Genomic DNA, 119,006 nt, shown 5'->3' with positions numbered 1-119,006 from the left:
AAAGTTTACCACCCCCGCCCCCCCCCCCCCTTTGAAACATTTCATCGAACACGTGTGGTGCATGGAGTTCGGTCTGGTGGTGGCGCGCGCGTGCGGCAGGGACGCCGAAGAAAGCAGGCATCATGGCTGCGGGATGGCGCATGCAGAGCTCCCGGAGGCTACGGGCGGAGTGGTGGCCGGCGGGAGCTTCGGCGAAATTCGCATGGAGGTCTCCGTCGAGCTCGGGCAAATCCGCCTCCTACTTGACCGCGCCACCTTCACTCCATGGCCGGCTTGCGCCTTTGCCACACTCGCCGTGCCCTGCTTGCTGCCGTCGTCCTCCTCAGTCGTCACGCACCGAGCCCAGCGGTCTCACGTCATCACACCCCAAGCACTGGGAGGTGACGGGAATGGCAATCGGGTGCTAGCCAAGCCAGGCTCGCTGGAAACGGACGCCCACAGCGTTTCCAGCAAGCCAGGCTGCGGGCTGGTCAGTGGTCTGGCGAGGACTGGCTAAAGGCCCAAAACAGGAAACCAAACAATCTCAAGGTGGCTTCCTGGACCATGGTTGAGAGTTAGCCATCTAACCAAAGGGACCCCTTGTGTACAACACTATGACCACGAAATCGCGTGGACAGAGGATTTGTTGTTGCCTTTCATCGGTCTTACTTTTCAGAGCTATGAGCTTGCTCTCCCTTTTTAGATGGTCACCAATATCTCCCTCATCTCGCCTCAAATAAAGGAGGAGTTGCATCTTCCCAATAGGAGAGCCCACACCAACTGTCACTCACCGAACAGCTTCTTCCACGATGTGCCTTCGCCGGCCTCTTCCACACCGTGCCACGCCTCGACGTCCACGGCGAGCCCATGCTGCAAATCTCATCCGACGAGCAGGGGCCGCAGATCCGTGGTCGATGTCCACGGCCAACCACCGCCTTCGTGCCCATGGTGGTTAACTGGTTGGCGTCACCATCCACCACAGGCCACATGAGGTGGTGGAGGTTCGCTATAGGAGGATGTCAACTCGGACATTGGATCCACCTCTAAGCATGGTGGAGCAGAGCAGCGGGCAGATGTGGAGCCATGCATGAGCTTCCAGGTTGCGGTGGCTATGCGCAGATCGGCACCGCAGAGGTAGCGTTGGAGAGGGAGGAGGTCATGGTGGGAGAGAAAGGGACGAGTGGCGGCATAGAGAGATAAATGTGAAGAGAAGCTACTGACATGTGGGACCTATATGCCAAAGTGTATATTGGGATTGGTGTATTGGTGATCCGCTGAGACAACTCTTCAATAATCCAAAAAAGCAATATTAGTAATCACCAATACCACCTTATTGAGGATAAATTATTGGTGAGCTACTAGAGATGCTCTAATGCTACTCAATGCTTGCCGATCCACATACAAAATACTCATTCTGTTATTAAAATAGTAAATATGTGTTGGCTATAGCAGGAGATTCTTAATATTCTGGATTAATCCAGGAGTAACATTTTTCTAGGGTTGTCTAATTTGGATTTTTTTTCAACTTTATCATCAATTTATATTTTTTTATATTTAAAAATTGACAATACTAGACTCGTTTGAAAAATATTTTGATAATATATAATTAATTTATTTAAAATTATGTTTTTTTAGATACTGCTAATCAAAGTTTGAAGAATTTGACTAGGGCGATAGATGAACTTATATTTGTGATTAGAGAAAGTAGCTTTCTTTCTTTTTAAATATCAGGTTAGACATGTCGTTGAAGTGTTACTCTTGCATGATTCTGGTCCATACGAGGATGAAAGGTTTAGCATGTGTTTAGTTGGAAGGTTGGATCGGGTTGAACCCGTTTTTTCGAGTGTTTGGTTTAGCATGTGTTTTTTCGAGGCGCCGGTGGCCTGGGGGGTGCGAACAGAGGGGGAGCGAGGGAATAGAGAGCAGCGCCGGCGTCCGCATCTGCGCGAGGGCAGAGCGAGGGCACGGGGAGCGGCGTCCGTGCGGCCACGGGTGCGGAGGAGGAGCGGTGGCGGCATGCGCATCGGAGGGGAGAGAGAAGAGCCCAACGAAGAAGAGAGGGTCAGAGGATGACGTGCGGGCCCCGTGTCTGTGTCCCATCCCATCAGCCCTTCAACCAAACAAAAAATGTGGAATAAACATAACCCTCTTACCAAAACAAGAAATAGATCCCATCCATTCCTAAAAACAGAAATAGGTCCAATCCATTCCTACAAACAGGGTTAGGTCCAACCCACCCCTTCTGATCCCTGAACCAAAGATTCCCCTTCTGATCCCAGAACCAAAGATTTGCATACGAGCAAGACGTTGACGTGTAGAAGACTGAAAAGTGACTTGCTGTTTGCATACTGTATCGTAGCAGTTCCCTTTTATGGGGGTAGCAACAGGAATATGCCTCCACAAGAAAGTGCTGTTTAAAGATGGCAATGGGTAATTACCCGCTGGGTATGTGCTGCCCATACACTTACCCAAAAGAAAATATTTTACCCCCTAATTTACACATACCCACGCACGGTACCCTTAAAGCAACTCCAAGAGGCTGCTAATCTTACCCCCAATATCTTTTTTAGGAAAAAAGAGAGAAAAAATGAACTCCAACAATCCACCTAAACCTTCCCTAATTTTTTAGCGACGCTAAAAAACAGCCTGCCACCGCGTATATTTTAGCGTTGGCGTTCCTCCCCCAATCCTGATTCCCGCACGCCCGCGCGTCCCTTCCGATGGGCCCAATACGATGACGTGGCCTGTGTTTGAAATATTGGGGGCTATTTATTAGCGATCTGCTGTGGACTAATATGTTTTTGGGGGAAATTTTTTTTAGGAGAACCCCCAATACATAGTTTTGGGGAAGAATTTTTTAGGATACTTTTGGAGTTGCTCTTAGGGTGTGTTTGGTTTGGAGACGAGATGGGATGGGTTGGTCCTATCCCAGTTTTTTCATAGGATCGTCCCGACTCGTGTTTGGTTGAGAAGGATGGGTTCGTCCCCATTTTTTTGTTTGGTTGGAGGTACTAAAGTAGATGGGACGACCACCGTTTTCAGCTTTTGTTAGCTACCGTCAGCGGGCCCCACCTGTCATTGTCACGAGTACATCTTCCTCCGTGTGACAACGGCCAGCCAGGGGAGGCCGCCGCGCCGCGTGGGGAGGTCACCACGCCAGCCCTTGGCACCAGCCGCGCCGCCTGGGGAGCACGCCGCTTGTGGAGCTCCGGCCCCTTGCCGCGCCGCCTGAGGACCCGCCTCCGTCGGCCTTGTGCCCCGGCCGTGCTGCCTAGGGTCCCGCCCCCGCCCGCCTCGTGCCCCGGCCGTGATGGAGCTCGTCGTCCCGCGACCAGCGGCGGAGCTCCCGCTCTCCCGACCGGCGGCGTAGCGGCCGCCTGCACCCGCCGCTCGTCCCTGCTGGTGCTATTCCGCTCAAGCCTTTCTCCAGCACCTGCTCGCTAGCGCGCAACGGAAAGGCACGGCGCTCGATTTGGAGGGATAGGGTTGTCCCGCATATTAGAGGAATATTCCTCTAAGGGGATGACCCTATCCCACTTGACTCCCATCCAAATACTCCTAAAATTAGGACCGTCCCGCTCCGTCCTGTCCCATCCTTGAAACCAAACGTTCCCTTACCCACCCATGGGTTATCCTTACCCATGATTCCAAGAATGTTTGCAAAGCAAAATTACATGTATCAATATACCAGGCTCTCAATTTCAGCCAAAGCATCACAAATCAATAATAAATTCATCAAACAAACATGCTACATGAACACCTGATCAAAGTCTAATAGGTAAATCCATCATTACAAAATACCAAGTGACCAATTTCACGAGTTCACATACAGTACAGCATACCAGCTAGGAATTACCGAGTCTCCACCACATGACAGCCACACGGCTACACCCATACATACTACTAAATTAGTGAGTTCATCACATATTACATGTTCGTGACTACTCAACCATAGCGATAGTTGTAATACTAGTGAGTAGCAATTTAAGTATTACAACCAAAAGGAGATACATAAATAGATAATTAAGCTTGCATTGTTGACATGGAGTTGCTGCAGTTTGATAAAGCTTGAACTTGGGATAGCACAGCGCCAACAAGTTACCATCAGTTGCTTTAAATCATCAAAGGGCAAGCCCCAACAAAAGGTCAAACAGCAAACTATGTGATATTGCTTCAAACGGTAAGCTCCTACAGAAGATAAGATATCATCAGTACAAGTTATGTAGCATGAATATGTATATTGCACAAGATTAAAAAATAGAAACATGCACCTGAAGCTCTCTATCGTCTTCGAATCAACCAATATTCTGCCTCATCCTTCAGATTCTCCTGAAACATGTTAGTCATTTTTATACACAAGTACAACAATCATATATAAAAACATATGTGTGGTTATTTACCTCCCACTCTGATCCAAATTTTTTTTTCATGCACAAGATGATACTTTTTGCAAGCAGCCCAATTTTCGAATCGGTCCAGCCACCCTCCGAAAATAACAGACCAGCTGCTTCACCATTCAAACGAAATACAGGTGCTGACACTGCTATTTCTGCTGTATGTCTCTCAGCATCGATATTCTTCAAAGTAATAATGTCATCATGACGTGATAAACCAAATTGGAAATATTTTTCAGATCCAACTATATGTTCATAACAAGCATCCAATGCATCACAACATGGAGTTCCCACTGTCCCTTTATATATACCAAGACTACCATTCAATTCCTTAACCAGTGGTGCATTGGCTTTATCATTCAATTTGGTACCACTCGTTGCACAAACCGTGAAAATAACTTCATAGCTTAAAGGATCACAACTAAATTTGACAACCTCATGCCTTTTATCAGTTTGAACAATCAATATCGCAAGGTCATTTTCAACAATCCTTGAAAGCAAATAGGCTTCAGTTTGATACTTTTCTCCTCCAAAGTAGACAATAAATTTACCAGTAAACCCATCCGCATGATGTTTATGAATAGTAAGTACCAAAGTGTAGTTTTCCTCATCTACAAGAATCAAACCAGTACGGTATGCTGTTGCCGTTGACGAACCGACAGACATGTCAGATGCAACCGTCACAACAGAGCTTAATGCTTTTGAAAGCAATCCACGATAATCGTCTCCATCCACAATCTAAATATATGTAAACAAACAAATGACAAAACAGATTAAGATATAGATACATAAAATAGTAAAATGCAACAATATTAAGAAGTAATAACTAACGTTACAAGTTACACTGTCCAATTAAAAAGTGCTAAGTCATACAAAATTTAAAAGCTCGCAAAATATAATCCATTGAAAATACAAGGTCATATGACTATATGAGTGTTATTATCTTTTGGAAGCAGCATTGCGAAAACTCACGGTTTCCTGTTTCTAGCAGAGTAACAGAAACAGTGCAATGCTCAGTCGGAGAGTCAAGAAAGCAGGCAGGCAGATGTGACCTGAGCTCTAAAGACTATTTTGTTCAGGGAGTGTTTGGATAAACCCCGCTAAAGTTTAGCACCTGTCACATCGGATATTTAGATGCTAATTAGGAGTATTAAACATAAGTTAATTACAAAACTAATTGCACAGATGGAATCTAATCCGCGAGACGAATCTATTAAGCCTAATTAGTCCATAATTTGACAATGTGGTGCTACAGTAACCATTTGCTAAGATGGACTAATTAGGCTTAATAGATTCGTCTTGCGAGTTAGCACAGGAGTTCTGAAATTAGTTTTCTAATTAGCTCATGTTTAGTCCTCCTAAAATTAGTTTTCTAATTAGCTCATGTTTAGTCCTCCTAATTAGGATCCAAACTAGTATCCAAACACCCCCTCAATCATTTCGAGGGGTTCGTTAAAAAAACTATTACATTGTGTAACTATTATACTGTGATCCTATGGCTGCTCAGATTGGGCAACGCAAACACAAACAACTTGATATGCAAATTCCAAAAAATAGAGACGGATTTTATACACAACATAAACACTAAATAAAGTGATTCAAGTGGGATAAAAAGAACTTACAGGAGGTGGGGGAGGAGCAGTTGGAGGCACTACAACATCATCCCGTGCCCTCTTCCGAGACCCTGGGGTACCTCTAGCGTCCATCCCAGTGGAGGCAGTGCGGTTGCGTTCAGATCGACGAAGCCCTGCAGGTGACTCTGCAGCAGTGGCTGGCGGTTCATGAATGACAAGTTCTCTTGGGCGACGACGTTCTGCCGCATGGGCAGCATTTACTGCAGCTTCAAAGGCCTTATCTCTTTTCTTTTCTTCTACCATTATTGCTTTTCCTTTCTCCGCCGCTGTTGGTTTCTTACGATCTCCTGCCATCGTGTCAAACAACCACACAAGAAGCCCAACAGCCAACTTCCAACAAAGGCAATCACTGCCAGAAGAAGCAAACTGCCACGCAGGGCAAAGAAAACTGTTGTCATAATAAATAAATCCAGTAGGAAGACTTAAAATATGAGAGATGGAAACCCATCTAAATACCTCTTTTTTAGCAGAACGTCGCCGGAGAGAACAACTCACAAGCTCGCCAGATACGAGGAAAAACCGTCAGCGGGCACTGGAGAAGGAAGATGGCCAGGTAAGAAACGGAGATCCGGGTAATCGAGCAAGAAAACAGATGTAGTAGTCCTGAGTACCTCCTACAAAGCACCTCGCGTCTCGCGAAGACAAGTTTTGGAAGAAGGCAGTTGCCAGATCGAAACCCCAACGCAGCAAGCTTGCGCGAGCCTGGGAGGAGGAATGCCGGCGACGGAAGAGGTCTCCAGCGTCGAGAATAGCTCCTGGTGACGCCCGCCCGCCGATTGGACGGCAAAAACCAGTGCAGTGATGGTGGCAACAGGGTACGGCGGCGGCGGCGGCCGGGCTCGGTGTCCGCTCAGTAAAAGTTAGGGATTTTGACTGACCGAGCACACCCATTGGGAGAACGAGGGGGTAAAACACAGTCTACTGCTCTGGTTTCTTTTTTGTTTTTTTTTAGAAGCAGCGTCGGGCTGGGCCTGCAAGGGTTCGGTTCGGCTTCGGCCACTTCCGAAGTCGATCCGTTCCTTAATTTAGCATGTGGGCCGAAAGAGGATCAGCAGGGTCATGACCCGTTTGACCCCAGTTGCCGGTGCTCAGCGCCGCCACGCCCGCGTTGCCTTCACCCTTCTCTTCTTTTTCATTCTCTAGTTTTTCAGGGTGAAGCCGAGCAAGACCCCGATGCCCACGTAGATGGCCGCCATCTTTGCTGGCGCTCCTCCCCCGGGGTGCCCGGCCGATGGCCGCTTCCGGCTGGTGGGGAGCCACGACGGCAGCGACGGCTGGCCGGCAGGGTTCTCGGGGCCCACTCGCGGCTCCAGGTCAGGTCGTGGCACGGCGTGTAGGGCGTGGCCGTGCGGGCGGCCTGTGCGTGCCGAGCGCGACGGCGGCGGCGATCGATTCCGGTGAGAGGTGGGGGGGGGTTTCGATTGGATCAAGGCAAGTGTCGACGAGCACCAGTGGCTCACCGGGGTTCTGTTGGTCGCGTCGGTCTGGTCGGAGGGCTTCGCAGAAGGCGGTCCATGGGAGAAGGCGGTGGCGGCCTAGCCCGCAGAGGCGCGCAGGGCCGACGGTGAGACGTTGGAAGCACAACTGTGGGCTCGGTTGGGGTGGAGGAGCAGTGCAGGGGAGTGCTCACCATGGTAGTTCAGGTGGGCGGCAGCAGGCACCGTCGCGGCGCGACAACGGGCATGGAGCCTTCGGCTCGGTTTGCCCCGATGCGATGCGCAGGGAGCCTAGAAGGTGACGGCAGATTCGGCAGCATGCTCGGTGCTCGGTGGAGGCTGTGGAACTCGACGCGATGGGAGTGGGAACGGTGGTGACGAAGCTCGGGACGGCTGGTGGTGCGGACGCCGGGAACGTCGATGGCGGCGTCGGCAGCCTGTCGGGCTCCGGCAGTGCCGACTCTGACGAGCGCGCGCAGAAGCAGGAGGCGACTGAGGCGGTGTTAGTGGCACTTTACTCATGGGATACTGCTCATAAGCAATCGAAGGACACTGAGTCTTGCTGAGATGTATGCCATGTGACATAGGCAAGAACCCTTTCTTCACCTCTTTCATGCTGAACCGCTTCAACACTTTGTTAATGTAAGTGTTTTGGCTTAATCCTATAAGCCTTCTCGATCTATCTTTATAGATCTTAATGTCCAGAATATATGCCGCTTCCCCTAAGTCCTTCATCAAAAACTATTTTTCAGTGAAGTCTTTACGGACTCAAGCATAGGAATGTTATTTCCAATCAGCAATATGTCATCCACATATAAGATTAGAAATACTACAGAGCTCCCACTTTCCTTCTTATAAACACAAGACTCTTCTTCGTTCTTGGTGAAGTCAAACACTTTGACCACTTCATCAAAACGAATGTTCCAACCCTTTGACTACATGCTATTCCCTTTGCCTCACGATATTTGGTCTAGCTTCAAGCCAACCGCTCTTTTTCGATCCTGTGATTCGAAATCCCTTTGTAGGTTAACTCTTAACCGTACATAGCATGGCCATGCATTTTCGGATTCGATCACTCGAGGGGCCTAGAGATATCACTCTCAATCAGAGAGGGGCAAATCCCATCTTGATTGACCATGTCTCATAGCATGCTTCTTGACAAACCCGAAAGCTACCTTTATAACTACCCTGTTACGGCGTAGTGTTTGATAGCCCCTAAGTAGGTCGATCCACATCTTGAATACATGCGACAATCTCAGGTCTAAGGACAAAGCGTATATGTTGTTTAAAGACAGAACTACTTCTCGTGTTGGGTCAGTCCTAGCACATGTCTCCACATGTGCCCACATTATTAGTTCAACATCTCCATGTCCATGACTTGTGAAACATAGTCATCAACTAATACATGTGCTAGTCTAATATTCATGTGTGTCCTCACATGAACTCCGACTAGGGACAACTTTAGAATAACCATACAAGTAAAGAGTTTCACACACAATTCACATAATTGCAAATCAATTCAAGTTGCCTTTAATGGATATGCAAGGAACACAATATAAATCATGGATACAAATGGAATATCATCATCTCTATGATTGCCTCTAGGGCATACCTCCAACAGTCTCCCACTTGCACTAGAGTCAATCTAGAAGGTACCTAATACCCATAGCTCTTACATGCGCATCATGCTTAGCCTGCGGGAGTGATTTTGTCAATGGATCAGAAATGTTCATATCCGTGTGTATTTTGCATATCTTGATCTCACCCCGGTTAACGAAGTCTCGAATGAGATGAAATCGCCGCATTACGTGTTTGTTCTTCTGGTGGTTCCTTGGCTCCTTTGCCTGCGCAATTGCCCCATTGTTATCACAGTAGAGATTCAATGGGCTGGACGCATTCAGGAACACACCAAGCTCAATGAGGAAATTCCTTATCCAAACACCCTCCTTCGCGGCTTCCGAAGCCATGATGTACTGGGCTTCTATCCTAGAATCGGCCACCGTCTCCTGCTTGGAACTCTTTCAACTAACAGCACCACCATTTAGCGTGAACACAAATCCTGATTGTGACTTTGAATCATCTCTGTCGGTTTGGAAACTACCATCGGTGTAACCTGTTACAACGAGCTCCTCCTCACCTCCATAGACGACGAATATATCTTTAGTCCTTCTCAAGTACTTAAGAATGTTTTTTCACCACTGTCCAGTGACTCTCACCTGGATCAGACTGGTGTCTGCTTGTCATACTTAGCGCATATGAAACATCTGGGCAAGTACTTATCATTGCATACATGATAGATCCAATGGCCGAGGCATATGGCACTCTACTCATGCGATCCCGCTCATCAGCAGTCGAAGGACACTGAGTCTTGCTGAGATGTATGCCATGTGACATAGGCAAGAACCATTTCTTTGCCTCTTCCATGCTGAACCGTTTCAACACTTTATCAATGTAAGTATCTTGGCTTAATCCTATAAGCCTTCTCGATCTATCTCTATAGATCTTAATGCCCAGAATATATGCCGCTTCCCCTAAGTTCTTCATCGAAAAACTATTTTTCAGTAAAGTCTTTACGGACTCAAGCATAGGAATGTTATTTCCAATCAGCAATATGTCATCCACATATAAGATTAGAAATACTACAGAGCTCCCACTAACCTTCTTGTAAACACAAGACTCTTCTTCGTTCTTGGTGAAGTCAAACCCTTTGACCACTTCATCAAAATGAATGTTCCAACTCCTAGATGCTTGCTTCAATCCATAAATGGATCTTTGAAGCTTGCATACGTTTCCAGTATTTTTCGGATCAACAAAACCCTCCGGCTGTATCATATACACGTCCTCAGCTACGTTTCCATTCAGGAAAGTTGTCTTGACATCCATCTGCCATATCTTATAATCAAAATATGCAGCTATAGCTAGAATAATCCGAATGGACTTAAGCATCACTACGGGCGAGAACGTCTCGTCGTAGTCAACTCCTTGAACTTGTCGAAAACCTTTTGGGACAAGTCATGCTTTATAGATGTAAACATTTCTATCCATGTCCTTTTTCTTCTTATAGATCCACTTGCTTTCTATGGCTTTAACACCATCAGGCGGGTCAACCAAGTTCCAAACTTGATTGTCTCCCATGGACTCTATTTCGGATTGCATGGCACTCTACATATGTCGCAGGCTCATCATTGTCCAACAATAATATTTCCCGCATTTCGCGGAGCCTTGCCGACCTTCGTGGTTGTGGCGGTGCTTCTCTTGTCATGGGTATCTCAACTTGTTCTGCTACGTTAGCATCACTCATTGATTCTTGCCCGATCGGCTCATCTTGAACTTCTTCAAGATGCACTGTCTTTCCACTCTTTTCTCCTTTGAGAAACTCTTTCTCTTGGAAAACCCCGTTCCGAGCGACAAACACTTTGCCCTCTGACCGGTTGTAGAAATAATATCCTAAAGTTTCCTTTGGATATCCCACGAAAATGCACTTATCCGACTTGGGTGTGATCTTGTCCGACTGAAGTCGCTTGAAAAACACTTCACATCCCCAGATCTTTAGAAAAGACAAACTGGGAGTCTTTCGAGTCCACATCTCATATGGTGTCTTAACTACGGATTTAGACGGTACCCTATTAAGTGCAAAAGCTGCTGTTTCTAGAGCGTATCCCCAAAATGATAACGGTAGGTCCGACTGGCTCATCATTGATCGAACCATGGCTAACAAAGCTCAATTACATCGCTCGGATACACCGTTTCTCTGAGGTGTTCCAGGCGGCGTAAGTTGTGGAACAATTTCGCAACTCTTCAGATGATTGCTAAATTCGTGACTCAAATACCCGCCTCCACGATCAGACCACAAGGCCTTAATTTTCTTGCCACGCTGATTTTCAACTTCATTCTGAAATTCCTTGAACTTTTCACAGGTTTCAGACTTGTGCCTCATCAAGTAGACATAGCCATATCTACTAAAATCATCAATGAAAGTTATGAAGTATTGGAATCCTCCTCTAGCCGTCGTGCTCATTGGTCCGCATACATCACTATGTACGAGTTCCAACAAGTCTACTGCTCTCTCAGGAAATCCTGTGAAAGGCGTCTTGGTCATCTTGCCTAGAAAGCAAGCCTCACATGTCTCGTATGATTCAAAATCAAACGAAGTTAGAAGTCCATCAGAATGGAGCTTCTTCATGCGCTTTTCACTTATATGACCCAAACGACAATGCCACAAGTAGGTAGGACTCAAATCATTAGGCCGAGGCCTTTTAGCACTTACATTACAGACAGGTGAACCATCAAGATTTAAAACAAATAATTCATTCACAATGGGTGCAAAAGCCATAAACATATTATTCTTAGAGATCACACAACCATTGTTTTCACTCGCAAATGAATAACCATCCTTCATCAAGCATGAAGGAGACAAAATATTTCGACTTAAATTAGGAACGAAATAACAATTATTCAACTCCATAATAAATTCCTGACGGGAGGTGGAGTTGCATCGTCCCGACGGTCAACGCAGCAACTCTTGCAGTATTGCCCACGCGGAAATCAACTTCTTCTCTTTCCACGCTTCTACTTCTTATCATTCCCTGCATCGAATTGCAAATATGAGCAACCGATCCGGTATCAAATACCCAAGAATTAATAATTGTATCAGCGAGAAATATGTTGTCTATAACATTAACAACAAGCGTACCTGAGGTAGAAGTACTCTTACTTCCGCCATTCTTCAAGGAAGCTAGGTACTGGTTGCAGTTTCTCTTCCAGTAACCAAGTTCATGACAGTAAAAGCACTCTTTGTCTGGAGCAGGTCCAGGTCCAGCTTTAACCTTGGGCGCTGGGTTTGGCTTGGACGTTCCAGCCTTGCCCTTCTTCTTCCAAGAATTGCCCTTCTTCTTAAAGCTAGGCTTGTTCTGTATAGCCATCACATGGCTGGTACTAGCGCTTTTCTTGATGTCAGCCTCTGCTGTTTTAAGCATGCCACACAGCTCATTCAGACCCTTCTCCGTCCCATGCATATGGTAGTTCGAGATGAAGTTCTCATAGCTAGGCGGAAGAGACAAAAGAATGAAATCAGTGGCCAACTCTTGGCCCAGTGGGAAGCCTAGCTTCTCCAACCATTGAGTGTAACCAACCATCTTGATTACGTGTGGTCCTACTGCTGCGCCTTCTGCTAGCTTGCTCTCAACAAAGGCCTTAGACACATTGAACCTTTCAGTCCTGGCCTGTGTTTGGAACATGTCTCTAAGCGCCACGATCATATCGTGCGCCTCATGGTTTGTTTCGAACTGCATCTGCAGCTCGGGTTCCATGCAAGCAAGCATAAGGCAGCTTACTTCGAGGTTAGCATCACATGCTTTCTTGTAAGCATTCTTAGCAGCAGCGGGTGCATCATCAGCAGGTTCTTCTGGTAGTGGGTTGTCTAGAACATCTTCCTTTTTCTCAGCCCTGAGAACAATTCTCAGGTTACGGATCCAATCCGAGGAATTTGTTCCATTCAACTTGTCCTTCTCAAGGACCGAACGCAAAGCAAACGGTGTAGTGCTACTAGGTGCCATTTAATCTACAACAAAGTAATGCAAAATACACTAAGACAAACGTATCCATGATAGAGCAAATCACATTAAACTATTTTAACAGAATCTACTCCCACTAAAATCAATATCCCTCTATTGAAACTTAGTGATTCAGGATCCACAACTAACAAGTCCACTAGTGAGCTTTAGCATCACCGCTAGCAAACAAGGTAGATCGGTAAGCAACTTTTGCTAATCATATCACAGATGACTCCTGTTGTTGGGTGACATCTCTATGTCTCGGCGCCCAACCTTTATGCCCCAAGGTCCTTAACCGTTAAGATAACCTTGTTAAGCAAACCAACCCTTATGCGTGTAAGTGTTCGACACAAACCCGTCCAGTCAAGGAAAACTAGTGGCACCCTAATTTTATAGACCCACCACTAATTGTACAAGACATGGGACGGTGCAAGTTTTAGTTGGGAGGGCATACTAACTTAAACTTTGTGAGGGATCGTTCTACTTCTAACATCACAGCATGCAGAAAGTAAAACATAAACAGAATAGCATTCACACAGTTGTGACACAGTATGGCCCGTTTTCATATGGTGATCTCCATCTCCATAGAACCTGTTTACCATGGTGATCTCCATCTCCATGTTCCATGTGCGCCATCCTCCTGGTGATGAGTCCTCCAAGAACTAGAACATGCTATTACGCCTAATAGCTAGTAAAGAATCTAGTAATGAAGATTACATAGTTGCTTGGATCATCACAGATTGGTACGCAGACCATTAAATACAATAAAGTGACAACACATATGGCAAGCTATTAATGTACTCCATGGAACGTTTGTCTGTGTTGTACATCCATTGTCGATCCATCTATAAAATATTACACATGGATTGGTTTTTGAAGTATAAGCAAATGAATTGAAATACTTAATCTAATTTTTCTAAGTATATACACATGGATTGGTTTTTTAAGTATAGCATATGAATTGAAATACTTAATCTAATTTTTCTAAGTATATACACATGGATTGGTTTTTTAAGTATAAGCAAATGAATTGAAAAACTTAATCTAATTTTTCTAAGTATATACACATGGATTGGTTTTTGAAGTATAAGCATATGAATTGAAATACTTAACTAATTTTTCTAAGTATATACACATGGATGAAGTTTCTAACCTTTATAACACTTGAATGAGTGAAATCCCCAAGAAATGGTCACAAATCCGGCAGCACCTCCCCTATGGCGCCATGGATAGGGTGAAGCTTGAGCTGTGGTTAATTATTTTCTATTTCTAAAGTATATGAATTAGTTGGAAATTGTAGTAAAATGTTGAATTAGCTACAGAATATAGAAAAAACTTTGAATTAGCAAGAATTGAACATTTTCCTACAATTTGATAACGTAATTGCTGAAATAACCAATACAAGTACCATTAAATTTAAATATTGCTGAAAGTTTAGATAAAAATACACAAATTATCTCTATGTACCACAATTTATCTCGTTCACATTTGTCATAATTTATTTTCCTCATATTTAAAAAGTACTAAACTATGAAATTATTCCTCTAACCTCATATCAATTTCTTTGACTAGTACGGATCATAGTATCCAAAAATTTATAGCTTATTCTACAAATCACAAATATGATCTCTAAATAACACATTCATATAAATGAAAATTTTCCCCATTGTACCTTAGTCTAAAAATCACAAATTACTCTAGCTCTAAAGCATAAAACTTAGTATACTAACTATGTATCAAGGGAGGATGAAGTTTCTAACCTTTAGAACACTTGAATAAGTGAAATCACCAAGAAATAGTCACAAATTCGGCAAAACCTCCCCCTATTTCACCATGGATAGGGTGAAGCTCGAGCTGGAGGATCTGGCTCGGGCTGGAGGAAGAAGGAGGGTATTTATAGAAAGGAAATTAGTACCGGTTGGGGGCAAAAACCAATACTAAAGGGGTGCCCTCTAGTACCGGTTGGCCCTCTAGTATCGGTTGTTGCCCTCAACCAGTACTAGAGGGGGGTGCCACACTAGTACCGGGTTGGGGCAGCACCCGATACTAGAGATTACTCCTTTAGTACCTGTTGTGGCCACGAACCGGTAGTAGAAGGTCGGTGGCGCATTAGTACCGGTTGGGGGCACCAACCGGTACTAATATGCACCCTTTAGTACCAGTTGTTGCTCCCAACCGGTACTAAAGGGGTTCACGGGATGCCCTCCAAGCACCATCCGTTGCACCCGCTACTAATGCTAACATTAGTACCGGGTCCAAACCTAACCGGTACAAAGCCTTGGGACGAGAGGCCATATTTATAGTAGTGGGGGTACATTGATATTTTTGGTAATTGCTAGTTTAATGGGAGCATGTGAAGCGAATAATCATGCAACTCTCTAGTTGAGCTCACAGATAAACCCAGATTCTGTAGGCAATTCAAACTACTCTCTTGCAGACAAGAAAAGGTAACTGATGATGGGATATCATTGTTGCTTAATCAGTATCGGCGTCTTGTACCGCCGACTAGTGATTATACATCATGCTCTCCTCACTTCCAATGGCTACCACACAAGAGACAAGGAATTATACTGATTCAGGAAGATCCCTATGTCCAGTTTCAGTAGGAGTTGTGTTCCTCAAATCGAGTGCCCTAAGCTTACAACAGGGTACTTGCAAGCAAGCGTTCATGCGAAGTGTGAGTGTGTGTGAACGAATGTGAGAGAGAGGAAATGATGTCCCGGTTCCCTTTATATAGGTCATGGACCGGGGATATAATGTTTTGGAGAAAGGAGGGGGTCCCACGACCTTAGAGGTTGGGGGTCGTGGTGTGGTCGGGGTGGCCTTGCGCCAAGGGACTTTGCCGTCCTATCCTCTTTGTTAGTCGTGGGCTTCATACACCCTGTATGGTGGCTTCTGTACGGTGTGGGCCGCTTACGCATGGCCTGGCCTGCTCTGTGGCGTGCCCCCATCCTGCTCGCCAACCCCGTGGTAGTGAACGGGACGGAAGCTGCCGCTGACGTCCGTACCGGAGATGAATGGGTGAGCCTTGGCCAGCGGCCGGGATGGGGCGTGCCGCTTCTCCCGGCTTTCCCCGACCTCTTTAGTGCGCTCACGGCCACTCCATGCCGTAATGCTTGACACTGGGTCCTGTCTCGCCTGCGGGCCCGCACAAGGCCCATCGTGATGGCCTAGCCTTGATTGTGATGAATCACCATGGCGGTAAGGGTGATGATAATGTCGGGGCATGTGGGCACATACGGGCCATGTGGTCTCGTCCTACGGGTCGTCCTAGGTGGTCCGAAGGGTGGTCCGAAGGGTGTAGCTTCACCCTTGGACCTCCCGGCCAAAGGTCGGCTCTATTTGCCTGGTCACGACCCCGTGGGGCGTTAAGGGAAGCCATGTTCCGCATTTAATGCTTCTGGTACCGCATTGGTCGCCCTTGGTCAAGGGATAGGCAGGGCGTTGCGAGCCTCTTGCGGGCCCCATCCGCAAGCCAGCCGATGCGGCAACTCGTGGCCTCCGGCTTCTGATCAAAGGAGGTCGAGAGGTGGGCCGTGATGTTGCATGGGTAGCCTTCAAGTTGCTTCTCGCTGTTGGACCCCCGGCCTTTTCTCATACGGTCACCTTAAATCCACTTTCGGAGGGTACCCCTGGTACAACAAACCCATCAATCAGTAAGATGAGCAATGTTTGAGTATAACTGTGTGTGTGAACTATGTGCGTGTATTCCGTCAGAACAGATCCATTTTTTTGTCTTTTGAACTCATTGTGATTTATAGGGTATATTTTTACGCAATTTTTCGAACATACCAATTCTCAAAATACCAACTCTCGCTGAGAAACTTGGAGTACATTTATATTTTGAATGAGTTTTGCTAAGGTACTTCCAAGTAACCATGGACCGTAGATCTAATGATATATTATCTCCGGGAAGGTAATAGATTTAATATTTAGTATATATATTTATAAATTTTAAAAAAGAAAATATATCTTACTATTAAATCTAACTTCCATGTATGATTGTATTAGATCTAACTTTATTTTTTTTCCTCTCAAGTTCTCATGGATTTGTTCATTGAAACAAAGAATATACATGCCCGGCCGTTCCTTTCCCTCACGTGAACGTGACATGTTAAAAAAATAACGTGACATAGAGACAACTGAGAAGAAAACAATGCCTGTCACATTAGCTCTAATAGGATCTTATAATGACGCGATGTATTTTTTTCTTCTAATGACACCTTGGTTCGAGTCCACCTGTTGCACTGTATGTCCGTATAAAAATGTTAAACGTGGTTGGTGCTCGTATTTTTTGAATTTATTTTAAAAATAACAATGTTATTCTTTTGATAGACGATATGTCTATCAACAACGAGTCTTTGATGACTTTGTAAAAAATAAAAATATTATTAATTTTTTAGACGGGGATAGCGTGAATAGATCATACACTATTCCTCATGCCCAGCCTCGATTTTTCAAGCCGACATCTTGCTCGGTACGAATGTACAACCAAGGCTCATGGTCATGATTCTTCCCGGTACAATCAAGGTTGTCCGGGATAGAGTAATTTTTCTCAACCCAACGGATAGATAGAATTGAATCATTTGATCATGATTCCCATCAAACTTTTAAAAACTGTACATTTGTATGTGAAATTTATAATATGCTTGTAAAAACTGAAGCCTGTAACATTGATTTTGATAAAAATTTAATTGATTTTTTAAAAGTTGAGTGAACTTACTCACACTATTTTCAATGTACCTTGATTTCAAATAACATTTTATCATAACTCCATCATTTAAAAGAACTCACAAATTAATTATTGCATTACTTAATTTATCACAACATGGAGAGTAAAAACATATCCGAATAAGTTGGTAAACTTCTCATTTAAAATACCAAATTTTATATGCTAAAAAGTTCTTTTTATTATGAACATGATCCTATGTTCTCCCACCTATCTTGTGGGATCGTTTAAATTCTCACGCAAGACCATGATACTACGAACCTAAGATACATGGTAGGATCAATTACGATCGTTTTGGCTTCATAGAATTATAGTATGTAAGATTCTACTATCCAAATCAGGACTTTGGCAATCTTTGCGTACACGTACAATACGTTTTGAATCTTATAGGTACATGGTGACTTGGTGACCCTCACGACATCATGCCATTAGAACCAGGATGCAAATGTTTGGTGGGAGCTTCATCAATTCTCAAGTTCTTGTGGTGCCAGAAGAGGAGCTGTTGAGGTTGCTGGCCTCGTAGTAGACAACCATCAATGGGCATCAATGTATGTGTCCTTCCTTAGACCTGTTGTGGAATCATACAACATTGCATACTGTGTTTGGATATCAGATTCAGATGGCATGCATTCACCATCAATGAATTGGGCTGCCTGGATTGTCCTTGCAGACAGAGCCCAAATTATGTTCTAAGGAGGTGAGGTCGATAGGACATTAATATATTTGGTAAGTTCCCACCATGTGAAGAGTGTTGAGCTAATCCCGTGCACGTTCTTGCATAAGCATTCATGTAATTCAGTTGTAGTGCATGTTTGTCTTACCATTTTTTAGCTAGCTGCATGTGTCCTAGCGGTGTACAAGCCAGAACCGTGCTGCGTTCACGGTGTGGCCAGTAGTGATCACCGCCATGTCGGGCATGAAGAGCGTTCCCGCGCGTTAGGCGGGCACGATGCAGCATGAGCGCGCATGGCGCGGTGATCATGGGTCCTTGGACCGTGTAAACACCGAGAATAAAAGGGAACGAAAACAACCAGAAAAGCTGCAACGATTGGCAGCACCATTTCCTCGCGTTCGGTTGAGATCCACACAATTCGCGTGCGTGAGAGAGAGCGCGATGTCGTGTGTTCCAGAGCATGTCTTGCGTCATTGCCAATCCTCGTCGAGCTGCAATTCCGGCAGCCGGCGACAACATTTGGTACCAAAGCTTGAAGGTGGAGATGGGCGACGGCGCGTCACCGAGCATCACGGCGGGAGGAGTTCGGGAGAGCTCGCTCATGTGGCCAATGCTCACATGCTCCAACTACTCAGAGTGGGCCATGCTGATGCAGTGCAACTTCGAAGCCATGGAGATCTGAGAGGTGATCGAGCCAGGCGGCGCTGGTGTGAAGCGTGCTCAGGATCGAGAGGCGATAGGTGCACTCCTGCGTTCCGTGCCAAAGGAGATGTGGTCAATCCTGGGGAGCAAGAAGACAGTCGAGGAGGCGTGGGGGTGGTGAAAAGCATGCGCGAAGGGGCTACCCGCATCAAGGAAGCCCATGCACAGCGCCTGCAGCAGGAGTTTGAGAACATCTGCTTCAAGGACGGCAAACTCGTGGACGATTTTAGCCTGCGTATCACCACGCTGGCTGAGAATTTGCGCGGGCTTGGGGAAACCATCAGCGACACTCGCATCGTGAAGAAGATACTGTGTGTACTCTCGAAGCGCTACTCCTAGATCGCAGTGTCGATCGAGATGCTCCTCGACGTGAACACACTCGCCTTGGAAGACCTAGTAGGACACCTGAGGACAGCTAAAGATCGAATCGACGTCGACACCATCACCAAGAAATCGGAGCACCTCATGTTGTCAAAAGATGAGTAGCTGTCAAAGTACCGCCATCGGCTCATGCCGGAGTCATTCTCAGGAGGCGGTGGCAAGAGACAAGGCGGGTTCACCCTGATCAAGTCGAAGAACGCTGGGCACAGCGAGAAGAAGGAGCCTGTTGTCAAACTGACCTCCGAGGGCACGTCGAGGCGAAAGGGCAGATGTTGCAACTATAGCATCTATGGTCACTGGAAGTAGGATTGCAAGCAGCCCAAGAAGGAGCGCCGAGAAGAAGCACACCATGTGCAGGCCGATCAAGAATAGACGGCGCTCATGCTGGCCACGGTGAACGCGATGCACGTCATGACGGCGTGGCACGATGTCAAGGCAGTTGGGGTGCGCGCGCCACAGCAGGTCATGCATCTCAACAAGGAGAAGGTGTACCCAGCTGATCGAGATGATGATGTGTGGGTCCTCGACATGAGGGCCAGCAATCATATGACGGGGCACCACGAGGTGCTTGCGTCGGTGGACACGTTGGTGGGTGGCACTGTTCGCTTTGGTGATGGTTCACTGGTGCAGATCGAAGGCCTGGGCTCCGTGATGCTCCAAACGAAGAACAAAGGTCACAAGGTACTCACTGAAGTTTATTTCATACCTAAATTAAAGAGCAACATAGTTAGCCTTGGTCAGCTAGAGGAGGGAGGCTGCAAGATTGTGATAGAAGCAGGGTTTTTGCAATGTGTATGATGTTGAGAGGTGCCTCTTGGCTAGAGAACCTCGTGTCAAGAATCACCTGTATTTGTTGAAAATGCAGTTAGGTACTCCTGTTTGCCTGGTAGAAATGAAAGATGACAAGGCTTGGGTGTGGCATGGAAGGTATGGGCATCTGAACTTTAGAGCACTTCGTGATCTCAGGTCCAAGAACATGGTGGAGGGCATGCCACTGATTGATCAAGTGGAGGAATTCTGTGATGGTTGTGCTCTAGGGAAGCAGCATCGACGGGCATTCCCCAAGGTAGCAAACTATCGAGGGGAGAAACCACTTGATTTGGTCCATACTGATCTATGTGGATAGATCCGTCCTAGCACACCTGGTGGTAAGAACTATTTTTTGTTGATTGTTGATGACTATAGCCGTTATATGTGGATAGAACTCCTGGTGACTAAAGATGAGGCATTCAAGTGTTCCAAGCGTGTGAAGGCACTTACAGAGATAGAGAGTGGGAGAAAACTTTGAGCTTTTTGCTCTGACAGAGGTGGTGAGTTCAACTCCATTCAGTTCAGTGAATTCTGTGATGAGCATGGCTTGAAGCACTTTACCACAACACCATGCTCACCACAATAGAATGGGGTGGTGGAACGCCACAATCAAACCATAGTGGAGATGGCGAGGTGTATGTTAAAAAGCAAGAAGATGCCGAGTGAATTCTGGGGTGAAGCTGTGCACACAGCTGTGTATTTGTTGAATCGGGCTCCCACCAGAAGCCTTGATGGGAAGACACCTTATGAAGCATGGCACAACAGGAAACCCAAGGTGAATCACTTGAGAACATTTGGGTGTGTGGCTCATGTAAAGAGAAATGGTCCAGGGATGATGAAGTTGTCAGACAGATCAACACCAATGGTGTTTGTGGGATATGAAGCAGGCACGAAAGGCTATCGTGTCTACAATCCGGTGACTAAAAAGTTACAAGTCTCACATGATGTGGTGTTTGAAGAGCATTGTGGATGGAACTGGGGAGAGAACATTCAGAAGAAAGGCACCGACAGTGGAGTAGGAGTGGAGTTCTATTCTATTGCTGGACGGGGAACAGTAACTGACAATGAGCAAGCTGATTCAGTTGGGCAGCCAGCACTGTTCCCAGGGCATTCTTCCCCAATTAACAACTCACCTGGTCATTTGCCATTCAATGGAGATCCAGCAGCATCACCAGAACCTGCAACACCACCATCGACCCTATCTGCACCACACTTTCAGTTTGCTACACCTCCAACTGGAGAAGCAGTGGTTTATGATGGATATCAATTGAGATACCACACATTGCAAGATCTTAATGATTCAACTGAAGTCCATGGGTTTGAATACAGTGGAGTGTGTTTTGTAGCTGCAAAAGAACCAAGTAGTGTTGAGGAAGCTTTGGTGGAAGAATGCTGGAGAGAAGTAATAAAATCAGATATGGAGTCGATTCAGTCTAATCAAACATGGGAGCTAGCAGTGTTGCCTACAGACCATCGTGCTATAGGCCTCAAATGGGTGTTCAAGGTAAAAAAGGATCTGGAGGGCAATGTGATCAAGCACAAGGCCAGATTAGTGGCAAAGGGCTATGCTCAGCGTGAGGGGGTGGACTTTGATGAAGTGTTTGCACCAGTAGCTCGTATTGAAACCGTGAGGTTGCTCATAGCACTAGCTACAAGAAGTGGTTGGAAGGTACATCAGATGGATGTCAAATCAACATTTTTGAATGGAGACTTGGAAGAGGAGGTTTATGTTCAGCAGCCTCCTGGTTTTGTTGTTGAAAAGGAGAGTGGAAAGGTGCTCAAACTGAAGAAAGCTTTGTATGGGTTGCGTCAGGCACCCAGGGCATGGAATAGCTCGACTTGATAAGGAGCTACTAAAACTTGGTTGTGTAAAGAACCCACATGAGCATGCAGTGTATAGAAAGTCTAATAACAGTGGCAATTTCCTAATAGTAGGAGTGTATGTTGATGACCTGATTATTACAGGACCAAGTCAGGAGAGTATTGATGCATTCAAAAGGCAAATGATGAAGAGCTTCAGTATGAGTGATCTTGGCTTACTCACCTATTACCTGGGAATTCAGGTAGAGCAGAAGGAGAGGGAGACAACTTTATGTCAGAGTGTTTATGCATTGAAGATTCTTGAGCAGGCTAGTTTGAGGGGGTGTAATCCCTATCAGGTTCCAATGGAGAACAAACTGAAGCTGAGTAAGAATGATACTTCCCCACCTATGGATGCAACAAAGTACAGGAGTGTGATTGGGAGCTTAAGATACTTGGTGAATACAAGGCCAGATCTTGCATATTTAGTGGGCATTGTGAGCAGGTACATGGAAATGCCAAGAGCAAGTCACTGGGCAGCAGTCAAATAGATACTTCGATATGTCGCAGGTACTCTGAATTATGGCTGCAAATATACAAAGTCAGGAGTTTCTTAACCCATAATACTTGGTTTCAGCGATAGTGACTTGGCAGGTGACATTGATGATAGAAAGAGCACAAGTGGCTCGGCTTTCTTTGTCGGCATGAATCTGGTCACTTGGGTTTCACAAAAGCAAAGAGTGGTTGCCCTTTCATCATGTGAGGCTGAGTATATTGCAAGTGCAGGTGCTGCCTGTCAAGGTGTTTGGCTTAGTCGTCTCTTGGGTGAACTACTTGGTGTTCAGGCTCCAAAAGTACGTCTTCTAGTTGATAACAAATCTGCCATAGCTCTGAGCAAAAATCCAGTTCATCATGAACGAAGCAAGCACATAGATACAAGGTATCATTTTGGCATAGATTGTGTTGATAATGGCAGCATTGATATTGATCATGTGAGCACGCAAAATCAGTTGACTGATATCCTGACAAAGACACTTGGGAAGGTCAGGTTCATCGAGCTGAGGCAGCAGCTGAGAGTGGTGGATGTGCAGCGGGATTAAGGGGGTGAAATGTTGAGCTAATCCCGTGCACGTTCTTGCATTAGCATTCATGTAGTTTAGTTGTAGTGCATGTTTGTCTTACCATTTTTTAGCTAGCTGCATGTGTCCTAGCGGTGTACAAGCCAGAATCGTGTTGCGTTCACGGTGTGGCCAGTAGTGATCACTGCCATGTCGCGCATGAAGAGCGTTCCCGTGCGTTAGGCGGTCATGATGCAGCGTGAGCGCGCATGGCGGGGCGATCATGGGTCCTTGGACCGTGTAAACACCGAGAATAAAAGGGAACGAAAACAACGAGAAAAGCTGCAACGATTGGCAGCGCCATTTCCTCACGTTCGGTTGAGATCCACACAATTTGCTTGCGTGAGAGAGAGCGTGACGTCGTGTGTTCCAGAGCGTGTCTTGCATCATTGTTGATCCTCGTCGAGCTGCAATTCCGGTAGCCGGTCACCACAAAGACTCAAAGAGAACAATCGATGCATGGCAATGTTCAATTTTCTGCTTGTCATGAGAATTGAGAACTGCTTGTAAGACTTTGGCTGTGTTTGTTTATTGTAGAGGCCGGATATATTTCCATTTGCAAAAAAATAAAAATTAAGAACTGATCGAAGGGTAAAAGTTTTGTGAGGCCGGGGACAGAACGAGGAGGACTAAGCTACAGTGAACCGACTGCTCCAAGTTCCGTGTGCCCACAGCTCTTCCTGCAGCTGCGGCAAGCAGGAACCGGCGGGGCCGGCGGTTTGGAGACATCAAACTAAACATCTCATTCATTGCAGGGCGTTGCTGGACATGCATGTCAATCATGAACCAGGAAGCACTGTCTGCAAGGACAATCCAGTAAATAATACTCATTTCAAAAAATTTGGAGAACTGGATTAATTTGGTTCAAATTTTTTGGAGAAAATTTCATGTAGTACTGGTAATATTATTTACTGCAATTTTCCAAGAAATGGTGAAAAAAATGCGTGCTTGTCTATGCATTCAAAAATACCGGTTGTTCACGACGTACCGTCTGACTATCATTTCCATCCAAATTCATCACATGACCCCAATGAGACACAACTTCGATGATTATGGAAAGGTAACCTTTTGTTCCCTCTCGGTTCCACGTAGTGAGCAAACCGCAATAGAGACATGTTCTCTTGGTGTCTCTCGGTTCCTCGACCTTTTGTGCTATTGGTTCTCTCGGTTCCGTAATGGCAACAAAATATGTTAAAAAAAACTTTTTTAACTAAATTTGAAACAACTTATTACAGTACTCTCTCCATTTATTTTTATATATGACTTGACATGGTCTCCTAGATTACTCTTTGACCGTTTATTTATCTTACATTATATTATTTATAGTTATAAACTTATAATCATTGGAGAGTATATTTGAATACGAATCTAACGTTATCAAGTTTATATTATAAAGATTTAAAAAATTGGCTAAATTATTGGTCAAAGATTGTAAAGTTTGAATCTTAGGTCTTGTTTAGTTGCCAAAATTGGGAGTGCCAAAATTACTGTGCTGGCACTGTAGCACACTGTAGCGTTTCGTTTGTATTTGTGAATTATTGTCCAAACATTGAAAAATTAGGCTCAAAAGATTCGTCTCGCAAAGTACAACAAAACTGTGCAATTAGTTTTTAATTTCATCTACATTTAGTACTCCGTGCATGTACCGCAAGTTTGATGTGACGGGGAATCTTCTTTTTGCATAGTGCAAAAGTTGGGAGTTGGGGGTGAACTAAACAAGGGCTTAATATGCATGTGCGTCTTACGAAGAACAGAGCAAGTATGCTCTATGATCTAAAAAATGATGGATTATCCAATTTATTGTTCTCAAAGTACGTAGAGTAGTTAATGTCTTAATGACACCATCCATCCTTCTTTGACTACTCAAGCCAGTTCAGGCCAAGCCAAACAACAAATGTGCTCTAGTTAGAGCATCTCCAATAAATGAAATTATTTTGCTAGCTATAATGTTGTCCATATCATTGGCAAATAACACAATACCTAACCTCTTCAATGGTCTAACTATAGCACATTCTTCAAAACTAATATGGGTCCACATGTAATAGGATTGTTAAATGCTACATGTGTTTTGGATGTATTGTAGATTGGCTACTAACTAGTAACAAATTTTTATCTCTGTTCACTAGCTTATTCTATTCGGCACGTAATAAGAAATCTTACGTGGATCTCTAATAGCTAGCTCATTATTGTAGATGCCCTTAGAAGTATATTTGCTTAAAGACAACTTTTACTCTGTGATATGGAAATATCAACTAAGGACTTCGATGAACTATAGTTTCTTCTATGTTAAACCTGGAACGTTTCAAGTGCACTGGCTTGGGACTTTCCTTACATGGTGCGACTATACTACTGTTGAGACTAGAGCTTAGTCATGCACCAGCAAGAGGAGAACAGATTAGAAAGGAGCATTTGTGTTCATATCCTACTTTGAAGTGTAATTGTGATTTTACCCTCATTTTCTCAACTTTGTAATTTTGCCCTCAACTATTCACAAGTCAATGCGATTTTGCCCCTAGTCAAAGATCAAAACAGGGGCAAATACACGCAAAGACCAAGAGCAAAATCGTATTGACTTGTGAATAGGTGAGGGCAAAATCACAAAGTTAAAAAAATAGGGGTAGAAACACAATTGCACTTCAAAGTAGGGGCAAGATAAAAAAAACTATTAGAAAATTGCATGGAGATGAATTGAAGAAATTGTGAAGAGAGATGAGGGGAAAATGAATGAAAAAGGTTTACCGCTCTCTTCCAAATGCTTCCATGTGGAGTTATAAAGAAAACAAATGACCTTGCTACCCTCCATCTTGTTGGTCAATGAAAATAACGGAAAAAATATTTGGTGAAAACCGATCTGGATGGAATCATGAAACATAAAAACATGCATAAATGTTTTGAACAAAATATCCAAACATGACAAGGAGGGGAGGATGACATATAAGTGTATAAATTTGTGAAATCAAACTTTACTTTTTTGCGAGTTACAAAATTAGCCGCGGAGAAAATAAAAACCAATGAATGAGTTGTATTTTGTCCTTCGCTCCATGATTTGTCAATTTCATAACTCACGGACGAGAAGTCGAGTTTGACTTGAATTTTATATATACTATAAGTAACATATTTTTTCAAAACCTACAAGCATGTTTGTTAGGGGTTTTCAAGATAAGAATGGAGTTTTCATGAAATTATTTCGTCAAATATAATTGATCATACTGAAAGCAAAATAGAGTAAATAAAATGCCAAAAAACAGAAACCTTCTATGAGCAATTTCACACGTTTTTTAAAATCGTAATGTGAAATATAAGATTATGTAATAAATATAAATTACTACAGCATAAAAACTAATATTACATAGGCAGCTTGAATTGGGAGTAAATGATGAGCCGTTGTTGATCGAGTAACCTGTTCTTTTTTCAAAGAAAAATGGTGGCGAATAAAAAGGAGCTAATAAAAAATTGACGTAAGGATTATTCGTGCCAATATCTACTTTTACTATTGCCCTCGTTTGATATGGTCACGCGCATTCTCTTCACTACAACAACTTTTACCAGCCTTTGATCAAGCAAAATGCGGTGTCAAATCTGGGGGTAATGATGATGCGCACAGATTACCCCACCACCATTCCAATTATACGAAAGAAACCACGCGTAATATTAACTAAGGTTAGTTGTCAACGGGTAAAACCTTCTTGAAAATCCAGTTGGAATGGAATCCGTGGTCGAACTCCAGAATAAAAACATTAATGAACTTATTTACTAGTTTATTGGAGTATGAAGAAAAGACAGTGGTCTCTGGAAAAGGCCAGCACGTGACAGATCGGCCCGAGAACAGACATAACCACAGCCGAAAACGCGTCCTCTCAACGACCAAATTCGACGGCAGCGACGCGAGTAACTTTTTGAAAAAAGAAATCACGAACGGCCTCCAAATGAGCACGAGGAAACCCGAATACAAAATCTCACTGTTTATTTATGCACAGATTGAAATTCAAAGAGAATCACAGAATGAGAGAGTGTAGCTTATCTCTATTTTTGTTTTTAAAAGAGTTTCATTTGAGCATCTCCAAGAAAATATAAGCAAAAAAGTTTTTTTCCAAAAAGTTAGAGAGAGAGGGGGTGGTGTGTGTGTGTAGAGAGAGAATGGGGGAGGGAAAGAATTTCCAATTTCCAAAAACTGCCCTTTGCCATCCTGGAACTCACTCACTCACATCCTCACTCTCACTCTCCTTCCCTCCCTCCCCACTCTTGCTTATTAATCCATCCCTCCTCTTCTCTTAATCCCCATCCCCAAATCTCCAATGGCTTCTCCCAATCCGCCTCCGCCGCCTCGCACCGTCCTCCTCCTCCTGCTGCTGCTCCTCTTCCCGCACAATGCCGCCGCCGCCGCCGCGTCCACGGCGGTGAACCCGTTCACGGCGAAGGCGGCCTTCATCCGGTACTGGAACCGCAAGGTGCCCAACAACCGCCCGCATCCGGCCTTCTTCGTCGCCAAGCTCTCTCCCCTCCCGGCCGCCGACTCCGCCTCCTTCCCCTCCGCGCTGCCCGACATCCGCGCCCGCCTCCCCGCGCTCTGCTCCCGAGCCGGGCTCCTCTGCGCCGGGCCGGCCTCCTCCGCCGGCGCCGACGCCGACGCGGCGTCGCTCGCCGCGGCGGCGGGGACCCGAGGCGGGGGCCCGTTCAAGGGCTACAGCAACGCCAACTTCTCCAACTACGGCAGCGGCGGCGACGGCGGGGCCGACTCGTTCCGGAGCTACTCCCCGGACCTCAACATCGCCGCCGACTCCTTCCGCCGCTACGCGCGCGACTCGTCGGACCGCGCCGACCGCTTCGAGTCCTACGAGGCCGACGGCAACGTCGTCACCGCTAACTTTACCTCCTACGCCGGCGGCTCTACGGGCGGGTCGGGCACCTTCGCCTCCTACGCCGCCGAGACAAACGTCCCGGACTCCACCTTCACCAACTACGACGCCGCCGCCAACGGCCGCGGCCGCGGCTTCGCGTCCTACGCCCAGGAGGCCAACCACGGGGAGAACGGCTTCTCCGGCTACGGCAAGAACGGCAACGGCGTGCGCGAGACCTTCACCTCCTACGGCAACGAGTCCAACGTCATGGCGTCCGCCTTCGCCAACTACGGCGAGTCCGGCAACGGCGCCACCGACACCTTCTCCAGCTACGGCGTCGAGGGGAACGTCCCCGAGAACACGTTCCGGAGCTACGGCGCCGGCGGGAACGCCGGCGTCGACACCTTCAAGAAGTACCGCGACGACGCCAACGTCGGCGACGACAGGTTCTCCTCCTACGCCAAGGGTGCCAACGGCGGCGGCGCCGAGTTCCAGAGCTACGGCAACTCGGCCAACCCGGGGAGCACCACATTCAAGGGCTACGGCGAGGGCACCAACCCCAACCACCACATCGGCTTCAAGGAGTACGCCGGCGAGAACAACACCTTCAAGGGCTACGCCAAGACCGGCGTCGACTTCAAGGGGTACCACAACACCTCCGGCTCCACCGCCGCGCTCACGGTGTCGGCGGAGGCGGCGGCGTCCATGCATCACCAGCACCTCAAGTGGTCGCCGGAGCCCGGCAAGTTCTTCAGGGAGCGGGAGCTCGTCGCCGGCAACCGCATGCCAATGCCGGACATCAGGGACAAAATGCCGCCCCGGGCGTTCCTGCCCCGGGACATCGCCGCCAAGATACCATTCGATCCCAACGCCGTGTCCGAGGTGTTCGGGGTGCCCCTCGACACGGCGATGGGGAAAGCCGTGGCGTCCACGGTGGCTGAGTGCCAGCGCGCGCCCAGCAAGGGCGAAACGAAGCGGTGCGCCACCTCGGCGGAGGACATCGTGGACTTCGCTGTCGAGATGCTCGGCAACGACGTCGTGGTGCGGAGCACGGCGTCCACGGCCGGCAGCGGCGGGGACATCCGGCTCGGCGCCGTCACGGGCGTGGACGGCGGCAAGGTGACCCAGTCCGTGTCGTGCCACCAGAGCCTGTTCCCGTACCTGGTGTACTACTGCCACTCGGTGCCCAAGGTGCGGGTGTACGAGGCCGACATAATGTCCGCCGCGGCCGACGGTGGCTCCGGCGAGAAGATCAACCACGGCGTGGCCATCTGCCACCTCGACACGTCGGACTGGAGCCCGACGCACGGCGCGTTCGTCGCGCTCGGCGGGAAGCCCGGCGAGGTCGAGGTGTGCCACTGGATCTTCGAGGGCGACATGACGTGGACGGTTGCAGACTGAACAATCCTCTTCTTGTTCTTGAGGGCTAAGAACTAGTAAGAAGGATCGGCAATTTTTTTTTTCTTCACTGCTTTCTCATCAACCTGCCTTAAGGTGGTAAGAATTTGTGCGATTTGTGTAGGAGATCGAAAAAGGGTTGGTAAGTCAGTAATCAGATGTAAACTGTAAATCCCGGGAAATCTTTGGGAGGGGGAGGTGTGGGTGATTCGATTATCTTGATCGAATTGCCTTTTGTCGCGGTGGTGAAAATCAGAACAAGATAGTTCTTCAAAACTAAAAGCTTGGTCAAATTTCAGCTAAAAGTGGTGGGCTTTAAGTACGTCTTGTCATTTTCAGTGTATATGTAGCAGATCTCAGAAGCACATAGCAGTTCACTTCCTGATCTCTGAAAAAGAGTGACTGTAAAGTGCGAGCTTGTAACCGAAGCTTCATGTTTGGATATGCGTAGCCTTTTGTAACCATGGGCCATGCTCCAATGTCCAAAAAGAAGTGAAAGTGATGGCGAAAAACCGGTGTGAGAAAAACACAACTACACAAGAGTTCCTTTCTCATTGCCTGTCGAATCCAGCAATGGAAGTGATGCTGAATCCTTGCCGCCATTGGCATGGCCTCAGGAAATGGCATCTCCAAATGATCCGGTAGATGATCATGCAGATGCAGTACACAGTCTGTTGCAATGTCATTTTCGCAGCAGATCTCGAGAGAACTGGACTGGTAAATGCTCATGGCTGAACATAATTCCATAAACCTCTAACCGATTGGTTTGCTGTGATAGGTGACAGAGGATTATGGACACATTCTAGTGCTCTGGGCTCTCTCAGAAGATGTCCCTGCGTGTTCTTACGGCTGTGAGCGAGAGGGAGCCCGAGAGAACAAGGGGGCGGTGGAAGACAAGAGGCTGGAGGTGACTTGCGTTGTTGCGTTGCGGCATCTGCAGTGGTAGTTTAATCGGGAAGCTTTGGCCGGCATTGCCTCTCCAGATTGCAAGCGGCAACTTGTTGGATGGCTGGGTGCTCACGAGGTCCAGAGGCCCTCTCCTCCCGTGACGGCTACGAGGGTACTTAACCCGATGCCGCTCTGTGAGTGACCTTGCAATCACGAGGGCTGGCTAAACGGTGTTATAATATTCAGATTACTGTAGTAAATTACTACCAGAGTCAGTGCCGTCGCTGCCCATTGGCATTGACAGCCCCATGTCACTCTGCTCCGAAGAGCATGCCTACTGACTGTTCAGTTGTATCCTGTCGCCTGGACTTAACCTCGAGCGAAAATTTTGCTCTCATATCCTGATCTTCCATGCTTCTTGATCAAGATCATCCGCAGTCCAAATGCGACGTTGTGGCAGATGATTCGGCGTGGGTTGATTGCCATCTAAAATGTGAAATCTCTATGGAAATTGGGTTTAGTACAAGATTGGAGCAGCTAATGTGAACAATGCTGCACTCTCAAACAGAATCTTGGTTGCTTTCAAAAAAAAAAACAAAATCTTGTTCCACATGTCACCTTGGATGATCTAGTGCTATTCTAGGTGGTTGGTGGTGGATGAGAGAGTCAGAGGCTCAGAGCACAACCCTTGTGCCGGAGTGCAGGGCCGCAGGGGCACCCAGCATGCCTGGAGCAGTTGGGAGGGGCCTGTGCTGACCTTCAATGGCAAGGCCATCTGTTATGGGGCAGGCAATGCATTTGGCATTGGGAACAGTACTGCTGCTGCCACACTGAGCCTCTGAGGTCAGAGGAAGAGGACTCCATGTCCATGGCTGGGTGAGGTGAGCATCTTGGAGGTCAAAGAGCTGGCAGGAGTTAATGGATGGCCCAGAGTGTTGTGCATCACATGAAGAGGAACTCAAGATGGGGGCTCCAATTTGGAGCCCTGTGATTTGCTAATTAATACAAAGTCTCCTCCCTCACAAGGGCAGCACAAAGGTATGTCCTACTGACCTTCCATCCTATCCATGCAGCCAATTTCATTTTTTTCCTTGTTTTTTTTTTGCCCTGCCTTTTTCTTTCTGTATGTGTGTGTGTGTGTGTGTGTGTGTGTGTGTGTGGTGGTGGCAGCTCCCTGGCTCACACTATGGCTGTCTAGGGAGGGTACTATGGGCCAAGAGGATGAGTGGCAGGCAAGTTGTGAAGGAATTTAGGCTGACTAGCCATGATGCCATGAATGATTTACCAGTGAAAAAAAATGGGGTCATCTTTGTGAGCAAATCCCTGTGAGTTCCTGGTTCTGATGATTGCATGTCTGAATATTACCATGCACCTCCGATCCAGTGTGGGCACACCATCACACCCTGTCCAGCTTTCATCTGCTTCTGAAAAGTAACCCATGGCATGACAAACATCAATGATTTCCTTCTGCTTGATAACAAAAGACTAGTTGTGGATCCTAGATTGGAAATCATTCTTCCATGAAGGATTTTGACTTTTCCCTTCAGAGGTCGGTGTCGGTACCCTTGGATCTGTTTCTGAAACAGGAGTTGAGTAATTTCATATCTCACTGACACTCATTGATTAGATGAGTGAACGAGTTTTACTTGTACAGCCTTAGAGTTAAAACAATTTTACTTTTTTACAGCCTCCCTGAAGCTGTGACTGTTATACAGATATTGTATTTGAAGACAGTCACATAAGACAGAAGAAGATTTGCAATGGTGCACTTTGTGGAAGATAATTCCCCCACAGATCTTGGTAATTAGCAATGCATGCTCATACAAGTGTGTGCCTTAAATTATGAGGCCTATCACTGGGCTAGTCATATGGTACTATGGTAGGCTCATGTTAATTTATAAGGGAAGTATATATATATATTTTGCCAGTCTGCCACTAGTAGCCTCATCAGTAAACCCTGCAAAGTGCGTAGTACAAAGTTTGTTTTGGGGTTTCCTCAGTTGGTTTGCAAACAAGGCAAACTTCTCAAAGAATAAAGATTAAGAAGGTTATCGCTAAACCACTCGTGTTAACCTCCCGACAAAAGGTGATCAAGATCCAAGATTAGTTGGTTTCACCACGTCATGATCTTGCAAGGAAAACACTCAGAGGAGTTTATTCACTCCCTACCTACCTGTTTACGCTGTCTTTCTTGAGATTACAATCATGGACTAAATTTTGTATCTGGCACTGTGGTCATTAGCCTAAGTCAGCACAGGTCATGCTGTTGTCATGCTAGATGAGCGAACCTCCACTGCTTTGTCTGTTTGTTCATAGTGCTTAGTGCAGCAGCTATGGTTAGCACCATCACTCATAGTATCCACTTCAAAGTCCCAGGATAGCTCAATCATACAAATCTCACGATGCTGAATTGTTTAACCAATACACGCAATCGCAAAGATCAGTGGTCTTCTTACCATGAACGATTATGCGATCCTATGAATACCCCAAGTTGCTGGGGGCAACCATGGAGCATCTCATCAGCCATGTCCAGGCCAATTCTTCACTGCAAGCCAGCTCTGCTCTTTTGAGGCGTTCCTGAGCAACCCCTTTTCAGACAAGCACACAGAGAACGGTGCAGCTTCGATGCAAAACCTGGCTGATCAGCTCCACTCTGCAGAGACTCTTTGACTGCAAAAGGCCAGGACATGCTCAATGGGATGCAGAAAGCAAAAGGAACAGGGCACATGATGCATTCCTCATGCCGCTTTGTTTAGCTTTAGCAGGGGAGTGTAACCCCTTGCTGGTGGCAAGCTCCCAGCCTTTGTGATCACAGGCCAGCGCTTCCTATAATTGGCTTTATTCCCTGATCCCTCTGCTCCTTTTCAGCATCCCTTTTCTTGGTTTGGCTCGGTTTGGACCTCAGATTCTGATCGATCACTTATAAAGTATTAGCAATGGTACAAAAAGGTGAGTCATTAGGCAGTAATCTTCGGCCCATAAAGTTGCAAAGCACCATGAAAGGTGTTCGAATTTAACACAGAAGCAGACAAAACTTCAGTTGCTTTTGTACCTCTCGGTTCAAACTAGTTTCTAGAAGATCATTGCTCCTGCTTTTCCAACAATAATATTTCTCCTAAGAAATGTACTCAACGATCCAAACTTGATTTGTTGAGCAAGAGCAAAATGCTTGTAGCCCTGCAAAATACCATCAGCCGAGGCCATCTCCATGCACTTGACTGTATTTGCCTATCCGCGAAATCAAAGGCTGGAATGGGCATGCATGATCCATAGCACCAAATCAATCGATCGTCATGGTCCATAGCACCACTGATCTTAGATGATCCGACGTCCCATCAACCGAGGGCGAAAGCGATCACTTGCAACCTTGCATTTGGCAGCAGAAGATCCATGGGCATGGTTCCATGCCAAATCATTCAGAAAGCACAAGGCCGTGCGCGCCATGTGCCGGAGGGCGAGGTGTACTGCAAGGTTGGTTAGCAGAAGCCTCTCCATCTGGTTTGCCTCCGATAATCCATGCCTGGTTCTTGTTGGTGCCTTGCACCAAAGACCCTTATTCTCTCCAAGGGAAAACCACTGCTGAACAAACATGGAAGAGATCGAGGACCATCTTCTTCAGATAAGGCAGGGGATTGGCATAGCATGATGTGGAATTATGGGTGTGCTTGCTCTGTTTGTCATCTGGTTCAGACATGCCGTCGAGTGGAGGTAAATATTCTTGTGTGCTGGCCTGGCAGAATGGTTCTTGCTGAACTTGAATGCTGGACACTGTGGTCCTTCTTGCTTTTGTCTCACTGACATGTCAATGGATGTTTTATCTTTTAGTTCTCCATCACTGTGGGACTGTGCCTTTGCTTCTCGTCCACGGCTGTCCCTTTGCCGGAGGACAAAAAGGGAATTTCAGTCAATAGATGAAAATGTGAAAAAGAAAAAAAATATAAGGTGTCGATGGGAAGAAAGATTAACGGCAGCAGCAAAACCACCACGTGCAGATTTCGCAAGGATTGAGAAGCATGAGCACGGGAGAAGAGAGTAAATAAACCATGTGGTCCTCTTAGTCTTATCACTATGATACAAAAAAAAAATGTGGCCTCTTTTCAGGCTTCTCAGTGAGGCACGGCCAAAATACAATTATATTCGAAATTGTGCGTTTGCACTTCACGTCCTGCCAAAATCACGCATATGTAGCCTCCCATGGCCACCAGAGTAATCTTTTTTTGTATTGCATTGGAAGAGGTGTCTGGCTATTATCTCAGCAACGTGACGGCAAAAATGGCAGTAACAATGGTCCCCGTAGAGGTGGGCTTTGGGTTGTACTGAGTATGGGCTGAGGAGCATTGTAAGGCCCAAAATGCTAACTACAAACATCCATGACCTAGTAGTATCTACTCAGGCCCATCTTCATTAAGCACGGAGGGAAGGAAACATTTTCGTCCATTCATTTTCTAGTAACCACGTACAAACACACGCATCGCTAAGCGCACGCACAATGGCTACTGCGCCTCTTAGTGCACTGCACGCCTACAAACAAATCGCTTCCTCGTTAAAAACAAATCGCTTGAAGGAGTCAACCACGTGTAGAATCATCGGCACCAGCCACCGCAGTATTTGGGCTCTAGTGGTTTGACGAAGTTGTATCATCACGTCTCTACTTTTTAGAATTCGAAAATAACTTTTTATTTCGATCTCTGCATAGGCTGATGGCCCCATCTCTTCACCGGTAATTTTTCTGGAAAGCTACATTGTTTCCATGTCTGGCTGTTCCATCGACTTCAATAAATAAAGTGCAAAAATCCATATCACTTCGGGACATCTCTACTATAACTCTACTATATCTGGATGGCCTTAGCTTCAAAGTTCCATGGTGAAGGGACCCTCACACCTTAAGAGGCTTCAAAGTGACGCTCGTTATTAATACATTTTATATCATTTAACTAGTATTTTTCATGTTTAATTTTATACTAACCCATCACTCGGCACCTAAAATAACCCCATTATTGCATATGTGTTGTATTTTGGAGCATATTGTATTTTAGTAGGAAATACGATATAACCAAGGGGGTTTGGATAAAGAGCTTAATGGATATTTGGATATGGATCATCGAGGGGGAAGGAGAGGACTAGAAGGGCTAGAAAGGGGCCAAGGCCGATTGGCCTGGCCCATTACGGACATTTTTTCAGCGTAAAGTCTACGATGATGTCTAGAATTTTTTCACCGACATTCACCTAGAGCCACCTATTGCACGAAGAACATCCAATACCTTGAAGAACATCCAATACCTTTTTGACGCTGTCGACGACATCATCTAAGCCATGCAAGAGTTGGACCACAAGGTGGAGGAGAACGATCGCCGCTAGGAGGATGACTTCAAGTTCTTGCAAAGAAACGTGAGGAAGCTCTTCGGGATGTGAGGCAACATGAGGAAGAACAAGGCTCTTGGTGAAGGAAGTAGGAACCACCCTGTTTTGCAAACAATGCGGGCAGCGTCACTAGTGCGTTTACGAGCATCTTTCCCTTTCTACTTCATGTGTGGTTACGACGAGGACGTCGTAGATTTTAAGCATGGGGTGGGGAGATCACCGATTGTAGTGTGTTTTTGGATCTAGTTCGATCGAGTCAAGTCATGTGAGAGTCTAAATTAGTGTTTTATTTCAATCAAAAGTAGATAAAGTAGTAGTCTTCTTAAGCTTCTGGGAAGACTTAGGCCTAGATCACTACTTTAGCGTCTTTGTGAGAAGAAGCAAGAATAAAATTTGAGGATCGCGCAAGTGTTTTTAGTGTCTAACTTTGCTTTTTTTGTCTTTTACTTTACCTTTGCAATATTGGATCATGAGCATTGTCTTGAATTTCAAATCTTAATTGTGGAGTTTTAGTAATCGATTTGTTTATGCAATACCCATGTTTTGTGATGATTAAGTGCTCCAGTTTATGAGTAAGGCTTGAATTGGAGTTAATTTAAAATTTTATTGCTTATCTAAAACCTTTGCAAAAATAAGATTGTTCAAGATCTTTAACCAGGTTAAGAGTTATTATTTATCCTACCCAATACCTAAAAATATTTATTCATACCACCATAAGCAAGAATTGATGCTTTGAATTGAATTAGGGTCGCTCTCTCTTGGTTTGCTTTAATTTTGAGCATTGATCATTGTTGGGATACGAGGTAGGCTACACTAGCGCAAATCAAAATTTCTACCGCGTATAACCAGGAAGAACTGCCGTATAAGGATCACGGGATTACCACTCGACGCACTACTGGTGCGGAAGATGTAGATATACGTTGATGCAGTGAAGACGATTACGTAGTCGTACGTAGTCGATCAACGTAGTCGTACGTAGTCGATCACGTCACGTCCAGCAGCTCCCACGTGCAGCAAGATCGCCTCTGGTGCCGCGGCTCGTCGTCGGCTCGTCGCGGCTCGTCGGCGGCTCGTCCAAGTGCTGCAGGCGCAACACCTCCAAGGTATCCACACGTGCAGGGAGGAAGCGTCACAAGCCGGACTGCTAGATCCGCGAGTTGCAACAGGCGAGGGCGTGGGAGGCGCGGCAGATGTGTTTCGCCAAAAGGTGTAAACCCTAGGGCGCCCCCACCCCTCTATTTATAGAGGTTCCTGATGGGCCTCTGGATCCGAGGCCCATTATTACTCCTAAACCTAATCCAACTCGGATCAGATCCGAATTGGGCTTCCAGCCCCTTAAGTGTGTGACCCTATGGGTTCGGATACGTATAGACATGGCCCGAGTACTCCTACTCGGCCCAATAGTCGGTAGCGGCCTCTAGCAAGACGTGCCAACTCCTATACGCACACGAAGATCATATCAGACGAACCATCACAACATAATATACATGCTATTCCCTTTGCCTCACGATATTTGGTCTAGCTTCAAGCCGACCGCTCTTTCTCGATCCTGTGATTCGGAATCCCTTTGTAGGTTAACTCTTAACCGTACGTAGCATGGCCATGCATTTTCGGATCCGATCACTCGAGGGGCCCAGAGATATCACTCTCAATCAGAGAGGGGCAAATCCCATCTTGATTGACCATGTCTCATAGCATGCTTCTTGACAAACCCGAAAGCTACCTTTATAACTACCCTGTTACGGCGTAGTGTTTGATAGCCCCTAAGTAGGTCGATCCACATCTAGAATACATGCGACAATCTCAGGTCTAAGGACAAAGCGTATATGTTGTTTAAAGAGAGAACTACTTCTCGTGTTGGGTCAGTCCTAACACATGTTTCCACATGTGTCCACATTATTAGTTCAACATCTCCATGTCCATGACTTGTGAAACATAGTCATCAACTAATACATGTGCTAGTCTAATATTCATGTGTGTCCTCACATGAACTCCGACTAGGGACAACTTTAGAATAACCATACAAGTAAAGAGTTTCACATACAATTCACATAATTGCAAATCAATTCAAGTAGCCTTTAATGAATATTCAATGAACACAATATACAAATCATGGATACAAATGGAATATCATCATCTCTATGATTGCCTCTAGGGCATACCTCCAACAATCATATCCTTTTACTATCTCTTATTGCTAGCCTCATCAACATTCAGTAATGAGAGTTCTTCACTAGAAAAATCATATTTTCTGATGAAATCCTAAACCCGAACCAAATATTTCTCAATTTTATTACCTATTCCTTAAATACAACCCAATATTCGAAGATCTATTCCATTTCTAGGTGTGGAATATGAAAAATAAGGAAAGATACGAGATAATGAAGCTTCACCAGAAAGGAGAGCCAGAGGAGAGGAAAGGAGAGGCTAGGCCGATCGGCTTGGGGATCCTTTGCTTCGGTTTTCGTGCTGAAAAATCCTGGAAGATCTATAGAAGGATTTAAAACTAATTTTTATGATGTGGTGTTCAGAGGAGGTTCGGAGAAGAGATGAAAAATGAAAGAAAGAAAGAAAGAAAGAAGAAAAGAAGGAGAAAAAGTATCGAGGAAAAGAAAAGGAAATAATAGGGAAAGAGAGAAAGAAATAAAGGAGTTTGTACTGTCACGAAAATCAAGGAAGGTGTAAAGAAAAGATGAACTTGTTTATGGAATGGATTTTCATTCCAACCATGTGCAATCCGACGGCGAGGACATCACTTGTGTCTCAAAGTCACTATTTTGTTTGCCTTTACACATGTCCACCAATCTAAATCTTCTCATCCTTCAAAAACCTCAATTATATGGATATTCTTATAATCATTGACTTGGAAGGTAGGCAACCGTTAGAGAGTTTTCCTAATTCGATAACATAAGTGTTAATTTCTACCAGTTGTACCCAAGCTCCACCATATAATTGAGTGACTTTTGAGAGATGAGAGCTTGCAAATGAGTAGGATAGCTACCATTCATTTGAGTGACATGTAAGCACCTGGGAAAGAGTTCTTGTTCCGATTTTGTTGTAGGGAGATTGTTTTATGGTGAAAGAAAAACCCTCCAAAGAAAGGTAGAAAGTAAGTGTGGTTGATTCTTAAAGTTACTTGGTTCTTGGTTCTGAATAAGAGCTGTGGGGAATTTTTGTATAGATAAATCTTTAAATACCCATACTTTGATTATCTTTGCTGCTCCTCTGATCTTTTGTTTAAAGGCTAGGTACTTGACTTGCTTGCTCAGATTTGGTTTAAGATCTTTGTTCAACCCTGTTGGAGAAGTTTTTAGTCGCTTGACTTGCACGAGGACGAGCAAGAGCTAAGCGTGGGGGGATTGTTGACGCTCGTTATTAACATACTTTTAGTGTCATTTAACTAGTGTTTTCATGCTTAATCTTATACTAACCCACCACTTAGCAGCTAAAATAATCCCATTATTGCATATGTGTTGTATTTAAGAGCACATTGTATTTTGGCAGGAAATACAATATAATCAAAAGGGTTTGCATAAAGAGCTTAATGGATATTTGGGCATGGGAATTCGGGTCCGTTTCAAGGCCAAACCCTAAAGTAATGCACTAATAGACCTAAACTAGCACTAATCAAGACCTAAGCCTTATGCTAATTGCGTTAATCTTCCCTTGAGGACTTTGGTGGATAGAGCACTTGTCGCTCCAAGAACCAAGCCTATAGCTTCTCCAAGCTCTGACACACATGAAATAGCCAGGCAAAGAGGTATTTATATCCTCAAGCCAAGAAACTAGCCGTTACATAGCCATTGTAATGTTCTGCGAAATCACCAACTCATTTGCTGCCATGGTTACTGTAGCCACCATATGAATCGGTGAGGCTCAAATTATACTCCAAATTTTGAGCCGATGCTGAGCCGAGCCGACGATCACCGACTGATTCGGTGATAGTTATTGTTACCAGAGTATGAATCGGTGGTAACAGTGCACACGTCTACCTTGGCCCTACCTGTGGTCACTGACTGATTCGGTGACAGTTACTGTTACCAGAGTATGAATTTATGGTAACAGTGCACGCACCTACTGTCAGGACTACTCCCCGGACCCACGAGTAGGCCTTGGACGGCCTACTATGGGACGTACTCGGACGTGATCAGAACAAGGATGGGCGTATCCTACTCGGACTAGTCTTGTATGTTTATGGAAAACTACTCGGGTCGGTACCGAGTAGAACTCTGTAATAGTACCCGACTAGGACTCAGACTTGTAACCCTGCCCTCCTGGGTATATAAGGCCGGGCAGGGACCCCCCTCAAAAAAGATCCCTCAGGATCAGAACATACATCAATACAAACCAACACACAGGATGTAGGATATTACGCGATCTAGCGGCCCGAACCTGTCTAAATCGTGTTCCTTGCGTCACCATTGATTCCTTGATTCTCGACGACCCTTACCGCATAAAAGACCACCTAGGGTACCCCCTAGGCGGGTTGCCGGTCTAAAACACCGACAGCTGGCACGCCAGGTAGGGGAACTCGTCGAGTTTCTCAGTGCGAACTCAATGGCAAAGATCATCATCAGGCCCGCTTTCTTCATTGAAGCCGGCGCAACCTTCGTTTTCGGATCCTGGCTCTGCATCGCCGAAGGCCCAGGATCGTTCCGACGCCAGATCGTCGACTCCCAGGAGAAGAAACCACAAGAAGTTACCAGAAAAAATCAAGGTTTCAAAATCAACAAGCTCAAGTTCGACTACGCGTCGGACTCGACTTCGCCTCGGACTACTCCAACATCTCGCTCAAGGGTTGGGCTCCGCCGACCCTAGGACTCAGGGTCGGGCGAAGCGGAGCCTCACTCGGGGTCAGGCGAGGCGGAGCTACCCTCCCACGGGGTCAGGCTCTCCCGACCCCAGAACTCGGGGTCGGGCGAGGCGGAGTCCTACTCATGGTCGGGCGAGACGGAGCTGCTCCCTCACAGGGTTAGGCTCAGCCGACCCTTCGACTCGGGGTCGGACTCGTTTTGGATTTGGCGGCCCCAGTCAGCATCCAAATTAGTTTCGACTTTAAAGAGGTTCCCGCACGGACTTCGCAACGTGACAAAAATCTATCAAGATTTTCTTGCTCGAACCCGCGTCGAACTCGGGCATGATGAGGACGTTGACTCCGACTCGCCCTACTCTCCAGAAATACCATTATCCGGTCCAGCCCAAGGGTTGGTAATAACTTTGCCACCACAAGGCAGATTTGTCCATCGGCCGGGATTACGACCATCTTTTCTCAACCGCAACTGCGACTCGCGCGTTGTCGCCCATATAGACAACCTGCCATACCAAGAAGGCGTTCCACTTACATCCAACCACGAAGGAAGCTATACAGAGATCGCCACATCAAGTTCAGGAAGCTACTACCCGAACAGGGAGATACTCGTTATTACTCAGAATAACAATCCGGGTACTAGCCAGAACAGAACCCCCAGGTGACTAGCACAAATCGACAATATCTCTGAATATGAATCCACAGCCGACAATGAAACTCCCGAACAACACAACAAACAAAGGGCGCGCAATACCACTCGAGCTGAGCGTCGACAATCGATGGCTACAAATATCCCTATTACAAATCTGGAACGGGCTTTCAACGCAGTCCAGGCTCAGGAGCACAATACTCCACTCGCGGCTATCACTTCAATCAACCTTTTGACAACATTGATGCCTCAAGACAAGGATAACGCAGCCACAGCTCAACTCGTGCAGTGTGGCAACGGACTAATCGCACAACTCGTGGAGCAAGCTTACAAGCTGCTTGACAAAGAATCACCAATCCCGTCCGTCCCTCGCATTACAGACGGAAGCAGGGGGGCTGCAGATAAAAATATCGCTCCACAAAATGATGATGTAGTCAACCAGCCCTGGCAACACAGCCAAGGTCCGAGCAAGCATAAAGCTCCTACTCAACAGAAGGATGTAGGTGAAGCCAGCTGCACCAACTCGGTTAAAAATGTCCGCCCTACTCGGAAGAACCGCGAGATGTCCAACATCAGCGATCTACGAGAAATCCTCAACAGTCGGCGTGAACGAGAAGTCGACAGCTACAACCACTTTCCCACTTTCACAGACCGGGTAATGAAAACAAAAATTACCCGAAAAGTTCAAACCGACCGGTATTACCAAATACGATGGCAAGCAAGATCCAGTTCAATGGCTTCGCTGTTACTCGCTAGCCGTCCAAGCAGCCGGGGGCAACAACGACACCAAAGTCATTCACTTCCCCATATGCTTGGAACCTGCACCACTGACATGGCTCGAGTCACTCAAACCCAAGTCCATCGACTCCTGGGCAGACTTGACAAAGGCTTTTACCAACAACTTCGCCGGCTCCATGGCTAGACTAGGCAACAAGATTGACTTACAACAAATTAAGCAGAGAGAGGGCGAAACCCTGCGCGACTATCTACGACGGTTCTTCGAAAAGAAGGCTACCATAGTAGACATCTCCGAAGCATACGTCATCGAGTGTTTCCAAAACAGACTCTACGATCGACGAACATACCAAGACTTCGGTCGCCGACGGCCAGCCGATGTCAAAGAACTCAAGCTCATGGTACAACAGTGGGCCGATGAAGAAGACAAAGAACGTGAACGGTTCGGTTCCCACCGTAACCGCGGACGTGACAACACCCACAACAATGACACAGATAAAACTCATCATAATGATGCTCGGAATCCCTATCCGGGTAATCCTAATCACAAAAGGAAGCCCGACAACACTGTTGCTACTATGACCAGCTCCGGGAAAAAGTGACAGCGCAGAAACGACGACGGACCAACCTTCACGGAGCTACTCAAAAAGCAGTGCCCATGGCACCCGACCAGCAAGCACTCCGCATTGGACTGTTACAGCATACGCCGAGTCATGCAAGATTTACCAGCACCACCAACTCCTGAAGAGTACGCCAAAAACAGAGACAAGGGTAAAAACAAAGCCCGCAACGACGAAGATGAAGATGGCGATTTCCAACCAGCCTCAAAAACCGTCAACGTCATTTTTGGTGGCATCCCTGGCACAGCATCCAAGCGAGCCAACAAACTCGTACACAGGAAGATCATGGCCATCGAGCCAACGGACCCCACACTGCTAAAATGGTCGGAAGTTCCAATTTCTTCCAGCAGAAAGGATCAATGGACAAAATTTTCAGAACCCGGCTATTTCCCACTAGTCTTGGATCCAGTTGTGGCAGGTTCAAAGTTAACCAAAGTACTCATCGATGGCGGGAGCGGTCTCAACGTTATCTTCGCCAAAACATTAAGGAAAATGTGCCTCGATGTCATGGACATGCTTACTCCAACGGATTCGCCTTTCTACGGCATTGTGCCTGGAAATGCAGCCATACCATTGGGTCAAGTTGTCCTCCCAGTCACCTTTGAAACCAAGGAACATTACCGCACCGAGTACATCAGAATCGAGGTCGCCAACTTCGAGACTTCATATCACGCTATACTCGGACGGCCAGCACTTGCCATGTTTATGGCCATACCACATTATGTTTACCTGGTACTCAAGATGCCAGGTCCCAAAGGCGAACTCACGCTACGAGGAGATCTCCGGAGATCCTACGAGTGCGACACCGAAGCCGTGGAAATTGCTGCGACTACTCAATCTCCCAGCCCCATGCAACAAGTCTTCACAGCTTCAAAGAAACTCCATCCAACTGAACTCGAGATCCCGGAAAACAAGTCGAGCTCCACGAAGGTGAAACCCGCCAGCAAGCAAGACTTTAAATCGATCGACCTCCAGACTGATGATCCTTCCAAGACCGCCCTGATCGGAACAGGGCTGGATCCTAAATAGGAATTCGCGCTCGTCAGTTTCCTTCGGGCTAACCATGATATCTTCGCTTGGAAGCCAGCCGACATGCCAGGTGTGCCCAAGGAAGTGATCGAGCATTCCCTCAACGTCGATCCCAAAGCTACTCCAAAATGGCAACGACTACGCCGGTTCGCTCAGGACAGACGCGATGCCATCAAAAAGGAGTTAGCTAAGCTACTCGCGGCAGGATTTATCAAGGAAGTTTTCCATCCTGACTGGCTCGCCAATCCTGTGCTTGTTCGCAAGAAAAACAACGAATGGAGAATGTGTGTCGACTACACCGACCTCAACAAACACTGCCCGAAAGATCCTTTTGGGTTACCCAGGATCGATCAAGTGGTCGACTCCACCGCTGGGTGCGCCCTGCTATGTTTCCTTGATTGCTACTCCGGCTATCATCAGATAAGCCTCAAAGAGGAAGATCAAGCCAAAACAGTATTCATCACGCCCTTTGGAGCTTTCTGCTACAAAACAATGTCCTTCGGACTCAAGAATGCAGGAGCAACTTACCAACGGGCTATACAGATGTGCTTCGAGAAACAACTTCATCGCAATGTCGAAGCTTATGTTGACGATGTCGTCGTCAAAACAATACACCGGGAGGAACTCATTGCCGACTAGGAGGAAACTTTCTCCAGTCTCCGCGCTTTTCGATGGAAACTCAATCCTACTAAGTGCGTCTTCGGAGTACCTTCCGGCAAACTACTCAGGTTCATCATTAGCCATCGCGGCATTGAGGCCAACCCTGAGAAGATATCTGCCATCACAAACATGCAGGGAACATGCAGGCTCCCGCTAGCATTAAGGATGTGCAGAAACTCACTGGCTGCATGGCCGCTCTCAACCGGTTCATCTCGAGACTTGGAGAACGGGGTCTACCCTTCTTCAAGCTTCTCAAACACCAGGACAAGTTCAAATGGACGGAAGAGGCAGATAAGGCATTGACACAACTCAAAGACTTTCTGTCAAAGCCTGCTGTACTCACCGCTCCCTCGCCGAACGAGGACTTGCTCCTATACATCTCCGCTACCACTCATGTCGTCAGCACGGTAATGGTAGTCGAACGATCTGAACCGGGCCACGCCCACAAGGTTCAACGACCTGTCTACTTCGTCAGCGAAGTACTCTCGGACTCCAAAACTCGGTATTCACCGATACAAAAGCTATTATATGCTATCCTGCTCACCTCGCGGAAACTGCACAATTACTTCCAAGAGCACAACATCACAGTCATCTCCGACTTCCCGCTTGGCGAAATTCTCCATAACAGAGATGCCACGGGTAGAATCTCCAAATGGGCAGTCAAACTCGGAGCTCTTACTTTGAGCTTCAAGCCAAGAACAGCCATCAAGTCTCAGGCTTTGGTCGACTTCATAGCCGAGTGGACCAAAAATCAGGTTCCAACTCCAGTCGAGCGACCAGAGCATTGGGTAATGTACTTCGACGGATCCCTCAAACTTGAAGGGGCCGGCGCAGGTGTCTTACTCATCTCCCCCAAAGGGAACCAACTCAAGTATGTGCTGCAGATATTCTGGGAAGCATCCAATAATGAAGTCGAGTACGAAGCACTGTTACACGGCCTTCGCCTAGCGATCTCCCTCGGTATCAAACGGTTACTGGTGTACGGCGACTCCCTAGTCGTCATAAACCAGGTCAACGATGAGTGGGACCGCAACAGGGACAATATGGACGCTTACTGCAGAGAAGTCCGTAAATTGGAAAACAAATTCTCTGGCTTGGAGTTCCATCACATTGTCTGCGACAACAATGTTGCTGCCGACGTCTTATCTAAATTAGGCTCAACTCGTGCAGAAGTTCCAGCAGAAATTTTTGTACACGAGCTACGCAAGCCGTCCATACCTGAACAAGTTACACCGCCAGTAGTCCCGACTACTGACGCCTCTCGAGAGATCATGATGATAGAAGTCGACTGGAGGACACCCTTCATCGACTACATCAAAGATCACCAGCTACCATCTGACAAGAATAAAGTCGAGCAAATCTCCCGACGTGCAAAGAATTACGTTCTAGTTGGAGACAAGCTCTACAGGAAAGGTGCATCATTTGGAGTACTCATGAAGTGCGTCACCAGAGAAGATGGCCAAGACATCCTAGAAGAAATTCACAAAGGAATCTGCGGCAACCACGCCTCCTCAAGGACACTAGTCGGCAAGGCCTTCAGAGCAGGGTTCTATTGGCCAATGGCTCTGGCCGACGCCAAGCAACTTGTCCAGAAGTGCAAAGGTTGCCAATTCTTCACCAAACAGCAACATGTGCCGGCTTACAAGCTGGTCACAATACCTCCAACATGGCCATTTGCCTGCTGGGGGCTTGACATGATTGGCCTGTTACCAACTGCGCCAGGAGGATTCAACAGAGTACTCGTGGCAATTGACAAATTCACCAAGTGGATCGAGGTCAAACCAGTCACTTCCCCAAAGGCAGACCGAGTTCTCAACTTCTTGGATGAAATCGTACATCGTTATGGTTTTCCCAACAGGATTATCATCGATCTCGGGTCAAACTTCAACAATCATGACTTCTGGGAATATTGCGAGAACAACGGCATCGACGTCCGCTATGTCTCGGTTGCTCATCCGCGAGCCAATGGTCAAGTCGAGCGTGCCAATGGCATGATACTCGATGCTCTGAAGAAACGTCTACATGACGTCGGCAACACCAAAGGTGGCCGATGGCTCAAAGAGTTACCCAATACCTTGTGGGGCCTACGTACCCAACCATGCAAGACTACGGGGCTGTCACCTTACTTCCTGGTATATGGCTCAGAAGCTATACTACCCGTCGATATCATGTGGCAATCACCATCCGTCGAACAATATGACGAAGAGCTTGCCGTAGAAACACGGCGAACGGATATCGACAGTTTGGAAGAAACAAGATGCGCAGCATTGGTGCAATCTACCAGATACCTTGACAGTTTAAGGCGTTATCACGATCGCAACGTCAGGGAAAGATCTTTTAACTCGGGCGATATGGTCCTTAAGCGTATTCAAGACACATCAGGATTGCACAAACTCAATTCACCATGGGAAGGCCCTTACATCATATCAAAGGTTACAGGACCCGGATCTTACAAACTCCAAGAGCTCTCAGGTGAACAGGTTCCAAACTCTTGGAATATAGAACACCTTTGTCGCTATTACCCGTAGCAGCACTCGAGTACTCACTTCCAGGCGACTACTCGGGACGGCTACTCGGTTATTGACTTCGAAGGGTGTTCGCTTCAACGCGCTATCAATACAAAGGAAACTCTTCTTTATTGAAACAAGAATATATCAAGTTACATACGAGTACAAGGACTCAGCTCAACAAAGACTACAAGCAACTGCCTACTGGCGGGCTGCATTTAAATCTTAGGCTTTTACTATATCACAAGGCCACTCAGGTCTGCCGACCGCAGGAAGGGCCTACACGCAAGGAAGCTGCGCAAAACGCAGCCATCCTACCCAAGGCACGTCCAGGTACTCCATTACCGCCATCATCAGGACAGCGGCAATGTCAAAACCGGGAAGACGCGCCTAGAGGGACCCAAGGCTGCTCTTTTGCTAGCCTTGCGAAGCCTATCTACTCTACGGCCGCACCTCCACCATCTTTCAGAATGGGATGAAGGCCGCGGCACTCACTACCCATCACTCGCTGCGAGTTCCAACGCGTACTCCGCTGGATCAGTAGCTACGAGATGAGGCAGGCGACGAACCCTCCTACGAGGATTCTTCTAGCATCGCGGCTATCCCTACGAGCGTAAGAGCCTGTGGAGGCAAGGTGGCCTTAATCTACGAGGAATCTTCTAGCACCGGTGCGCTCTTTGCTGGCTCTCTATACTCAAACAGAAGCAAACACAGACAATCCATTGCTACTTAGAAGCTCGAGTTGGTTCGACCAGCAGATGGCTCTATTTATAGCCGAAAGCCACAACTACCACCGGTCCAAGAGTTACTGTGCACCCGTGATCAATGAGTCTGATGACTCTTGACTCCACCCATGTGACCGCACTCATGCTGCAACAGATAAAGGAGCACAGTACACCCGTGCCTCCGCAAATGGACAAAAGAGCACGCGGTACACCTGTACATCAACAAAGGACAGCCCAGTACAGTACACCCGTGTCCTTCAGGAGACGAGTACTCAAACAGCATTACGACTACTCGACTCTCGGGACTACTACACGCGAAGCTTAGCCTACATGACGGAGGCTCTGACTACTTCAACCCTGGGACCTAGGGTCTGGCGAGGCGGAGTTCCACTCTCGAAGGGTCGGGCGCCTCCGACCCTAGGACTCGGGGTCGGGCGAGGCGGAGTCCCTCCCTCGAGGGGTCGGGCACCTCCAACCCCAGGACCCAAGGTCGGGCGAGGCGGAGCTCCACCCTTGAAAGATCGGGCACAGCAGAGTTGCAACATTTCGAAGATTCAACAACATTTTTTGAAAGACAACACACTCCAAAATCCTAAATCTTGATATTCAAAAGTATCGACATACTTGGGACAAGAACAAGAGTACACACAAAAGCTCAAAGTTCCTCTAAGGAGACGAACTCTGACATCTTGGCTGCAATGGGCTCCGCCTCCTCAAGGTACTGCGCATAGGCCTCCTCTGTGCAGTTACGAGCCACGCCATCACTAGCTGCCGCCAAGTCTGCCCTTGGGTAGTAGGACTTCACAACTGCAAGCACCTGCTTACAAACAGTCCTGCAAAGTCCTGCTACTTTACTCGGGGCAGCTCTTAGTCGTTCTACTAGCGATTGCGGCCCTGCGCCTTCCACGGGGGCGATGGCGTTCACCAAATCCTCGGCTGCTCTAGACAGTTCTTGGAGTTCGCCATGAAGTCGTCCCAAGGTCTGGGCATGATCTCTGCACGCCACCATGGTCATGGCAAGCATCACGCCGTTCTGCATCTTTCGGGCCCGCTGGTGCTTGCATGCAGCTTCTGCTTCAGCGAGCGCGGCCCGAAGATGTTCGGCTTCATTTGCCACTCGGTCGTGAGCGTTCCTCCAATCAATGACTTGGTTCCTTGCAGACGCCTCCTGTTTCTTGAGCTCTACAAAGCAAAAGAACTTAGGCCACAGCCAACTACAGTTGGACACACCCAAAGTAGTCGCAATGCTTACCTTGATACTTCTTGTTCAAGGATTTATAGCGGCTCTCCAGTTTCTCCTGCAGAACAGCGTGATCCGCACGTTCCACGGCAAAGGATTTTGCCTCGACTTCATGAAACCGAAGCGCTTCTCTCAGTCGGGCGCACTCCTGCTCCAGTTCGTGGTTTCTTTCCTGAAAAGGTCCGAGTACGTTATGGTAAGTTCCATGCCTCACGACCACTTGGGTCCTGCAGTAACATCAGCAATATCTACCTGGACGCCCCGGAACACATCCATGGCCCTCTGGAGCTCTGAGTCAGAAGGCGGGCTAAGTACTGGCCTTTGGGTACTCTCCATAAGAGGAACTGTACCCAGAGCAGCACCTACAACATTCACCATATCAGCTACCAACTATGACTACAATAACTAAATACAGGCATTTACCTGGAGCAGTCGCTCGCTTGGATTTCTCAACTACAGCCAGCACTCCGCTAGAGGACGAGGATAGGCTGGCACTCCCCGAGCCTGATGCAGCATCAGGCTCCTCTACCAAGCGAATCACGTCTTGAAGCATCGACATCGTAGCTCCAAGACGACCCGGGTCAACCTCGGGTACCTCTTCAACAATCACGTCCTCAAAAGGAACAGATGTTGTAGTCAAAGGATCTGGCACTACCCCTGTGTCTACAGGGATAGTTTCCTCTGCATCCCTGCACCGCCAAAGTGTCACTACACGATTTTTAGAAAATCCAACGGAATCCAACAAGACAAGGAGTCTCACCGGGTTGAGTGTGGTGGCAGTCGCACACGTTTCTTTTGAAACCTGACGTTGACAGAATGCGTCCCATACCACACCCACCGCACGGCTAGGTCTTGAGTACTTATTGCAAGCACGATGCTCATGAATGTAATTACCAAAATCCAGCCATCCTGCCCCGGTAAGCAGATCCAACCAATCATTGGAGGCAGATGCAAGGCTCAGGTGGAAGCACGGCGGCGGTGGCCAAACCGACAGCAACCACACCACCAATCTCCCTCCAGAACCGGCGCAGGCAACAACTGTGGGAGGTGGCCCTAGAGCCAGTGGCCCCAGAGCGCAATCGGTGGCCACGAGGTCACCAACAACGACCATAAGGCCACCCCGGCGCAGTCGATCTTGAACAAGGAGGAGGCCACCGCATCGAGGGAACGGAGATTCACATCGTTGGGGGACTGATCCGGCGACGCCGGACTGAGACACGCCCACACCGTCCACCACCTCCAATGCAGCCGCCTCACCACCCTTTCACGCGCGCAGCCGCACCATGCGCGGCCACAACCCACAGACAGTAGATGGCTCATGCTGCAAGGAGTTCAGGCGGCGGAGCTGCCATGGCACGCCTCCACGGGACCTCGTTTCCCAAATCCAGCCGGGTTATGGAGAAAACCAGCTGGGATTGCCTCGCCGCCGCCGTCCTCACCGCCGCACGAGCTTCCGACGATCGGCTCTAGCGGCGGCATGGCTGGGAGAAGGTGGAGGGGCTTGGTGGCGGCGGCGGCGGCTATGGTTCTGCCCGTGTCGCCCAAGAGGGGCGACGCGCTAACAGCTACTGGACTGCTAGCTAAAATTTGACTTAGCTTGTGTGCTTGTATTTTTGGTTCTTTATTATTTTGGTGAAACTGTAACACCCCGATTCTAAAGTCTACTTACGGACCAGCTCCTCACGTGGGATGGGCTCGCATACGCATAGCACCTCTTTTATAATTTTATCCTTATTTCGTGTAAAAGGTTTAACCAGAAGCTGCTACTTTAAAACACGAAGGCTTATAAAGCGAGCCCACACCTACTTAGACTACTAAGGTGGGACTAATTAGGATCTCCCTTAATGTATCTCGTAAGTTAGGATCTTAGTAATGGGACTAATTAGGATCTCCCTTAATGTATCTCGCAAGTTAGGATCTTTATTTGGGCCTGAGGCCTTGTAACCTGTACATTTTTCACCCTTATTTATAATTAAAAATACCAGTAGGTGCCTCCAAAGATGGGACTAATTCCAATGGAACGGGATACATGGATCACGACGGATGAAATCGGAACACTAATGAGCTAGGGTATTATAAGTACATGTGACATGCCCATTGAAAATAAAGCACATGTAATGACTTCGTCTATCTCATCGTTCAGATCTTTATCTACTATGTGTTTCTAATAGTTCTAGTAAAAACATCAATCTCATTTTTAATTATAAAAGTATGTATACAGGTGAAAGAGAGGTTGATGTTTCCGCCACTCTTTTTTCTCTTTTCTTTTTTGGCGAGATAAGGCAAAAATCGAGTTTTAGTTATGCATTTTATAGTTCAGCCATCCTAAATTATGTCCACTCTTAAAATCATTTTGTGCTATCTTAAAATTCAAAGAATTACCCGTTCGACTGCCATCCCTTTTCTAGTTCCGCAACATAAGGTGGGCAAACTCACAACAGTTGGGTTGTGTTGGGCTGACCCCGAGTGACAATTTAGTAGGATTCAGAATTGTCAGCTCTAAAATGCTTAAAAATTACTACATATTGACCTTAATTGTACTACTTTGAATGGTTTGTGACAAGTTTATTGGATAATCTGTTACAAATTTATTGGAATAAGCTGTGCTAAATTTACTACCATCTCGGAGTCCACATATAATTTATATTAGTATTTAAATAAAAAATAAAACTTTAACCATCAAATTTATAAAAAACACATGTAAATTGATAGCACAGAATTAATATTTACAGATTGATCATTAAAATTATTTTCATGATATATTGTTATTTAATCTATAGTGATATGTTTATATAAATGTTGGTGAACAAAGCACATTTTGGAGACCATGTTAAGTTTTAAAAAACTTACAACCAGGGAAAGTATGACATAATTGTAGACTTATCTTCGTATCTAAAGGTGAATAAGTAAAATATAACTAGTTCTCATATGTATAAGGGGCTTATGTCTACGTATATAAGAGACCATTTTCTTCTTTTTTTCTAAACTTATAAATCATGTGCTAAAATAGAACATCTTCCATTATCAAGAAAAAGACATGAAGCATATACCATCCTACATTCTTCTACTAGTGGTATCCTCTAATATTCTCCGAAGATGTCAAGATGCCATGATACCTATACAATTAATTGTAACGGTGCCATTACAAATATTCGAGTTTGGATGTTTGTCATTACAATTCACCTATTTGGAAACAGATCATTACAATTATTAGTTTACTTGACCCATGACATTTTCTATGTCTTTGATGCTCTTGGACCCACGAGCATACCATAGTACTTTCATATTACCCAATATGCCCATACTACGTCTTTCTCACAATCTTGCTAGCACGCAGGCCCACACGTAATCCCCTTCATCTCTCCTTTCTTCCTTCCACACCCATACCGTCCCATCCCCATGCATGTTCCCCTTCCTACTCCGGTCTCCCTCCCCTTTGCACTCTTCCTCTTGCCATTGGAAATGGTGAGGAGGCAGGACCTATTGGAGGGCACCATTGCATGTGCACGTGAGGAAGGCCTCCCACCAGCGTTGGGACGCAGGGGAGTGCCTCCCAGACGAGGCCATGGTGGTGGTGGATAGGGAGTGTGGCTATGATAGTGGAGGCAGGGCTGTTGCCTTTGAATCGCGGATGACGAGTCTCCCTCTCCCAAATGACCAGATCCGACAATTTCGGCAATGAGTTCCATAGCTCGAGCTCCATTACCTCCACCGGCAGCATCCTTCCTCGCCTCTGCAAGCATCTTTTGCACCACTAGCGAGCAGCTCCCCTTACCTTCATACTCACATGCGAGCAGCTCCCATGCCCTTCCCGATACCATCAACAGAGGAAGAAGATCATGGGGTAGAGAAAAGTTGATGGGGAAGGGAAGGCAGGGGCGCCAACGAGGATGCCACCTTGCTACCAGCATGGCCATGCCCGAACTTCGAAACCTTCCGTCGGTGTCCGCTCCTCTACCCTCCATAGACGGTGATCACCTGTGATCCATGGCTACAAAGCGCCTCCCTTCGTGTCCGCAGGTCACCCCTCCCCTCCATGGTCACAGTGATCGGGCAAGAAAGAAATGTTATGACATGTGGACCCCTAGTCAATAAGGTAGAAAAAAGAGGCGTGGGATATTTTTGTCCATACGGTTCAAGACCGAGAAAATGATATGGTAATGGCATATATTTAAATAGATGAATTATAATAAAATACTATTTTTGAAATAAGAAAGTTATAATAGCATATTCTATTCGAGGGGAGGCTTATCCTTCACGTTATCCACCTCAGCGGCGCGCCCACCAATCGCAGGGCGCCCCCGGGCGCCCCCGCCTTATCCACCTCACCGACCCACCACCGGCACGAACCATCTCGTCTCCAGTCTCCAGTTTTCCACCACGGTCGCCTCGTCTCTTCTCCCCCTCTACTGTCTCCTCCAATCGACCAATCCCCCGCCCCACTCCCACTAACCCTCACCCCACTACATGGCGGCAGCGCTCGCCTCCTCCCGCTGCTGCTGCAGCCGCCCGTCGCTGCCGCCGCTCCCGACCCGCGGCCGCCGCGCCGTCGCCCGGTGCGCGCTCGGCGGAGGAGAGGTCAGCTTCCTGGGCTCCGGCTGCATTTCTCCTTGTTTCTCTTTTCGTGCGTGTGGAACTAGGACATAGGTTTCGATGTTCTGTAGCAATGTGGCTCAGGCTTGATGGTGCCGCGTTGCTGCATTGCAGCTTGGGCTTGATGGGTGAATCATGCCGGTGCCTATCAATTCTGGCATGTGGAGCCTTTCCAGGCACTTGATTGAAATTGTAAACTGAAGGATTGAAATATTGATGCATTGAAATGTACTTGTGAAGATTTGTTTTAAATTGAAGCTGTAAATTGATGGCAATTGTGTATGCGAGTCAGTTAATGGTTTGGTAAGATCAGGGAAAGGGGATTTTGAGCTTCCTGTGTTGATAGGGGTAGCAAGGTTTAGATATTTTTTTATCAGGATATAAGTGCCTATTTGTGTGGTTTCTCAATGTTTGCAATTTCAAATTCTACAAAATAGGTATAATTTGTGATGTAGAGTTGAGCAGTCTGTGAAAAAGACGCAAAGTCGTGTAGTTAAAGGAAAACTGCTGATTCAACAATTCAGTCACCTGTCATATAAACAGTAGAGTGGACAATCATGGAATACCAATTAATCTAGTGGGAAGTCTTGAGAATCCCCATGAATTAAATGGTACTACTTAGTGTAATAGAGGAAAACAATGTTAGCCCTGGTTTTTTTCTCAAAGATTTGAAGCTGGAAGACTAGTTTTTTGCTGAAGTAAACCTTGATTTATGTTCTTCAATGTATTATAAGACCTTTACAACCATGTTAGTGACCATGCATCTCAACTTTCATAAAAACTCTCCTATTGCTGTCCTGGTCATGTTCTGAGCATTGTGTGCTTTGGAGATACAATTTATGCTGAGGATGTGCAGTATGACTGCTGCTGCATTTGGATGCACCACTCTTGCTGACTGAAGTTTCATGTTGTGAGCTCTTCTTAGTTGACACAATGTTCCCTGTTACATGTTTCAATTTTTTCTTACAACCTTGCAGAAAAGAAACAACTTCAGCTGGAAAGAATGTGCAATTTCAGTTGCATTATCAGTTGGATTAATCACTAGCGCACCAGCAATTGGATCGCCGGCCTATGCTTCTCCTCTTGAACCTGTTCTTCCAGATGTCTCCGTTCTGATCTCTGGGCCTCCCATTAAAGATCCTGGTGCTTTACTGAGATATGCTTTGCCAATAGATAACAAAGCTATTCGTGAGGTTCAAAAGCCACTGGAGGATATCACTGACAGTCTCAAGGTTGCTGGTGTTAGGGCCTTGGATTCAGTTGAAAGGGTAAGTCATGCATTTGAGGCACCTTTCGTCATCACTCTGATTTACAGCTGTTTTCTGGAACTTATGAATTTCCCTTAAATTCTAGAATGTCAGACAAGCATCAAGAGCACTGAACAATGGGAGAGACTTAATTCTTGCTGGTCTTGCTGAGTCCAAAAGAGCAAATGGAGAAGACTTATTGAATAAATTGGCTGTTGGACTTGATGAGCTTCAAAGAATTGTTGAAGACAAAAATAGGGATGCAGTAGCTCCAAAGCAGAAAGAACTGCTCCAGTATGTTGGAACGTGAGTAAACTTCCTTGAAGCAAAACTACCGTGCCTGTTTTCCTGCCAGTGCTAAGCAAAGCTGTAGTAGTTCCTAAATCTATTTCTGTGAGCCACATGCGAAAGTTTCTTGCTGTAAAATTGTGGTATCTATATCTATCAATATAATATTCTTGCTTGCTGAGCAAAAGTTCTTGTTAACAAATAACTCTCTAGTGCTAAAGAACTAAAGAACAGAATTGTATCTGCCTCTAAATAGATGTAAGAACTGTTATGAAACAGCTCTTCTCATTTATACCTTGTCATTGACTCTGCAGCTGAGATCTTCCTGGGACATTGCATTTCTGCAGTGTAGAAGAAGACATGGTTGATGGCTTTCCCTTTGAAATACCAGAAGAGTACAGCAACATGCCTCTTCTCAAAGGAAGAGCTGCTGTGGATATGAAGGTTAAAATTAAGGACAATCCCAACATAGAAGATTGTGTATTTCGGATAGTTCTGGATGGATACAATGCTCCTGTGACTGCGGGGAACTTCATAGATCTGGTGGAACGTAAATTCTATGATGGCATGGAAATCCAAAGAGGTAATTCAATCTTTGAGTGCTTCATACCAGTTATTGTCTCTTTCTTGCATCTTCCAGCATTTGTTATTATGTTGCAGTTTGATATCCATTAAGTTCTATTAAATGTGAGTTTCATGTGTGGGAGTAGTGACTATGTACTCGTCTCTTAACAAGTAGCATATGCATTTTACAGTTCAGAGCCCATTATCATACCATTATAACGTTCAGTTTTTATATGGACAAGTTTTCCTAGATGTCAGTGAGCTTTTTCTGAACTGTGTTGGTTCTTCTGCAGCTGACGGCTTTGTTGTTCAAACCGGAGATCCAGAGGGACCAGCTGAGGGATTTATTGATCCCAGCACTGGCAAAATTCGCACAGTACCTCTTGAAATAATGGTTGATGGTGATAAGGCTCCTGTATATGGTGAAACACTTGAAGTAAGCAGAAGCAGCCTTATCTTCTTTGTCTTTTCATTTCATCGGTGCTCAAAATTTTTGGCTGCTGTATTCGAATATGCCTTTTCTTATGTTTCACGAGGTCATGATTTTCAGGAACTTGGCCGCTACAAGGCTCAAACAAAACTTCCTTTTAATGCATTTGGAACTATGGCAATGGCTAGAGAAGTAAGAGTCGTGCAGATTAAGCATATCAGCATATGCACTATCTGAATATTTAACATCTAACATGAGATAACTGCATTCCATGACAGGAATTTGATGATAATTCAGCTTCTAGTCAAGTCTTTTGGCTCTTAAAAGAGAGTGAGCTAACACCAAGCAATGCCAATATATTGGATGGGCGGTATGCGGTATTTGGATATGTAACTGAAAATGAGGATTACTTGGCGGATGTCAAAGTTGGGGATGTCATCGAATCAATCCAAGTCATTTCAGGCTTGGACAACCTTGTCAACCCAAGCTACAAGATTGCAGGATAACGTGTTTTGTATCAGAGTTCCTTGTCGGCAATTCTGTCTTGAAATCGATGTAAAGCACTATAATATCTAACTCTTATATCCTTCTCTCTTGTTAATAATGAGGTTTTGTGTCATGCGGAATTCAATATTAATTGAAAGTTCAGAGTTATTGATCGGTTGTCCCATGCCAATGGCATGTTGGGCTTGAATTTAATTCACTGTAAAGGATTTCGGATATGAAACCGAAATATACATTCTGCTTGCTATGGACTTTCCAAATTCTGATGGGCATTAGTTTCTGCAGCCCGTCATGGATAGGTCGCTTTTCTGTCTTGCGTGTCTCTCCTGTTTTTCCCTTGAGCGCTCATGTGGCCAGATAAACTATTTCTACCCTCTTAATTATGTTCAAAAGGGATTTATATTGGTATTTGCTCCCTCTATATTTGTAGATGTGTCATCCCATTCGTGGTACAGATATATATGGTTTGCTGGGCCAATGATGCCACATGCAAAATAAAAAAAAAAAATTCGAAACAAAGTAACTGTTTGTTACAACGGGGAAGATGTAATGCGAGTCAATGCATTGTATTGCCAGTTACTCCACGTCACGTGGATGTGTAGTATTTTCAGCTCTTGCACGCTGTACGTTTTGCTGATCAAGTTTCGACATGGATATTTTTAATGCTAGCCCATTGAACAGTCACATGTTCAGTCGAATCTATTTTATTTTTGTTACACAATGCTGAGAGTATGCTTAGATTGGTAACGAATTTATGGTTTACAGAAAATTGCAAAAGTCTTTACCAATTATAATCGTTTTTGTAAGTGAATACTAGAAAATTATAAAAGTTCATTCAAGTTCCATTCTTGCAAAGGTAACCCACCAAAGTGAGTTTGCAATATCGCTACGGTTAACATTCTATCGAGTTAGCACTTGTGTAAAAAGGGTGCATGAACGTGTATTTACGTATGATCCGTATTTTTGTTTAGCGGAACAGTCGGCTCTATCTATCGTAGACACAGAATCATGAGCATTGCCATTCTAGTAGTATTTCGATTCAGCCTCTCACCCAAATGGTGGGGCACACACAACTTTTCCTGGCCCTCTCGTCTCTCCGGCGCACACATAAATGCATGTCTTCTTCAAAAACATTTCAACTTCACTGGTGAAGCTAAAGTCGGTGAAGCTAAAAATAATAGTTTTACCTAACTTTCAATTCATTTTAGCATCAGTTTGCGAAACGACTTCACGATAAAATACAATACCTCATTTTACGTAAAACATGAAGGCGAATACAGAGGGTGTTTGGTTTGAGTTGCTTATGCATAAGCAACTAAAATATAAGCAACTTATTTGCTTATGCAACCAAACATCCTTACTTATTAGGTTGCTTACATAAACAACACAAGGGTTGCTTATTGGAGCTAAAAGGCACTCTTTACCCCCTGCCCTCATTTATGGGTGGTCCCCCCTCTCTCTCCCACCAATCACCTCTCAATAATTAGGGACAAGTTGGTCCATTCAATGCTTATAAGTAAGAGTATCCAAACAGTTGGACTAAAAATAAGTAATTCCAAATAAGCAACTTTTAGCTGCTTATAACGATCAACCCAAACCAAACCGGCCCTCAAGATAAACCGGGGCCGCATTCTCTCTCACCCGTCCATTTCTCCCCTCTCGTGCGCTAGGGTTTCACTGCCGGGAGGTGGCTCCGGCCCGCGCCTGTTGTGCGCCGCCGGCGAGGCGGCTCGGACCCCACCCGTTGCCCATGGGAGCATAGTGGGTGGCGGAGCTCCGCTTGGGGCCAAGCGCGGCGGGCGACGACGGTGGGAGGCGGAGCTCCGCACGGATCAGCCCCGCACCCAGCCCGGCCTCATGCGGCGAAGCGAGGCGGCGCGATGGTGGACAGCGGCTTCCATCAGTGGGCGCCATGGCGGAATCCTGCGCGCCGAGGGGACCAGCGATGGCGGAGGCCTCACGAGTCAGATCGGGGGGCAGGGTCCTGTTAAGAATCTCATGGTTCTAAGAATTGCGTGGCTACCCTTCGGGTTCTAGCGGCAGGTGACTTCGTCGACGCTGTGGACTGTCTCAGCCGTGCGCACTCAAGATCAGGTTAGGGTTCCCCCCACCACGCAACTCCTCCGATTGATTGTCTGAAGCGAGCAGATGGCTTAGTTCTGTACTAATAAGGTATGCTCTTCCTTTTCAGTGACCAATTTTAATTTCTGCCATACTATTCCTTGGACACCTATTCATATAGTTAAAAAAATTGATCCACATTTTACTGAGAAGATCATCACACTACTTTAAGATAGATTCATACTGAAGTAGTTAACTAGATGGATGTAGTGAGAACATGCCGTGCCAATATTGAAACTACATTTATTTTATAAAAAGGTGTGCTGATTCCTCCATAACTAAGATATTCAGGATAGGATCTGCGTATCTTCCAAACATTATTGAATTGTTGCCTTTATTTTGTTTGGATGTACCTGGTGGGTTTGGAATTAAAATGCGAGCATTGTTAGGATTTGGAATTGGATATGAGTTCATACGAAGGATATTAAACGTTCTAAAATGCTTAACTGAACATTAATCAAAATGTTTATGATGTGTTGCTTCTGGTATTAAGCAAGCATTTAAAAGTACTTACTGGTCCTTTCTCTTTTTTGCTATTCCTCTACTGATGTGTCAGATTGCTATCTGTTATTTTTCCTGTACATTTGTATGATTAGAAAGGTAGTATTGTTTTAGCTTCCATTTTGCTTATTGGTTCCTCCCCTGCAGGTGCTTGCTGCTGATTCAGAAGCCTTGGCGCATCTTTTGGTTGAACCATGGGCCAAGCTACTCCATTCTGTTCAGCAGAAAAGGGGCTACTCTCATGATATAGCTTCACTGATGTCGTTTGGGAAGAGTTTGCTTCCACGTGCGGCGGCTGATGTATCCCCTATTACTGATGTCACTACAATAAAGGACCCACGAGTCTTTGTAAGGTTTGATATTTTTGCTGTTTACCACATATTTTAACATTTTATTTAGCATGTGAGAGTGGGATGGTTAAACAATATATTCCCCCCTGCAGCAAGCTGGTTAAAGTTTTACTTTTCATGTGTACATATGGTTTGAAATTTGGATTGCTCCATTTTATATAACTTAGGCAAATTACTGTACTTAGATAAGCAAAGTATTATTGTTAGTTAGGCAATGTACTGTTATTACTCAGGCAAAGTATTATTTTTCAGTTAGGCGTATTACTGTGTTGTTTAGGTTAACATAACTTTTCTTAGTAGGCAATCATGCATTTTTTTCACACACAAAACATCCCTTGTGTGCGATGCAACTCAGATTTGGGGTCACGGTTATGATAATCAGTTCTTATAATGCAAATGCTTATTTAGGTATTTCTATTATATGATGCATGTATTTCTTTTTTAAAAAACAACTGAAACTACTCGTAACAGGCATCTAAAATGCTTAACTGATATAATTAAAATGTGTACTTAACATTATCTAAAATGCTTATGATGTGGTGCTTTTGATATCATTTAAAGAAATTTCCTTTTTGTTCAACAACTCATCAAGTACTGATATTAGTATAGGTAATTGACCAGTACTGACAATCTGGTACTGATCTTATCTAGTATTGATAATTTTTCAAGTATAACCTGTGTCCGTATAGAGTAAAAGACGGCGAATGATATTGTTTCCTATATTCTCTTAGTGATGAATTACTCATGTCATCTTCTTCTGTTGCTGTTGCAGCCCATATGAATCTACATGTCTTCATCTTTAATATTTTGTTGTTTTGCTGCTCTTCCCTGCAGAAACACAAAGATGCATCGAAAATTTTTATGTAGGCAACTTATACTAGATCAACAAGCAATTTATCCATTGTGGTTCAGCATGTGGTTCCAATTTTTTAGCAATTTTTCATATTCTAGTGAGTTTTGCCATAAAACTTTAATTAAGTTCTGGACTACCTCATCACAATATCACATAATTTCTGTAGGCTATTCTTTTGTTAAAAAATAAGGACAAGGAATTCTATCTCTGAAATGTCATTTTTTGCATTAAATTTGTGTGCTCATTTTAGTCTTTGCTTCTTTTCTCGTGTATCTTTGTGTGCCAATCTAGCCTACAAGATGTTGACTGTTAGATGTCGATTGCCCCCCTCATGCTTCACTCTCTGAATTTTTCAATAGATGTGTGCTATCCCTGGTTAATGCTGATTGTTTCTCATTTTCCTAATTATGCAGAAGTAATGTTCTCATTTAGGTGAATTATTACTGTCAGGCAAAAGTTTATCTCTGTATAGGCAAAGTAGTATTCTTAGTTAGGTAAAATAAAGTGTTGAATTTCTTAGACCACAGTTACCTGATTGTGTTTATTATTTTAGTAGTAATTTTAGGCAAAGTATTATTTGAAGTTAGGCAAAGTAAAGTGTTGAATTTCTTGAACTGCTTGTTACCTGATTGTTTACTTCATTAGGTCATATAGAATTAGCAACATTTGTTACTAGATGTAATCTGCCTTGGTGATGTTTTACACTTGCTACTAACTGATCTTACTATTCTTTCACTAATCATGCTTCTGTCCCATAAAATAGTGTTTTAGAACCTGATGTGCCTTTCTTTTCTGCCTGCAAGTTGTCCTGAGTGGATAAGCACTATAACATGCTCTTCAGCTGTAAGGCTCCTACCATTGTTTTCTGGTATGTTCCCTGTAAGTTTCAATTTTTGATCCATAATGAAAAATGCTTTTCCTTTTTTCTCACAGCCATTTGTTTGGTGGTCTAAAAGTTCATCAGATCATCATCGGCAGCAGTGAAGTTGCAACTAAACCTCGATTTGATTCATGCGCAGCTTTGTAGTTGTAGTTCCAATCTTTTGTTTGGTGTGTACAACAATGGAGGCAATCATGACTCGAATGCTGGTAGTTTGAAACTTTGTGAATGTTTATAATTTAGATGGGTGAAAATGTTTTACCATATGTTCTAATTTTCTTACAGTTTGTCGAAGATTTGTTTGTGAGATCCTAAAAGTTGCTTTTTATTGTACATATTGAGTTGAATTACTAGTAAAAAATTGTAGAAATGTCCAGAAGCAAGCAAATTAAGAGGGGGCGGTGGTGCGGGTATGCTTTTGGTGGAAAAATTAGCTCCGACTGCCTGTCTTGCCAGCTTTTTCTCTGGTCTGACAGCTTTTTTTTTTTTTCAGAAGAGGAAAGGTAGCCGTGCGGCCGGCCGTAAGTTAGCCCCGTTCCCTGTCAGCTCGTGGAGTTCAATGTTTAAATACTAATTAGACTATTAAATATAGACTAATTACAAAACTAATTGCACAGATAGTTGCGAGACGAATCTATTAAGCTTAATTAGTTCATGATTTGATAATGTTCATGATTTGATAATGTGGTGCTACAGTAAACATATGCTAACGAATGATTGATTAAGTTTATTAATTTTATAATTAGCTCATGTTTAGTTCTCCTAATTAGCCTTCAAATATTCGATGCGACATGAATGAATTTTAGTCCGGACTAAAGATTCAAATACCTCCTTGGGGTGTTTGGTTTCGCGGATTGAAGTTTAGTTCTTATCACATTAAATATTTAATGTAGATACATTAACCTTAGACTGGCCATTTAGATATATTAACTGCCAGACTGGCCAGTCTGACAGCTTTTTTTTTCGGAAGAGGAAAGGTAGCCGTGCGGCCGGTCGTAAATTATAGCCACGTCTTTTACATATATAGGTGAGTGTCTTTTACATATATAGGTGAGTGTCTGTAACCCACTAAGGCCTCGTTCGTTTTATCGGGATTGGATTCCAGCCAGGATTACTTCCAGGTCCGGTTTGAGTGATTCCACCCGTGTCACTCAATCCGGTCAGGATTTATTCCAGGGGTGAGGAGGTATGGTTTCAATCCGGGCCATCTAATGTAGAAGTATTCCAATCCAGGCCGATTTTCGTTCCAGGTCAGACTAAAACGAACAACACTTTCAATGCAAGTTTGGTTTCAAACCGGGCCACTTCAAACCACCCGGAATGGACCTCGTTCCGAGTCAATCCGGTGAAAACGAACGAGGCCTAAAAGTATATTGGTGCATCCACATTAAGCAGTTAAAACAAGAGTCTACATGTGAGAACCGCTCGATTTTGAACTGAATTTGAACTGAATTGATGTTATGTAAATAGGATGCAAGGCGTGTCAAGTAACAACCTACGCCTAGAGATGCAAGATTAGGTGCAATTCAATATAACAAGAGACAAATCCGATAGTCCGAAAAGATAGGAAATCTCTCTTTTCAGAGTTATCGTCCCAATAAAAAAATATTCTTGTGATAGGCCTGTTCCTGGTAAGAAATATAGTGAAATTGTCTTTCCTATTCTTTCCCCCTATCATGCTAGAAAAAAGACGTGCATTTCTTAAAATCGTTTTGAGGAATTCATGGAATAATCCATTTTCATGGAAAAAAGAATAAGAACAAGGATATGAGTTTACCGCTTACAAGCTGAGAGCCCTCACAGCTCAGGCACAACGACGCAATTATCAGGGGCGCGCTCTACCACTGAGCTAATAGCCCGTCACGCGGGCCTCCCAAAGGGAGGCCTGCTACGCTTAAAGCGAGAAAAACTCCATCCCTTTCCTTTTGACATCCCCATGCCGCCACACGGGGGGACATGGGGACGTCAAAAAGGGGATCCTATCACTATCAACTAATTTGTTCCGACATAGGATAATAAGCTCATGAGCTTAGTCTTCCATTGAAGAGAAGCAAATGAAACGCTTTCATAAAAATTCTCGTAGAATCGAGAATGAAGTTTTCATTCTGTACATGTCAGATCATGAATTAGTAACTGCAGCCAATCTTCGAAAAGTCCTGATTGTTTCGATTTTTGGAATGGGATATTTACGTTCTAGTGCGTTGTAGATTCTTATCCAAGACTTGTATCATTTGATAATGCCATGTGAATCACTAGAACCATGTGGATTCTTAGCGGTTGGGGCTTCCAGTTATCTTGGTAAGAATATGATATCCGTACTTCCATCACAACAAATTCTTTTTTTTCCAAGGGGGTCAACGGAAAAAATTCCCAAAAACAAGGAAAAGTATTTTGTTTCGGTTCGACCTACAGTCGCATATCAAATGGACGAAGGGAGAAATTTAGCAACACTTTCCCCGCGGAATCTCCTGCAAGAAGAGGATAATCTCCAACTTCGACTTGTGAATTTTATTTCTCATGAAAATAGCAAATTAACTCAAAGGTACTCTATTCCATAAGAGTCGAATAGTAAGTTAAGATGAGGACGGTATCATCATAAAAATAGGATGCCCCTATCGTCTAGTGGTTCAGGACATCTCTCTTTCAAGGAGGCAGCGGGGATTCGACCCAATTCTTAACTGGAAGGGACACCAAAGGACTCTGCCCTTCCATCTCTTGGATAAATAGAGAGGGAGGGCAGAACTTTTTTTTTTGGTTTTTTCATCTGGTAGGTGTTTCATAACATGCTCAAGATCGAGTAACACCAACCGTACAAATCGCACATCATCACATGAACCACAAAGAGTAATTTTAAGCATTGCACAAATTCAACAATTAAGATTAAAAGTTCATGACATGCATGGATCAAATCTGAAATTTAATTAAATGAGCTCCAAAATACAAGTTTTGGACTCGTGATAACAACAACATGAGATTAAACATTAAGGTTTAAGTTTTCCCAACATCTAACTCACGAAGATAACATATTTACGCAGTAGATACGATAGATTAACGCAAAAGAAACGATGGAGTAGTTGCTCAAGAACACCATCGAAATAACAATGACCGCTCTAGTCACTCATCACCCACCCTTGGATCGGAGGAGTAAAAGTGACTGAACACGGACTCGGGTTTACCTGCAACTTTAGTGAGCGATAGAAACATGAGTACAAAAGGTACTAGCAAGTTTTATGCAATTATATAACAAGGAGCATGCATAAGGGAGACCAAGGAGTAAGGCTCTAAAGTTTAGATTTGCAAAAGCCTATCTCATCCTATCCTTAATTTTTGACCATAATCATGTGAATAGCACCCTATGGACAGGTAGCAAGTTTTATTAATCTTGCTCAAACCCACTTCAAATTTTAGTTGAAAATAATCACATTAACATGGTAACACAGAGCATAATCATGTGAACAAGTATACATAAGTATCCGATAATTTTACAATGAATTCATAGGACTTGAGCTTGCTCATAACCAAGAGTGCGGCAATTCGAATTGATTTTATCCTTGCAAGGGTGTACTCTTTACCCACACGACTCGATGACCTTTTGGCTCACACACCCGATCAATGGTGCACAAGGGGGTACTCATGCCAACCCTTTCCAAACTGTCCCGAACTACGAGTAAAACACGCCTAGCTTGTGTGGAGGACGATCTAAGTCCACCGGGGACACTCCTAGGCTCCTCTACATAGTCCAAGGACCACACATCTAGAACCATTCCTCATAGAGCAAGTCAAGTAAGGTATTAGGTTTATTCATCCCATTCGGGAACATATGATAGCACGAAAAAGGGTGCTCAAACCAACGTCAACAACGGACAGTCCTTAATCGACTCAAGCGGTCCATGTCACCGAGACTCCATTCTCGTGACCCTACACACCGCTCAAATCTCATATCCAATTAACCATCGTGTTTATTTATTCAACAACATTAGAGAACCTTATTAGAATCAGTGTTGATTAACCTATAACCATTTCCCTTACCAAAGTGATCATTCTATGTCTAAGCATGGTAAGCAATTAACAAGATTAATTTATTATTAACCATTTTACTTGAGCGACAAGGTATATGATAACAAAACAAGGAAGACCATAATATCAACAACAGAGGTGCTAACAATGCAATAAGATAACCCACATGCAACCCATAGCGATACATAGAAACAAATTATTTAGAAAAGTAGGATAAGTATGCATAGCTGCGTGCCTTAGTTTTCCTCGGGTTCAACCTCAACCTCTACTTCAGGCTCAATGGTCACGTTCTCCGGCAAGTCGCTCTCTAAAATAAATGAAATGCGCGCATGCATGAGAGATGATGCTATCAGCGCAAATGCTCATGAAATGTGTGGAAAATAATAGAAATAGTGAGGAATGAATTGTTAAAAGACAATCACACCTACAACAGTAACCAATCATCAATATTAAACGGAATGATCACCTTAAATGATTAGTCCACTAGAGAGCATGATTTGCAAGATTAAAATCATTGGTGGAGCAACAATTATGAAATAAATTACACTAACAGAGGATCACAAAACATGATCATGAGAGTTGGATTCACCTTAAAAATCTATTTTCATTAATGAGGTATGAAATAAACAATACAAACTATTATTAAACACATTAAATCATAAAAGGCATGTAAATCAACCAGAAAAATATAAATATCATTTTTCCTAGATTCTGTACAGAAAACACAGGCTAACAAGAGTGGTTTCAACATTTTATCACTTTTCTACTATTTATCACACAAAGAACAAGATTGATACAACAAACACGTATTAGATTTAAAACAGCATGAAAACCATAGATTCCACTAATACAAGTCACAGATCTAGAGCATACATGATAAATGGAAGCTAACAAAATTGGTTTCACAATTTTTGGATCATCACATGATTTATAAAGTATTTAACAAGTTTAGAACAAAATAAATTATAGCACTCGATATACAATAGGAACATGCACATAATTATTTGTGAAATAAACTAGATATCAACAGGAACACAACAAAACAAGTTTCACACTTTTAGCATTTTTCTACACATTTCTATGCATTTCCAAAGGTTTCAGCTATTGAACTCTAGGAAATAAAGAAAACCGATGTTATTTTGCAGCTAAGCCCTTAGATTTATTGTACTCCTACACTTGGGTCTCTGGATTTTTCCTATAACCCCACTCTTCTTGTCTTTCTTCTCCCACTCAACACACGAGGCTCACCAGCAGGGGCTCCGCGATGAGGAGGAGGTGGCGTAACAGGGGTGCCAGAGGCGGTGACAGGCGACGGACGAAGGCGGAGGGGCTCGCCGGTGGGGGTGCCGGCACAAGGGACGATGGTGGCGGGTGAGTAGCGGAACGGATGCGCGGCGTCACAAGGAAGCTCCAACTGCAAGAAATCGAGCATCGGCTTCCCACCGGCGATGAATCGACGGCGGAGGCGGCGACGCATGGGAGAGGGTGGTGGCGGCAATGGTGGAGGAGGGGATAGGGTTTAGGGAACGCCGGCGCTCGGGCTTATAAAGGAGAGGGGCAATAAGGACACGGTCAGGATTTTGCATGGGCTCGGCCACGGTGGCTAGTCCAGCCATGGTAGCGAGGCAGTGCTGCCGCCGCTACCCAACAGGCGAGTGCGCTGGCGCGGGAGAGTAGGAAGGGGTGACTGACGTGTGGGCCCAGCCTATTTCAAACCGTCTCACTTCTCCACTTCAAACGACCCAACTACAGGCATTCAAAAATCTCCCAAAAATACTCATTTGAAAGATAAAACCACAAAGAACACAATGCCACAAGAATCACCTTCAGAAAAGAAAACAGCTAAAACTAAAAATTAAATGAATTTTTAACACATGAAAACATCACTGAAAAATTCAGTAAAATACTGTAAATTCATCATATTGCACCTAGTATTTAAATAAAATAACAGAAGTCACAGTTGCATAGAAGAAATTTGAGTTGCTTCACAAGTTTGAATTTCAACAATAAACAACAATTTCATGAATTTAATGAATGCTTATACATTGATGCTCCATTATTCACAAATAATGCTCATGTTAATATTTTAAACTTGTTTTTAGCTTTTGGGTCGTGACACTACAACCTTTAAATCCAAATACAAAAATAAAAGCTTCTTTTAGAAAAAGAATACCAAAACACGTTCACTTAAACAAAGGCATCATCCTTCACATTTTTTTTGAAAAGACACTTAGAAATTCTGAGCACGATGCTTGACAGCAGCAGGGTCTGCTAACCGAGCATACGGTGGGAAACTTGATTAGTCCGTGCTCAGCCAACGAGGTCCATATCTGAAGTAGTAAAGAAAAGCACACTTCATCAGGGACTATAATGCAAACATTTCTTTTTTCCGATCGCCACGCGCTGGGCGCAGCGCACGCAGTCGATTTTCCGTTTAAGCCCGTAACCGTAATACTAACAAACTCTAGGGTTTGAATTACAAAGTATGCACTTAGTTTTCCCCTTTCTATTCGTCTCCGGTCTTCACCCCCTTCCTCCCCGTCCTCGTCCCCGCCTCGCCGCGCGCCCTAACCCTAGCTCCCTCGATTCCACGCTGATCGAGCCGAGCTCGCTCGCGCGGGAGCCCTGGTTGCCCTCGCGCCCTTCTAATCTCGCGCGGATTCGGCGCCGCGCCTCGAAATGGACCCGATGGACATCGTTGGCAAGTCCAAGGAGGACGTCTCCCTCCCCAAATGTAAGCTTCCCTCCCTCCACTTACCCGTAGCCGTAGAAGCCGGATTCCGGCACCTTTTGCTTTGTTAAAATTGGGCGCCGTTAGGCCTCGTGTGGGTGGGCGCGTTCCTCTTTGGTCTGAATAATCTAGTTAAGGGTGTAGGTGACGTGTTCCCTGTGAGACGGCACGACAGCAAAAGCTGGGGGGTTTTTGGAATTTGAAGCCAGGCGTTGAGGAAAGTTTAGTTTGCGTAGGCGTTGTTCTGGACGAATTTGTTTGTAGGATGATGTCCTGGGGTCTGTGGTAAAGTCCTGAATTTTGTGGATTGTTCAGGTTAAATCTGGTGGTGTTATTGATAGTTTTATGGATTAGCCGTTTGTTTTAATCAAAGGGGATTGTACTGGTGCTAGTTGATAGTTCGTTCTATTGCTCCAGCTGGTTACAGTTTCTTATTTGTCGGATTGTGGGGGTAGTAGATTTGGACCGCACTTTCATATCCATGTGTATGGTCAAGTAATGACTAAACTGTCTTGTTAAAATGTGTCCTAGCACCACTTTGCTTCAAGTTGGTATTAGTTTTGATGGTTTCTAACTGGTGAATTATGATGCTCCAGTTGTTGGAACACTTTATGATTTGATTCTTCAGTATATGAAATCCGATTGTCTGAATTGTATGGCTGTTTGTGGTAACATAGGCAAAGGGGGATTTGTTTTTATAATTTGATATGTTTTGGTTAGAAGTTCCATGTCATATACTGCGGATTATGCTGGGAAAGTTTGGTGATTATTTTTTGCCTAATTGTAGGATTTACCTCTTAATTAATGCTATACCACGAAATGTGAATGAACAATTATATATTACAGCTATCATAATAATGTTCTGTCAAATTAGAGCTGCGATTTAAATAAAATTCCCTGGACCTGGATGGAAGCATTTGACACCCTGTTATTTGCGGAGTTGTTTCAAAATCTTTTACTGATTGAACTTTCTTTTTTGCATTTCAGCAACAATGTTTAAGATAATTAAGGAGATGCTTCCTCCTGATGTTCGAGTGGCTAGAGATGCACAGGATCTTCTTGTTGAGTGCTGTGTAGGTAAGAAATACAGATCACTATACAGTATACACCAAAATGGGTATCATCTTAGCATATGGTACGGCTTGTGTGCTGAACAATGCAAGAATCACTTTTTTTTTAATAACATGGCTCTGTAAAATGGTATCGTCTGGTAAATTACCTCCTGAAATGAATTATTGTCCTTTATGAAGTATCATTTTGGATCCCTGAAATTTCTTTCCAAAGACAAATAAGAGAGTCAGCATGCAGAATATACTGTACAGTGGAGGTTGTCATAACATATACAATTGTTCTGTTTAATTTGTGTAAAATATGATTAATTCAAGTACACCTTGTGTGGGAGCTTTCATCTGTGGGTATGCCCTTTTTATGGTTGTTTCAAGCCCGGATATCATCATAAGAAAATAAACAAGCTTATCTTATTCATATTTTGCTATTTTCATGAGAAGATCCATACTCTTACCATATATATTCATGTTTTTTTCTATATTCATCTTATTATGAATTAACTGCATAGCTTGTATTGTTTAAATGGTTTACACAACTTGCATTGATATCTCTAGCAGCCTCACCGACAAATTGTATTGCTTTTTATAAGCATAGAGTCTGGTTTCTCCACATCTAACCTTACTGTGCATTTTGCAGAGTTCATCAATCTCCTGTCTTCTGAATCCAATGAAGTGTGCAGCCGAGAAGAGAAGAAAACGATTGCTCCTGAGCATGTTCTCAAGGCTCTAAGTGTAAGTCTTTTGTCACAAATTATTATGTTATTTCTTAAAAAGGGTGAACACAAGGACAGGGATGAGGTTATCCTTGCTGGTTTTTTGGGGTTGTTGGGTGGAACTCTAGCTTTTCATTATTTGGCCGTAGTGTTGCTTCCGTATGTGCTTGTTAATATAGACTGCATCATCTGTGTTGGCCAATTTTCTGCAAACTCTAATATGGGATAGTGTGTAAGGAGCATATGAGCGACTAATGCATGATATGGAAGGTAAGAATTTGAGTTCATGTGATCTTGTTGTTGACCATGGCAAAATTTTAGTTGATTGCTGAACAGAATGTATGCGGGCTCGGGATGTTTTGATATGTGCTGTCTTTGTATATAGTGTTTTCCCCCCTCTAGCTGTCAATAAGTACTAATCAATATGTGAATTCCCATAGCTGATCATAATTCTTCCTATCCCAGGATCTTGGCTTCAGAGAGTACATTGATGAGGTTTATGCTGCATATGAACAGCACAAACTTGATACTCTGGTTTGTACCACTCACTCACAGGACTATGCATATTAATCCCTCTTGTAACCTTGTGTACTATGCGTGACACCATATATCTCTTGAGCAGGACTCTCCAAAAGCTGGCAAGTTCACTGGGATCGAGATGACAGAGGAAGAAGCTGTTGCTGAGCAACAAAGGATGTTTGCTGAGGCCCGAGCAAGGATGAATAATGGAGCACCAAAGCCAAAGGAGCCAGAACAAGAAGCACAGCAGCAACCACATCCTCAACTTCAGTTGCATACTCCACCACAGCAACCCATGCAGCCTCAACTGCAGTTGCATTCGCCAACACAGCAGTCTGTCCAACCTCAACTGCAGCTGCACCCCCAAGTGCAGCCGCATCCTCAGCAATCCCAAGTGCAGCCGCATCCTCAGCAATCCCAAGTGCAGCCGCAGCAGGCCCCACAGGTGCAGCTGCACCCTCAGCCGCAACAGGCCCCACAAGTGCAGCTCCACCCACAGCCGCAGCAATCCCCACAAGTGCCACTCCAATCACAGCCGCAGCAAACCCCACAAGTGCCGCTGCATCCATCACCAGAGCAACCCTCGCAACCCCAACCCCAACCGCAGGTGCATCTGCAATCGCAGGAGCCCCCACAAGTGCAGCTGCAAGCTCAGCTGCAGCCACAGGTGCAAACCGAGCATGGCGTGGACAGTTAGAGACTCAGCGTTGTGTAGCTTCAGTATAAGTGGAAACGGGTGCTTTTGCTGGCATTTACTAGGAGCCTGTATGCCTGCTTGTGACTTGTTAGATCCTGATTTAGGTTTCCGTGCTTCATGTACAATGTAAATCCAGTGTGATTGCAGGTTGCCTTGTCGCTAATAAACCGAAGCCGTTAGTTACTGATGATGATGCCCGGAATACCGAATCCCTGACTATGCCTGTAGGCCGTAGTCCCATGGCATGGAAAGATATTCTGTTATCATTGTAATAGCCTAACTTGACATTTGTCCATGGTGATAGTGACTGATTTGAATGAGCTCTTGGTGCATATCTACACTGAGATTGACCTGGTGCGCGGAGCGTGTTTCTGTATGTTTTCTGGGACGGCGAAGTTGTGTGCCAGCCTGCCAGATTTACATTGTTGTCTTGTTGCAGAGCGCCTTGAGGCATCCATTCTTGCCATTTGGATGCGACCCAAACTGCTGTCACTCAACTGAAAGTTCAATGCATTATTTCCTTTTTGTTTTCATATGTGGAGTGCTGTCCAATCAGGCTCTTTAGTTCACGGGTGATCTCAGAGCATGACAATTAAATGCTTGTGAATTCAGGTGTCATTGTCAGATTTAACTCGGTTTGGACGCATCAACCATTAATCCAATATATTAATACCAATCCATTTCTTATTTAATTGAGGTGTTAACACTGAGGTTAACCCCAGATACACATGCATCTTTCAGCGGCAAATGCAAGTCATTGCTGCATTCATGCATGATGCATGCTCACTCAAAAGAAAACCTCACGAGATCACACCTGCAAGCCGCTCGATCTACTGCCGACGCTCCTCAACACAACCTATAATACTACTAGTATAATAATCTTATTGCAGCGGAGTACGTGAAATGACACCAACAGAACATGGGCGACAAGGAGCAGGCCGAGTGCCGGCGGCGACTCCATGATCAATTTGCTTCACTTGCAGGTGGCGACGAGGACCTTGCGCGGCGCCAGCGAGGGGCGTCGGCCGTGGAGCGTGGCGAGGTTGTCGAGGATGAGGATGTCCCCCTTCTCCCACCGGAACTGTATGCTCTCCTCCTCGATGATCTCGCCGCAGCGGCGCACGAACTCCGCGGGGATCTCGGACCCGTCGGCGAGCGTCGCCGAGCTGAGCTCCTTGCCGTGCATCCCCACCACGGTGTTGAACCACATCCTCCGCCCCTTCCGGCCGGGGAACACGCGCGTGAGCTTCCGCGGGCCGAGGACCGTGCGAATGCCGCCGCCGGGGAGCCATTCCACGTCCATCCCGAGCGCCCGCGCCCGCCGCTCCGCCTCCGCCTTGTCGGAGGTGGCGAAGGCGTCCTCCCACCCGCGTCCCCGCATCGAGCCGGTGTCGTTCTTGCTCAGCGCCGTGAAGGTGTAGCGGAGGCCCCTGGCGTCCAGCTCCTCCACCGTCTCCGGGAACTCCGCCAGCGCGCGCTCCGTCACGCGGAAGCTCGGCACGAACGGCGTCTCCCCGCCCGACGGCGGCGGCACCTCGCAGAACAGGATCACCTTCTCCGGGAACTCCTTGATCTGAGCCAAGGAGGGCATGTCATGATGTCAAGGTCCATTAGTAATGGAGATCGAGATGATGAAATGGCCTCGCAATATATGATCAACGAGAGAGAACCGTACGTACCAGGACCATCTCGTGGTGGTAGTAGATGAACTCCTCGAGGGGCCCCTCGTTGGCGGTCCAGACGCGGCCGTGGATGTGGGTGCGCGGCGCCGGGCCGACGTACCGGATGTCCGGCCACCCCAGCGCCTCGACGACGGCGTTGAAATCGACGGCGTCGCGCACGTCGAAGCCGCGCAGCAGCACGCCGCTGTTGGCAACCACCTTGCCATCCACCCACTCCCGGTTCGCCCTCAGCGCCTCCACCAGCGCCTCGACGCCGTTGCCTCCCTTGGTGCTCTCTGTAGGAGCCAGGACCAGCGGCACCTGCTCGCCGTCGATGGTCTTCTGACCCTTGCACTCGGTCACGCAGAAGAAGTCGGCCGCCTCCATTGCTACCCTCTGCACCTCTCTTTCTCGATCTTGCCCTGCCTTGGATGTGCAGATGTTCTGGAGGTACTTGCAAGTGCAATGAAAGTACCCTCGCAGTGTATATATATAGGGAGGGAGGGAGAGACGAAACTGACGAAACAATGCAGCTCAGGGCGGATTAAAAATTGTAGATTGGAGGCTAACATTGTTTGAAGCGAGCGACGCATAATTTTATCTCTACGAAGATTCAGGGAGGGTTAGAATAAAAGCTGGCGCGAAGGAAACCATGCGATTTCCTGGACGTGTCTGACGGCGACAACGTAGAAACCAAACGCTGTGCCACGCCAACGACGCAATCGATCAGTCAAAAATAAGGCTGTCTGGAACAGGTTAATTCTTCAGGAACTTTTTCCCATTGTTATGACGTTCACCAGGACGACGAAGCTAAAAGCATTTACGGCAATCTCAACCTGTCGATCTCGATCCATAGTTAAAGCGCGACGAGTAGTTGATATGTCCAATGGCGGGTTCCGGTTTCGCAAGCACGGAACAAGGTAGAAGCTGCCATGGCCGATCGATGGAATAAGGTGGTTTTGCTAGGCACGGTGAAGCTTTCCACGATATAAGGTCGCTACTGCCAAAGTGTACTTTGTAGTGTAAGGCTAATGTTTGTCAGCAACTGAGGTAGCAAGTTGATCCTCAAGCACACAAGAACCAGCTGGGTCGAATTTGGTTGAAAAATTGAAGACTCTTGTGAAATTTCTAAATGTTTTTCCACTAATCCTCCGGCCAAATGCGTCATGTCCAACAGGAAGTTTCCAATTCAACAGCCCATCCTACCACTATATGGTGCACTCATTGTTCACTTGCTATCCTGCGAATCCAATATAATGCACACCGTATATACGTGGATGCTTAACTGTACTGTAGCTATACAACTACTCCCTCTGTTTCAAATTGTAGGTTGTTTTAGTTTTTTAAGCACTACTAGGAAATGGACCTTTCGTCCATGACCTTAGTACTGTTGGAATTGGGCCCGGTACTAATATGAGCATTAGTATCGAACTTAATAGATAGTCCCCGAGGTACCCCATGACCCCTTTTAGTACCGGGTGGGGGCTCCACCCGGTACTAAAGGATCTAAGGCACATTAGTACCGGGTGGGGGCGCTTCCTGTCCACCCCCACCCCCCTACACACTCCTTAATTATCTCTCACCCGGCCCCTCCCCCTCCTCTATCTCTCTCTGGCCTGGCTCTTCCCCCCTCCTCCTCCTCCTCCTCTCTCTCTTTCTCTCTCTCTCTCTCTCTCTCTCTCTCTCTCTCACACACACACACACACACTCACCCGCCAGCTCGATCTGCCTCCCCTCACCTCCCCCTTCGCTCGCCCCTCACCGGTGGTGAGGAGCAGCGGCGGGGTGAGGTGGCAGCGGGAGCGGCGGCAGGGCGGAGGCGGAGGGGCGGATCCGGGCGGAGGCAGGGCGGAAGCGGGCGAGGCAAAGGCAGCGACGGAGGCGGAGGGAGGGACGGAGGCAGAACGGGGCGGAGGAGCGGGGAGGAGGGGCGGATCCAGGCGGAGGCGGGCGAGGCAAAGGCGGTGGAGGAGGCGGAGGGAAGGACGGAGGCAGAACGGGGCGGAGGAGCGGGGAGGAGGTGCGGAGGCGGAGGGATGGAGCCGGAGGTGGGGAGGAGGTGCAAAGGCGGAGGCAGGGCGGAGGCGGGCGAGGCAAAGGCGGCGGAGGAGGCGGAGGGCGGGACGGAGGCAAAACAGGGCGGAGGAGCAGGGAGGAGGTGCGGAGGTGGAGGGGCGGAGCCGGAGGCAGGGAGGAGGTGCGGAGGTGGAGGGGTGGATCCAGGCAGAGGCGGAGGGGTGGAGGCGGTCGGGGCGAAGGTGGATGCGGAGCGGGCAAGCTGTGGGGTGGAGGGCGCCGGCGGCGGACGGCGGGGGCGACCGGCGGGGCAGCGAGGGGGCGGGGCTGGCAGGGGAATTTTCATTTTTTTAATTTTTTAATAGAGTCCCCTTTAGTACCGAACTAACCGGTTGCGAAACCGATACTAAAGGGGGTTCCCAACTCGTCCTAAACGTGGATTGCCCAGTAGTGAAGGTAGGTGCATAATAATATCTATGAATCTAAAAAAGTTAAAATGACCTACAATTTGGAACGGAGGGAGTATGATGCGGAGAGGTCAACCGCATCGCTCCTACCATCGCCCGCATATGCCGACCTCGTCTATTTTTTTGTCTTGCACTCGGTATTCCTACATCTCAAACTCTCAACCTAAGGGGGCCTCTTGCTACGCGAGGTGCAGCCTCTTCCTACATCCCGAACTCTTTAAAGATTTGGAAAAATCACTCCTCAAAAGGTCCTAGGAGAAAAGTTTCCAAAAAAACTAGATATTCTTGATTTTTTCTATTTAAAGTTTGAAAATAATTTTTTTCTTAAAAGTTTGAAAATTAGAAAGACTAGAGACATTTGTTTTTTTCGAACGGGAATGGCAGAGGGCATGGGTCATGCTAGAATTCACTTGCTAAGGCGTGTGTCGCAGATAGCCATAGCCCATGGTTTGTACTTTATACCAATAATGTACCATTATGTGTTTTTGAAGAAACAGGTTTTGGGCACAGCACAGGAGGATAAGCGAGAGGGGTGATTCGGTCATTTTGAAGCATGACCTGCTCTAAACCATTGTGGAGCCGGTGGTCAACATTTTGTTCCTAATTAAAAAACACACACAACAATGTAGTACTCAAGCTCTTCTAGAATAAAGAAAATTAAAGAAATGAGTTACATAGGACAACATTAGTTCATCTAGGACGTCATCAATAGAGTATTGCGGTGAATACATTATATATTATACGCATTTCACAAAGAACTTAACATTTCCCACGCGCTAGCTGCTGGTTGGTAGTAGTGCCACTACATAGTATAAGCATGGATGATCGATCGTTCAAGGACACGGTGCCACTTGGATGTGCCGTACGCCGCCTGGATCCAAGAACAAAGGTTGTGGAGGGATAAAGTGTGTTGAGAAAACTGGCACCGTGCCAGATGGAAATATGCTACTGGAGAAATACGAGAATGCTTGACTTGGTGCCCGTGCTACGTGAAGGTGGCTGGACGGCTGATAGCTTCCGAGTTACAGTTTTTCGTTGTGCCTGACTTGGTTGGGTAAACTACTAAACTCTGAGCACTATAACCATTACTAGTTAAATATGCCTGACTTGTTTGAGCATATATGCAAATAAATGAATGTTCGCCACAAACTGCAGTTTGTTCTAGTTCGTTGGTTCTGTAGGTCTTCCTTAGAGTCAGTAAAAAGCAAGCTCACTGTCAGGTAAACTTAATTCTTCACGAATTTAATCATTATGACGTAGCGACCGATAATTTCAATTTATGTGCGTACAGCAGCAGTTTCAGTTTTTGCAAGAATCGGAGGATTAAGGTGAAACCGCCATGATGCGACCATTGACCCGTGCCCTGATGGAGACCGAGCTTAGTTTCGAGTTTCGGCCGATAGTTGCAAATGGATTTGACTGCCGCACCTCAGCGCTACTGGCTCACTAGTTTGTTTGCACAAGATCAAGGGCCATCTGCCTGGAATCACGCGGTGTGGAATTCTCCAAAATAAATTCTTTTCATTTTTGCCTTTTCAGTAGCTAGTCTCTTTACACCGAACAAAAACCACCCACTTCTTCGAGATGCCCTCTTCGATCGCCTGGTTGTTTGTGCGCAGCCGTAATCACCAACTATCTCCACTTTATTTCTTTCAGTGTTGTGAGGAGTGAGTTATTTACGTTATGTAATAGCATAAGAATTTGTAAGACTTGTTAAATGATAGTGCAGAGCTCCGGCAAACTTTTGGAGAAAAAGAACATTTGTCTCCAAGCGCTCTCTCTTACTCGAGCTAGGTGCTTAACTAATTAATTTTCTCCTTTTTGCTATTTTACTTGGAGAATCTATGGTAAAAGAGAGAATTAGGAGAATTAGGCCGGATAAGCATACCTTGTCTCTGACGTCTGACCCAGCTTCGCATTCATTTGGTTGGTTAATGTAAAATATCCAAATTCTTTTGATTCTGTTGAGTCGGCACATGTGACCAATACGGAGGTTTTTATAATATTTTAACCTTTTTATTAGTATATTAAACTAACCTCTAGACTCTATTCAACTAAATCCTTGTCAAGATGCCTTTTGATCACGTTAACGTCTATGTCTAGACCCAAAATATTTTATTAATATAAAATGAAAAAAAAATCAACGTCTATTCAGCTAAGTTCTATTCAATAACTTATATCTTTTATTTGTTTCACTCGGTTCTCGCTCCGTCCCAAATTACTATTTGTTTTGGCTTTTCTATATACATGACTTTTTCTACATATCTAGGCATACCTTATATCTAGGTGCATTGCAAAAGCTAAGAATGTAGAAAAGTCAAAACAAATAGTAATTTGAGATGGAGAGAGTACATTGTAAAACTCAACATTTATGAAGAGAAACAAAGGGTCAAATTCCTTTTAGGTGTAGATTGGATTAATTTAAGTAGTTTGATGAAGTGAATCTAGTCACAATTTTGTTTAGATGTTGAGTGGATAAAACGAATTATTCAACGAAACCCTGATGGGGCAAACAGGTGACTGCCGCAACCCTGCTCTCGTAAACCTCGATCTGTTCTTCCCATGAAAATATCTTGAAATCCGTTCCAAATCCTTATCCAAGCATGTTCATCTTGCCTACAGCATCGGCGCTGAACTCGCCGAGCGGGGCGGCGCTTGCGGGGTTCGCCAGTTTGCTTCGCGCGTGCATGCGAATCGTCGGGTGCGGCAGCGTGTATTCGTCCATGGCGACGAACTCGTCGTCGTTGATGATAAGGAAAATCTCTCGGCCGTTTGCCTCACGATTCGCGCCTCTCCTCCGCGGCAAGCCATTCGCGTAGCACGCGAAGCGACGTGGTGCGCTCGCAAAGCTCGATGCTTCCTTCGCGTGCGGCGCGAATCGCTTCCCACGGAGCTGCAAATGGCGGATGGGTTCGCTCGGCGGCGCGATGACGGTGAGGCAGCAAGATGGTCTGGCACGCTGTCTTCGAGTAGTTTCGTTCATTAACAGTGTGTTTCATTTCATCATTGCATCGGAGGTTTGTCCACTACGTCATGATTGAACATGAAATCAATAAAACTTTAGAGGCTTCGATCACTCCAGTTCTTCAGTTTCAATTCTGTTGGCACTGTTGGAGACTGTCTTCCCATTGGACACTTCTAAACCTGACGTTATTTAACTGATGTTATATCTCAAAGTCCATCTTATATGATATGAAATAAAAAGTAAGGAGAATGTAAAACTTGATCGAACTATATTAGCAGTTATTAGGTAAAATGATGGTTTGTTCCACTTTAAATCTATTAACTTCCTAATTATATTATTACATAAACCTTATTATTACAATTATGAGCATTAGATCTGAATTATGTACATATATCTTGCCGGAGCATGCTAGTTTAACTAATCTGTCTATTTCTATTATATACTATAAAAAATGAGTTCTTTTGTAAGCTCACGATTGGTCCCACTACTCAATTCGGAGGGGGTGGGAAAGTATTGGAAAGAGGTGAAAAACTCATGAAGGAAAATGAATCTGCCTCCCGCTCCATTTTATCATCACCACGACCTATCCCTTACTCGCCACATGTACCTGCCCCATCGGTTGTGTTACAATTCTTCCATGTAATGTTACATAAAGTTGATTTCATTAGATTCCACAGGTTATAAAAGAAGGCCTAATCAGTTCACTCAAAACAAAACAAAGGACCACGACAGCCTAATGGAGAAAATATCAAGGCGGTAAGACAGAGATGAAAAAAAAGGAAAACACCAATCATACACAGAGATCATTTTTCCATTGACACGGTGCAAACAAATAAATGAATCTTTGACTAGGATAACCATGTGAAAGTTTGATAGCATTTAGTTACTGATACACCTTGAGATTCGCACATATATAGATAATTCCTATCTTGAGAAACCAAATAAGTCACAGTAGTCCATTTATTGTAGTAACATCCTTTAAAGAAGAAAAAAAAGCTTCAGGGTTGATGGTTTAGATCAACCAGGAAATGAAAATCACCAGAAGAACACAAATGACTACCATAGCAACTTCACTAATGCATCCAGGTTTACGAAGCATGTCAAGAAATTGAACAGGGAAGCATGCCGTGCTATCAAAGTCAGTTAACTTAGTTCCATGTGTCAAATTAATTTTCGAAGCAAAATTGTGCCTTTGGTCAAGTAAACATAAAGTATGACGCTGATATGACATAAATAGTTAAGAGATGCCGCAAAACCTATTAGATTTTTACACCAGATCTATGGAATAAAACCCAAATAGACTATACATCACAAGAACACATTTCTACAAATAACTTACTGGTTTTCAATTAACATGTTCTGTGTCAATAAATAATACATTCGAGACACTTGGGAGACATATATCACAAAAACAGAACTTCCTTAGCCATGAACACCCTTGTGAGTTTAGCTCACTTATGATCTAATATTCACTGTAGTGGTTCAAGCAAACTATATCAAGCCACTATTTGCAAACAAACAGAAAGTTCAGCACATGACTCATTACATTTGATATCATTGCCTATGATTGAACATGAAATCAATAAAACTTTGGATCCTAAACTAACATAACCATTATATGATTGTAGTGGTAACAAAGGCACATACTTTTGTTTCATCATAGAGTAACAGACAGATCAAACTAGAGTTTGATTAGGATAACCATGTGAAAGTTTGCTACCATTTAGTCACTAATACACCTTAAGATTCACACATAGACAGTTAATTCGTGTCTTGAGAAATCAAGAAACCAAATAAAACACAGCAATCCATCTATAGCAGTGACATCCACTTTAAAGAGGAAACAAAACTTGAATCGGTATGCCCACGACTAAGATGATAACAACACGATGACGGCACCATGAGCCAATCCTGCCAGGAGCAGAAATGAGCAATTGAGCAATCCAATGCTTAGAAATTGCCCACGGATAACGAGATGGCATCAAACAACTGGCTAGAGATTGAAATCGTGTTTGGTTACCTCACCTTGAGTCTCAGTCCTGTGGCTCGCATCGCGCTAGCACAGGCTGACGAAGACCATGGCGATGGCGTCGAGGAAAACCCCCCAGCAGCACGGAGCCGGCCAAAGTGATCTCCTTGGTGGCGGGCTGGCGGCTGCTTGGATGGAGCCCCAGTTGTAGCCCCACTCAGCGGCAATGAAAGCGCCGTTGGAGGTCCTACTCAGCCATGCAAAGCCGAGGAAGCTGAAGACGAAGAAGAAGTCCGTGAGTCGCAGAGCCGGTGCTAGCGCGACCGTCCGCGGCGGCGGAGGCAGCACCTGGGGCGGAGCGGCAGCTGACTCAACGCTAGCCATGGAAGCGCGGACCCTATGCTCCAGAAGGCCATTCCGAGCGAATTGCGAGGGCTCACCACAACAACGGAGCCGAGGAGCGGCAGTGGGGGTGGGTTGGTGAGGTTTGCAGCTTGGGACGTCCGGAGGAAGCTGAGGAGGATGTTGGATCTTCTGTGGCTCATGTCGTGTGTGCCATTTGCTTGTGTGCGTGGTGTCGTGTGTGCAGTCTCGTGTGTGCGTGGTGTCGTGTGTACAGTCTGTGTTCGTGCATGTAGCCCCGCTCCTTCTTGGTTCTGTCTGGCCGTGGAAATGGGCCGTGTGCCCGATCGAGGGGATTTGTTAGACGCGCCAGGTTGATTGCACACACCTTTGAGCTTTTTCTTGTGAGGATAAACCTTAATTTGTACTTGAATTGTGGACTGAAAACTTTTAGTCAAAAGCATCCGATGAGAAATTTTAGTTAAATGTTATTAGATTTTTTCAAACTCTAATTAGCTAAGAGTTTCAAATGTGTTTTGGAACATGCCACACAACTCTTCGGACCAGAGAGGGTAAAGTCGTTTCTATTTCATTCTTTTTTATGAAAACCTCCCTTTTTATCAAAATGTGGTGCTTACGCTTAATTAACAGTTACAACTTACAATAGTCATGTCAATCATTGAATTTATTGTGTGTTCGCTAGCTTAGTCCAAATACTGTAATTATAAATCCTATTACTATGTTTATAGCCTAGCAAAAAAATGTGGCAACGACATACTCTCTTTCCTGAAACACAAAGCATCTACATGTCAAACTATCTAAAGTTTGACCAAAATTATGAAAAACATAAATAATAGTTGTGTCCGAAAAGTATCATTACATTTATTATAAATATATTTTGATATTTTACTTACTTGATGTGATATAAGTTAATATTATCCACTATAAATTTGGTGAAATTTAGAAAGAAATATAGCTTTAGAAAAACTTAAGATGTCTTGTATTTTAGGACGGAGGGAGCTAATTAAATGAAAAATATGAATCGCATACCTACAGCAACATTATGCATCTATGTACACTTGGCAGCACGACAAAGCATAATGCAGTCTATATTCTGAGTGCACACCCTAAGCTTGCAGAGAAGAGGCCTATATCCAAGATTACACAACAATGTCAGAAATCAGATTTCTTCAAGAGAAGTAGCAGTAGCATGTTACTCCAAAAACTTGCAGTACCCACAACGCCCAAGCAAAATCTCATGTCCAACAAAGAGTTGTGAATCCTGGAAACTAAAATTATAATTGAAAAATATAAGAAGTAACTGGCAACTATTTAGAGCTCACTACTAGTAAAATGTATGCTACAACATGACATCATATGTAAAACAGTAAAACCATGTTTGCATCCTGAAGTGCAGCATAAACAAGTCACCTCATAAAGTCTGCACGTATGATTCAAACCCAAAGTGAAGAACTCTGACGAGCTTCTCTATTGCAGGACTTAGAGGGAAGATCGGGGGGTGGAAGCCGGCAGGGCAGAGATAGCGGGTATATGTGATATGAGGCCGATACCAATAATGTTGCCGGTACAGGCGGTGAAGCAGGCCCATTGAACTAGGTAGGGCGGGGGGCGACGATGATAACGGTAGGTAACAATGACGGTAGGGATGGGAATTAGGAAGGTAGCTGCCATGAGCGGGCTAGAGTCTTGTTAGATCTTACCTTAGCCAACAACAGAATGGCACACTTGATGGCGGCGGATGAGGAGCTCGGTGGATGAGGAAACCCACTAGCGAGTTATCCATCGTCGGATTGAGATCTGGAGGTAAAAAATAGTTGAATATGGAGGAGGAGAAAACATTGAGCGTTCGGTTCCAAGTCCGTGCGCCCCAAACCCGCCTAGCGAGTGCCAGCGGCACGGCAGCCACGCACCCACGCACCACGCTTCCGCCGCCGCTGGCACCTCCAGCTGTTCAGAGTGTTAGATCTTTTTCCACCGTTGTACCGACGGTATTTTCTTTTTCGGAAATGCTATGGTGAGGGCATCCGGACGGTCGGACGCTCCCCACCGCTCCGTTCCTTATCTATTTCTACCTTTTTTTTCTTCCCCATCCTTTTTCTTCTTCAACCTTCCATCCTGACGTATTCCTCATCCATCCCGGCGGCGGCATGCTCCCCAACCCCGGCAGGCTCGTCCCGCACCCCCGTGGCCTCGTCCCCCACCCCGACGGCGGCACGCTCTCCCACCACGACGTCCTCCTCGTCCACCCTGGCGGCGGCGCGCTCCTCCACTCCGGGAACCTCGTCCCCCACCCTGGCGGCGCCCCTCCCCCCACTCCGGCATCCTCAACCAACTGGGAGCGCCCAACGCCCCCGGATCCGGTGGCCCTCTCCCCGACCCCGGCGAGATCCGAGCGGGGAAGGATCGGGTGGCGGTCATGTTGCAATAGGTATCTCACGATGTTGCAGTAGGGATTCTTGGATGTTGCAAGTGCTGTAGATGCGCACGGGTGTTGCGGATGAACGTATCGTCTGATATTGCACGATTGATTTTCTGAGATGTTTCGATGTTGCAATAGTTGGCTTTTGTTTTTCATCTATCATTTTTTCATGTTGCAATATTTCTTCCTGTACGAGCTCAACCCCAACTCAATATATGATGATTTTTTAAAAATGTTGCATGAAACATGTGTACAATGTTGCAGTGGGAATTTTTCCTCACGAATATTATGTTTACATTGAGCTATTTTTTTTCATCTTTTTCATGTTGCAACCATAGATTTTCGATGTTGCAGCTATTTTGTTTTGATGTTGCAACGGAATGTTGGATAATTAGTGATATTTATTATGGTACTACTGTAGCCGTTAGATTTAAAACAGATGGTGACGCATGTGTCCGACGGGAGTTGCTCCCGCCGGACGTCCGGGCGCTAGCCCGTTTCTTTTTCCTTCCCATCAAACGGGAGCCTCCTCACGCCTCACGGCATCAGGCCTCACGGCTCTCGCCCTCCACTATAAGATCCTGTCCCTGTTCGCCTCCCCATTCTTCTGCTTGCCTCCCGGCGCACTCGCTCGTGACGGTGGCGGGGATCGAGTTCGAGGAGGCGCCGCCATGACCATGTTCCGTAGCTAAGGAGCTTCCCTCGCCCGCTCCCCGTCGTTGTTGTGCGCCTGAATGTGTGTCGGTTGTTCTCGCGTCCTGCTCGAGTCTGGGGATTTCGCAAAAGTTGCTTGAGTTTTGCTGCATTTTGAAGAGGGTTTTGCAGATCGGTTCGACGGTTTTGTATGGCTCGATCTAGTTGTTCGAGTGCAGCTTAATTATATTCCCGGTGCTGCTTGTGCTTTGTTCTCTGCATACGGTGAGGGGGGTTGGGCGGAGCGGAAGGGCATGGGCAGGAATGCTCGGCGCTGGTCGACTTGGTTGCTCGCGGCCGGCGAACTCGCCGTCTTGCTTGGTGGATGAGCGTGGGGAGGAAGTGGTTGGTGCTGCGTGCGCGAGTTTTGTCGGGTGGAACGGGACGCCGGGGACATGGCGGAGAGAAGAGCGGTCCTGGGCGGCGGTGCTGGGAAAACCATCGTTGCTGAGATTACTTATTATTTTTGTGCGGTTTTTCCCTGACAAGGTGATGGCATTGCTGAAGGAGGCGTGCCAGGTGGTGAGGCCTGACCACCCGAGAGAGGTGGCCGAGATCGTCCACAAGGCGCTCAAGGCCAAGTTGGGCAAGTCGGCTGAGCATGACGATAACAACACTCCGGATCCCAAAGAGGACCCCTTCCTAGGTCCATGATACAAGGTACAATACATCCAGCACTGTTGGTTGTGGTATAATCTTACTCTAACATGTGGACAGTTACTAGGATTGGCAAAATGCTGCGGTCTGAATTTTTACTGAATGTGTGTGCTCCTGTAATTTGTGGAAATTTTTCTTCGTACTGCATAATGGATCCTGATCAGTAAAATTAGATGCGTGAGTGTTCAGTGAGTGCCTTCTTTTATAAGAAGAGCGTCGGCTTGGAAGAAGAAAATGAAATAGGAACAATCGCGCTGGTCGTAATAGATCGACTTGAATGCATCGTCGAACTTATGGATCCTGATTAGTAAAATTAGGTGTGTGTATGTTGAACTTATGGACCTGATTGATGACTCTGCTGTTTATTTGCTTTTTAGAACACTTCTGTCTTGAATGTCTGAAACTGATACAGTATGGCTGCATTTTTGTCCAGGAGACGCTAAGAGAAGGAGATCACGTTAACAATTTCTCGATGTCAAGGGAATTGATGAGTTTGAGTGATTTTTTGTTTCAGTAGTTTAAGATGAATCGGTTAGAGTTTGTTTGATCTCAAGTCCTTGATGTCAATGGAGTTGATGGGTTTCAGTGTAGCTGTAAATTTGCCCAAATTTTGGATCGATGCTACGTTCTCTGAACAACAATCGAAGTAAAAATGTGCCAGCATTGGCTAAGGTTTTCATGAGGCTTATGCCTGGAGAATAATTCATGCTTTCTGTTTCCTGCGGATTTTTGCTTCCAATGATTTTCAGTGTACTATTTCTTCGTGGCTACTGATGATAGTATATGTCTGTATGGTCTCGCAACCAAAGCGGAAGTGTTGTCTGTTCTTTTATTTTGTTTCGTGCAGAATTTAGAATTTCGCTTGCTTTGCTTCTGAAATGCAGTTCGGACTTCAGCTTTAAGTGCAAAGGAGAATGTGGTGTGGAATCAGACTTAAGCTGTGGCCTTGGCTGTTTGGGAGAACGTGCTGCCGCTGCGCGCCATCAAACCTCCTTCCGCCGCCGGTGGGCGCTCTCCTCCCTGCGTTGGCCACCGAGAGCGTGCGTTCGTCAGAGCTAGGGACGGTGCGCTGAGTCGGCGTCAATGCAGAGTGGTCGCTGGCACACCGCGTGTAAGCTGGGTGCGCGGATCATATTCGCCGGGAAATGAATGGACGCGTGCGCTCGACCGCACCGGTGGCACCCCAGATGGCGTCGATGGCACAAGGCAGCTGGATGTTGTAGTCGCTCCCGCATGGCAGGTCTGGCGCGGCCACCCCTTCATGGTGAGCAGGACGCACTAGACGTCGCCTGGCGGGCAGCGCGGCTCGGTCCGTATTAGCACCAAGCGGAGGCGGTGGTCAAAGTCGGCGAGGGTGATGCGCAATGCGTGCGCCGCGGGAGGCGATGTGTGCACGCCAAGGCAGTCCGCTACGTGCGGGGCAGTGCTGCAGCAGCCACACGGCCCCGGCGTTGCTGCAGACGCCCGGGCGGCCGTGCGACTAGCTAGAGGAAGATGTTATCCGATCGCCGGACGGCTGCCGCGCCGTCGAACCGCAGGCGGTCCGGGTGGCACATCTCCGCGCACGCCAGCGTCTCCAGCCTCGGCGCCGAGATGGTCACCGCCGCGTCGTCGGACGCCATCTTGTAGCAGTCGGTGACGTGCAGCGCCCGGAGGCCCGGCGCGTCCAGCTCCACTGACGCCATGTCACGGACGTGATCCAGCCGGAGCTCCTCGTGCGTCGCGGCGGCGCGCAGCCGGAGTGCGGCGATCCCGGCAATGAACTCGAGACGTAGGCGCCGCAGCCGCAGGCAGCACGCGGCGGACAGCAAGTCGCCGATGATGCGCTGGTTCGTGCAAATCCAAACGGGATGGAATAAGATGGCACAAAATAGATCATTGGATTATTTCACCATGTCCGGCTACAAGCCACTCCTTAGCACAATCCAAGCTAGGATGGCAAAAGATCAAATCAAAGATTCCTCCTCTTTCCCCTAACCTCTCTCCCAAAGCCTCTCACAAACAAATGAGTAGACTACCACCTACAAGCCCAAAGAGATGGCTGCCCCAAACAGCCCTCCTATACATATATAGGCATTTGGCAAATATTCAAAATACCCTTACATTAAGCACACAACCCAAATACCCTCCAAGGGTAAAGTCATCCAACTTTTTCTTCGTTCATCAAACGGACCCGGCACCTTCATGAGTTTGCTTCACCTCGATGCAAGCTTCACGTTGGTGCCACACGTCCTCTAACTCAATGCCGTCCGGTCGCACCGAACTCGTCCCCGGTTTTGAGGTCCAAACCGGCAAACCTGCCTGCGCGGTGATTTTGAAGCCCAAACCACCCAAACCCTCTGCACACCCACCTGGCGTGACTCACCCCCAGTTTTGAGGTCAAACCAGTCAAACCCTCTGCACACCCTCCTGGCGTGACTCACCCCCGATTTTGAGGTCAAACCGGTCAAACCCTCTTGCACGCCCCGCAAGGCATGACTCACCGATGTCGACGCGTGTCTAGCCTCCACCAAGTCTTTAACACCTCCAAGTCTTTTGCTCCCGGCTCCCGAGCCGCCTACTCGACTTGCGGCCATGGCGAACGTTGGGCTGACGCAGCGTCGACGGGGATCAGGGAAGTGCAAGCAGGTTCGGCCGTCGCCGGTGCTCGCTGTGTGGTTGGTGTGGACAACGACGTCACGTCTTTGGATCGCTGGTAGCACGACCAGACGAAGCCCAAAGCGGCGACCAGTGAGGTGCACTGGGGCGGCGCGACGCCGCGGGGCGCGGCCGCGGCGGACACGGTATCCGGGACACGCTCCACGCTATCCCTGGACAATGTGAGGGTGGCGAGGAGCTGGTCAGCGGGCGTCTCGACGTACGACCTCCATCTGATTGGTTCTGGTACGGTGGCCCACATGGCCTCGAAGAAGGCTTCGGGGAGGAGGCTCCGGCTCCGCCCATCCGGTCTATGACAGGCAGCGGCAGTAACGCTGGCGCGGCGCTTAGACGCGCGTGTGCATGCGGCCGCCGCACGGGTGTGCAGGAAGAGGAAGTGCGTGGACTCAACGGTGGTGCACGGCGACGCCGATGGCGAGACCGCGGCACGCGGGCATCAGGAGGGCGTGGCCTGCTGGGCGAGCACGACGCCGCCCGCCCGGAAGCGCCGGCAACGAGCAGACCGGTCCTGGTCCTGGCAAGTGACAAGGCAACTTCCCGGGGGTCGTCGGTGGCGAGGCCATCGACGCCGTCCGCGCCGCCACCACCGCCTTCGTACCGTGTGCGACGGTGAAGGTGACGCCAGGAAGGTATGTAGTAAAGGTCGTAGCGGTCGGTCGTGCACTGAGATGGCGCCGGCGTAACTCCCGTGGCAAAGCGAAATCTGCGAGGCCATTTTGAAAAATGAAAATCGGGCTGAAAAAAATCATTTTTCTTTGCATATTTTAGTTTAAGGCCGTAGCTCTGTATTCCCTGAGAACGAGTGCGCTCGTGCACGTGTACCTGAAATTGAACATAGCTGTGTGCATTGTACAAGCAGCATGTGCCTCGTATGGTCTTGAACTCTCAATAGGTCTACGTACCATGCACATGTAGGTTTATGTTAAGATTGAATGGAACTAAAAATGAAAATCCAGGAAGCAGGAGCAAATGAACTCGGCACAATCAGAAAATATAAGTGAGGCATTGTTTTCCAGAAACAAAAGATCAGTGAGTGATACAGTTTGGCAAAGCAAATGAACTCGGGACAATCAGAAAATATAAGGTGATGCATTGTTTTCCAGCTGCTGCAAACTATAAGCGTGTTCAAATAACTATGTTATTAGCAAGTCCATAAACTAGAAGCACAATGAACTAGCTTAATGTTACTAAGCGAGGTCAATCGGAGCATCAGAGCCTAAAAAACCAACTAAATAACACAAGGTAGTTATAGGAGTAGCCAACATAAAGATCTGCCATTGAATTAACATTCTGCGGATAAAGAAACGCACCAACTTGTTCAAGAAATAATAAACACATCAGGCATTAAGATTCCAGTTCATGAACTCAGCCAATATGTATATGTGAATCGTAGAAGTTCAACGTTTTCAGCTGTTGAAACTTACGCACATTTCCTAAGTCCACTCGCAATTAGCAAGCATAAAGATTCTAATAAGGTCCTTGAATCCGCTTGATTGTGAAGAGGTGCACAGTTCTGCAAAAGGATAATTCCTTATGTTTGGTGTCTTGTAGATTGAGAGAGTCCTTATTATGTCCTTTAATGGTCTGGAGCAACCAACTTTACTGATAAAAAGTTTGTAAACATGAAACTGTAAACAAAGATCACACTTAAAAGCGAAACTCCACAGACTTCACAGACAATGTTTCAAAAACAGTAACAAGCTTTATTCACAAAGTGTCTTTCCAAGTCTTTTTTGTTTCTTTCTTTCTTTCTCTAGAGTAGTGGCCTTCCAAGTCTGACAACTAATTTCCGTGATTAAACTCTGGTAAGAAAAGCTATGACTTCAACTGAAGTTATTCACTGCCAGATCAAGGATATAGCAGCTCTACAAAGATAAACAATTAAACCATTCCATCATTTGGCATCAGCAAAACACTTCAGTACAGTGCTTAACCTCATCAACTCATCAAGTCACGCTTGATGGCCAGGTGAACTCAGGGAGAGTAAATGTTGTCTTTCTCCTTTTCCAGAACAGTAGTGGCCTTCCAAGTCTGATAAGTAATCCTGTGATTAAGTCTATTAAGTTATGCAGAAACTGTATAAGATACTTCACCTGAAACATACCGTATGCAGAAGTATATCTCAAATTTTACAAAAGTTTGGTGCTTCTAATATCTCAAATCACATGTGGCATCTTATTAAAGTGTTTGGTAGCACTTTTTATATAGAATACTTGGCTCAGCTACAAACATACAAAGGTGATGTTGTCATCATGAGACAAGACTGACTTGAAAATCTTCTCCCTCATTTTCCTTCTATCATAGACGATGATAATTTTTGAAAACAACCCTAATCTTGTCGAGCTAGTCCAAATAATAGATATCCTGAATTTATACCGATACATTTGGTATCCTGGCTTTTACTTCTACGTTTATCATGACATCAGTCTCAGGATAAACAAAACTAAAACTGAAGAAACCCAAATTAAATTGAGACAGTTGACTTTTAATTCAGCACTAAATTCTGTGGTGTCAAACTGTCCTGTCCTCAGCGAATAAGATGGAAAGAATCTAAAGCATGGCGGTGCAAGGGCGCAAGCACGCTAGCTTTCAATCAGCCTCGTAGGATGCACTTTGTTCTTGGGGCGCCGGCAGCACGTGGAGGACGCCTGCTGGGACGGTGGCCAGGAAGGGGTGTCGCAAGGGCGCCCTAGGGAAGAGGTACCTCCGGGTGGAGGCAGGCGTACTGCACCGATAAGAACTCAAAAAACAGATCGAACCCCCAAGCGATTGAATTACTATACAAATTAATAAATTATCTAACAATGCACGGTTAGAACTTCTCTATATTATATACCACTAAGTAGTAGTATAGTGCACCGTAAAAGAGCTCAGAGTCGGTTTGATAGGTCCTACATCGATACTGAAACAACAAACAATTGCTCGCCCCAGCTATGACCTAGCTACTAGCTAGTCACATCCAGTCTTACAAAACAGTTGCAGAAATTGGACCAGGAAGCATGTCATTCCATCAAATTCAGCTGACTACCATTTTAGTTTACTCGCAAAACCAAACTAAGCCTTGGTTAAGGAAACATCTAACTCTCTTGCTATGAGAGGTAGATAGACAGAGACAGTCCAATAGATAAGTTCTTGGAAAAGTTTTCAGTGGAACTCTATAAGAAAGTAGTGCTGATATAGTTCTGAACCAGACTTGATGCTTGTAAATCTAAGTATGCTCTTATGGGAATATATTGAGAGGTGGGAGGTGAGAACCACATGTGATGATTTTGTTAATCAAATTACCTGATAAGTGATAACTAGGAAAGCAAAGTGGGAAATGATTGTAAATAGATACATGTCACAGAGACATTTTAAGCAGAATATCACATATCATGTTATCCCACAGCTTGTAATATGTGAGTAGGGCACACATTTTCTATTATTTGGAAGAAAAAACTAATAGAGCAAGCCAATAGCACACGCTACTGGAAACAAACTTTTGTTTACTGTTATGAAGTTATTTTAAGAACATCAATTCATGGATCCACTTATTTGGAAGATGCAAAGAGCATCCACCTTTCCCGTAAACAGATAAGGTTGTACATAAAAGCAACAAAACCTTGCAGCAAGTAAAACATTGGCCTTGATCCTGATATCTGGCAAACATGCAGATTTGTTCAACACTAAATACTTTCTCCTACGAACTAATCAATTCAATAAAATGATGTCACAAATAATATATGATTAGGCTCCAATTCTTGAAAGCTTTGCTTCCATTTTAATCTATGATAGAACATATATCACTAGGGATAAGCAAAAACAAATGACCAAGGATGAAGAGAAAACGACTAGACACAATGTACTCTCTGCATAAACCCACTATGCAGACAATTTGCCTTCTATAGTACTATGCAGTATGTACACCGCATAAACCCAGTATGCAGACAATGTACCATTTTTGGAGAAAATGGAACTTTCTAATGAGAAGTTCCCTCACTACAGGTCCTCTAGAATTCAAAGCATTAGAAGGCAAACCTGTGGCGTTGCAGCCATATCTGAGAAATTGTGCCGAGCTTAGTAAAGGCCTAGTACATCGAAAGCACAACCACATTATTAAACTTTCACATTAGAAGTCTATATACTAAAAATCCAAATACATGGCACATCATACAAAGCTCTAATTAACTTCAATTTCCACAGAACAGGGTAACCAACACATAACACTAATATACATGTACGTTCAAATCAATGTCAATGGATGGTGATATTATCAAGAGAGGGTGAATACATTACACACCTTGCATGACTCATGAACCAAGAATTCAAGATATGGCCACTGCCGCTGCCATTTCACTTCAATAGAGGCGCAAAACTCAGAGAAATGATGCAGCCGTATAGCACAGAAAAAAGTAGTTCAGAAACTGAAGTTAATTATTGTAGTTCAGAAATAATTGTCAGTAGATTTTCTTTTCACTATTAGGTATCAACCGGTTCAGAGCACAACAACAGAAATATTGTTATAGCATCATATCAAGCAATTCAAAGGGTATAAAATTACGTTTAATTCCTAAATGTGACAAAAGAACTGTCCTTTCCTGCATGCATGAAGCAAACAGCAAAAGAGGATATGGTGCAAGAATGGCAAATGTACACACTGTGGAACACAAAAGCTATCTGCACACCCCGACGTAATGGTTTGAAAGATTACATAAACAAATAACCAACTAGTTAGCAGGTCTACTATATCAATGAAATAATATATTCGAGATAATGGCATTTATTAATTTACTAAGACAAATGTTGCTGAGGAGTTTAACCATGCATCGCTAGCCCATTTCTGATCCTATTTGAGTATTTCCAAGTTCCAACCTAGATTTTTTATACTCAAACCCTCCAAGTAGACAGGACAGAATCACAGAAGTAAAACAATTAATGGTGTGAAAAGTATTGACTACACTGGCCCAAGCTAGTTCATGATGAAACCAGAAAGTAAAACAACGGGAAAGTTAACTGTTACTTCTTAGACCTGAAATGGTTGCCTAGAATCAAGGTCATACAAAAAAATTTTGAAAGCCCTGTGCTAAATTTGAGGCCCTGCCGCAAGAAAGTCACTAGGTTTTTTTAGGAAGGCGGGATTTTTTTTATTTTATCACCATCACACAGTTTTCATGCTAAAATATAGGTCTCCAAATTTAATAATATGTCACTTCACATAATTAGGACAATTTTGTTGATGGAACAAATATTAAGAATGAATTCAAGGTGTATAGCATGACCCTAAGGGCTCTACAGTAGTACATAAGGTAACCTTGTGGTGACTAAGCAGTATGCTAGAACCTGAGCTCATTGTTGCCAAAGGCAATATAATGACAACATAATTAAAATGAGAAAACATATGCTTGAGTTCAAAGTAAAACACACTATAAAAGTCAGTGGAATGGATTGTTTTATTGCCACTAGAGATAATTAGGGGAAAAGTACAGATGAAAGGTACAGAGCCCTGTTCGTGGAAAAAACATGGTAGTACAGAGCGCCAGACCTAAATATAGTGTTATGTTGCTTCCTATAAACAGATGACAGAACCCTGTTCAAGAAAAAAAGATAGTACAGAGCGACAGCAAAACATATGAAGGTCTTGACTGCTTGGAACTAAGGGCTACACCTAGATTTGAAAGAGCATTATAGGGAAATTTCCTGTGCCACATGACTTCTATAAGAATCTAAGCAGCTTTAAGCCCAAACGAATCTGTGGCAATAACGGCATTAATCCACCAAGCAACTCAAGCAACAAAAGTGAAAACTATATGCTATGATTCAGTTGATCACATTAGCAAATAGATCATAACTAGCTAGCAAAATGGCTGATGAGTGCCAATATATAAATGTCATTATGCCATGCTCATTTTTTACATTGAACATAACAACTAATATTAGTGGCAAAACATTCCATTTTGAGATCACATGCCCGGCAGTAGCACTAATGGTGGCAAAAGAGATTTAAGATTAAGTTAAGAACAACGAGCCATGGTATATTACTTATTTGAAAGGTGCAACAAAAATCTAGCAGCAGCAAACACATTGTTCCATCATCAGAAAAATATGCAGATTGGTTGAATACAAAATCATCTTCTTCCATGGACTAAGCGATTCAATCAAATAGGTAAGACAATTCACCCAAGATTAGCATCCCGTTAGACTTAGAATAAGTCCAGTTTCAGATGTATAAAGGCATCACAAACGAAGAGAGCAAAAAGGTATACATTAAATGGTTCGCAATCTTTCGTTCTAAGCATACTACATCAAGTTATTAACCCAGTATACAGATCATGTCTCCATTTCTAACGAAACGAAATTGCCTCGATATCCCACAAAAGAGACTTCTGGAAATGCAATAGACTACATAGCAATATTCCACAACACTACAGCAGATTGTAGAGATGCAAAAGACTAGATAGCAAACCTAAAAATTATGTGGAACTCATATTAGGCCAAATTACAGCGAAAGCATCTCTACATTGAGATTTCCACACCCAAATGGCGTAATAAAACCCAAATCTATGTCGCATCATGCAAGATTCCAATTAACTGCAGTTTCAAAGGTTCGCAGTGTATCAAGCAACAACAAACAACTGACAGTAACGAACATGTGTGGCCAACAGCTTGCTGGTGATAGAAAGAATTGAATACGCACCTTAAACCACATGTGCATGATATCAATGTGAGTCCCTTGTAAGCCCTCCATTGAATACTCAGTCAGATTAAAAGTTCGAAAAAATGACGAAGCAGAACAAAACAGAGGTGAGGAAGCATTCGATGTCAGTAAGCATGGAACCAACCCTGCCTGCGCAGGACCCCTTTGCCGGCACAAGCTATGAGCACGAGGAAGAAGGCAACGATGGGGATTGTAAAGGGGCCACAGAGCCCATCCTGATCGCGGCACCCTCCACAGGGTCGTCAGGACTCTGTCGCTGGCCTATTGGCGCCTTCATCCCCACCAATCTGCCATGAGCACCGAAACCCAACAAAATACACAAGCCCATGGCTTAGAAATGCTCATGGGGAATGAATTTCAGCATCAATTTGGGGATTACTGAAGGAAAGGAGCTGGAATCACGAAGCATTACCTCTCGGGCCACGCCGTTGCGGCTCGGCGTACGTCGCCGGAGAAGCAGAAGGAGAGAGGCGATGTGAGGAGCAGCCCAATTGACAGGGAAGAATGGAGAACACCGTTGCAAAGGCGGTCGCACGGCACGGCCGGGAGTCGTCGCCGCAGTCCCAGCGAACGGCGAGGGTGGCGGCGTTGGCGGCGTTGCTCAGCCACAAGGTGGGGACATCAGCGGCCACCGGCCAGCGAGAGGAGCCCGCGCTGAGCCACGCCACCGTGGCCATCCTCTTCGGCAGTTCGGCGGCACCTGGGTGGAGCCGTTGCCACCTCGATGTCCGCCATGACTGGAGGCGCAAACCATAGGCTCCGGCCTCCGGAAGGTTATAGAGGGGTGAGCGGGACAAGTTGGGATGGTTTGGTTTGGTGAGTTTGGGTGTACGGAGGAAGACAAGGAGACACAGCCGATTTTGAAGGCACGTGTCGTGCGCACATCTTCGGTTCTGGCCAAAGAAATTGGTGCAAGCGGCTTGCCGGTGCATTGCCAGTGCCGATCTTGCGACGTGCCGGTGTATTTAGGTCCTGTTTGGATAGCAAGTGCTAAACTTTAGCACAATGCAAAAGTTTAGCATCCTCAAATGTAGTGCTAAAATTTAGCACTTAAAGCTGTTTGGATAGTGTGCTAAACTTTAGCACATTAGTTTGCAAAAGATAATTATACCCCTCTGCTCTTGTAATCCACTCAAGAAATCCAAGCAAGCTCCAAATTTCCCCTCCCGGCACCACCCCCCGCACCCCATCCGCCGCCTCCACCGCCCCTGCCGCCGAAGAGGCCCCCGACGCCCGGCGGAGGAGGTGGTGTGGCCGGCGGAGGCGGCCGAGCCCAGCGGAGGAGGCAAGCTCGAGAGTTGGCGGAGGAGGCCGCCTCCCTCCCCGCCACCACCGCCTCCCTTCCCTCCTGCCACCACCGTCGTCACCTTCCTCCCCGCCACCACCGCCTCCCTTTCCTCCCGCCACCACCGCCGCTGCCTCCCTCCCCGCTCCACCCTTGCACCCCCTCCAGATCCGTGCGTCGGGCGGAGGAGGCGGGGCCAGGCGGAGGCGGGCGTTGGAGGCAGGGCCAACGGAGGCGGGGCCTGGCAGAGGCAGCGGCTGTGCCCGACGGAGGTGGCGGGGCCCAGCGTTGGCGGCGTGGCCGGCAGGGCCGGCGGAGGCAGTGGGGTCAGCCGGAGGAGGCACGACCGGCGGAGGTAGCAGGGGCGCCCGAAGGAGGCAGGTGGCGGAGAGGGCGAGACGGCGCCGGTCGGATCCCGGGCTGACGGCTGCCCGTGAGGTGGAGGCGGGGCCGGTGGAGGCGGCGTGACACGCCGGTGGAGGGGGCGGGCGGCGAAGGCACGGCCGGCGAAGGCAGCGCGGCAGGTGGAAGAGGTAGATGGCGGGGAGGAGAGAGAGGAGAGGAGAGAGGGGGGCACCAGGGGAAAAAATAGGCTTATGACCACTTTTAGCACCCATAGCACCTTTTAGCACCCCTTGGGTGTGCTAAAGAAAATGGGGGTGCTAAACTTTAGTACACCCCTTTTAGCACTCCTGTTTGGGAGCCCAAGTGCTAAAATGTGCTAAAAAGTGGGGTGCTAAAGTTTAGCACCTTTCCAAACACCCCCTTAGTAACAAGATAAGAAATTGTAATTTATGCTTCGATGGAGTAAGCTACGTGCCAACGATAGACAAGTGGCCTCTTGTTCCTAAATTTTAGCGTATGGGACAATTATTTCATGAAATAATTATTTTAATTTTCCCACATCTAAATCATCTATATAATAAAAAGCACACTCCAGCTGTCCCAAAATAAGTGCACCTCAAGTTTTATCTTTTTTTTGCGAGGACTTCAAATTTTATCCTAAAACAAACCGTCTTAAATTTTATTTATAAAAAAGTACAAAATACATATTGCTGTTCTTCTCTCTAATTTTGATTAATTAAGATAGTTAGATTTAGAATAAAACTATAAATGTACTTATTTGAGACAGAGAGTACATGGATAAGGTGGCTATAAGATGGCTATAAGGCCCCTAGTATGTACTAATGTATTTGCCCCTTGAGAAAAGGAAAAGGAACTAAAAGTTAGTGCCGACGTGTCAGCATTTTCTGATTATTCATCCTTTGCTTTTGGCTATACTCCATGCACCATGTAATATTTGCTCCAACGAGACGCATCTTGTGCTAACTCTTAGGCCCCGTTTGGTTATCAGGACTAAAGTTTAGTCTCTGTCACATCAAATATTTAGATACTAATTAGAAGTATTAAACATAGACTAATTACAAAATCAATTGTACAGATGGAGGCTAATTCACGAGACGAATCTATTAAGCCTTAGTCCATGATTTGACAATGCGATGCTATAGCAAATATGTGCTAATCATGAATTAATTAGGCTTAATAGATTCGTCTCGCGAATTAACCTCTATCTATAAAATTAGTTTTATATTTAACTCATATTTAGTCCTCCTAATTAGCATTCGAAGATTCGATGTGATATGGACTAAGGGCCCTTAACCTCCTTATGACGTGCCAACAGTTCTGTACTGCTGTAAATGTTTTTTCTAATCTTTAAAGGCTGCTGATATCATTTCAAAAAAAAAACTTCTGAATGGCTCTGATATTAGCTCTCTTGAAAATACTGGCTTTAGCTTAGTTGGTTGAGCGTGTGGATTTACGCCTAGACAAGGTATATGAGTCCTCATCGAGGCGAATTTAGGGCCTATTTCTTCTCAATTACAATACTGGCAAGCTAGGTCTCCTTGGTTGATTTAGTATTTCCATTTTATGTATGTTAGTCTGAAAACCAGTATTAGCTTATACGTTCAGACATTCCAAGGATCTATGTTATTGGCAGCAGGTAGTGGGAATGTGCGATAGCAACAGGAGGCGTGTGCTGATGGTTTGAAGAAAACTGTTTTGCAAGTAAAACTTTGTTGGAAAATCTGCTCTGAATGACAATTCTTCATTGAAGTAGCTGCGAAGCCCAGTTTCATATGTATGATTTGTAGGAGTTTGCAAAAGAATTTTGTACATCTTGGTAGGTCCTTTCCTGTCTAAATGGCTTGATCCTGAATGGCAGGGCATGAGCGCCTTTTTCTTTTCCCTGTCCATTTGGGCTTGCACAGGAAATGTAATATTGTAACTGTATTTATTGTTTTGGGTCCTGAACCTGACATGAGAATGAGCTTGATGAACTGCTCCTGCTCTTGCAGCTGTGCTGCATATGACACAACTGAACAGCAAGCAGTTCATGGTGAATGGTGATGCAGCATTATGAAATGACATTTACTCAACTCTTCAGTAGAGTGCAGGAGTATCAATTTACATGTACAAGAATAGCTGAGCCTTGTCTATCAATTACACTATTAGATCCTGTTTGTTTGAGCTTTAGCTTTCCAAGCTATCCAGAAAGCTACCTTTTGGCTTTTGTGGCTTTCCGAAAGCTACCTTTTGGAAAGCTAACACTATTTGGCAACCTAACTTTTGGAATGGTGGGATGGAGTGTCTGTACTGTAGGATCCACATGTCAGGCTTTTCTTCAACCTTGGATGCCAGCCTCCACGCTCCTACGGCGGTGCAGGCCGACGGGGAGAGGGAAGGGCGGGGGTGGCCGGAGGTGAGACCGACGGGGGACGTCATGCCGGGGAGCTCCGCGCTCCTACAGCGGTGCAGCGCCGGGCACCGAAGGGGCCGAGAAGGGGTGGTGGCGGGTGAGATTTGGTGGGGAGGAGGGGTGCTGCGCCGGCGGGGAGGAGGGATGCAGCCCTGCCCCCGCCCCCGCCCTCGCTCCCGCGCTCCTCCACGCCGGCTAGGAGCCGTGGCCGAGATCGCCCCGTCCTCTCCCCCACGCTCCTCCACGCCGCCAGGGAGGAGGGGTGCGGCCCCGCCCCCACCCCTATGCTCCTCCACGCCGGCTGGGAGCCACGACCGAGCTCACCCCGTCCCCTTCCCCACGCCGACAAGAAGCGGCCAGGCGGAGCAGGAAGGCGCGTCGGCCGGGCGGAGCAAAGGGGCGTCGCCCGTGTGGAGGAGGGGCGCACACCGGGGAAGCTGGTCGGAGGAGACCGGAGGAGAGGGAGACAACACAGATGGAGATGGAGGTGAGGAAAGAAAAATAACCGGTTAGCAATATAAACGATGTCAGGTGGGTAATTTTCATGACCTTGACGTAAAAAGCTGCGGAAAGCTCACATTTCAGTGCTTCTGGACTTTTTAAGTAATCATAGCTTCTGTGGGCTTTTGGTTTTCGGAAAGCTCAGTCCAGAAACTGGCCATTTGTTTGAGCTTTCAGCTTCGTATGTGAAAAGCTGCTAGAAAACCCAAACAAATTAAACGGGGCCTTAATGCACCGACGACAATCACGGCAACGGCAGACAACACAAACTCTAATGGTCGGATCGTTTACGTACAGATTGCAGATGAACTCCCGACTAAACCTTCATTGGAAACTAGGGAGATTCGAGATTTCATGAAGCACCTCAATGCCGTGCAGCTTGCCGGTCCACGCGCCCTCACGCCCGGGTGCGCGCGCGTTGCGCTGCCTGTGGCCTGCCGTCCCCGGCACCGGCGGCGGTCGCGGTGGCCTGATCACCTGTACCGTGCGCCGCCGCTTTGCGTCCTCGGCCTCCTGGTACGGCTCGTCGAGCTTGCGCTTCGTGGCCTCCATCTTCTTCGTTCTCCTCCTCGGCGACGCTGCTGGCGACGACGGGCGGCGCGTTCTTCGGCTGCTGTGCTGGCACAACGGTTGGAGATCGCCGGGCGCCAGCGCGGTCTTCTCCGCGGGCACCGCCCTGCAGCGTGGGGAACGACCCGAGTTACTGCTGCTTGCATTGGGCACGTTCTGATGACCCTGACCGAGCCCCTGGCCCCTGCACGGTCCCGCGCCTGTGCGCAGCCGACCATGGCCGAGCAGGCACACCCGCGCCCTCCTTAGGTGCCCGTCCCAGCAGCCAGCCACTCCGGCCATCCGCGCCCGCGGGACGAAAGTGCGCCTCGTGCAGGGGCGGTTGCCGCGGCTGCGGCGTGGACGGCCTGCCATGCGCGCCGTCTCGTTCTCCCTCGCCGAGGCACTCTATGCCGCCGGCGCGCCGCTCCGCCACGCCGTGCAGCGTTTCGTCTCGGTCCCCGCCGGACACCGCGTGCGCGCGCACCAGGACAACATTGCCGGCATCCGCCTCCTGCGCTTCGAGAGCTAGCTACCACCTGGCCAACGCCGTGGTGAAGGCCCGGCGATGCTCTTCTCCACGCACGCTGACAGCACGAGGGACCATGCGGCGGGCCTGTTCCGCTCCGCGAGCTCCTCCGAGACACTTTCCGCGCCCACGGCGGCGCGACGCGAGCATGAGCCCCTGAAGTCCACGTTCGACGAGAAGCTCACCCAGCTGGACGCCAGCAAGCCCGTGCTCGTCTCTTGTTACGACCTCTAACTCTAAGACGCCCGCGCCACTGGTGTTCTCGCGCGACGACGCCCGGGAGGATGAGAGCTACGACGAATCGCAGAGGCCGCGCCGCGTGATCCGGGGTCGGCCGCCGCTTGAAACCCGACGCGGAGGGCGGCAGCGGTGCGTCGGAGCTGGGGCTGCGCGTGGCGCCGGCAAGGGCATGGTGGAGCCGGGGCAGGCGGATGGGATCGGGGGCTAGGTCGCCTAGCCGGGGCGACGGCGAGCATCCTGCCTCGGCTGATGCAGCGCCGTTCGGCCGGTGCGGGGGCGCGGCCCTGCCAGCGGCCTGAGACCGACTGGTGCGGCCGAGGCTCGGTGCGCTCGCCCAGCCATCGTGGGGTTGTCCGAGATGTTCCGGTTCCGGTGGCCACGACGATGCTCGTGCCTTCGGTGGCGCCGGCGCCGGCGCCGGCTCTTGCAAGGAGGCAGCGGTCAGGGCTCGGGGAGTCCCATCCGCCTCAAGTCAAGTGGCGTCGAGCACGGCGGCACCCAAGTGCGCCGGGCAGATGTGGCCCGTGGAGGCTCGGAAGTGGACCGCGTCTCCGCGACGGTGTCCATGGAACCCCTCCCACCTCCAGCGGAAACGACCATGGTTGTCTGGTTCCGGTGTTCGATGAAACAACCGAGATGATGTCCTCTGCATGAGGAAAGGAAGCTGTTCGCCTTGAGCTTCTCTTCTATGACATTTTGATGTAGTCAATTGGCTTATAAAATAAGCATATTACATGCAAATTTTGGTCTATTGGCTTATGAAATTCATCTCTATATTTCCCATATACTCATTGGCATGGGCGCATGGCTGGTGGGCATGGCAGACTGGAGGAGATGTTAGAGGAGAGCGTGTTGTCCAATTGTTCTCTCTGACAGGATGCTTCGTGCCAAATGTACCAGCTAGAGGCTCATCTGGTTTGTTGCAAGTTTGAGAGGCTCATCTGGACCAAAGGCTGCACAGCTGCTCGCGAGACGCCGGTTGCTCACTGCTCAGATCGATCTCCCTGGTGCCTGGTGCCGACTGCACCAAATCTGATATGGGCTGGGACTGCCCTACAAATAGTAACCTGACAGTTACACACAACCTGATCTATCCCATTTTCCCACTACATTAGATTTATGATTTGCCATTTCTTACACTGAAATTCAGATTAAATCACACAGTACTAATAAGCAACTCGCACAGAGCATAACTCACATCACAACGGCACAACCCCTGGAAAAAGAGAGATTTGAGCAAGTGGATAAATGTATTACAACACAAATACAGATGCTGTATATATAACTAACTAAATACACAAGGTACCAGTACCACACCAACATCTATATTCATCTCTAAGCACCCCTCTTTCTCTCTCAAGTCAATAACCCACAATCTCCCCCACACAGAACAACCCAATTTTTGATGCACAAGCATCCATCTCAAGCTGGTCACAACTGGCAAGCCATTCAATCAGCAAGATATTCACCGCAAATATGCTGTCAATAAGATAAACATAAGCCACAGGTACCCCCGGGCTGTAGGTCTGGCGCTGAAAGCTTCAGGTGATGGACTGATGGACAAAATATTACGTAGTGTACAAGTGAAGCCTAATGTTGTTCCATTAATGCTGCATCAGTCTCTGACAGTGGTGCTGAAAAACAGGTAACATGTCATTGGTCAGTTTGAAACATTTTATTGAGTAGAGACAATGGATTCCCAGAAATATTATCCTTAATTATCTCATGAAAATTTAAATATAGAGTGTGCTGGCTGAGGACTAACAAAATTCTGACAACATGAAAACTTATAGAAGTGCAGGCATACAGTAGTGTGTGAATATGCATAATTACTTTCCAAAACGAAATTCGTTGAGTTTGAGAAGACATACCAAGCAGGTCCTCATCAGCATCATGGAACTGCGAAGATTCCATCCACAGAGGAGGGGAGAATACTTGATCAAGAGCATCATCAGCGATACATGACTTTTTTTAGGGCAATCTGCGAAAATGACTGATGTGACAGACCACTGACCGGGTCAAGAAAATTCATGGCGCTGATAGGATCATGTCCATTCAGTTCACTTAACAGAACAGGACATGTGTTTATTGGACTGTCTGCATTGTAGTAAATGTCACTCGTGCTCTTTGGGAACTTCATCTGAGGCGAAGATAAACCTAATCTTTGCTTTCATCGATTTGTTGTTGCATCCATATCCTTCCTTGTAGCACCTGTTCACAGCAGAATAAAGAAGTGCTCTGAACCATTGTCGCTATTTTTATCTTGCGGCCTCTCTGTATTCCTCAATGGCTTTGACAGAGCAGCTTCACGAACAGACCATCTAATGTCATGAGCAAAATAGTCATCATTTTCTGCGAAGACCAGATTGAACAAAAATAATTAACAATGCTAAACATCAAAAACACATCACTTTCTATCAGTAAAAATGAAGACGTGCAGCCTAAAGACAAAAATGGACAAGCGAAGAGTAAGAAATACCATGGACTGAACCATTTATTTGATCTTTAGTCGAGGAATAGTAAGCGTTTTCTCTTCTGATGTGACCTCCTGCCTAGGTAAGTGTGTTAGCCAAATTCCGTTTTTATGTCTGGGTTCCTTTTCCAGAAGAACTTGGAGTCAGGCTAATAGAGGTAACTTTAGAGCAGGACTGCATCCAGGCTTGTCCCTGTATGCAGAAGAGAGCTTAGAAGTCATCTCTGAAATTTCACTGCTGCTTTCATGCTTAAACGTCTGTAGTCGGAAAGCTGTAGAAAAAATGTGCATGCCCAACATAGCAAATCATTTATGCTTGATGAGATTTCATAATATAGCAAACTAATGCTTTTTTTTAGAAGAATAGCAAACTAATGCTGCTTCATAGGTACTATGCAGCTGCCTGTAAGAAAAACTTGCCCATGACCATTATGTCTATACCCTACTTGAACAGGTTCTGCAGCAAATATGCGAAATCATCATAAAATAAAATAGCCTATTACTTAAAACAGTCTTACTTCTGATCTTCCAAGCCCTGCGCTTTGTACAGACAGCGGTAGTCTGGAACTCAATTGATATTGGATTACTAACACAATTCACTTCTTCTGAGAGTTCTTCTATTGACTGCTGCATTGCCAGGATAGCTTCCTTCAGTTGATTAATTAGACCCTAGACAAACAAAAAAACTGCCAAACATTAAAAACCCATCAAATGTGGTTGAACAATTCACCAGTAAAATCCAGAAACCTGGTCTGTATTGGTAGACTGCCAGGGGTTCATACCCATGTTACAACTTATAAATAAAGAAACCAGCCAAGTTTTGCATGGTTGTTATTACCTGTATACTGACTAGATGCTGGCAATGTTCGGCTAACTTTGCAGTTAACGAGTCAGCATGAGCGCTGGTCTCTCCTTCGGATGCGCTCATCAGTAATTATGGCCCCTCTCCATCATTTGCTTTGACCTATCAAATTAGTAGACAGCTACACATCAGCTCAATGAATGTGTATTTTGGTTCAAAAATCAAAATGCAGAAATGTACCAGGAAGTCACAATATTAGTATCTGATGCATACCAAACACAATGCAGTGCTTATACGCCTTGATGTAAATTAATGGAGTACACGCAGAAATACCCTCGGTGATAATGAAATATGGTTCAACCCAAGTCATGCATCCCCATTTCTTTATATGGAACATTTTCTAATATATTTATGTTAGTTTATGGTCTATCAAGCATTTAGCCATTGTACTAATTGTTTCAGTTGAACTGCGGTAAATATAATCTATAAATCATCTTTTGTATGCTTATGCAAGATATATGAAACCAAGTAGCTACATCAAAGTACTAATGAGCCTGGGAAAAAGTCATACCACCATGCTACTCAAAACTGATGGCAAGCTAGAGATATCAAAAAGTTCAAGCATGCAAGGAAAAGTGAGACTATAGTAAACATGAAATTAACAAAGGATGGGCAGACACCGGACAGTCAATAAAATACATAAATGAGGGCGCGGAAAACTGTTTAAATATAGCTGAATGTTATGGAAAACTGTAACATGTAATATTTGCATCGACATTGCATGTAATCTCAAGCAGAAATAAAAGGGATAATATGAGTTTTCAATGTGAAAGTTTAAAATTGAATGTTTAAATATCCTGAAATTCATTGTGTATCATATAGCACACATGTAAACCAGAGGAGAAGCAGAATTAAACTAGCAACATTTACACCCTTTATGGTTCAGAAGATGCAAGGCTTTGTTAACTTGTAGGTCATGCCATTTTTGCATATATGATATTATTTATGAAGTACTCCTAAAGTCGTAAGCCCTGTGTATATTGTAATTCCATTAAGTAATTGACTATTATCGTGCAATAATCATGTGACAACGTGTAACATATTATCTGTGTAGATCGAATATGTTCTAGTAGTTTGTATCTAAATCTAATACCTGCAAAGAACATTCAAAGTTTGTATCTAATACCTTTGGATTAAAAAGACATTCAAGCAGTCAATAGGGGGTTAAGTATCGTCAACACTATTGATGATGTTAATATAAGTTGTCAAAGTTAAATATTTCTCTAATCACTTTTTTACTGGGTCATCTCCTGTAATTAAAGCAGAATTTAAGACAACTGGGTATCCATATTTCAGAGAAGAATGGTAGCACATTTCTGTAACTAAACATCACATCAAGTACTTAAAAGGAGATACTATCATGATTTCTTCCTAGTTAATGCATGGATAAAGGGGGAAGTTGGAGTCAATTGATATCTTTTTGTGAACTGTGATGGCACATTATTTGGGTAAGAAGACAGTAATACTTGGTTCTTCATCATGTAGTCAACAAATCAAATTGATCACAGAGTTTAGCAGTAATCTTCCTATTATATATGCTTTACACAATCAATTATTGCCAATAAACCTAACACTTTGTCCAAATATAGTTTCATATTGCAAACAGAAATTAAACTGTAGTCATCCATTTACTGCAGTAATAGGAACTTTAAAACACAAAAAGAACTTGAAGTACTAAGTCTAGATACACGAACTTATTATCATAACTAAAAAGTGTGCAGGAACACAAGTGGCAAAGAATCACTTGTGCCTATGCTTCCACAGCGACAAAACCCACGAAATTGAGGATCAAAGGCTGAAAATGGTTGTGGGGAGAAGAATTGGATGGGCCAGCTAGTACCTCCCCCACGCAGCCAAAGCAGTGGCAGCAGAACGGCGAGGTTGATGAGGAGGAGGCCCACACCAACGACGGAGAACGCCACGGAAAGGCGGAATCCCCGTCGCAGGCCAAGAGCGAAGCCATGAGGGTGGCGCTGTTGACGTTCCTCGCGAGGCCGTAGTAGGGGACGACGCCTTCAGTGTACCTCCTACGCTCTGCGGTGGCGGCGGCAGCACCATGGCACCATCATCGCCCTCCTGACCTCCGCGGCAACGCAAGCAATGAGGACGACGCACGGGACGCAGACTACGAGCAGCGAGACGTACGGTCCCTCCCTCGGAGCACGTCGCGCAGCGGCCTCCGCCTTCGCGACGGCGGCGTGGGGGCCTCTGCTCTGACCGGGCTGCCATGGGAAACAGGACACCGCCGCAAAGCAAAACCCACCAAATCAATCGTTAGTCGAGCTCGAAGCGGAGGAAAGGAAGGGGGCAAGTCCGGCGGCATGCGGGCAAGTGTACCTTGGGGACGGCGGCTCTCTGGACGAGCAGCCCGGTGAGAAGCATCACGGCCGCCTTGGGCCGGTAGTCAGCGCGACCCAGCCCCTGCGGCTCGTGGCGGCGGCGCCGGCGTCGACCACCAGCGTGGCGGCTCTCCAGGCGGGGAACGGCGTAGTGGGAGAGTGCCATGGGATCGGGAACCTCTAGAAGCTTCTGCGCCGGGCGGCGGCGCGCGGGGGCAGAGAGCGGGGGGTTGTGGTGGTGGCCTTGTGGAAGACGAGACGGTGCTTGGTGGAGGCGCGTTCGCTACTGCTGCGTGCACCCACTCTGTGCACGGGTTTTTGCTTGGGATAATGCCTCAAGAACTCCCACTAAAATCTTGTTTGGATAGTAGTCTACTCGAAAGAATATAACTTTAGCATCCTTCACACAAATCAATAAATAGGTAAAATAACATATGTATCCCTACTTCGATAATATTTTAAATGGAAGATAGTCTCAAGCACCAACTTACTTCAAAAAGTTTAAAAGAAATTTCTACAGGCACTTACCTATCACAAACTCACAACTTAAATTGCTATGTGCACTCACGTTAACCAGTACATGCTAAAGTTGCATTATATTTTGGACAACTTTTGAATCCTAAAATTGCATAGACGGAGGGAATACTGTCCAAACAATGTCTAAATATTTTTACCTTTTGTCTTTTGTCTAGTAGTAACAGTATTTGAAGACTTTTATAGGGAACATTTCATATTACCGAATAACAGTTCCATTATTTGTGTCTGTGCTAAGCATGCACATATTAATCCACACTAATTTGTGTCGTAGGTATGAGAGATAACGTTACGTCATCTACTTTAAAATGGAGTCAATGGAAGTGATGAATAAGGCCCGTAGTACAGTTCCACTGTTACCAATACTAAGAAAAGTAACTGAGCCTATTAAGTTTTATGGGGATGGGGATGAAACTCCTCTCTTTATCCGATGAAAGTCCTCCTCCCCTCTTCTTATAATAATTCTTCGAAGTCAGCAAAATTGTTTATGTGGTATAAAATTTAATGCTCAAGAAACTCCCATGAAACTTCCCATAGAGGGGTGAAGTTGGCACAAGTCCATGACTCTTCACTCTACGGTGGTCGATGTTGGTTTTGTAGCACAAGAGTTACGAGAAATAGAGGTAATGAAAAATTATGTGTGGCTCTGTTTCAGGAAGGTAGGATGGCGGGTGGGGAGGAGAGAGGGGGGAGCCGCCAGAGGCAAGAGGGAGGGTGGTGGCGGTGGATGGGCATCGGGAAAGAAGAGCATGGGAAAGAAGTCCCGCTTAACAGGTAAGAAAAATTCAGTTGAAAATTCCCATCCATGTTGTATCTTGACTGCTGGACTAAGCGGCTTATCTGCTAAGTGAAAAATAAGATAAGCTTTTGTGTGGAATTATTACTTATTTTGACTTACGTAGGCTGGCTTCTTAATCACCTGCTGGAGCGCATCCAGATCGCTCTGGTATGCCGTGGCGACCGCACCAAATGGTGACACGTACAGAACTCGTGTGATGTCGTCGTCGCGCGCGTATGTTTGTGTATATGGCGGCATAAAGCAGGCGTCCAAGGTCCCTCCGTCGTCCGTCCGTGCGCTAGCTCGGTGAAGGCACCGGTCTCCGACGATGCCGTTCGGCGCCGTGCAGGCCGACCGGCCTCAGCGCACCGGTGGCCGGCCTGGCACCATGTGTATCCATATATGGCGTCGAGCGCCAGCAGCTGTGGCGACGAAGCTGGCGCACAGCCCGTCGCCCATCCATGGAACACCACGCGTGATTCGATGACGATGAGGTTTTCTTGCACTACGCCGCCGATCGATGCTGCCGCACGACCCGGCCCGGTCCCATTCGGCCGGTACCGTCCAGGCGGCGCGGGGCAACGCGCCACCGTACGGGTAGGCACCCGCGGATCGGTGTTCTTCTGATCGATCGGCAGCGAGTGCAGTTTGCTGTTGCCTGAGTGGCTGACACGACGGGGTATCGGATCATCAGAGTCGGATCAGATGGTTGTTGTGACGCTGCTTCCCTCCACCCGTTACTATCTTTTCGTGGCACATGTATGATAGATGTACCGTGACACCGTCGGTCCCAAGTGCATGCGAGCGGTACATATACAACCTCGATCGTCTCTTTTGCCTGCTACGGCTTACTTTCGTCCAAGATCGTTTTCGTACTGTGAATTAGCTGTTTTGATATTGCTCTGAGATTTATCAATTTGTTGATCAATATGTGCCAAAGGTTTACGTATCGTGATGCATTTGGCTTTGTCCTTTTAGCTGTTTCTGCTATAAAAGTTCTCTTCACTCCCATTTCATGCATAATGCATTCCTGTCTTCATGGATGCTTACAGTCTAATTTTTCATATTGCTTGCCATGTTCTCTATCTCAAATGAGTTCGGTTTGAGGAAGAACGAAAGAGGAGGGAAGGATGACGGGAGTCAAGAATAAAGGTGGAGATGAAGAGCCGGGATGAAGGTGTGCGTGAGGATGAATAGGGGTATCTAGGATGTACTTCCGTATTTTGACTTCCCCAAATAATCGAAATTGTAAACCGTTGTATCTGCATCCAACATCAACTTCTTCTTCTTCTTCCTATGCTCTTCTACCTTGATACTTCTTTTAAAACTCTCATCCTATCCTCCTCCACCTGTCTCCGACGGCTCCCGCTACCAGATCCGCCACCTCTTCCCTCCCCCGCGCTAACCACTCTCGATTTGGTGTGTCCCGCCCCTCTGCCCAACCACCGTCCTCCATTGACTGGGTCTACAGTGCCATAGTTGTCTTATCCAGATGGCAGCCATCGGCTCTCCCTCTAAGCCCAGTACCACAAGGAACCTCTAAGCTCAAAACCCCATCTTGAACACCTCCCTCCCCCCTCATAGCGCTCATCGAAGATGGATCTAATACAACGGGGATCCTGTCCAAGATGAAAGCAAACGTGTCAAATGGGGAGATGAAGAAAATGAGTTACTCGCTAGAGATGGGGAGGATGGAATGAAGACACAATTAAGTGTGGGAAAAGCTCAACAAAACACTCGCGCACCGGTTCGCACACGGTCTAACTTTCCCCTTTCTGATATTATCTGGGTTCAATTTTCAATTTTGAAATCAGACTGCTCCGGCCGGGCTCATGCTCCCCTACAAACTGTCCTTCCTCCTCCTCCTAACCTGCACACGCGCCTCTACCCTTCCACCTCCCTCCTCGTGCCCCCAGCTTCTACGCAATCCCGCAATTCTCGTTCGCGCCTGCCTCTGAGAGACGGCCATGGCGCCGGTGCTAGGAACCATCCGCAGGTGAGGTTCTCCTCCCTGTCCCTGTCCCCACCCTAACTCGAAAGCTCTGCCTCACCCGCGACACGGGTCGTCCACTCCGGGGCAACCGGTTCGCACTGCACGCGAAGGGGAGCGGCGCGCTCGCCGATCGCGTGTAGCGCGAATTGGTTGCCGCTGAGCCAGCGACGGCGGGGCGCGAGGAGTCGTTGCTCCGCTTAATTAGTGCTTCTCCCTCCCTGCACGCGTGAAAAAGCAGAGCGCTGAACTCGACGAGCGGGGCGGTGCTTGCGGGGTTCGCCAATTTGCTTCGCGCGTGCACGCGAATCGTTCGGTGCGGTGGCATCTATTCGTCCTCGACAACGAACTCATCGTCGTTGCCGACAAGGAAAATCTATCGGCCGTTTGCCTCATGATTCGCGCCTCTCCTCCGCGGCAAGCCATTCGCGCGGCACGCGAAGCCACGCAGTGCACTCGCCCAGCTCGCTGCTTCCTTCGCGTGCGGCGCGAATCGCTTCCCGCGGAGCTGCAAATGGCAGATGGGTTCGCTCGGCGGTGCGATGACGGTGAGGTGGCAAGATGGTCTGGCGTGCTGTCTTCGAGTAGTTTCGTTCATTAATAGTGTGTTTCATTTCATCATTGCATCGGCAGGTTCGTCGAGTACGTCATGACGCACGTGCCCATGGATCCGCTCTCCTGGCTCAAGAAGTTTGAGGTGTATTACGGGATGCACAAGCACCGTGAGAGGAGCCTGGAGGTCTCTGTGAAGGTGGAGGTAGGCATGCCCAGCTCACCCGCGCCGGCCGTCGACGAGAGCATGAAGCTGGAGGTAGGCGTGCCCAGCTCGCCCGCGGCAGCCGTCATCGAGAACATGTGGCTGCTCGTCGCCGCCGCGCTCGTGTCCTCCTACTTTTACGTGGTGAGTCGGCTCGCGTTTTATTCTGCCCCGGACCACTTTGTCACGTGCTTTTCACTCACAGGCGGCGCCCGCACTCGCTCGGAGCTTCACCGCCACCACTCCGATAGGGCTCCGCCAAGCCCTCGCTCCCACCGCCGACTCGACCGCCGCCGCTGTCGCCCTCGCTGTTCCTCTCGCTGTCGTAGCTGCGGCCGGGGTTGGTCCCATCCCAGCTGGCCTGATGGGGCAAACAGGTGACTGCCGCAACCCTGCTCTCGTAAACCTAGATCTGTTCTTCCCATGGAAATATCTTGAAATCTATTCCAAATCCTTATCCAGACATGTTCGTCTCGCCTACACCATCCGCGCTGAACTCGCCAAGCGGGGCGGCGCTTGCGGGGTTCGCCAGTTTGCTTCGCGCGTGCACGCGAATTGTCGGGTGCGGCAGCGTCTATTCGTCCATGGTGATGAACTCGTCGTCGTTGATGACAAGGAAAATCTCTCGGCCGTTTGCCTCACGATTCGCGCCTCTCCTCCGCGGCAAGCCATTCGCGCGGCACGCGAAGCAACGCGGTGCGCTCGCAAAGCTCGACGCTTCCTTCGCGTGTGGCGCGAATTGCTTCCCATGGAGCTGCAAATGGCGAATGGGTTCGCTCGGCGGCACGATGACGGCGAGGCGGCAAGATGGTCTGGCACGCTGTCTTCGAGTAGTTTCGTTCATTAAAAGTGTGTTTCATTTCATCATTGCATCGGCAGGTTTGTCCAGTATGTCATGACGCATGTGCCCATGGATCCGCTCTCCTGGCTCAAGAAGTTTGAGGTGTATTACGGGATGCACAAGCGCCGTGAGAGGACCCTGGAGGTCTCTGTGAAGCCGGAGGTGGGCGTGCCCAGCTCGCCCGCGCTAGCCATCAACGAGAGCGTGTGCGTGCTCGTCGCCGCCGCGCTCGTGTCCTCCTACTTTTACGTGGTGAGTCGGCTCGTGTTTTATTCCACCCCGAACTACTTTGTCACGTGCTTTTCACCCGTAGGCGGCGCCCGCACTCGCTCGGAGCTTCACCGTCACCACTCTGATTGGCTCCGCCAGGCCCTCGCTCCGACCGCCGACTCCGCTAACGCCGCCGTCGCCCTCACCGTTCCTCTCGACGTCGCAGCTACGGCCGGGGTTGGTCCCATCCCAGCTGGCCTGATAGGGCAGACAGGTGACTGCCGCAACCCTGCTCTCATAAACCTGGATCTGTTCTTCCCATGAAAATGTCTTGAAATCCGTTCCAAATCCTTATCCAGGCATGTTCGTCTTGCCTACACCATCCGCGCTGAACTCGCCGAGCGGGGCGGCGCTTGCGGGGTTCGCCAGGTTGCTTCGCGCGTGCACGCGACTCATTGGGTGCGGCGGCGTCTGTACGTCCACGGCGACAAACTCATCGTCATTGACGACAAGGAAAATCACTCAGCCGTTTGCCTCATGATTCGCGCCTCTCCTCCGTGGCAAGACATTCGCGTGGCACACGAAGTGACGTGGTGCGCTCGCCCAACTCGCCGCTCCCTTCGTGTTCGGCGCGAATCGCTTCCCACGGAGCTGCAAATGGCGGATTGGTTCGCTCGGCGGCGCGACGACGGCGAGGTGGCAAGATGGTCCGGCGCTATCTTCGAGTAGTTTCGTTGATTAACAGTGTGTTTAATTTTATCATTGCATCGGCAGGTTCGTACAGTACGTCATGATGCACGTGCCCATGGATTCGCTCTCCTGGCTCAAGAAGATTGAGGTGTATTACGGGATGCACAAGCACCGTGAGAGGAGCCTGGAGGTCTCTGTGAAGCCGGAGGTGGGCGTGCCCAGCTCGCCTGCCCCAGCCGTCGACGAGAGCGTGAAGCCGGAGGTAGGCGTGCCCAGCTCGCCCGCGTCGGCCGTCGACGAGAGCGTGTGGTTGCTCGTCGCCGCTGCGCTCGTGTCCTCCTACTTTTACGTGGTGAGTCGGCTCGCGTTTTATTCCACCCCGGACCACTTTGTCATGTGCTTTTCACCCGCAGGTGGCGCCCGCACTCGCTCGGAGCTTCGCCGTCACCACTCCGATACGGCTCCGCCAAGCCCTCGCTCTGACCGCCGACTCCGCTGATGCCACCATCGCCCTCGCCGTTCCTCTCGTTGTCGCAGCTGCAGCCGGGGTTGGTCCCATCCCAGCTTGCCTGATGGGGCAGACAGGTGACTGCTGCAACCCTGCTCTTGTAAACCTAGATCTATTCTTCCCATGAAAATGTCTTGAAATCCGTTCCAAATCCTTATCCAGGCATGCTCGTCTCACCTACACCATCCACGCTGATCTCGCCAAGCGGGCACGTGAATCATTGGGTGTGGTGGCGTCTAGTCGTCCACGGTGACGAACTCGTCATCATTGACGACAAGGAAAATCTCTTGGCCGTTTGCCTCACGATTCGTGCCTCTTCTCCGCGGCAAGCCATTCGCGCGGCACACGAAGCGACGTGGTGCGCTCGCCTAGCTCGCCGCTTCCTTCGCATCCGGCGCGAATCGCTTCCTGCGGAGCTGCAAATGGCGGATTGGTTTGCTCGGCGGCATGACGACAGCGTGGCGGCAAGATGGTCTGGCGCGCTGTCTTCGAGTAGTTTCATTGATTAACAGTGTGTTTCATTTCATCATTGCATCGGCAGGTTCGTCCAGTACGTCATGACGCACGTGCCCATGGATCCGCTCTCCTGGCCCAAGATGTTTGAGGTGTATTACGGGATGCACAAGCGCCGTGAGAGGAGCCTAGAGGTCTCTGGGAAGCCTGTGGCTGCTCGTCGCCGCCGCACTCATGTCCTCCTACTTTTGTGTGGTGAGTTTGTGGCGGATCCACCTCGGATTACCTTGATTAAAGCATAGTTGAGTCGCCTGACACGCGACACTCATGCCTTAGTCAAGTTAACTCGAAGTGCCGTCGGATTTCATCCGATTAAACCACTTAACAGGACCGAGTTTAGCAAACTCACACGAAGGTGAGTGGTTCCAGAGAATACAACAGGTCCACAGAGTTAAACAAATTTGACCATTTAGTTCAACATCGAAACGAAAATCAGAGCTTTACACGGTTCAAAAGCAGCGGAAAGATTAAACAGCGGAAGCTAGCGTCGGGGTCGGATGTCCCTGATGAGGCCGATCAGGACATCAGTGATCCCTTTCCTCACCGTCCGAGGAGGGATCTGTAACAACTCTACCTAAATTAAGTGCTTTTAACTCTAAACCAGTGATAAATCCCTAAGTTAAGAAGTGAAATGACCTTTATAAACCTAAGAAGCATTTTTGGAGTTTGTTTTAAAGCTTGAAATTCTATATACAAACTTAAGTTTCTGCCCAAATAAGAGTTGTAAAACTTTTAAATTCCAACAACTTTTGTTAAAGGCACTTTGACCATTTCGGAGTGAAAGGAAGTAAAAAACAACAACCAAAGCCAGCTTTCCTAAAGGACCCTGAAAAATCTCTTAAGTCCTGGAATTCGAGTTTTCCTCCATCTTTGCAAGCTTTCATCTCCCATTTTCCTCTCTAAACTCGAGTCAGAGCCATAATAGAAGTTGTAGTACCTCGGGAGTATTCCAACTTTGTTACACTGACCCAGATCCAAATCGGACCCGAACTTGTTCAAAATCCCGGTCAAAGTGAGGTAAACCAGTCAACTCACCCAGGATGCCTAAAAAATCCTAAGTCTGGAATCTCAGATTTTTGGCTAACTTTGGCGTAAAATATCTTTGAATCCTCTCACAATCAAAACTGACACCTTAAACAAAGTTTGAAGAACGATCAGAGTTGGGCAAGTTTGTTTAAGGGAGTTTCGGGAGTTGTGTTGAAAGATTCGGAGACTGATCGCTCCAAAGCTGGTCGGGCTTGCTGCCCGAAGGGAGCCTCGACGCCCGCGCGCCCGAGCATGTTCGCTCACGCCCTATCACCAGCGCGACAGCAATAGGATGAGAGCCACGGCGCCCAACCCGCGCCCGCGACAGGACAGAGCGAGCGCAGGGCGAGCCAATCGCTGGCCGCGCGCAGGTCGCCTTCCGCCTGCCACGCCTCTGCTCCGCCAACCCTGTTCCGCCCGTTCGCCGAGAAAGCTGAGATGCCCCCGACGTCCCGCGTCTCCGCCCGCTCGCCCAACCCCCACGGTAGCCTTTCCGCCTCGCCCGCCCGACAGACTGGAAGCCCCAGACGCGCGCCGCCCAAGGCCAATCGCCGCCGAAGACCACCCCGAGCTCCGTCTCCTCTGCCCAATGGCGTCGTCGGCCAATGGCCGCCTTGCCCACGCACTCGCCGCTCCCGGCCTTATCCTTTCCCCACTGGAGCTCGCCTCGACCCTCCGCGCCACCCCGGCCCTATAAAAGGGAACCCCCTCACCGGCAATGCCACCCCTTACCGCCGCTTTCTCCTCTGAGCCACCGCTTTCTCCCCGCGCCGCCGCTGAGCTTCCATGGAGCTCACCCCTTGCGCCACCCCCACACTCCGGCGACTTCGCCACCACCCTCAAGCCGCTTCTTCCAACACACCAGCCGCCCGCTCCTCCGCGCGGTACTAGAGCTTGCTTGTGTCCACCAGAAGCACCGCCGCCGTCGGACCACCGTCGAAGTCTCGCCGCTGCCCAAGCCTTCGTGCGTACAACCTTCCCGCCCCAGCCTGCTCCTGCTCGGCCCCAAGGCTTCGCCGGTAGACCTGGAGGTAAGCTACTTAACCTCCCTGCCCTTTCCGTCTCGCCCGACCCTTGTCCTTTTTCGTTTCGCCCAACAACTTCTCTTTTCGTCTCTCCCGACCTTTTCCCGTTCGCCTCGCCCGACCCTGCCAAGTTCGCCGACCCTTTCTCCGCCTCGCCCGAGGGCTCGGTTGCAACTTTTTCTTTGACCCGAGGGTATCGGTGAAATGTTTTCGGGGATTCCTCTGTGTTGAGTCTGAGGACCTCGGTACGGTTTTCCTTAAACCTGAGGGTCAGACCCTAAGTTTTCCCCAATCCGACCCTCTCATCCTGCTCTCCACCAACAGAAGCTGAACTCCCCCACCTTTCCTGTAGCTTTGCTACAAGTGTCCGTGTTAAAACATGAGTGTGTGAAATAACCATCTAAAATGTTTAACCCCTGCATTGCATTTCCGTGTAGAGTTGAATCTCGCCGACGGAACGTACGAGCTTCATCCAGCACCGGAAGAAGACCCCGCCGAGGAACTGCACCCCTTCGAAGGAGAGCCCAAACCAGCGCACGATCCAGAGGACCCGCAAGCTTTTTCTGAAGGCAAGCCCTGGTGCATGAACTCCCTGTTTTACTATCATGCCACTTATTGATTACTTGATTGCGCATTTACGTTTCGAGGAGTTGTAATGGAACCTTAGATGCATAACTTAGTACCTTGTTTTTGAATACTAGTTGCTAAGGCCGAGTAGTTGCATTGCTTAATAGGTTTCGGTAAAAGTCGAGTGATCTCCTGTCACTCGCGAGTTATAGGAGTTGAATGTTTCAGATTTGTCACAACTATAAGGACGACGGACGGGGTCAGGCTAGTGTTCGATGCTTGGTGGATTGCCCCGTCTGTCTAAATGAAAATGAACTAAGGTCGAAACGTGTCGGCGTTCGTGATCAAGTGTTTGAAAGTACTAATCTCATACCTAGTATGGGATGGGGAAGCCTAGTACCTGATTGAACTGGGGCGTGGCATACCTTCCGGCTGTCCTTGGAACGTCGTTCCCATGGTGCATCATGTGGGTGCAAGTGCGGTCACAGTGCAGCAATAGGCCGGGACTGTGGAGCATTGCATGCCAAAGGAAGTTGGCCCTGACACGTGCCTAAGGGATCGATGGGGACGGCTGACAAATGAAGCGACCCTTCGTGGTGCGCGGATGTTGTGAGATTAGGTTCGCCATGCATGGTTAATAAATTCGAATCGATTCGTCTGCCTCTCACAGATTGGGACTACTTGATCGCTATTCTTCACTGAGTAAAGATGGAACATGATGATGATTTTAATCTTGATGTTTGTCAAGTAATTGCTTGGGAACCGTGTTTGTTTAGTATAAGTTGCTAATCTAGAATGGATAAAGAACATAGAACATGAGCTAAAAGGTTGAAAGTAAGGACTGACTTTAGACGCTTTTGGCAAGAAAACCCCAGAGCCAGAAAGCCTTGCATGTCTAGGTCTCGGTCATGTCTTTCCGATGGGTCAGTCTTGCTGAGTACTAGTTGCTCAGCCCTGTTGTGGCTAATCTTTTTCAGGTAATGCCAATAGCTTGGGTGTTGGTACCACTTGGCCGACCCAGCTTCCTCCAGGCTGGACCGTCGAGTGGGATCCTTCCTCGGATGACGAAGGAAGGAGTTTTTGATGTCATGATCGGCTCCGTCATGATTTCATGTATCGACGTTTAGCTTCCGCTAGTTTTCCTTTGACTTCGAACCATGCCAAATTTTGGTTTGAATTTCAAGAACTCTGATGTAATAAATTATTACTATGTTGTCATGTTGGAATGTTGTAATCTCTGTGCTACTCACCTTCGCGTGAGCGATGCTTCTCGATCCTGTTATGTGGTTTATCGGAGGAAATCCGACAGTCGACCAAGTTGACTTGCTTAAAGTGCATAATCGCGTGTTAGGTGACTTCAATGCATTTTAGTCAGATTAATTTGGGCGGTTCCGCCACAGCTGGCATCAGAGCTCGAAGCATAGTACGGAGAACAACAAACCTTAAAACTCTTTTTCTAACTAAAATTTGCAAGAAGTAAAATCGAGAAGTTCGTAAGTTCGCTAAGGATGAGTTTAGTTCGAGGAGCCCTAGGGGATTTTGGGGTTGTTTTTAAGGTGGCTAATAGTTATTGGTTATCTTCTAACTTCCAGCACTTTTTGACACGTCTATCATACGTGTGCCGAAATCCACATCGCGAGTATGCGAAGGGTGATGGGAATTTGATTTCAACGAGCCTATCATCACGGTGGTTTCGCCCACGTCTATTATACGTGCGCAGGTTCCGTATGTTAATACATGCGAAGGATGGTATGGTTCGTTTCCAATGAGCCTATCGTCACGGTTGTTCGCCCACGTTTGTTACACGTGTGCATGATTCCGCATCACGAGAATGCGAAGGGTTATAGGTTCTATTCAAAGGAACCTATTTCCACGGTTGTTGCGCTGTCCATGCAGCGTTAAACGCATGGGTGCCGTTTCTATAGTGAACGGTAATGATTGTGGACGCTTTCGTGAGTGCTGGCACGGAAGGTTCAAGCTGTAGTGTGTTTTTCTGCAGGTACACTAACAAACGTTGCGTTCGAAACGATGCCTAGTAACTCGACTAGTTATTATAGTGAGAGCCGTATTGTTGCCTTGCCACCGGCACTAACCACGTAAGTCCAAAGATTTTTAGCAATTATTTTTGGTTGAGAGGACGACTAGGACGTGAATGCATTCAGAAATAAAACCAAACTCGAGTATGTCGTAAAAAGTAATGCACCGCGTCAAGGATTGTCTAACTGTCCTTTTTTTTTCTGCCATGATAACTCCAGAAGATTTGTATAAGAAAGTTGTGCTAAAACTCCCAAGTAAAACTGCCGTAAGGTACTACCATTTGGGTTGAGAGTTGTGATCAGTTTGGTGACCCCCTGTTGGCTGTTAGCCCAAAGTGCACACCAGCGGAGTTTCTGCTGTTTTGACCACCTTAAGGACCTTTTCTGTGAGGAGTCCTTTAAGCAAAGTTTTTCAGAACTTAGTAAAGGACTTACTGGTAGAGTTTCAGCTTCGTTAAGTCTCTGGTTTGGAAGTTAGGTTCAGTTTATCTTGACTCGGTCTGAAAAATTCCAACGGGTACACTTAATGGGAATCTAAGATTATCTCCTTGTTAGGACCTGATCTAGCCCTACCTTTGAATACCAAACTTGTTACACATTATCAAAAGAACATTCTGGTAAAATTTGAGAAGTTTTGGAGGAATACTTTCTGAGTTATGAGCTTTTCTCTAAACTGCCAGAAATCTGTTTGATTTCCAAGTGTTAGCTCCGTTTCTCACTTGACCTTTGGTTACAGATGGCGCAGCCCGTGCACGTTGCAGTCGGCACGGATGGCACCACCTACTCACGGTGCCTTCACTACGAGGGTTTTTTAGCTATGTTGTGGGACACTCTGCGCTCTTTCGGGTATCAGTCGCCGCCGGTTTATGCGGGCCGTGCGTACCAGGACCACGGGATTCCGCGGAGCCGCGTACACCTGCGAGTGCCCCCGCCTCCGGATCAGCCACAGTGGCCACTGTTGGAGGTAGTGGCTGAGGGACACACGCTCCACGACGCCTGGGAGTTCGCAGCCTTGCAGACCTTGACCCAGTTCTGCCAGGCACACCCTCTTGAGATCGTGCTAGACCCGATTGGGTTGTTCCCTGCCCGGGATACGAGGGACCCAGACTGGTTGGATCGTATGGAGCATATGGACTTGCTCGGGCTTATGGATCCTCAGCGCACGATTTTTGTTTCAGCTCCTTGCCTGAATGTGTTCTACAGGATGGTTGAGCTGCAGAGCCGAGCGATGGCTACGGTGATTGGGATGGCAGTGGCCAACCAGGTTGCTTTGTCTACCGTGCAGAGTGGCATGGTGGACCAGTCGCTCGAGCTGGTACAGAAGGATGTTCAGATTGCTGAGATGCAGGACAAGATTACTCGTTTGGAGGAAGAGATCGTGGACATGGAGCACGATATGGAGATCTTGGCTGACCAGTTCTATGATGTGAACATGGAGCTGGCGAACGCCAATGAGAAGTTGCAGGAGCATCACGATGAGCTTAATGCCATCCACGCCTTAGAAGTGCAGCTGGATGAGCAAATGGCCTAGGAGGAGGAGCCTGAGGAGATCGAAGGCTTTTCGAGCATGGACTATGAGAATGCCTCACCGCAGCCTCCAGTTGGTGACGCTCACTCTCCGGTCCTTAGCTTTGCCTCCGTGGGCAACCTCGACGACTTCTAGTTATGACAAACTAGGTTGAGCGGTTCTAATTTTGTTTTTGTTTGTACTCCTCGGCGACCTATATTTTTGGCCAGTGATGTAATAGGTTAGCCTTGAGTTGAGTACTCCTCCTGTATGTTAAGACCAGTAGTGAAATGATCTTGGTGAAAGCAGTTCCTGTTTTTCTTTCACTCTTGACTCTACTTCTGACCCTTGCAACACGCCGTGGATGCCAAGTTGTGTGGGTTTTAGTGCTCTGACCACGCACCCGTCTCCTGTGGGCCTGTCCAAAGCTGACCGACCCCGAGTCGCGAGGTCGGACGTGCCCGACCCCCTCGCGGACGGTCTCCGCCTCGCCCGACCCCAGGATGAAAGGCTCCGTTTCGTCCGACCCCATGTTGGAAGGTCTCCGCCTCGTCCGACCCCGTGTTGAGAAGCTCCGTATCGCCCGACCCCGGCACCAGAGGTCGGAAATTAGTGGCACCTCGAGGATAAGGTTTTGGCTCGCCCAAGGGTGTGTGCAGACCAACCAGGGAGACACCGGATCTTGTGGACCCTACAAAACGTGGATCCAAGTACCTTTCCGATCGGTAACAAGGATAAAATGACGCTGCAGAAACGGGCTAGTTGCTAGCTAAGATATGTGCACCTCTTTATAAGGATATGTGTTGGGTTGCAAAAGTTGCATTGCGGAATTAACACATACATTCCCACATTTATTTGGAATACTTCTGAGGTTATGGAACTAATGGAAAGGTGAATCTTGCAGATGGCGCATCGCACATGCTCCGGCTCCGTTCCCAGTGGCAGCGAGGTGCCTCCCCCACCTCCGCCTCCGACCACCCTCGAGTCAATCTTGGCAGCCCAGACCGAGCTATTGAGGCACATCGCTCAGGGGCAGCAGCAGCAGCCCCAAGGAGGAAGGGCCCATCATCAGCCACATGTTGCTCGCTATGAGGATTTTCTGGGGACCCAGCCTCCTTTGTTTCACAAGACGGAGGACCCACTTGACGCTGATGCCTGGATTCGCCTATCGAGTCCAAGTTCTCCC

At 46.7% G+C, this 119,006-nt stretch overlaps 5 protein-coding genes, 1 long non-coding RNA gene and 1 pseudogene across 9 annotated transcripts; 4 read left to right on the top strand and 3 right to left on the bottom strand.

Annotated features, from left to right (window-relative positions):
* Positions 1 to 3,706: 3,706 nt before the first annotated feature.
* On the bottom strand, positions 3,707 to 6,907 carry LOC101782196. 3 transcript variants are annotated; one of them, XM_022827351.1, is made up of 6 exons: positions 6,619 to 6,907; positions 6,464 to 6,539; positions 5,996 to 6,395; positions 4,380 to 5,111; positions 4,251 to 4,308; positions 3,707 to 4,167 (listed from the first exon to the last, which is right to left on the bottom strand). In XM_022827351.1, exons 3-5 carry the CDS (start codon positions 6,299 to 6,301, stop codon positions 4,261 to 4,263), a joined length of 1,086 nt encoding a protein of 361 aa, XP_022683086.1. In that variant the 5' UTR covers positions 6,302 to 6,395; positions 6,464 to 6,539; positions 6,619 to 6,907; the 3' UTR covers positions 3,707 to 4,167; positions 4,251 to 4,260. The 3 variants fall into 3 exon arrangements, with proteins under 3 accessions (XP_022683086.1, XP_004973306.1, XP_012702166.1); XM_004973249.2 differs by having other exon boundaries at positions 5,996 to 6,373; XM_012846712.2 differs by having other exon boundaries at positions 4,251 to 4,296; positions 5,996 to 6,373.
* Positions 6,908 to 27,392: 20,485 nt separating this feature from the next.
* Positions 27,393 to 29,908, top strand: LOC101781796 (BURP domain-containing protein 12). The gene has a single exon (XM_004973248.3). It carries the CDS (start codon positions 27,504 to 27,506, stop codon positions 29,445 to 29,447), a length of 1,944 nt encoding a protein of 647 aa, XP_004973305.1. The 5' UTR covers positions 27,393 to 27,503; the 3' UTR covers positions 29,448 to 29,908.
* Positions 29,909 to 53,024: 23,116 nt separating this feature from the next.
* LOC101781132 (peptidyl-prolyl cis-trans isomerase, chloroplastic) lies at positions 53,025 to 56,538 on the top strand. Its single transcript, XM_004973247.3, has 7 exons — positions 53,025 to 53,243; positions 54,236 to 54,526; positions 54,612 to 54,811; positions 55,141 to 55,376; positions 55,651 to 55,793; positions 55,908 to 55,979; positions 56,066 to 56,538. Exons 1-7 carry the CDS (start codon positions 53,133 to 53,135, stop codon positions 56,291 to 56,293), a joined length of 1,281 nt encoding a protein of 426 aa, XP_004973304.1. The 5' UTR covers positions 53,025 to 53,132; the 3' UTR covers positions 56,294 to 56,538.
* A 1,370-nt stretch (positions 56,539 to 57,908) lies between these two features.
* LOC101780849 lies at positions 57,909 to 61,366 on the top strand. Of its 2 annotated transcripts, XR_001164227.2 has the most exons (4): positions 57,909 to 58,463; positions 59,061 to 59,266; positions 60,920 to 60,959; positions 61,050 to 61,366. It is a non-coding gene; the product is annotated as an uncharacterized LOC101780849 (long non-coding RNA). The 2 variants fall into 2 exon arrangements; XR_001164226.2 differs by having other exon boundaries at positions 59,061 to 60,959.
* A 6,156-nt stretch (positions 61,367 to 67,522) lies between these two features.
* On the top strand, positions 67,523 to 71,074 carry LOC101780445 (protein Dr1 homolog). Its single transcript, XM_004973245.3, has 5 exons — positions 67,523 to 67,747; positions 68,732 to 68,821; positions 69,449 to 69,543; positions 69,990 to 70,058; positions 70,147 to 71,074. The coding sequence occupies exons 1-5, from the start codon at positions 67,693 to 67,695 to the stop codon at positions 70,738 to 70,740; spliced, it is 903 nt and encodes a 300-aa protein (XP_004973302.1). The 5' UTR covers positions 67,523 to 67,692; the 3' UTR covers positions 70,741 to 71,074.
* A 473-nt stretch (positions 71,075 to 71,547) lies between these two features.
* Positions 71,548 to 72,788, bottom strand: LOC101784099 (clavaminate synthase-like protein At3g21360). The gene is made up of 2 exons (XM_004974595.2): positions 72,420 to 72,788; positions 71,548 to 72,313 (listed from the first exon to the last, which is right to left on the bottom strand). The coding sequence occupies exons 1-2, from the start codon at positions 72,786 to 72,788 to the stop codon at positions 71,714 to 71,716; spliced, it is 969 nt and encodes a 322-aa protein (XP_004974652.1). The 3' UTR covers positions 71,548 to 71,713.
* Positions 72,789 to 100,395: 27,607 nt separating this feature from the next.
* On the bottom strand, positions 100,396 to 105,116 carry LOC101780039 (annotated as a pseudogene).
* Between the last annotated feature and the right edge of the window lie 13,890 nt (positions 105,117 to 119,006).

The sequence above is a fragment of the Setaria italica genome, chromosome VI (assembly GCF_000263155.2).
Source record: "Setaria italica strain Yugu1 chromosome VI, Setaria_italica_v2.0, whole genome shotgun sequence".
Classification (NCBI taxonomy): Eukaryota; Viridiplantae; Streptophyta; class Magnoliopsida; order Poales; family Poaceae; genus Setaria; species Setaria italica.
This window is presented reverse-complemented; position numbering and strand designations above follow the sequence as displayed.

Coding starts and splice junctions, on each gene's coding strand:
- LOC101780445 (XM_004973245.3), top strand. CDS start 67,693: ATGGACCCGATGGACATCGTTGGCAAGTCCAAGGAGGACGTCTCCCTC. Junction 67,748..68,731: donor GGACGTCTCCCTCCCCAAAT/GTAAGCTTCCCT, acceptor TTTGCATTTCAG/CAACAATGTTTAAGATAATT. Junction 70,059..70,146: donor AGCACAAACTTGATACTCTG/GTTTGTACCACT, acceptor TCTCTTGAGCAG/GACTCTCCAAAAGCTGGCAA.
- LOC101784099 (XM_004974595.2), bottom strand. CDS start 72,788: ATGGAGGCGGCCGACTTCTTCTGCGTGACCGAGTGCAAGGGTCAGAAG. Junction 72,314..72,419: donor ACCACCACGAGATGGTCCTG/GTACGTACGGTT, acceptor TCCTTGGCTCAG/ATCAAGGAGTTCCCGGAGAA.
- LOC101782196 (XM_022827351.1), bottom strand. CDS start 6,301: ATGGCAGGAGATCGTAAGAAACCAACAGCGGCGGAGAAAGGAAAAGCA. Junction 5,112..5,995: donor CTGCTCCTCCCCCACCTCCT/GTAAGTTCTTTT, acceptor ACATATATTTAG/ATTGTGGATGGAGACGATTA. Junction 4,309..4,379: donor AATTTGGATCAGAGTGGGAG/GTAAATAACCAC, acceptor AACATGTTTCAG/GAGAATCTGAAGGATGAGGC.
- LOC101781132 (XM_004973247.3), top strand. CDS start 53,133: ATGGCGGCAGCGCTCGCCTCCTCCCGCTGCTGCTGCAGCCGCCCGTCG. Junction 54,527..54,611: donor CCTTGGATTCAGTTGAAAGG/GTAAGTCATGCA, acceptor CTTAAATTCTAG/AATGTCAGACAAGCATCAAG. Junction 55,980..56,065: donor CTATGGCAATGGCTAGAGAA/GTAAGAGTCGTG, acceptor ATTCCATGACAG/GAATTTGATGATAATTCAGC.
- LOC101781796 (XM_004973248.3), top strand. CDS start 27,504: ATGGCTTCTCCCAATCCGCCTCCGCCGCCTCGCACCGTCCTCCTCCTC.